At 45.3% G+C, this 140,780-nt stretch overlaps 8 protein-coding genes and 1 non-coding gene across 16 annotated transcripts; 5 read left to right on the top strand and 4 right to left on the bottom strand.

Moving 5' to 3' along the window:
- Positions 1–7,188: 7,188 nt before the first annotated feature.
- Positions 7,189–16,395, bottom strand: xpnpep1 (X-prolyl aminopeptidase (aminopeptidase P) 1, soluble). Its single transcript, XM_076167320.1, has 20 exons — positions 16,186–16,395; positions 14,377–14,501; positions 13,958–14,021; positions 13,334–13,438; positions 13,117–13,209; positions 12,807–12,950; positions 12,589–12,684; positions 11,649–11,730; positions 10,633–10,843; positions 10,274–10,363; positions 10,136–10,186; positions 9,781–9,839; positions 9,441–9,518; positions 9,234–9,305; positions 9,008–9,068; positions 8,800–8,869; positions 8,257–8,430; positions 8,014–8,090; positions 7,572–7,670; positions 7,189–7,444 (listed from the first exon to the last, which is right to left on the bottom strand). Exons 2-20 carry the CDS (start codon positions 14,491–14,493, stop codon positions 7,325–7,327), a joined length of 1,863 nt encoding a protein of 620 aa, XP_076023435.1. The 5' UTR covers positions 14,494–14,501; positions 16,186–16,395; the 3' UTR covers positions 7,189–7,324.
- A 598-nt stretch (positions 16,396–16,993) lies between these two features.
- cusr (Copper-only SOD repeat protein) lies at positions 16,994–27,816 on the bottom strand. 2 transcript variants are annotated; one of them, XM_076167307.1, is made up of 10 exons: positions 27,497–27,814; positions 24,293–26,366; positions 23,687–23,786; positions 22,302–22,382; positions 21,807–21,908; positions 21,509–21,641; positions 20,838–20,952; positions 20,280–20,401; positions 18,284–18,364; positions 16,994–17,471 (listed from the first exon to the last, which is right to left on the bottom strand). In XM_076167307.1, exons 1-10 carry the CDS (start codon positions 27,534–27,536, stop codon positions 17,380–17,382), a joined length of 2,940 nt encoding a protein of 979 aa, XP_076023422.1. In that variant the 5' UTR covers positions 27,537–27,814; the 3' UTR covers positions 16,994–17,379. The 2 variants fall into 2 exon arrangements, with proteins under 2 accessions (XP_076023422.1, XP_076023423.1); XM_076167308.1 differs by lacking the exon at positions 16,994–17,471 and adding an exon at positions 17,478–18,065 and having other exon boundaries at positions 27,497–27,816.
- A 4,452-nt stretch (positions 27,817–32,268) lies between these two features.
- Positions 32,269–36,561, top strand: LOC143013602 (uncharacterized). 2 transcript variants are annotated; one of them, XM_076167285.1, is made up of 3 exons: positions 32,269–32,541; positions 33,223–33,330; positions 33,733–36,561. In XM_076167285.1, the coding sequence occupies exons 2-3, from the start codon at positions 33,228–33,230 to the stop codon at positions 35,490–35,492; spliced, it is 1,863 nt and encodes a 620-aa protein (XP_076023400.1). In that variant the 5' UTR covers positions 32,269–32,541; positions 33,223–33,227; the 3' UTR covers positions 35,493–36,561. The 2 variants fall into 2 exon arrangements, with proteins under 2 accessions (XP_076023400.1, XP_076023399.1); XM_076167284.1 differs by having other exon boundaries at positions 33,211–33,330.
- An 833-nt stretch (positions 36,562–37,394) lies between these two features.
- Positions 37,395–41,090, top strand: LOC143013601 (uncharacterized). The gene is made up of 3 exons (XM_076167283.1): positions 37,395–37,586; positions 37,986–38,105; positions 38,853–41,090. The coding sequence occupies exons 2-3, from the start codon at positions 38,003–38,005 to the stop codon at positions 40,724–40,726; spliced, it is 1,977 nt and encodes a 658-aa protein (XP_076023398.1). The 5' UTR covers positions 37,395–37,586; positions 37,986–38,002; the 3' UTR covers positions 40,727–41,090.
- Positions 41,091–46,172: 5,082 nt separating this feature from the next.
- LOC143013585 (gamma-adducin-like) lies at positions 46,173–116,729 on the top strand. Of its 5 annotated transcripts, none has more exons than XM_076167258.1 (16): positions 46,173–46,233; positions 58,154–58,203; positions 94,423–94,667; positions 102,933–103,071; positions 103,728–103,879; positions 104,014–104,094; positions 108,283–108,432; positions 108,831–108,974; positions 109,210–109,308; positions 109,972–110,148; positions 110,868–111,125; positions 111,558–111,662; positions 111,885–111,971; positions 113,045–113,168; positions 114,291–114,383; positions 114,616–116,729. In XM_076167258.1, the coding sequence occupies exons 3-16, from the start codon at positions 94,473–94,475 to the stop codon at positions 114,867–114,869; spliced, it is 2,058 nt and encodes a 685-aa protein (XP_076023373.1). In that variant the 5' UTR covers positions 46,173–46,233; positions 58,154–58,203; positions 94,423–94,472; the 3' UTR covers positions 114,870–116,729. The 5 variants fall into 5 exon arrangements, with proteins under 5 accessions (XP_076023373.1, XP_076023374.1, XP_076023372.1 ...); XM_076167259.1 differs by lacking the exon at positions 46,173–46,233 and adding an exon at positions 52,257–52,311; XM_076167257.1 differs by lacking the exons at positions 46,173–46,233; positions 58,154–58,203 and adding an exon at positions 68,785–69,059.
- Positions 50,955–51,027, top strand: trnat-ugu (transfer RNA threonine (anticodon UGU)). Its single transcript has one exon. It is a non-coding gene; the product is annotated as a tRNA-Thr (tRNA).
- Positions 116,730–118,017: 1,288 nt separating the features above from the next.
- Positions 118,018–124,928, bottom strand: LOC143013587 (von Willebrand factor A domain-containing protein 7-like). Its single transcript, XM_076167262.1, has 18 exons — positions 124,756–124,928; positions 123,942–124,364; positions 123,276–123,483; positions 123,022–123,107; positions 122,782–122,875; positions 122,122–122,250; positions 121,842–122,028; positions 121,496–121,665; positions 121,164–121,276; positions 120,909–121,025; positions 120,608–120,805; positions 120,375–120,510; positions 120,122–120,274; positions 119,940–120,032; positions 119,732–119,841; positions 119,401–119,568; positions 118,920–119,243; positions 118,018–118,804 (listed from the first exon to the last, which is right to left on the bottom strand). Exons 2-18 carry the CDS (start codon positions 124,140–124,142, stop codon positions 118,367–118,369), a joined length of 2,925 nt encoding a protein of 974 aa, XP_076023377.1. The 5' UTR covers positions 124,143–124,364; positions 124,756–124,928; the 3' UTR covers positions 118,018–118,366.
- Positions 124,929–127,269: 2,341 nt separating this feature from the next.
- LOC143013632 (ecto-ADP-ribosyltransferase 5-like) lies at positions 127,270–128,933 on the bottom strand. 2 transcript variants are annotated; one of them, XM_076167326.1, is made up of 4 exons: positions 128,768–128,933; positions 128,568–128,632; positions 128,312–128,438; positions 127,270–128,181 (listed from the first exon to the last, which is right to left on the bottom strand). In XM_076167326.1, exons 3-4 carry the CDS (start codon positions 128,429–128,431, stop codon positions 127,342–127,344), a joined length of 960 nt encoding a protein of 319 aa, XP_076023441.1. In that variant the 5' UTR covers positions 128,432–128,438; positions 128,568–128,632; positions 128,768–128,933; the 3' UTR covers positions 127,270–127,341. The 2 variants fall into 2 exon arrangements, with proteins under 2 accessions (XP_076023441.1, XP_076023440.1); XM_076167325.1 differs by lacking the exon at positions 128,568–128,632 and having other exon boundaries at positions 128,768–128,932.
- A 2,947-nt stretch (positions 128,934–131,880) lies between these two features.
- Positions 131,881–139,359, top strand: LOC143013631 (TRPM8 channel-associated factor homolog). The gene is made up of 12 exons (XM_076167324.1): positions 131,881–131,963; positions 132,580–133,283; positions 134,003–134,219; positions 134,367–134,664; positions 135,089–135,390; positions 135,627–135,801; positions 135,978–136,072; positions 136,148–136,358; positions 136,448–136,684; positions 137,214–137,437; positions 137,529–137,642; positions 137,879–139,359. Exons 2-12 carry the CDS (start codon positions 132,637–132,639, stop codon positions 138,119–138,121), a joined length of 2,763 nt encoding a protein of 920 aa, XP_076023439.1. The 5' UTR covers positions 131,881–131,963; positions 132,580–132,636; the 3' UTR covers positions 138,122–139,359.
- Positions 139,360–140,780: the final 1,421 nt, after the last annotated feature.

The following is a 140,780-nucleotide window of genomic DNA, read 5'->3' as shown; positions in this document are numbered from 1 at the left end:
ACATAAAACAGCTCTCAGACAGACAGGAAAGGAGCAGGAAGCGTGTTTCCAGGTCAGAGCTCTTCCTCGGCCAGCTTCCTGCGCTGCCTGTTTGACTGTTTCGTCCCACATATTGACCTCATCTCTGTGGACCAACAAGGGCTCACATGTTTACGTGGATTTAATTTACTTTCCTTTATTCTTACTTTGTGGTTGGTCCTTTGCTTTCATACATGTTGAGCATCTTTAGGGAGTTCTTCCTGGTCTTCTCAGAGACCTTTGGGTCAGGACCCTGGTGTAGCTGTGTGGGCCTGTAAAGCCCTTTGAGACATATGTGTGGGATATTGGGCTTTCATGACTTGTACAGTACCGACACTGATTTTAAAACGATACCAGAATCAATTTTCCACAGTATCAATGTGGCTACATCTGGGAAACGACAGCGGCAGCAGTGAAAGGAAATGAAGGAAATGAGAATCTGTAGAATTGAATTCAGGCATTGATTTGTCTTGATTAGTCTTGATTAGTCTTGATCTGTCTCGTGTCCTGGCACCTCTCATGAGCTCCAGGCCCAGTGATCGTAGTCAAACCGGGGGAGCATCAGTCTCTCAGTCCCACTCTGAGGTTTGATGGTCCATATCAGACGAGGATCAAAATCAGCGTCGGGCAAAGAAAGCAGCAGCCTTAATGTATTAGGAGTCGCCACGAGAATTCAAACTGACAAGTGTAATAAATCACAGCGGGACCTTCCCGCTGATCCACGGCCGACTAAATGGATCATTCCCCCACCAGCCTCTGTATAAACAGGGGGGGGGGGGGGGGGGGGGGACCGAAGGGCGGGGAGGGTCGATGAGGGATGGTCAGGAATGCAACGGGCAGTCCGGGAGAGGAGGGGGGGATTTGAGGGAAGATTACAGGCGAGTTGATGGATGGACTTTACTGTGTTTTTATGAGTTAAAGAAAAGCAATATATGAAATAAAGGATTGTATTCAAAGAGCACTCGGGGGGGGGGGGGGGGGGGGGGGGGGGCAACGTGACACAGGAGAGGGGAACTGGTTTGTGTGTGTGTGTGTGTGTAGGGGGAGGGGGGGGGTGTTTTGTTTTCCCCTCATTTCTCCCAGAGCGCCGCTGATTAAAAGACGAGAGGAAAACGGTACAACGCTCTCTCAGAGTTTGTCTTAAGTTTCTCCTCTCGGACCTAGCCGGAAGTGAGAAAGAGGAAACACCTTCCTCACCATGCCTGGACATCAGTGGGACGGTCGCATGACTGTGTCCCTCCCACATGTCAGAGATTTCCTTTGAATGTTTATCGTTGAGAATTCCAGGGGGTTCATGGTCACGTGGCACCAGAAGGTCATTTGTCTTATTTTCTTCTCTTTTGTACCAATATGTCAGTGTTCAGGCTTCTTACCTTCACTCCAAACTCTGACCACACTGAAAATGTTTCAAATCTAAATCTGTGAGGTGTAGGTTTGTTTCTTTGAGTGTTGGTAGGTTTGTTTCTTTGAGTGTTGGTAGGTTTGTTTCTTTGAGTGTTGGTAGGTTTGTTTCTTTGAGTGTTGGTAGGTTTGTTTCTTTGAGTGTTGGTAGGTTTGTTTCTTTGAGTGTTGGTAGGTTTGTTTCTTTGAGTGTTGGTAGGTTTGTTTCTTTGAGTGTTGGTAGGTTTGTTTCTTTGAGTGTTGGTAGGTTTGTTTCTTTGAGTGTTGGTAGGTTTGTTTCTTTGAGTGTTGCTAGGTTTGTTTCTTTGAGTGTTGCTAGGTTTGTTTCTTTGAGTGTTGGTAGGTTTGTTTCTTTGAGTGTTGGTAGGTTTGTTTCTTTGAGTGTTGTCAGGTTTTTTTCTTTGAGTGTTGCTAGGTTTGTTTCTTTGAGTGTTGGTAGGTTTGTTTCTTTGAGTGTTCTGGGTGCCTGCCTCTGGAGCGCCTGCCTTGTTGTTGGAACCAGTGTGGGAAACAATAACACTCAGTGTTTATACACAGAGCGTATCATCCACATCTTCCCAGCATGCACGGCTCCATATTCGCCTCCTCGTTTTCACTTTCTTGTGGCCATATTCTGTCAGTATGGCAGCGAGCAGAAGCACTCACTCTTCTCTGTGATGGACGCCATGTTTTTATAACTTTATTGGAATTTGTCAGGAGTGAGAACTGGAGCAGCGTTGGCACAGCGATGGATCAGTCAGCTGGTGCAGTGTGACCATGTTAATTGGGGATTTTTGCTGTGAAAGTTCAACGTAAACGTCTGAGGCAGGTGTCTCGTGTCAAAGCGCTCACTTCCACTCTGCGTGAAGTCTCTGGTTTCTCTCTCCCCACGCACCGAAACGTTTAAGATTCATGAACTGGAAAACTCTGAATTGCTCCTCTGTATGAAGTGTGTGTGTGTGTGTGTGTGTGTGTGTGTGTGTGTGTGTGTGTGTGTGTGTGTGTGTGTGTGTGTGTGTGTGTGTGTGCGCGCGTGAGGCAGGATGTACACTGCGCCCACTTTAATGTCAGATATGAGCGAACGGAGACTCCAGTGGTCCAGCAGCTCCATCATCTCTGACCTCTGCATCATGTCGGCCGGGGAAGGATGAAGGCGTTAACCTCCTCATCCTCTAGACCGCAAACACCCGAGAATCATTGTTAAAACGTGTCTGTAACTCACAAATGGTTTCTGCTTCCTCATGGAGTTTCTGATGTGACTAGGGGAGAGTTAAAGTTATGGCGCCGCATATTAAAAGTGTGTTATGTTGATAAGTGAGGTGGCTGCTGGTGGATAAGCTGTGAGAGTTAGAGAGAGAGAGAGAGAGAGAGAGAGAGAGAGAGAGAGAGAAAGAGAAAGAGAATGAGAAAGAGAAAGAGAAAGAGAAAGAGAAAGAGAAAGAAAGAGAGAGACGGAGAGACAGAGAGAGTGAGTGAGAATGAGACGTTCTAGATCTTATCCATCGCTCATTTGATTTAAAATCCGTCACGCTCTCAGATATTTAACCCGCTGGCATCAACAAGGGAAAAGGTTTCTATAAACAATTAGCACGGATACTTTCTCTCCTCGTTAGTTTCACTCCTGCCAGGCGGTGAGAGTCGCCACCTGCAGCTGTGTAGGAATGAACTAACAGGAGGGGGCGTGTGTGTGTGTGTGTGTGTGTGTGTGTGTGTGTGTGTGTGTGTGACGTGATGCCAGCTGAGCTCTGTCCCATTCAGTCGCACTTCTGTCATTGTAAGTCGGCAGCAGTTCCAGAGTCCTGATGTAAAAATGGAGCATATTGTTGAATTTGATCTTTTCCATGTGTTTCTGAAAGGACGAGAGACCAAAAGTTCAAACTGAAGTATTTTAATTAGAAATCCGGTAAAAGGCACAAAGCAAAACCAGGGGAATTTTCTGTTTTTCTGCTGTTTCGATCCCAAAAAGCCTTCAAGTCTCATAAACAAAATGTTCTGTTTTCACTCAGTGAGCAGTGAGAAGAAGTGAATCAATGTGCTACTGTTTGTCATAATTGTAAACATTTCAGAGTTGAGCCTATTTGAAAATAAGACAATGTCAATCTGTGTGATATGTGGAATGGAATGTGTGGAAATGATGACGTCGCTTTAAAGAACAATCCACCTTTGATACGTGTGAAAATGAAGGATTGTAATCTTAAAGAGATGTTGATCTGTTTGAAACATAAATGGATTTGTTCAGTGTTCCAGCTGGGGGTTGAAGTTGGAATGGTTCTGTTCTGTTCCCACGTCAGCCACAGACAGAGTTGGTTTATAACCTGGGCCACTTAAATAAACCCTACCAGCCTAATGCCACACACACACACACACCCCTGAACCCAAGCAGCTCAGCTCTGCACAGGACCAGGAGGGATGTGAAATCAAACAGGCTTCAAAGACATGACGGAGGCTAATAAACAGATATTTCAGCCTCTGGGTCACGACTTATTTCCTAATCAGTCAATCCCTTCTCCGTCTTTGTTTGTCTTTGCGGTAGGCGAGGGCCTCTGCTGTCACTCAACCTCCGACTGCCGCACAGGAGAGCTCTGACACCTAGTGGAGGATCAGTGGAGGTCCTGTGACGTCCTACACTGGATTCCTCCCCAAAATCACATCAGATCCTATCCAGTAAGACTAGTCTGTAGTCATGGAAACAAAAGCAGCGGCCTGTTGCAGCAGGCTTTGGCTGGTGGATCTGTGTTTGAGTTTGAGATCCTGATGTTTCCTGCCACTGCTGAGCCTGGAGGAGTTTTTAACCCATTCATGACTCAGTTTAGGAACGACGTCATCGTCTTCTGCTCCTCTTTTTTTTGCCCGGTGTTCCTAGTGACAAATAATAAATAAATAAACAGAACAGAGTCACAGAGCGATGGTTATGTATATCTCAGATTATCTCAATTAAGTATTGTTCATGTAATTACATTCAAACTTCTGATGGATCTGATGTTTGTTTGGCACTGACTCACTGCAGAGTCCGATCACCAGACTGTGAGTCGTAAAACAAACATGAGTCATTAAACACCACAGCTGCCCAAACAAAGACAAACAAAACAAATATGTGTGTTAAATGTAAATTGTAAATCAGAAAAAGACTGAAATAGTTTTCTTTGTGTACTTAAAGATGTTTGTACTGTTACAGTGTGTGTCAACATCCTGCAGCACTCACAGTATCAAGTAAACTCCATCTATCAGATAAAAAAAACCAATGAAATGCTGGCTCAACTCCATCCTCTCTCCCCTGGTGCTCTTAAGTGGAATGAAGCCCATAGAGAGAGGAGAATGTGGCCTTTGTTGCTGTGTTGCTTTGGCTCCTGCAGCCCAGCAGAGGGCCTGTGGGTGCTGGAGGAATGTGCTCCTGCTGCCCCCATGGCTGTGACTCCTCTGTGGTCTTGTTGTGAAGATGTGGCAAGATGAGACTTTGTGGCTCTTAAGTTTAGTGGTGAAATCAAAGTTTATATGATAAAGAATGTGTCTGATCTATGTTTCTGATTTGCCAATGGTAAAAGGGAAAGGAATGTAGAACGCAGCGGTGCTAAGCTTCTCTTCTTACAAACAAACACTACAACGGAGTACAGGCATCCAGGTGGACTCAACTAACACGATAGGCTCAGTTCGCAGAGTCACTCAGATGTCATCCACAGATTCTAAACTGTATGCAGAGGTTGGTTGTGTCTGTCCAGAATTTAGTTTGTAAAGTTGTTCCGTTTCTATGAACACAGAGGCCCATCCTGTGTTGGCACTAAGGCACCACTAGATGACAGCAGAGAAAAAGATTTCAAAGCACAATCCTGTATCGTCTCATGACTCAAACTGACTCTGAATGTTGAGCCTTGAGAACTAAAACTATCCAGTCCACCTGGTATGGAGGAAAGAGTCCAGAATGGCAGATAGTTTCATGTTCTCTTGTCTCTCTAGAGCACTGAAGAGCGATTTTTTTGTTTTTCCTGTTGCTCTTACAAACACAAAACTCAGCGTTTCATTTGGATGAAGTTTGTCAGGTCTGGTCTTTGCTTTTGGGTCAGAGCTGATTATTAACACCAGAATAAAGCCCCCCCCCCCTCCTTCAAAAGCTGCACAGAATAATGAGCAGTAAACACGGGGAGGGGTGGTGGGGGGGTAAGGGGGTTGCAGGGTCCAACTTGAACTGAGGGGTGACAAAAGAAGGGGGTGTCTCCACAGCGACAGAGTGGAGCCGCCAGCATCACGTGGCCTGGGTTTCTATTGAGAGAGGCTCCGAGCTTTGAGTTCATGTTTGTGGAAGCCAATGGCAGCAACATGAGTGGAGCCCTACAGGACGTAGCTCCGGCAGCAAACAGCCACCAGAACCAGAACCAGAACCAGGACCAGGACCTGGACACAGCAGCTCAGTTTGGTTCGTTTGGCTCCATTACGTCTCTTTGCTTACTTTAGATCAGATGCTGTGTTGTGTCTTGTTGTGTTGTTATGAATCGCACTGACTCACTGTAGATCATGTGTTTGTTTTTTTTACCCAGAGTTCAAAGTGTTTAACATGGTCCTCATCGCTCTGGCCTTGTGTATCCTCATGTTCACGGCGCTGTACTGCATCATCCTCTGCTACAACCGCACCAGGTGAACCTCTGTGCACTTACACTGTATGACGTGCTCCACCTTTAAAGTCTCACTAAGGAAGCTTCCTGTGTACGGTGCAACATGTGGGACAGTTACGGGCCAAGTGCAGGCCCGCTGACTGACCAGTAGGAGTCACTGATGTTCCCTGTTTGCAGTCACAGGGTTCAGAGTTCATTGTTGCGTTGCAGTACCATCCAAACCCATTTTTCCATTTCTTGCGTTCCACATTTGTTGAGTGTTGTGGAGCATCCAGGTGGTCTTCTGCACAGAGCCACGGCTTGTTCCACAGTTTCCAGTGTGTTACCACTGTCGACATTCCACAGAGCTCATTAGAGTAATGAATTTATTTTCCTCAGGCAGTCAAAGAGAGCCCATGTGTATGAGAGCGCGGTGACCCGAGAGGAGCCGGCGGACCCCGTGGCCGTCAGATCGGTCAGGCGATCCACCAGCTTCATCAACCCTCTGGCACTCTTCAGGAAAGCAGAGGCAGCACAGGACAACTCCAAGATCTATTACATCTACAGTAACCCTCTGCCCATCGGACTGGAGGACGAGGAAGAGGAGGAGGAGGAGGAGAAGAAGGCCAAGAAAGTGCAAACCACGTCTGTGCCTCTGTCGTTTGAGGATTACGCCAAGGATCCAAACAGCGGCGTCATCCTGGACCCTCCCATTTTCTACATGCAGATTTAAAGGAGGGTGCAGGGTTCAGCTCCAGCGATGTGAGGCTGAGGGGGTGGGCGCCCAGCGACTCCTCCACACCATTAGAACCATTGTCACACACATGTGGAAGTGTGTGTAGAGGCCAGTTTCTTTACAAGTTGTAAGACTCAAAGTAGATGTTTGGCGATCACTCACCCGGTCCTATTAGGGTCCATCAGGGTCCACAAGGGTCCATGAGGCCGCCGGACCTGGTAAGTGAGCGTCATACAGCTCCAGATATCGTCATGGTGATCGGTCATTTATAATGTTTCTATTGACTTTGATGTTTGTTTTGTTTGCCACCTTTAAGTTTATCCTGGATGAGTTTGGACTCCACCGTCTCTCTGTGGACCAAACCCTCTAAATAAGAACGGTTTGGTTCAGGATTTGAAGGATTACATGTGGATGTGAGTGAGGTGATGAAGCCCCATCAGATATTCAGACATTCTGGAGACACAGAGCAGCAACGATGACGTCATTTTAATGGTTTTTCATAAAACTGTTGACAAATTTATAAAACAAGCAGAGACGGAGTGAGATGAGAGGAACAGGCCGATCGCTGCAGACCAGCCTTCCAGCGGGGGAGGAGCCACAGCACGGATCAGGCCATGGGCTGCGTCTCTCTGATGAGCCAGGCCAGCGCCTCCTTACGGCCCTGCCGCTCCAGCTCGCCGCCCACCACCTCCCTGCACGTCCTGTGGTACTCGTCCACCCAATCGCGCTGTGGGGGAGAGGAAAGGAGAGATCAGGAGGCAGAATGGATGAATGCATCTCAAAATTAGCAGATAATGTTGTTGGCCGCAAAGGGGCGTGGCCTGTGTGGGACCGGTGGCTGATGAAGTCCTCACCTCTGCCTGAGTGAGCAGCTCTGTGTCCATCATCTTCACCTGGATGGGGACCAGAGTGAGCGGCTCGAACGTCAGGCTGCCTCGGTTCCTGTAGTTGTACTGGACACGCAGACAAAGTGGCAAAAATGTAAAAGCGGATTTCTCAAAACAACAACAACAACACAGACCTTTCCTTTCCCAGGAGACTCGTCTGTCACATTATATGACACATGACTGAATACGGCTGTGTGTAAACAATGCTTACTAATGCATTTCTATTGTGAATAAATAATCCACTCTGTGAGATACGATGTTGCTTCTATGTTGTTGATACGATGAAGTCCCAGTCCTGGTTTACAGAGGCTTAGCAGAGAGGAAATGTAAAGCCGCTGTCAAAAAGTTCCATACATGTTAGGAAGTGACACCAGCACACAAGGGGTTAATGTGGAAGCTCAGGACTCACTTTGGGCTTAGCTGGAACAACAAGGACCACGTTTTCGATCCGAACACCGAACGATCCGTCCTCATAGTATCCAGGCTCTAGAGGAAAGGAGCAAAGTGAAATGCAGATAAGTAGCAGACACACACCCACCCACCCACACACACACACACACCCACACACACACACACACACACACACACACACACACACACACACACACACACACACACACACACACACACACACACACACACACGCGCGTACCATCGCTAATGATCATGCCAGCCTCCAGAGGCTCGTCGGCAAAGGTCTTGTAGCTGATGCCGCACGGCCCCTCGTGGACGTTTAGGAAGCAGCCCACGCCGTGGCCCGTGCCATGCAGGTAGTCCAGGCCCGTCTGCCACAGCGCCGAGCGGGCAAACGAGTCCAACAGGTGTCCTGAGGAGAGGAGGGAGGAGGGAGGAGGGAGGAGGGAGGGAGGGAGGAGAGCGGGAGCGGGAGCAGAGGTCATACTTTGTATCTTAACGCCTTAGGATCCAACTGCAAAACAACGCTATTCAAAGGTGAAGTCAAGGGTCGAGTCAAGAAATGTTGCTGTGCTTGAATTTCGTCCTCCTTCATCTCGACCACAGAGATCTGATGAAGCAGATTTAGTTCCTCGTCCTTCTGTAACTCTTCTTTGTGTAAGGTGAGATGTACAGATGCTCCTGATACTCCATGGGTTAAATGCAGAGTACGTCAAGTGTTTGTGACTCTTATCATAGAGCATTTTAAATGTCTCCTATACTGTATATGATGTAACTGCACCTTTAGTTCCGTTGGGGAACACAGCAGCACTGACAGCGATGTGTCCCTTCAGCACGTAGGTAAAGCATTCCTACACGGGGAGAAGAGGAGAAGAGGGGAACAGTGCTGGGATCAGCTCAACAAATATCCATACGGCCTCCATTCTCAGTGTTTTGGAAACGTTTACAGGACTGGTCAGACTCAGATATTGACAGTCAAAGCGTTTCACCTTCTCATAAGCAGAGGGCGTCCCAAAGTGCACAGTGCGGGTGACGTCTGTGGTCCCATCACTGCCAAACACACAAACAGACCGTCACCACTGTGTATCAAGCACTAACGGTCACATTACTGGTGATTATAATGAGTACAGGTGCTGGATGAAGAGCAGCATGTCCCTCCAGCACTGTAGCCTGCTTGGTGTCATTGTTGTGTGTGAAGAAAGCTGCTGAGCTCACATGTACTGAGCTCCAGAGTCGATCAGGTAAACTTCAGTCAAGGAGAGAGTTCTGTTGGTTTCAGGCAGCGGTCTGCAGAAGAAGAGGCGGAGGAGGAGGAGGAGGAGGAGGAGAAAAAAAGACGTGAAGTATTTACAGCCACAGGACGGACACACACACACACACACACACACACACACACACACACACTGTTTGTCTGTTTCTCACCTGTAATGGATGATGGCTCCGTTGGGCCCGACGCTGGAGATGGTGGGGAAGCTGAGACCCACAAATTCTTTCTGCTGACTGGAGAAGACAAACAAGAGGTAGAAGAAGAAGCTCGCTAAAAGAGAATAAGCTGAATGTTTCCAACGCTACTGGGAATAACGTCAAATGAAGAATCGTCTATAGTTCTTCCTTTCCAGCAGGCAGCAGACACACAGTGAGTGATCCCTTCCATGGCCAGCAGGGGGAGACGTGGGTCAAGAATACACACAAACTAAAACAGCATTGGACATCAGAGCACGATTATCACCTTCATCGTTGGATAAACAAGGAAGAGACGCACCTGCGGAACTCCTCGGCTTTATCGGCGGCAGAGATCTCAGTCACGTTGCCTTTCGGAATCTAAAACACGACAACAGCAGCACTCAGCAGAAATGTAAACACAGCCTGCAGCTCGGGCGTAACGAGAGCTGTGGGAATGAAGCTACAGACGCCAGACCTCAGTTCAATCTTAAGCAAAACCATGACTTTTATCTGTGTAGATGTCTATCAGAGTGAATGTCAAAGGATGTTGGATGCAGAAGAAGTAGATCATGAAGTAGAAGAAGACGACGCTCTCAGAAACTCTAAAATCAAACTCATCAACCTAACAATCTAAACCGACTGGAGGTCTTTTCTTATCAAAAAGGTGAACATACCTCCTTCTCCAACCAAGCAAAGAGTTCACAAAGAGCAACTGCATCCTTGATCTGTTGGTGGGAGAAACGGGCGGTGGGTTAAAGAGTGTGAAGGTGTCAGAAGGTCATTAGGATCGTGAGCTGTAGTGAAGTTCTTACGTGGGCCATTTTCATGCCCTGGATCTCTGTGGCGTTCTTGACAGCCTTGGCCAGGCAAAGTGGAGTGTAGGGAATCGGAGAGCTGTGAGCCTGGAAGAAATCAGGGTCATGTAAGGTGGAGTGTGTCGCGTGTTTGTTCCACCTCTGTGGCAACAATGCAACTGATGTTTCACTCAACAGTGACACTGGGGAAACGCTGGGACATGAGAAAGTAACGTGAACTTAAGGAAATGATATAACAATGCTGCTACGGGGCAAGATGATACGGGTGTTGCCATCATTCCAACTTGAGGGAAACACAGAGGGAGAAGTGTAAGTTCGTAAGGAGGTCAGGAGTCAGACAGAGGGCAGCTCCTCACCTTGGGGATGACCTGAGTGAGGGCACAGCTGGCCTTGTCACAGATCCAGACTTTGTCCTTGGGGCCGAGCGCGGCGCAGACGGCCTGGAGCTCGGTGTAGACCGACTCGTAGGGGAACGTCTGGATGCTGAACTCGGGCTTGCTGGGAGCGTCCAGCTGCAGGTGCTCCCTCACTGCGGCGTCCGAGAATCGCTTCAGGTCCAAGAACAGCCTGCAGGGGGAGAAGGACACTTCAGAGTGTGTATTCACTCCACATGTGAGCTTAAGAGATGAGCATCAAGCATTAAAGCTGCATTACAATGTTTTTAAGAACTGTTCTGATCCTTTTCTTCTCTTCCTTCATTCAATTGATCGGATTTTTAGTGTACTTGTACGTTGACAATGCACCTTAATCCACATTTCTGTAAATTTAACAGCAGTATTAGTTTGATCCACTGTTGTGTGTTACAGTACTGGACTGTGTGTGCTGCAGTGTGTCTGTGTGTGTGTGTGTGTGTGTGTGTGTGTGTGTGTGTGTGTGTGTGTGTGTATGTCCTGTGTGTATGTCCTGTGTGTATGGGCTGTGTGTGTATGTCCTGTGTGTATGTCCTGTGTGTATTGGCTGTGTGTGTATGGGCTGGGTGTGTATGTCCTGTGTGTATGGGCTGTGTGTATGGGCTGTGTGTATGGGCTGTGTGTGTATGTCCTATGTGTATGTCCTGTGTGTATGTCCTGTGTGTATGTCCTGTGTGTATGGGCTGTGTGTGTATTTCCTGTGTGTATGGGCTGTGTGTATGGGCTGTGTGTATGGGCTGTGTGTGTATGTCCTATGTGTATGTCCTGTGTGTATGTCCTGTGTGTATGTCCTGTGTGTATGGGCTGTGTGTGTATGTCCTGTGTGTGTATGTCCTGTGTGTATGGCCTGTGTGTGTATGTCCTGTGTGTGTATGTCCTGTGTGTATGGCCTGTGTGTGTATGCCCTGTGTGTGTATGTCCTGTGTGTATGTCCTGTGTGTATGGCCTGTGCTGGCCTTTACCTGATGGAGTTCATCCCCACTATGGCGTAAGCAAAGAACACAGGGTTATACTCGATGTCTGCGCCGCGAAGGTTGAAGATCCCTGCAGAGAGGAAACAGTGAGGTCGGAACATGAGATCAGATCTGGAAGTGAACCTCCTCATCTGGGCAACCTTATATTGATTTGTTATTAAAAACTAACAAGTGGGAAAAGAGGAAAAGTTGAGCAGCCAAGATGGGAATTTCCCCCAAACGGTAAACAGAATGGAAAAGAAATGATACATAAAACCCAAATGAGTTTGTATGAAGTATCAATGTTATGAACAGACTCTCCGCCCTCCTTTATGGGCGACTCCCCTTCAGCTTAATGCCCATTCAACTCCTCTCGTCCAAATGTGACCCGATGGCAATCAAAATCATCCAAATCATTGTTGCTCTAATTAACACGGAACTCTCAGACTGAACAATCAGCGGCAAGAGCTCATTAGGGCCGGTTAACAAGGTGCTCCAACAGGCATCTAGAGGGACACCCTGGGGTCCTTGGATCGTGATCGTGAATCCAGATGGACTTACGCAACGGCTCTGACGCCAGCAGGATGCTTAACATGTCGGGGTTAATAAAGAAATAAAGACAAAACTGGTAATATACTTTAAAAAATGAATGATAGAATTTGTATAGAAGTGAAGCACTGAATTGTGGGAAAAATGGGTGGGAAAATCTTTTTTCCAACGTTCTTTTGTATTTGCTGCTTCTGGATTTCCATGAAATCCTAATCAGCCGCTCCTTCCTCCACCAAACCTCATGAGACTCCTGTGGACACGTTTCATCCATGCTCCGTCCCTGCTGCCAGTCCAGCAGACGCACCAATAAACACGTGTGATTGCCCCCTTGGCTGAGGTAATTACACTCATCTGTACTGCTAACAAAAAAAAGGGAAAAAAGCAAAGAAATCACCCGTACATGCAATCTCGTCCAGCGCCGTGGCAACGAACCATGTGACTTTCCTCTCTGTCATCTTGGCTCGCAGCACTGTGATCTTATCGTGCCAGGACAAACCTGCAGGAAGACAGGGACCATCAAAACCTGAACATAACCCAGCTCTAAAATAACCCGAAATATGGTAACATGGTAACATGGTAACATGGTAGCATGGTAGCATGGTAGCATGGCGCACTGACCCGTGTACTGCAGCCCCAGAGTGCGGAGCTGTGTGCTGGGCCTTTCGGGGCGGTCGGTCCAAACCACATCGATCAGGTTTTCCTGCACGGCCACGAGAGAGTGGCCTGCGCTTTTCAGGGCCTTGGACATGGTCTTCCACTGGTCTGATGCACAATTAAATGGAACGTTTTCATTGACGATTGACAAAGATATTACGGGGGAAAGTGTATAAATCTATTTTAACAAGACAGATTTAGGACAGTTTTAAGGTCACACATGTGTGTGTGGTGTAGTGCTGCTCCACAGGACGATAACAGGATCATAACTCACCAGCTGCTATGATCCAAGGATCCACTCCCACCTTGGAGTTCTCTGGCAGGACGCTGATCAGCCAGTCCTCCTGAGAGGGCGTCTCCTTCAGCCCTGCAGCACACAAGGTGGTCAGACATTCATCCGTGACACGCTTTTGATCAAATGTGCTTTAAAGACGATCGACTGTAAATGCTTATGTCTTTAAGCACAACGGAGGCAACAAGTGGGCCGTTACCCATCTTCATCACGGTCCAGTTGTTGTCCATCTGCTGGCTGGCCTGCAGGAAGTACCTCCCGTCAGTCCACATGGCAGCATGTTGCTCTGTGACGATAGCCGTTCCTGCACACACACACACACACACACACACACACACACACACACATATATTATCATTATTATTTCATTATTATGTGTGGGTGCTGTGATTGCAGCATGTGATTAAGGCAGAAATGTGATTAGGCGTAGTTGTCGGTCTGAGGCCAGTCATGCATGCTTGCTTACTCTGGCTAAAACATTTCCATGCCTGAATTGATTTACGATCCCATAATCTAGCCGTTGCTCAGTGAAAGCTTTCTTTGATCTGTGCCAGGTTCATACACATTTCAGTCTCCATTGTTGTTTGATTGCTGCAGAACTACCAACATGGCCGTGCTCGTGTAATAACCTGGTTAATCATTTCCTGGATATTACAGCACTGAAAACTAACAGTGTGAGAGTGTGTTTCAGCTAACAGAGCAGTGGGAAAGAGGCTTTTGTTCTGTACAGGTGAAAGGGACACATTCCCACAACAGACACACACGTGGAAGAAGCTTTACACACATATCCTTCCACAGTCAGGCTCGAAGAACACAAGCGTACCTGCGGAGCCGTTGAACCCGCAGACGAACTCTCGCCTGCAGTCGCACGGCGCGATGTATTCGCTCTGAAACAAAGGGAGAGCGTGAGAGGGGCGATGACGTACGGAGAGATCAGCTTCATTAACAATCAGCGCAGAGTGGCCATCCAGCGGCTCAGGCCACCTTCAGCGCTCTTCTCACGTCTGACTCTCACTTGGAGGGGGGGGGGGAGGAAGAGCAGGCAGAGGGGCAACAATTACAGTGAAGGTCACACAAACACATTAGTGAGCAAAACACACAAGCAGTCGCACCAATTACAACTTCAGGGACCCGACTGGGAGCACTGTTCAGAATTTCAGGTTCAGGCTCTTAGATGCAGGTGTCCATGCACTTCTGGCCATGGGGGTGTATCTGTGTGTGTGCGTGTGTGTGTCCACTTACCTGGTGTGCGTCTCCAGAGGGGACGATGTAGGCCTGTACGGGCTGAGAGAAATATTTACAGTTCCTCATAGCGTGGCGAAGCTGCCTGAGCAGCTCTCCTGTGATCTTTGGAGACATGGCCGTGTCTGAGGAGACAGGAAACAAATAGGTCACACATAAAATTAGAGGTAGGTAGATGATGTGTGTCTAAAACTGAAACTTTTCCAAATCAGGCTGAACAAGTTTGACCACCAGACCGAGACAATAGCAATGTAAAAGAAATCTACTAAATCACTAAAAACATCACTTTAGATCCCTTAGAGCGTGTCGTCTCCTCATTGTTATTTTAAAAGCCGCAGTAATCCTCTTTAGATTACCTGAGTCTAGGGAGCCCATGCTGCCTTCAGGTGACGGGGCTGTAGCCTACCTGTCTGCTAACGTGGAGCTCAAAGTCACAAGTTAAAGCTGGATCTTTAACCTGCTATAACCTGCTGATGACGCAGCTGAGCCTCGATTCAGGTTAAACATTAAGAGAGGAGTCTAATTGCCTGCAGTGAGCAACAGGTTGACCCAGCAGGGAAGTTCAGAGGCCACAAGGTGCTTGGGTTCGTCCACTCATGTCTCCTACGTCTATAATTTGCTAATGCCATTAAAAATTAAAACTGCACATTCTTTGAAAATTGGCAATTGGAGGCAGCTGCATGAATGGTGCTCCTTGTATTGACACACATACATGTACACACACACACATAGATACACACATGTGACAGCTGTAAACAAGAAATAAGAGTAGTGAGATAAAATAAAACAAGCTAAGATTATAATTAGAATAAAATGAAGATTCACCTTGGTTATATCTTTGAAATCTTTGTATAAAAACAACAAAACTGAACCAACGAACCAACATTTATAGATATGGCTTAGAGGTTTGATGTTAAAATGCACAATTAAAGCTTATATTTTATATTGTTTTATAAATTATATTATATATAAGTATATCATACTTTTACTTTACATACACTATTATCAGAACCACATTTTAAAACATATACACACACTTTAGGTCTATCTAGATCTGTAACGTCCACAGATTGCGCAATAAATGCTTCGTTACAACACTACGAAAAGGTTAACGTGTTTTTGAATTTTTTATTATTATTATTTCATTAATCAATTATCAAGTATGAAGTATCTCGAATAAAAACGTTTGTTTGATGTGTCTTTGTATAAAATAAATCCAGTATCGCATCTCTTGCCACCTCAGTGATTCGCTGCTATATAATCCATCCAATGACGTCGCTGGCTTCTTCATCGCTGAGCTCCGACTGCCGCAAATCAACCAATCGGGTCGCGGCATTCCACATCGGCTTGCTCGCGCATTCGCTGACGCTCTGCATACGACTGATGTTTACAAGTTGGCCGCAGCTGAGTCAGTCATATTGAATATGTTACATATATATATATATATATTCATATTGTGAATGTTAGAAAGAATGCTATGATGATGTTTTGTGAGAAATCGCAAAACTACACAGATTTAGTTTCATGGCGGACATTTTACAGAGTAAACGTGGTTGTTTTCTTCCGCGCAGAGCACAATAACAATAACACAGCCGTGATGGATTCACGGTCTCGCAGCTGGTGTGTGTGGTGGGTGTGGTAGCACCCAGATAGGAGGCCTACTAAGTTTGCAAACATATTGTTTATTAATATAACATTTATTACGCGCTTTAAGCTCGTGTTTCATTTGACGGAGCGAACATTGAAGCCATCACTTTCTCTGACTGAGACTCCGTCCCATCCGGTTCGCGGTCCCATCTGTTTACTCACCAGGGCGCCTTTAGCTCGCTGAGAAGTTCGCCCACACGCCGCGGAGGAGAGGCTGCACACACACGAGGGGATTCGTCCGTGGAAACGCGACGCTTGCGTTAAAAACGAGGCTTTGTTTTTGTTTTTTTGTAGCCTGGAAACGTGTGTTAATTTATACAACCGGAGGCTGCCATTGCTGTGTTGACGTTTCTCGTCACGTGACTGTAGTTTCCTCCAGTAGACGCAGAGGAAACCGGACGCGCCTCTCTGCTGTTTAATATTCGGACAAACCGTCACAGAACAAGTGCGTCTCACAAGTCTGAGGTAGAATTATAGAATAACAGTCAATCATTATGATGCAGATAAAATGGATTCCTATATCTGTATTGATTTATTAATATGTACTTATACCGTAGTTAATGAGATCAGCGACAGTTTGTGTTACTTGTTTATTAACAGGTTTAAAGAGCTCAAAGGATCATGGCTGGTTGATGGTAAACTTGGCAATGGTTTGAAAACGAGATGGAAACAATAATTTTATACTTTTTCATTCATTTGTTTGTTTTTTTTACTAATCTTTTCAGGGTTACACACACACACACAGACACACACAGGAAGATACCAGTACAACCATTCTTAGATATTCTTTAGCTTTTAACCCCTCAGTCACCTCTGCCCATATTTGTCCAGTATCTCTTCTGTTACACTACAGTATTCCTGTGCTGTTACAGTATTCTACACACTGTACAGACGTCTATAAGCTGAGCTGAGGTGGTCACAGGTGTAAAGCCGGATGAAGTGAGGTTTTGTCATTGATTATCACCACGAGTCATACAAATATTATTGTGTTTTATTCACAGGATTCTCCAGATATTTACAGTACACAAAAGTTGACATGGAAACATGGAGTTATGCAAATACATCATCAAACAAACTCTCTGGATAGCAAATCTGTACAGCCGTGTAATATGTATGTAACCTCTGTTGTGGAGTAATGAAGAAGCTTATATGAAGAATACAATGAACATTGAATCAACAAATCAACAGATGTTAAACTGACAGGATTTGTAATGATTGACAGATGTCGTACCGGGAATGGCAGTAATCTCAATCCTCACTTTGGTGGGAAACATTTCATAAAGACTGTACAATCGGATGATCCATGTTTTCCCACTGGTGATGCTGGGTCTGTATGTGTGTGGTGTGGTGTGTGAGTCAGAGGTGTGACGTAGACGTCAGCAGACAGGCTGCAGCACACATCAGGCCGATAAGGAACCTTGCTGCCACCAGAGGAGGACCTGCGCTCGCTGAGGACACCAACACAAAATGTTTTACACAGGTTATGATGGCAAAAAGGGAAAAAAAATGCTCATCAATTATTTAGATTGAAGCAATAACGTGATCAGAAAGCAATCGGTAACCATGGAATCAATGGTTTGTTAGACTAATATACATCTTGAAATGAGGACTGCTGTGAACGCGGTGTCTCCTCCTCTGATTGGTTGTGCTGTGTGATTAAAAAGCTCCAGCGACGGTCCGGGTGTTCACTTTGCATGCAGAGAGTCCAGCTTATCTCACCCTGCCGTGTTTCCTGGCCGACGCAGGTCAGAGAAAGCTCGGACTTGGAATGTCGGAATCGTTGACGGGGAAATTATGACTTACAGCTTGGAAAATGGGGTCCAGAGTTAGAAGCCTTTGGTCCCAGAGCTCATGAAAAACTAATATGGTGGATTGGCCAGCAGTGTCATTGACCTGGACTCTTCTTCAGGCCTGTTTAAACGGGCGGCATGGCTCGGTTGGTGGTAGAGCGGTCTTCTAGGGGTGGGAAGGTTCCGGGCTCCTCTTAGAGAGCCTGCCGACGTGTTGTGGAGCGAGACACTGAACCCTTGCATGGTTTGTTCCTGCCATCAGTGTATGAATGGGTGAACGTGAGGTCATTGTAAAGCGCTTTGAAAGTGTTGTACAATCCATTTATGAATGATGATTTTATCATATCTAGAGGTTGATGAAGGAGAATCAATCCACCGTAGACATCTTGTTTTCCATACCCCCCCACACACAAACGCCTCTTTTTCATCCTGTCTTTTCCAGTTACACTTACAGCACAGTTTGTACTTACTTGTGCATGTTGCAGACTCTTGAAACGGTCCCATCATCTTACTGGTTTTGACTGACTGCAGGAGTTCCTTGCTGACGTCCCCTTTAAGACACAACACATAATGAGAGAACTCAGTTTTGGGAGCAGGGGCCGAGGGCTCCATCATACTGCTGATCAGCCATCCAGCCAAAACCCTGTTCAACCTTCCCTCCTCCTCCTCCTCCTCCTCCTCCTCCTCCCCCTGACCCTTTGCTCAAACTCCATCACACATCTCCCCACATACTCTGTATCCACCTCGTCGCAGCATCCTCTCATCCATTCATTTTGCTCCCTCATGCCGGGAGTCTCCATCATTCCCAAGCACTTGTACTTCCCAGACCGCCTCCGTGTTTGTATATCCGGCCACTTTGCAACTTTCCTGTCATTGAAAATGTGCCAACCAGCTGCTGTGGCTCGTTCTCGAACTTCATTCATCCTGTTGACTGAGAAACCCTGAGCTGAACCTGAGACGCTGCTTCTTTGCACTTTCTTTAACATTCCATCAAATGTTTGTTTGGGTTTCAGCTGGATGCTCGAACGGGTTTGATTGTACGATACGTGCTTTTGTCTGAGCCAAACAAACGTAATAACAGTTCTCACAAAGGAGGCTTGACATTCCCAGGGGTGACATATCCCGGTGTGCTTTCTACCAGCTGTGTGTTTATTGCCACACCCATAATCATAATAAAGATGGCTGTCTGGGGTATTACAACTCTCCACATAAATGCCTGTCCTATGCCATACTGTGTGAACGCTCTGTGCAGACGCTCTTCTGTTCCCTTCTGGGACTGAAAATGAGACAAACGGACACTTCAACTGGAGCTTCGGGTTACTCAGCAATTATTCCGGTTCTCTGAAGATTCTCAATGGCTGTGTGTCCAGATAACACAGCCTGGTCACAGCCAGGAAGAAGATGACCAGGCTGGAAAAGAACTAACATAGAAGGCAGTCAATTCCCTGAGTCAGATGTATATGTGTGTATGAAGTGAAGAAAGTGAAGAATCCAGGCTTGACACACAACACGGAACAGTTTCTTTGTCAAATCTACTCTTTGGCTTCTTCAATCTTTCTTTTCCATATGAAAACATGATCACAGCCATCACACAACACCACACAAACATCACACAAATTCAATTCAATCCCTCCACTTTTGTGAAGCTTTACAATGATAAACTTTGGTTGACACTACCAAACCTTATTTTGACCTGAGCATGATTGATTCAGCTTCCATGTTGGACAGATCAGATACGAGATGTGAGGATGTCAACATTCACAAAAGAGGAAACAAACTCACATGCAATTGTGGGCATAAATCTGTTGTAATCTAATCTATATCTAATCTATTCCTTTGCCAAGCAGGTGTTATCTGAACACAGACTGGAGTTTGATTGACATTTAGAGTCATAAAACATTACACTGCTTGTCTTTGTCTTCATACTGTACGAACAACATAACTGATGTGTTGTTCTCTGCCGATGACTCAATACATCCTGATGAAGAGACTGCTCTTGTAGGCCGTGAAGCTCTATTTCTGGGTAGAGACATCAACTATGCCCCTAATTATACATGACTAAATCCAGCAGATAATGACCCAGATCTGATCTAAAGTATACACTGGGCTCACATGTATCGCTGTGCATGAATGATTCTGTGGAACAAAATTGGTTTTGACGAAATTCCAGATATGGAAATCAATCCAGAAGAAGTTACGGTTAGGAATTATAATGGGAGAAGTCAATGTGAAATCAGAGTTCTGCCTTGGTGGAGGTATGCTCTCTTCATTGACCTCTAGTTTACTTTCATTCACCGGCTCAGTTTGTCGCCTGGAGCTTCTGCCTGCTTCTGACTCTAATATGAATGAATCTCCCCTTGTTGTCTGGCTTCATTCATCCCGCTCGGATCATAACTCAGCCTTTCGTCTCAAACTGTACCCATCTATAATGAAAGTGTTTCATTCATAATGAAGCAGCAAACATACCAGAGATCACAAACTGGACCCGCTGGCACTTGCTGGCTGCTGGGAGGGAAGACTCGGACAGGATGGTCACTCTGGACATGGACATCTGTAGGACATTAGAGACCCTCCTACGGAAGTCGTAGCTGCCGGGAGAAATGTAAATGTTTAAAACAAATTGTAGAATTTTCTTTCTCTGTATTTGTGCTGTTTTTAATTTTAATCTTATGCTCTTAAAAGGATATAAACAGTGTATTAAAATGATTGAACCAATTAAATTTAATGATGCTGATCAATGACTAATAAGGATTGGGATTTTATTTAATACAAAGAAACAAACACATTCACTTTTAGCGTTTTAACGAAACATTTGACCTTTGTCACTACATCAAAAGACTTTATTACAATTCAAGGTTTGTTTCTGTTAAGACGGACTGTCTTATACTATAAAACATTTAGAAACTACTTCAGTTATGTTGAGGAGTTTAAGTAATTGTTTTAGCACAACACAACAAGCTATTACGCAGACAACAATGGAAGAGATTGAATCAAATGAAAGTGTAAACAGTGTTAAAGGGTCACCGGCTGAAGGAAGGCACCCTGGGAAAGGTCTGCTCTGCTGAGGGCGACACCGGGGCGATGTCGGCACACTCCACATCACTCGATCCGTTCTTCAGCAGCAAAGATCTGAGGATCGCTGAAACCACAGAGACACACAAACACACATTTAAGCCACATCAGTCTTTAATTTTCAATGTTTAAATAACTAAATTACTTGTTAAATGTCAACTTTCTCTGATAATATTTACAACATTTTCCACAAATGTGACTTTTCCTGACACAAATATTAAAAAAATTGTTCAGATTGTTCAGACAAATAGCAGATTAAGTCACATTTTAATTTAGAAATAAAGCTCTTAAATACTTTGCACATTTATAAGGCATTTTAAAATGTGTGAAAGTTGAAAGATGAATTTATTAGAAGTCATTTTTGTTTCGGTCATGTTTGGTTTTGTCAGATCTTTAGCTTCATCACTGGAGTTGTGTACCAAACGTTGTTGTACGATGAAGAAAGTTGTGTTTGGTTCTGTTCTGTGTTTGTTTCTTCAGTGGCTGTGTGTTTGTTAAGTGACGCAAAAAGAACCAACCTCCACAAATGAGTGAAACATTGAGGTCAGATTGATCTTAAATGTGGGTTTTTGTCATTTTGTTCTTTCCCCCTTGAAGATGAAGAGAGCTGGTGTGTGTTGTACCTGTGTTGTCCCCTGCCAGCTGGATGATGCAGTCTGTGAGCACATGTCTGTTGCTCTGGCTCACCATGCCGAGCCGGGCGCTTATTTCCCCGACCACACAGCTCAGCTGGTTGTCACGAGAGCAGCTGCTGCTCTGAAAGGAGAATAGAAATAATGAAGTGATTCTAGCTGTGTGATTTAAGTATTTTGAGGCTTGTGATGATTTAAAAGAGTCCCTGGCAATTTGACGGCTTGAGCACTAGATCGTGGTCCTCGGGCCTCAGCCAAAGCCAAGAGACCGGGGGCGCTGCAGTCTCACCATAGATGTCATGTTGAAGGGATTGTAAGTGGCTCCCAGACCGGTACACTGGCTGCTGTTTGCTGAACTGCCGCTCATGATGAACAAGGACAGGTTATCAATCTGCAGGGAGGAAGAGAACACAATCTCGAGTTCCCATTTTGAGTGTGGGGGTGGGAGTGAGGTGGGGATGCTCAGATTTGTCAGCCTGTCAATCAGTGCAGCCTGCTGGATGCACGCTGACAGACGAGCAGGACAGCCGACAAGCTGCTCCTGTCTGAGTTTAACAGCGTGGTCATGGGGGTTCACATGCTGTGTTTATCTTTTTCATCCGTCAGGTTTCCTCATAACTTTGCACGTTCCACTTCACCTAAGAGTTCAAATTCCCCTCATTTCTCTTCATTGTGTCATTGTGTGTTTAAATAGGTAATGCATACATGAAAACAAACAGCAGGTAAATGCTATAAAGGAACTAGTTTGATGAGGTGTGTGTGTATGAGCGCTGTTCATATTTACAAGTCTTGATGAAATTGATGCAGTTAAGTCCACATCCAGTGTGACGTCACTGCTGCTCCCATCAGGAAACACCTGCTGACGCTGAGGAGAGACACACACACACATTCTGTCAGGTAAACACATTCACATGCTCTAGTTCTACTTCTACTTGGACACATGCTCTCATTAGTTATGCAAAAAATAAAACATTAGTCACTATGACAACAGCAATTTCATTTGTTCAATAACTTTGGGAGCAGTTGTTGGTTTGTCAGTGGGGCATCATGATCTTGTCAGTAACCTGTTGTCATTGAGGAAGTCGTTATTAGAGGGCTGTTCAGCCTTGGTGGAGGTATGAGCTCCCTGGGTTTGGATTGTAGTTGTCTTCCTGAGAGGTCAGAGCTACAAGCAGTCTGTTCAGTCGACCTCAGCAGAGTTAGCAGAGGAGAGAAGACTGTCTCTCCCTCCATGATAACACGGCGCCTGGGCAGATATGCGGCGCTCTTCTGCATGGAGGAGGTGCAGAGCTCAGTATGGGGCGTCTGCAGTGCGGCTGACACACACAGCTGTTCCCTTGGCCAGCTTCATAGTTTACCGGGGCCTGTAGGTTCCACTAGCCAGCACGCGGACGCTAAGCTAAGCTACTGGTGACGGCCCAGCTTCCCCTCGCTCCCTGCTCCGCCCGTCACAGGCGTAATGAATTCACGCTCTGCCCCACACAGCATCAAGGCTCCGTCATGTTTTTGTGGCAGCTTGGCTCCCAGTTAGAAAGAGAAAAATCCTCATTTGTGTTTCGTGGCTGTTTTCGAGAGAGAAGGGAGTTCTGCAACCTCTCAGGCTTTAAGCTCAGGAGACGATTCAGGATGTAGAGATTAACGGGTCAACATGCTGAAGACAAAGATTATTAATGTTTAATCTTGGAGATTATTCTCTGCGGACCACAAGTCCTCTGTGCTGCTGAACAGGCTACACACTGCATCACACTTTGGCTCATAACGTGTTGGCTGCTTGGCCAAATATGTTTTGACATTGACCTGATTTGGCAACTTCAACTTGTGCAATAAAAAGTGTTGAGATTAGAGTAATTGCTGATGTGAGCAAAGTAACGGCCTAAACTCAAGCTGAACCTTTCTCAACCTGTCAGGTCAGGGGACAGGAAGCACCACAGAGTTACATCAAGGCACTGAAGTCAAACTCAAGCTTGATGGAATCCACACAGTGCTCAGTTCAGAGTGATAGATATAAGAATAATAATCATAATAATGTCATATAACTCATGTACACACTGGCCCAGCGTGGATTACCCGACAGACGACCACAACCAGCCGGAATCCTATTCAGTGTTTATAAACTACATACATTTTAAAACAACTCTGACAAATACTGAGAGGCTGTCAGCTTCTTACCAGTGTGATCGTCCCAAACACCGCGTTCCTGTAATCAGCCCTGGCTACAATCCAATGTCCATCTGTATTTGTGTCAGCTGAGATGGTGGCACACTGCATTCTGTAGTGAACACAGATTACACACACACACACACACACACACACACACACACACGAGAGATGAGCCGAAGCAATGATAAACAATCCCTCTGAAGGATCCTCCAGGATTTCTAAAGATTTTGCTGACTCATTTTGCAAGAAAGAAGATACTATTACTATTACTATTATTATTATTATGATAAGAAACCTCAAGAGCAGACAGAGAAGAATTAGTCACCATGTCTCACAACTAAACATGTTACATGCTGTACAAAGTTTCTGTGAGGAATGAGTGAACGGCCTCAGCGTGTCACGTGTACTTAAACGTGATGAAGCTGTGATGAAGCTAATCTCAGCAGAAAGATGGAGAGAACACGTCGGATCGTTAAGGAGAGAAAACGTTTGATGTTGCCGCGTCAGAGACTTGTTATTCTCTAATAGAAGCAGTAATTAACTAAACCAAACAATTGAGTCACACACACCCACCCACACCCACACCCACACCCACACACACACACACGTCCTGACCTTGATCCGTTTTTGTAGTGAAGCACCACCGACCTCCCCTCTATGCTGGACGACCCTCTGAGTGGCATCTGTGGGTCCATGAGCACCGCCTCATATTGGTTCAGACCATTCAGCATCCCAAACTTCCCGCTGATGTCTCCGATCTCATACTGGTCCACGGTGCCGGTTCCAGGAGCAGGGGAGAGAGACGTGTTCCATGCCAAGGGGTTGAAGTGGCCCAAGATGTTTGCGTTGGAACACGGCAGAGGGACGCCGGCTTTGACTGGTAGTATGTGAACATGGTAACCCCCAGCCAAGGAGTCCAAGTTCATCAGGGACACGTTTATAACTGTGGGGCCCAGTGGGACAGACTGGGAGAACCGCACCTGACCCGTGGATGTGCCTTGGCCGAACCAGCGCCCCAAACTTGCCTTAGGAACTCGGACAAGGGTAATATTGGCACAAGCGATCCTTGACATACCTCGATCCGCTTTATGGATGACGACAGAACGCCCGATCATGCCTGACCCCGGCAACCAAGACGTGATATCGGTGAAGAAGTTCTTTGCTTCCACCGTGCCCACTCTGGGGCTGAGGTTGATGGTGCCGCATTTGCTGGAGAGGTCGCCAACTTCACAGGCCAATGGCAGGGCTGGGTCACAGGAGAGGGCATAGCTGTCTCCTGTGCTGACATTATAGGGGTTCCAGTGACCCCCTGTTGAGCTGCAGCGCTTTGCATCATTGTCACTCTCTGAGCTGATGGGGTAAGTGTGAACGTGCCAGTTGTGGTTTGTGGTTGCGGCCGCTGTGGGATTCCCGTATGCCAAATTCACGAAGATAGAGACATCAGACAGAGGGTGGTCCTTCAGCTGGGTAAACCAGATCTCGCCCACAACGTGCCTCCGAAACTTGGCCTGGGCCACTATCACCTCCCCGGGGTAACCGATGCTGGAGCACACAAACCTGCTACCGTCTAACAGGTGGATCACAACAGATCGACCTACGATGCTGTTTGATCCAAACAGAGGGAGGTTGAAGTCTGTGAAGACCGCGTCCGTCTGGTTTTGACCTTGGAGGGACATGTGCTTGGTGCTGAGGTCGCCAATCTCATACATGTCATGTGTGGACCCGGGCACTTTAGGATAGGTTGGATCGCTCACTTTGAGTCCAAACGGATTCCAGTGACCGCCAACGTTATTGTTTGAACACATGCTTGTAAAGTGAAGTGATGGCACAGGGAAGTGGTGAACGTGGAACGGACCCACTCTGCTCTGTAAGTTACTCAGGTTTACCCTCAGCTCTGTCACATCAAATGGGGAAGCCTGTCGGAAGCGGAAGAATCCTTTGATTCCTCTCATGTCAACAACGGCGCTCACCTGCTTCTCCGGCACAGCGTACACCTGAGCGCATTTGTAATCTGAGCCAGCGCGGTAGAGGAGAAAGAAGATGTTGCCATTGATGCTGTTTGGGTCCAGACGGGACTTCACAGGTTGTGGAGGCGTCCCGACCGTTACGACACCCAGATGGATCAAAGACGAGGGATCTAAGCTTCCCAGGAAAACAGCACAGCTTGCGGCCGTGCTCACAGAGGCGCTGAGAGTGATGTTAGTCTGTGAGGCGTTGATCTGACCGATAGTGACCAAGTCTGTGAGAAGCCTGGGCGTGGTTGCGTTGCTGTCAAGCCGGATATAAACATTTCCTGCAACCCGCCCGGTGAATCTAGCCTGATATGTCATGGATGTTTGACCTCGACTGACAGCTGTACACACTTTTGTGCCATTACAAGCTTCTAGGGTCAGAGAGAAGTCGTCGAGGTTCGGCCTTTGCTGAAACAGGCTCGACACGTTAATGGCCGATTTCGAGGCGGGGTCGGCCGCAAAGCTGAACACGCTTGAGCCCACGTTTGCCTCGGAGCAGGGCTGAGCAAAATGGCCGTACATGACAGGGAACTGGCTGAGGGACAATTTGACTGACGGGCAGTCTCCGGCACCGGACACGTTGAGCGTAGCTGTCTGGACGCTGCTGTCAAACGTCACCGTCCCCGTGACTCCACCCATGTTCAGATGTGCCAGAAATTGAACGCAGGAAAAGGAATCTATAAAGGAAGGCGATGAGGAGGCGGAGATTAAAACACACACACATACAGGGGCATAAAGTTTATGCGTGAAGCCCAGTATCACACACATTGTCACATTGTTGTGTGTCACACAACAATGTGACAATGTGACAATGTGACAATGTGACACACACAAGCCGGTAATGAGTAATTTTTTTTTTTTTTTTTTTTTTTTTTTTTTTCTTCACAGGCAACGGGCAACACGGCTCCTGATCCAACCCAAAGCCCAGGATGATATTAATAATGCTCTAAAAAATGGGGGAAACCATGGAAGCAGCAAATCAAAGGAATGAAATGAGTACGAGAGGAATAAGGTCAATTACAAAGAGAGACGACATCGTGTAACATAAGAGGAAGATACGCAATACAACAGCTGAGACAAGGCCCGGCACGACATCACGACATCAGATATGAACTTTGTGATCACAGTTTGTCTTTGAAATATTTTTCCTGTTATACCTTTGTGTGTAAACCTCATGCTTCATCTGAGTCATGCTCTGATTGAAGATGGAATCAGTAACAAACATCCAAACATACAATACCAGGCAAGTATTCATAGTGCATTTGCATTGAACTGCTGGATTACTGTCAGATGCTTAAATGATTTTAGATCAGTACACACTTGGCAGGATAACAGACATAACAGAGTCTGCCAACTTATCTGTTTACCTGAGTAATTTAACACGAATGCCAAAAAGGATACAGGCATGAGGGACTGACATATGCAGATACACAGACTGTATTTTCCTGTTTTTCCCGTGTGCATGTTTAGAATCAAATTGCAGCATCATCCTCACATCGACGAGCAGATTTCTATTTCTTTATGATTAAAAGTCTCCGGCGTGAACAGGAAACAAAGACAAAAGGTTTGAGCCAAACCTGGTGAACTTTACCCTGAGGGTCTGCGACTAAATACAACATCAGCTGATCTCTCTAATGAGCACTTTAACCTTAAAGGAGAACTAATCAAGTCATCTGACGGCTGCAGTCTGTCAGCTCCTCTAAGGCCTGTGTGTATTTGCACATCATGCATGAGACGACCGAGGCATAATACAGGATAACAGTCCAATCAATCCAATACTAGAATAGAAAAATCAGATAATACTCACCAAGCAATGAAAACAGCAGGGCGACTGTAAGGAGGCACATGTTGGCAGATAAACGTGTATTTAGAGAAAGAAGGAGAACTGTTCTGAAACATGCAAATGGTAACTGAAGGAGATTTAACTTAAAAGCCTGAAAACAGTTCAGCTTTAGATGAATTCTCAAGAGAGTAAAATGACACGGGCTGTGTGTGTGTTGTGTGTGTGTGTGTGTCTATGTGTCTATGTCCTATGTTTAAGTGTGTGTTCAGTGAAGTGTGCAGACTCCCTTGTGCTCCTCTCCCTCAGCCACAGACTGGCTCGACTGTCTGTGTGAGCCTGTGATTGGTCGACGGGACAACAGTGTCTTGTGGGTGCAGGTAGGGGAGGGAGGAGGATGAGGATCTGAGCCCAGCGGAGGTGGAGGTGGAGGTGGACCGCCCCCACTGTGTTTGGACCAAGCAAAAAAATAAGGTTGCAAGTCATTGTGTTCACTATTACTAAATCTAAGAAGTGAGTAAGGTTGTAGTCGTAGTCGTCGTGAGTAATAACAAAGATTCTCCATGAATGCAGCGAGATGATCACAGAATCAATCAGTCCACTCCCAGATAGGAGGGTCAAATTAAAGCACATAAATCAAGATGACTTGTAATAGAAACAGGTTGTGTCTCATGCCTCTTCCAAGACTGAACAAGTCAAATATTTGTCTTGCTCTAATAAGGAAAAATGTTGATCTTCACACAGTGAGGATGAGGAGACATGGGACCCAAACAAAGAGGAAAGGGACGGAGAGGAAACAGCTGTACCAATAAATATGCTGGTTTGTGTTTCACTCTTTTTGTAATCCATAAAAACACTGCCTGATCTCACAAATGTATTTAATATCTAAAAGAGTTCCATCATGTTGCTTCCTGGAGGCTGAGTGATCCTGCACAGTGTGAGGGTGTGTGAGGGTGTGCACAGGTGCGGTCACTCATCGACACTCATCTATATCTCTGCAGCACACAGACACGTGCAGAGAGAAAGAATTCAAAGCTAAACAAGTCTCCCGTGCCTTCAACCCAACTTGTGTGTGTGTGTGTGTGTGTGGGTGTGTGTTTGTGTCTATTTTCATTCTTCTTTGCCAGCATCAAGCTTACAGAGAAACCACACAGTTTCATTATTAATTTAAACCAGTTTGTTCATTTTGTATTTATAACATGAGTTTCCTTTTCCCCTTTTCTGCAGCTTCCTGTTCTGTCTGCTAGAATGTGTTGCTGTGCCTCAGCTGTCCTTGTAACAGGCTTGAGGTACAAAGATGTGGAGTGAATAGTAACTGGTGCTAAGAATAGCAGCTCCTGTTTGGGGAAGGCCACGGAGCTATTTACACATTTTGGAGAGCCGGTGAAGAGGCACAGGCCCTTCACTTGGATTGTCTATAGCGCTGATTGCGGCAGGAGGTAGAAATTGTCATGTGACTGTGTTTGTGTCCCTGCTGCTGCATATGCATTTGCCAAATGTGCCTGCATACACACGTGTGCACATATGCAGGTGGAGTCTGTATGAAGTGATCCCCTTCACAGCATTATGCAGGATGAACCAAGGAGAGCGTCTGTGTTTGGCTGCTGTGTGCCTAAATATAACACAGAGTACCAACCTCACTTTGATACATAATCCAAAGAGAATTTCAGTGTAAAACCTTCATGATACATTTAGAACTCAGCAGGATTATGTTTTGTGAAGAACAGGATTGATGTGAAACTATCCAAATATAAACCTCATCACTACTGAAACACAATTTTAAGATATTTAAAGCTGCAATGTTGCATATTTTGCTCAAATGGAGAAAGATTGATCCTGATGAGCCCACACAGCAGCATCCCTTTCAATTTCCTCTTCTTAAATTGTCAGGGGTCCAAGCATATATACTAAGAGTATATCAGGCCTGTGTTACAGCTTCTTTTGGAGTTCTTCTGCCACTTTGCCACCAGCCAACAATTAATAAAACCAGTTTCACAACATGAGGCTCTATTTTTTTCCAAAACCTGCACAGTTCCCATAGCTCAGTGTGCAGTGCCGTGTGCGGAGGGTGCGGCTGCATGTTATTTTTGATTGACTCATGTGTCAAGAAATGGGCGATGTTTATGGCATCGTTTCATCATTCCCATTTGCCAAACCTGGTTGATAAGCTGTTGATTGATGAGGACATGCTTGATTGACAGAATAAATTAATTAAAAAATCACAGAGGTAAAAACAATACAGCTACATTTTAACTTTTAATTTAATCTATAACCTGGAGAGATTCTTCATTTAGAATACATAATAAAAGAGGTCATTTCATTTTGCAAGTTTGACTCTGTACTCCCAGTAACCGCAAGCAAACTGATGTTGGGGGTAAATAAAAAAGAAATCTAACTACACCAAAACACACACACACATAAGAGAAGGTGTGATTGATGCAGCCTGGAGTGCAAAACAAATATAAGATACATTTTCATAAATATCTGTTTTTGCTAATGGACCCGTATTACAACACGTAATACAGAATTGTGTTGAAACGAAACAATGTAAATTGAAAGGCCAGGTTCTCCTGAAGGGATGAGACTGTCAACCTTTTCAGACATACACTAAGTGATATCGGGTTATAGAAATAGAGGGGACTTCACTTAACATGAGACAGTATGTTGTGTTTGATGCTGAGTGACACAGAGGCCAGTTTGTGTGATTTCATGAGAATTACATCTCAAACTATTTGGCATTGTAGCTCCTCCAGGTCGAACAGGTACGTGATGTTTTCCAAACATGAGGAAGTGTAATGTTCTGTCAGGCGCCCGGATGAGAAGAATGCTGTACCATGTCATACTGACCTTTCATTAGCAAGGTTCTATCAAAGGATGCATTATATCATCACGGAAAGATCACAGAAACATTCCAAGCATCAGGAAACACGAATGCCAAACTGATTACAACAAAACTAATGAACTGAATGACATTTAGGTTGTGTTTCTGTTTTCATGTGGTGTACCAGAGGTGCAGTTCAGTGTGTTGGAGTGCTTCTCAGAGGCAACAACCAAAACACAGAGAGCTCCTACAACAAGATCCTACAAGAACCTACAACTACTTAACTAAGTCTTTATGCAGAAATACTTAGATTTGTTTCTGCCGTTGTCTGTTCTGAGAGAACAAGGAACGGAGGAGGTTTCTGTTTACGACTTGTAAATGTGTCTTTGCGGGTCGTTTACAGTTTGCAAAGTTGTAAATGCGGTATTTACCAATTTCCCACATCACCTGAACACAGCATCAGACCTTCAGTTTGCTCTGGTCTGAATTTGCACCATTCACAGCATGCTGCTCCTCCAGCCTCACACCAATGAGAAGATCAATCTATTGTTCTCTTTGATGTGGATATTTCTCATAAACCCTGTGCTCCTGCTCAGTCGGTACACTTACAGAAATCTGCAGGGAAACTTCTTCTCAAATTATTCATTGCTGTGCCTTTGATCTTTTGCTGTCTATCACCAAAGCGAGAGTGTGTGGTTTTTTGCTTTGAGAGTAAATCAGTTGCTACATCTCATATTGCCCCTTGAAGTAGCTTCAGTGTAGCTAGTTTCTTCTTCTAAGATTGTGTAGTGTTGATAACCTCTTTAATAAATCTGGCAGGAGGGTTATGTTCTGGTTTCTCAAGAAGTTGTTGACAGATTTCCATTGAAACTTGAAGGAAGTGAAGATCAAATGGTGATGTAGTATTTACAAATACACTTTGATTAGGCCGAAACACACCTATTTGTTGAAGGACAGGTGGGGTTGGATGTTTCTAACAACAGCATTCTTTCCTTTGCTCAATAGGCAGACCCAAACCTGTCGGTGAATCAAAGCACCAGCAAAGCACTCCTCATTACGTGATTATTAGTGACCGAAATGTGTTGTTAGCATGACTTGTGACTGCACACTGACAGTCGTCGCTGAAGATCACAATGTTGAACATGAAACTCGTGTCTTGAGTTTAGTTTAATCCACAGTGAGTTCTACAAATAGGATGAAGTGACTTGAAAACCTGAACGAAGCACATTTCAAAAGAACACAACAAGGGGAAGAGGGGTGGACAGCGACTCAAAGAGTCAATCACTCATACCGCTTGGTAATTTACTTCATCATTGACTACAGGTGCTCAGGTGTGACGGACAGTTCAGGTTTTATCTCTATGACTCTATCATGACCACCAGAGGGAGGTAGTGCAGTATTGTGTTTTCTAGTTATGTCGACCTCACAGAGTTGTAAAAAGAAGCAGCTTTGGACACATTTCTTTGGACTCTCTTTTGGAAAATATGAAAGAACAGAATGAGAGGAACCCTCGTACCCTCTGTGGTTCCCTCCAGCTCAGCAGTAACTTGAATTACCGTCTCAATCTATCACACAGCTCAGTAGCCTCATCTTGTGGACAAAGGCAAAACTGTAAAGATAAATCGTAGAGAATTTTGGAGACGTCCAGGTTAATGATTGTAGCTTAATATGAAATACATTTAGAAAAATAGAGAATGCCCATGCTTCTAATAACAAATGACCACACGTCAAAGGTAAAAAACAACAAAAAAACAACAACAATTAAATAAGAAAAGTCCAGGTCAACAAACCTCCACACAAATTCATTTAAATTATGTCTTAAGGTGTTAATCTACGTTTCGATGTGCTCTGGTTTCATTGCTTAATGTGGTTATTCATCAATCAATTACATAGAGAAGTGTGGACGCGGACGCTTTCCAAATCAGGTTTCCGGTTACAGATCGGGTAGCGACAGGGACACGTGATGTTTACGAAAAAATGCTTCGCAACTTCGGAAGAGTGGGGTTCTTTTTCCTGTCAAATACTGAGCCTTCGTTTCCACTGAGCCCGTATTACCGCGATGGAGCTCCGCGGCCCGATGAGAGCTAATTAAACCTTAATTATCATATTATTATAATCTTAGTGCTTCAGTGTCGTTGAGAGAACTGAATCACGTCCTGCGTGAATTCAAACTCTTGAAAAGCTCCGTGGACTCGTGGTGTTTGTGTTCCTCCGACTCCTCTCTGAGCCAAACTCATCCTCATATCAGCAGGTATCTGAAAGCTTTTACTTACATGAACATGTCTGTGAAGAGTGAAGACAATGAAGTGAAAGTTCAGTCCTCACAGCTTCATCCAGTGTTTCAGTGAAGAAATTCCGCTTTAAACATTCTCCACCTACTCGCCGCCACACTGTTCAGATGTGATGTATTATATTGTCACTATTACAGATATTTCCTCTCGACAGTTCATCCTATTCCGTCCAGCTACCAATGCGAGCGGAGCTACTAGAGATACAAACTAAAAGCATGTGCAGGAATATAGAAACAAAATGCGAAACAAGTCACGCTATCAACTATGAGCACTAAATTAAACCCTCTAATTTACTTATTATTATTTTAGATAATTTAGATATTATTTCAGCTTTACTGATTACTTTTTGTGTTGTCAAATGTACGTTTTCTTTGAACCTTTCGGCGAGCGACTCGGAAAGGCTTTGCGAGCGACTGGTTGCTCCGAGCGACGTGTTGGCGACCCCTGAACTAGAGACTGCACAGAATGTCACTTTAAAAACTTTCTTTAAACATTAGAAACTTTAGAGGCACAGGCTCTTAGATTGCCGATTTCCATCTCTCTATCTCCCTCTCCCTCCCTCCCTCTTTTTCTCTCTCTCTCTCTCTTTCTCCCATTTTTTGCCATTAATCTTGTTGATTATGTTTCAGGGCTCCTACTAGAAGAGATGGAAGCTTTCGAAGAAGAATTGTCCCAGATGCAGCAGGACACCAGACTACAAAAACGATTGTTCAACACTCTCAACCCGGAAGTTCGGTTACACAGAATAGGTTTGTTTATTTTTTCTGATTTTTCTGATTCCTGCTGGATGATGGTGGGAACGCCAGACCTAGGACCGCAGCCTCTTCACTATGCTGCTTTTCTTGCAAACTGATATCAGACAAGTAAAAGAACGGCCTCAAAGTGAATTTGATAACACAAAATAGTGCAAATTTATTCTTATCTTCAAAAGGGGGGGCAGTGCAGAAAAGGTGTAATACTAAACTACAGTATATACACTAAGTATCAGTGTTGTAGTAAACAGTTTGGTGTTGTGAGAACCCAAGCATACACGTTATCAAACTGAAACCATGACCCTGTAACCTTGACCCCATACTGAATCATGACCTCTTTCAACTATTGTACCTCTACAAGCTTGGGCCCATTTAACCTCATGTATTTGTCTGTTTCAGTATTGCCTCCAGAACTCCAGCAACACTTTGTGCAGCAAATATGGGCCCCCAGTCTGGACCAGGAGGGTCCAGAGCACCCACATGTTAAAGAGGAACAGGAGGCACTGTGGATCAGTCAGGAGGTAGACCAGCGTCATGGTCTGAACATGTTTGTGAAGAGTGAAGATGATGAAGAGAAAGTTCAGTCCTCACAGCTTCATCAAAGTCAAGGGGATAAGGACACAGAGACTGAGCCTCCATCTAGCATCCCAGAGCAGCCACATATTAAAGAGGAACAAGAGGAACTGTGGATCGGTCAGGAGGTTGAGCAGCTTCATGGTCTGAAAGAGTCTGTGAAGAGTGAAGATGATGAGGCCAAAGTTCAGTCCCCACAGCTTCATCAAAGTCAAGATGATGAGAACACAGACACTGAGCATCCACATATTAAAGAAGAACAGGAGACACTAGGGATCAGTCAGGAGGTAGACCAGCTCCATGATCGCAAACAGTCTGAGAAGAGAGAAAATGAAGCCAACCTTCAGTCCTCACAGCTTAATGATGGTAACCAATTAGTCAAAATGATGAAGCCAATTAAATGCTCAATTTGTGGTAAAAATTTCAGACAAAATGGACGCCTGAAGAGACACATGAGAAACCACACAGGAGTGAAGCTATTAAGTTGCTCAGTTTGTTGTAAAACATTCACTGATAATAACACTCTGAAACATCACACGAGGATCCATACAGGAGAGAAGCCATTAAGTTGCTCAGTTTGTGGCATGAATTTCTCTCAAAATGGAGCCCTGAAGGTCCACATGAGAATCCACACGGGAGAGAAGCCATATAGTTGCTCAGTTTGTGGTAGAAACTTCACTCGAAATGGAAACTTGAAGGGACACATGAGAATCCACACAGGAGAGAAGCCATTTAGTTGCTCAGTTTGTGGTTCAAACTTCACTGATAATGGAACCCTGAAGAAGCACATGAGAATCCACACGGGAGAGAAGCCATTTAGTTGCTCAGTTTGTGGTAAAATCTTCACTCAAAATGGAGCCCTGAAGGTCCACATGAGAAACCACACAGGTGAAAAGCCATTTAGTTGCTCAGTTTGTGGTAAAAGCTTCACTCAAAATGGAACCCTGAAGGACCACATGACAAACCACACAGGAGTGAAGCCATTTAGTTGCTCAGTTTGTTCTAAAACTTTCACTGATACTAAAACTCTGAAACATCACATGAGGATCCATACAGGAGACAAGCCATTTAGTTGCTCAGTTTGTGGCAAGAATTTCTCTCAAAATGGAAACCTGAAGGCCCATATGAGAATCCACACAGGAGAGAAGCCATTTAATTGCTCAGTTTGTTGTAAAACATTCGCTGATTATACATATCTGAAACATCACATGAGGATCCATACAGGAGAGAAGCCATTTAGTTGCTCAGGTTGTTGTAAAACGTTCGCTAATAATAAAACTCTGAAACATCACATGAGGATCCATACAGGAGAGAAGCCATTTAGTTGCTCAGTTTGTTGTAAGAATTTCTCTCGAAATGGAACCCTGAAGGTCCACATGAGAATCCACACAGGAGAGAAGCCATTTAGTTGCTCAGTTTGTTGTAAAACATTCACTGATTATGCAAATCTGAAGAAGCACATGAGAATCCACACAGGAGAGAAGCCATTTAGTTGCTCAGTTTGTGGTACACACTTCACTCAAAATGGAACCCTGAAGGCCCACATGAGAATCCACACAGGAGTGAAGTTTACAGCAAAATGCTGATGACCATTTTATTCATGACTAACAATAATTTTACTTGTACAATCATAATTTTGCACATTGTGTTCACTTATGTTAGAGTTTGTACTGATTTTTATAATCACGTTTGCCCATTAATCATCACAGTCAGTCTGACAGATGTTAAATCCACATTTGTTTTAACTTTGCAATAAGCTTGTGTAAACACTGTAAGACATATGTAACCAAATGTGTATCAACTGAATGTGTAGAAACAGAAGGAAACAAGCAGATATCAGATAGAAAGTGTAAATATGTGATGGAACACGACTGTGAGTACATGAGTTGGATGAGACTGAAGGACAGCATGAGCACAGAAGATAATGGATGATTATTCTGGAACCTTCACTCAAAATGAAGAATTGAAGCTCCACATGAGAATCCACACAGGAGAGAAGCCTCATAGTTGTGACCCAGTGACAAATAAGTGTTTAAGTATATTACTTTATCAAACCAAGTGAAAGTATTTGCCTTTGCAGTAAGATAATTAAACTTCTCAAAATAACAACAAGGATCAAAAGTTTTACTTAAGCATTGCAACATAAATAATCCTTGGAGTAATAATGGCTATAACGCAGTTATGTGGTATTGTTTCATTATCCACTGTGTTGAACATTGAAAAAGATTCCCTGACATGTAGTTACAAGAACAAAATAAAGTAATGCAGTTCCTCTGAACACTGGTAACATGTTTGCAAAGCTAATTCATTCATCATTAACATTGAAAACTACTGAAGCCCACTGCAAAGGGACACTTGTGGTACAAGAGATTCTCCATTCTCTAATACAGAGACAAGTCTCCCCTGCACCCTCATAAGCTCAATGTTACCCAAAGTACCCAGGCACAGAAACTCTTTTTAAACAACAGCCTGCTATCCTTGAACAGCACTACTTATCAATCAGAATCAGAATAGCTTTTATTGCCAATTAAGTTTACACTGAAAAGGAATTTTCTTCTGGTTATTGGTGTGATCAACATATAAAGCATATAAAACAACAACTGTGCAAAGAAATTAAATTAAATTAAAAACACACAACATTAAATAAATTAATAAAATAAAATCATCAATAAAATCATAATCAATCATATCTGTCCTGCCATGGCTCTTTTCAAGGAAGCATCTCCCTCATGGATGGCGTCCTGTTATGGTTCTGTATAAACAACAGAGAGGAGGGTTGCCACACACCTTGGATATGTAGATGCAGGGTGTAGTAGTAAGCCAGCAGGTAAAGCAGACCCCTCACTGAGGTCTTCATTGGCAAATGTGGTGATCGGAGTGTTTCCAGACAGCAGGATTCATTAAAGAGCAACACAGGGCAACTGACCTGCTGCTCCAGGGAAGAGACTCACTCATCGGACTGCAGTGCACCCTGCTTAAATCATTCTCTCTCTCCCCCTCTCTGTCTTTTTCTCCCCCTGTCTCTCTCCCTCTTGCATGTTCTTTCCTAATGCAGGACTGTTTGTGTTTACTGCCTTGCATGCCTTTTCTGTACCTTAGTATAATCACTCAGCCATTGGTGGAGAGGGGATCTCCCTTGGGAATGCCTCTCCTGAGGTTTCTTCCTTTGTCCCTTATACATTGAGTTTTTCCTCATTTTCTTAGAGAGCTCTGGTTAATTTCTCAGGAAATATTCATGTAAAAGATGAAAGAGGGCAAATTACATATTTGTTAGACAACAGTTGAACAAGTGAAAGTTGTGTCGTAATTTTTTTTTAGTGTAACAGAAAAATGGAGACCGGACGCGTTCCTAAATGCGAAGTGCATGCGCGGTTCGGATCAGGTTTCCGGTTCCAAATCGGGTAGCAATAGTGACGTGAACTTTACGAGAAAAAGACTGGCGAGTTCGGATGAGTGGGGTTCTTCTTCCTGCCAAATACTGAGCCTTCGTTCTCATGGAGCACGTATCGCAGCGATGGCGCTCCGCGTCCCGATGAGAGCGGATTGAACCCATTTTACTGCTTCAGTGTTGTTGAGAGTCACATCGTGCGTGAATTCAAACTCATGAAAAGCTCCGTCGACTCGTGGTGTTTGTGATCCTCCGCCTCCCCTCTGAGCCAGACTCGTCCCCTCATCAGCAGGTATCTGAAAGCTTTTACTTACCACTCTTATTTACCACTAAACAACACTCACTGCAGCGTGCGTGGGCGTGTGTTGTGGCTTGTAATGCTTCATTGAACCTCCAGTGTTTCAGTGAAGATATTCCGCTTTAAACATTCTCTCGCTTTCTCTCTCTCCCTCCCCCCCCCAAATCAGCGTCGCTGTGAAGACTCCATGTGCCATTTGTTTTTGTTGTGAGATGTCCTCACCCCCACGGGACTTTAATCCAATCAGAAATGACTCCTGATGAAACACTCCTGTTTTAGCTCTCTCTCTCTCTCTCTCTCTCTCTCTCTCTCTCTCTCTCTCTCTCTCTCTCTCTCTCTCTCTCTCTCTCTTTCTGTCTCCCATATATTGCCATACATTTGATTATGTTTCAGGGCACCTACTAGAAGAGATGGAAGCTATAGAAGAAGAATTGTCCCAGATGCAGCAGGACACCAAACTACGAAAACAACTGTTCCACGCTCTCAACCCGGAAGTTCGGTTACACAGAATAGGTTTGTCCTTTTTTCCTATTCATTACTGAGAAATAAATACAGCTGACACACACACTCAAACACACACACACACACACACACACACACACACACACACACACACACACACACACACACAAGAGAGAGAAAAATGTGCTGGATGATCCAACAGCAGACAAGCAAAGGGAAGGCCTGAAAGTGAATTTGATAGCATTATGTTTAACTGAATGATTGAGTTGTAGTGTTGCTTGGTCAGAGGGTAGATTTATGTACAATAGATAAAACAGTTAAAAAATGAATAAAACCGTAAATATTTCCATTCTTACAAGAAGTATCACCCATTAGATAATTTAAATAGTTCTGGTTCGCTTGCCTATTTAATTAATTTTATAGTGTATGTCTCTAAAGCTTGTGTGGGCAATATATTTTGGGAAATGTTAATGAACGTGTTTGCTTATCATTGTTCTATATTACATAACTTTAAAAGAAATGATCTAATCTGTAAGAGGCTACCTTTATTTTCAGGCAATAAACTTTAACGCTAAATGGTTGTTAACGTCTAGTGACTTGTTAGATGTCATATTTTTAAATGGTACCATATCAATACTGAATCACATTACTATACTTGGTATCAGTCAATGGTATGAAGCATACACCTTATCAAACTGACACCATGACCCTATAACCTTGGTCCAATACTGAATCATGACTTCTCTCAACTATTGTACCTCTACAAGCCATATAACCTCATGTATTTGTCTGTTTCAGTATTGCCTCCAGAAGTCCAGCAACTGTTTGTGCAGCAAAAGTGGGCCCCCAGTCTGGACCAGGAGGGTCCAGAGCACCCACATATTAAAGAGGAACAGGAGGCACAATGGATCAGTCAGGAGGTAGACCAGCTTGATGGGCTGAACATGTCTGTGAAGAATGAAGACAATGAAGAAAAAGTTCAGTACTCACAGCTTCATCAAAGTCAAGGGGATGAGAACACAGACACTGAGCCTCCATCCAGCAACCCAGAGCACCCACATATTAAAGAGGAACAGGAAGCACAATGGATCAGTCAGGAGGTAGACCAGCTTGGTGGTCTGAACATGCTTGTGAAGACTGAAAATGATGAAGAAAAAGCTCAGCCCTCACTGCTTAATCAAAGTCAAGGTGATGAGAACACAGCCCATTGTGCTCAAGGTGATGAAAACACACAGACTGAGCCTCCATCCAGCATCCCAACTCAGAATGGAGACATGAGACACCGCACAAGAGAAAAGTCATTCTGTTGCTCAATTTGTGGTAAAGACTTCACACAGAATAGAGCCCTGAAGGTCCACAAGAAAAGCCACACAGGAGAAAAGTCACATAGTTGCACAGTTTGTCGTAAAAACTTCACTGAAGCTGGAAACCTAAAGGTCCACATGAGAATCCACACAGGGGAAAAGCCATACAGTTGCTCACTTTGTGGTAAAAGCTTCACTCAACATGGAGTCCTGAAGGGCCACATGAGAAGCCACACAGGAGAGAAGTCAATTAGTTGCTCTGTCTGTGGTAAAGGCTTCATTCAACATGGATACCTGAAGTTACATATGAGAATACACACAGGAGAAAAACCTTTTTTTTGTTCCGTTTGTGGTAAAAACTTCACTCAAAATGGAGCCCTGAAGGCCCACATGAGAATCCACACAGGAGAGAAGCCATTTAGTTGCTCAGTTTGTGGTATCAATTTCTCTCGAAATGGAGCCCTGAAGGTCCACATAAGAACCCACACAGGAGAGCAGTCATTTATTTGCTCAGTTTGTGGTAAAAACTTCACTCGCAATAGTGCAATGAAGGTCCATATGAGAACCCACACAGGAGAGAAGCCATTTAGTTGCTCAGTTTGTGATAAAAACTTCACTCGAAGTGGAGACCTGAAGGTCCACATGCGGAGTCACACAGGTGAGAAGCCATTTAGTTGCTCAATTTGTGGTACAAACTTCATTCGAAATGGAGACCTGATTGTCCATTTGAGAGCCCACAAAGGAGAGAAGCCTTTTAGTTGCTCAGTTTGTGGCACAAACTTCACTCGAAATGTAGCCTTGAAGGACCACATGAGAATCCACACAGGCGTGAAGCCATTTAGTTGCTCAGTCTGTGGCAAAAACTTCACTCAAAAGGGAAACATGAAGGCCCACATGAGAATCCACACAGGTGAGAAGCCATTTAGTTGCTCAGTTTGTGGCAAAGACTTCACTCAAAATGGAGGCCTGAACGACCACATGAGAACCCACACAGGAGTGAAGTTGTTTACTTGCGCAGTTTGTGATGCAAACTTCACCCAAAATGGAGACCTGAAGGTCCACATGAGAACTCACACAGGAATAACACCGTTTTGTTGCTCAGTTTGTGGTACCAACTTCACTCGAAATAGAACTTTGAAGGACCACATGAGAATCCACACAGGTGAAAAGCCATTTAGTTGCTCAGTTTGTGGTAAGAATTTCTCTCAAAATGGAGACTTGAAGGTCCACATGAGAATCCACACTGGAGAGAAGCCCTTTAGGTGCTCAGTTTGTGGTAAAAACTTCACTCAAAAGGGAACCCTGAAGGCTCACATGAGAACCCACACCAGACAGATGGAAAATGTTGATGAGCAATTTCATTCATGATTATTTATAAAACTCATTCGTTTTAACCTTGTTAACACTATAAAACATACACAACAAAATGTATGTGAATTAAATGTGTAGGAATAGAAGGATGTGGCAGCAAATATAAGTTAGAAAGCTCAAGTACTCCAGAGTTATTTTTTGTGTCATGTCATCATAACTGGCTAGGCTTTCCCACTGTTTTCCTTTTTCACTTGTGTATCACATATCCTTGTTCCATTTAATTGAAATGGTAAATATGGTGTCTGGATCCTTCCAGGCACACGTGTGTTTTATCTCCATCTCAACAGTAACTTGAATTACTACTCAATCTGAGTCTCAATCTATCACACACACCCCAGTAGTTCCATTTTGCGGACAAAGGCAGAACTGTAATAATAAATCAATGAGATTTTTGAAGACTTCCGGGTCGATCATTTTAATTTATAAAGGTATAGCAGTAGTAGATTCTCTCACACAGACATTTATACATACACACACAGTTTCTTCCTGGTGTTGAGCCGCCATAAAGAATAAACAGATACAGCGTACGTCACGTGGGCACACTCAGCGAGGGATTTGCTGAGCCCATCTCAGTGCATCAGTGTCGTTGAGAGAACTGAATCACGTCGTGCGTGAATTCAGAAACTTTAAAAGGACTCGTGGTGTTTGTGTTCCTCCGACTCCTCTCTGAGCCAGACTCGTCCTCTCATCAGCAGGTATCTGAAAGCTTTTACTTACACACTTATTCTCTAAACAACACTCTCTGCAGCGTGTGTGTGTGTGTGTGTGTGTGTGTGTGTGTTGTATGCTTCATTGTATTTCCACGCTATGCTGCTTTAAACATTCTCAACCTACTCGCCGCCACACTGTTCAAATGTGATCTACTATATTGTAACTATTACAGATATTTCCTCTCGACAGTTCATTATATTGTGTCCAGCTACCAATGAGAGCGGAGCTGCTAGAGATACAAACTAAAAACGTGCAGGAATATTGGAACAAAATGCGAAACAAGTCACGCTATCAACTATGAGCACTAAATTATTATAATAATAATAATAATTATATCTAGCTTAGCTGTATTTATGACTTTTTATCCAACTTTATATATCTTCATTAACTATAAAAATCGGTGTTTTAATAATAATAATAGATTCTAGATAAAAGGATATGGCATGATTTTGTGTTTGAAAACGTTCATATAAACGTAAGAAGTACCAATAGTTTTTAAATGTCGAGATAATTAAAAAACGTTTTTCCAGCAATTTGTTGTTCCCCAATGTCAGAGAGACACAACTCTAATCATGGGACTTTTATTATGAAGTGGAGAAGAAATAACAGTAAACAGGATATTGCATCATCTAGAGGTTTTGGTATGTGGAGATTCTCAAATATTGACAATAATGGCTTCTTTCAAGTCATAGGTGCATATTGTGCACTTTTCTTTCCTTATCATGTTGTACAATGTCATACTAGAGACCGCACAGAATGTCGTGTAATGTAATTTGCTGTGATCCAGCATCTCAATAAGAACGTATATTCATTCTACTATGGAAGGCCTTACATCTGACAACGGATAAATGAAAAGTGGACCTCAAGCCAGTCTAAACCGGACAAGTAATTACATTACATTACATTACGATCATTTGGCAGACGCTTTTATCCAAAGCGACTTACATTACATTACCACCCTTCGCAGAGGGGGGAGCAATTGAGGGTCCGGTGCCTTGCTCAGGGGCACCTCGGCAGGGGCCCGAACTGGCGACCCTCCGGTTTCCAAGCAGAAGCACTACCCACTGAGCCACTGCCTCCCAGGAATGTAAATAGCCCAGAAAGTGTTGGTCAACGGTTTAAGCCTTGGGCTTAAACCGCACACATACAGTTAACAGTCTCAAGGTATATGTTCATGTTAAGGGTAAGGTAAAGTTTACATACGAAATAAAGGCCACTAGGAATAAACTGTTACTCCCTCAGGATGACCACGTAGTGTTAACAGTGGTCTCAGGTGTTTGTCAATATCCACCGAACAGGTCTTTTCTTCAGTGAGAACATACATACATACATAACGATCATTTGGCAGACGCTTTTATCCAAAGCGACTTACATTACATTATATTACCACCCTTCGCAGAGGGGGGAGCAATTGAGGGTTCGGTGCCTTGCTCAGGGGCACCTCGACAGGGACTCGAACCGGCAACCCTCCGGTTCTACCCACTCGACTACTGCCTCCCACAGAAGCAACTGTATAAATACGTCAGAAAGTCAGAGTTCGGGAGAGACTCATCCCAGCTGCAGAGTCTCTCACAAGCGTTCCATGGTGCTTGTCTTGATGCTGAACTTCGTGTAATAAACCTTATTATACAAGCAAAGACAGTGTCAGCGGAGATCCTCCCTTCATCTTCACATCATCGCAACGCAAGATTCCACTAGAGTCCCTTTATGACAAAAGTGTTCTTTAAACAGAGGCACAGGCTCTTTGATTGTTGATTTCTCTCTCTCTCTCTCTCTCTCTCTCTCTCTCTCTCTCTCTCTCTCATATTGCCATTAATCATGTTGATTATGTTTCAGGGCTCCTACTAGAAGCGATGGAAGCTTTAGAAGAAGAATTGTCCCAGATGCAGCAGGACACCAGACTACGAATACGATTGTTCCAAGCTCTCAATCCGGAAGTTCGGTTTCACGTGATAGGTTTGTCCTATACTGAACCTTGACCTCTCTCAACTATTGTACCTCTACAAGCTTGGGCCCATTTAACCTCATGTATTTGTTTGTTTCAGTATTGCCTCCAGAAGTCCAGCTACTGTTTGTGCAGCAAACATGGGCCCCCAGTCTGGACCAGGAGGGTCCAGAGCACCCACATATTAAAGAGGAACAGGAGGCACAATGGATCAGTCAGGAGGTAGACCAGCATCATGGTCTGAACATGTCTGTGAAGAGTGAAGTCGATGAAGAGAAAGTTCAGTCCTCACAGCTTCATCAAAGTCAAGGTGATGAGAACAAAGAGACTGAGCCTCCATCCAGCATCGCAGAGCAGCCACATATTAAAGAGGAACAGGAGGAACTGTGGATCGGTCAGGAGGTTGAGCAGCTTCATGGTCTGAAAGAGTCTGTGAAGAGTGAAGATGATGAGGCCAAAGTTCAGTCCCCACAGCTTCATCAAAGTCAAGATGATGAGAACACAGACACTGAGCCTCCATCAAGCATCCCAGAGCATCCACATATTAAAGAAGAACAGGAGACACTAGGGATCAGTCAGGAGGTAGACCAGCTCCATGATCCGGAACAGTCTGAGAAGAGAGAAAATGAAGCCAACCTTCAGTCCTCACAGCTTAATGATGGTAACCAATTAGTCAAAATGATGAAGCCAATTAAATGCTCAATTTGTGGTTGTAATTTCACAAAAAATGGACGCCTGAAGAGACACATGAGAATCCACACTGGAGAGAAGCCATTTAGTTGCTCCGTTTGTGGTAAAAATTTCGCAAAAAATAGACACCTGACGAGTCACATGAGAATCCATACAGGAGAGAGGCTATTTAGTTGCTCAGTTTGTGGTAAAACCTTCACTAATGTTTCAAATATGCATCGCCACATAAAAATCCACACAGGAGAGAAGCCATTTAGTTGCTCAGTTTGTTGTACAAACTTCACTCATTATACAGGCCTGAAGGCCCACATGAGAATCCACACAGGAGAAAGGCTATTTAGTTGCTCAGTTTGTGGTAAAACCTTCACTAATGTTTCAAATATGCATCGCCACAAAAAAATCCACACAGGAGAGAAGCCATTTAGTTACTCAGTTTGTGGTAAGAATTTCAAACAAAATGGAGAGCTGAAGGTCCACATGAGAATCCACACCAGACAGATGGAAAATGTTGCTGAGCCATTTCATTCATGATTATTTATAAGAATCTTTTGTTTTAATTGTTAATTGTTTTAATTGTTATTTGTAGGAATAGAAGGATATGGCAACAAATATAAGATAGAAAGCTCAAATACTCCAGAGTTATTTTTGTGTCATGTCATCACAACTGGCTGGGCTTTCTCACTGTTTTCCTTTTTCACTTGTGAATCACATATCCTTGTTCCATTTAATTCAAAAATATGGTGTCTGGATCCTATGGAGGACTAAAAGTGCAAAAATTAAATAAATAAATACGCCATTAAATAATTAATTAAAAGTGTCATTAATTAATTAAATGTGTCAATAATTAATTAAATGTGTCATTACATGTGAAATAATTGATTAAATAAAACAAGTCATAAAATTAAAAAAAAAAAACATTTAATTATTTCAGTGCACATTTAATTATTTCATAGTTCGGCGTTACAGCGAACAATGAATTAATTTTATCCGTCAACCTCGCCCATCAAAGTCGGTGGGCGGGGCTAACGCGAATCTAGTCTAATCCACTGCTTTGGTCTGCCTTGAAACAGAAAGTAGAAGAAGTTTTTCTAAACATGGCGGCTGTGTTGATGGAGGATCTCCGTGAACTCTCTAGAGAGTTGGTGAGAGATATTTTAGACCTTGCACAGTATGTGGAAGCAGGACCTGCTGACCCCGAGCATGTAAAGCATTTATTAAAGCTTTGCATCAATCTATTATCTGGAATCGATTTGCCTTGACTTGATGTGCAGGGTAACCAATCAGGTGTAAGAACCCGCCCTCTAACTTTGACGGGTAAATTTGACAGATAAAATTAATTCATGGTTCGCTGTAACACCGAACTATGAAATAATCAATGTGCACTGAAATAATTAAATATTTTTTTTAAATTGTATGACTTGTTTTATTTAATCAATTATTTCACATTTAATGACACATTTAATTAATTAATGACACATTTAATGACACATTTAATTAATTAATGACACATTTAATTAATTATTTAATGGCGTATTTATTTATTTAATTTTGGCACTTTTAGTCCTCCATAGGATCCTTCCTGGCACAGATGTGTTTTATCTCCATCTCAAGAGTAACTTGAATTACTCAATCTCGGTCTCACTCTATCACACACCCCAGTAGTCCCATTTTGTGGACAAAGGCAGAACTGTAATAATAAATCAATGAGATTTTTGCAGACTTCCGGGTCGATCATTTTAATTTATTATTATAGTATAGTAGTCGTAGATTCTCTCATACAGACATGTACACACGCACACAGTTCGCGTTTTTTCTTCCTGGTGTTGAGCCGCCATAAAGTATAAACATGGACAGCGTACGTCACGTGGGCACACTCAGCGAGGGATTTGCTAAAAAAATGCCTCGTGGTGTCGGGAGAATGGGGTTACTCTTCCTGCCAAATACTGAGCCTGCGTTCCCAGCGAGCAGATCTTCAAACCACAGCGATGGAGCTCCGACGCGCGATGAGAGCTGATTAAGCCCATCTCAGTGCTTCAGTGTCGTTGAGAGAACTAAATGACGTCGTGCGTGAATTCAAACTATTGAAAAGCTCCGTGGACTCGTGGTGTTTGTGTTCCTCCGCCTCCTCTCTGAGACGGACTCATCCTTTCATTAGCAGGTATCTGAGAGCTTTTACTTACACATTTATCCTCTAAACAACACTCACTGCAGCGTGCGTGTGTTGTGGATTCTATGCTTCATCGTATCTCCACGATATTCTACTTTAAACATTCTCGACCTACTCGCCGCCACACTGTTCAAATGTGATCTACTATATTGTAACTATTACAGATATTTCATCTCGACAGTTCATTACATTCGGCTACTAATGCGAGATACTCGTCACGCTATCCAACAATTATGAGCATTAAATTAAACATTCTTATACTTATTTATGTCTAGTTTTATTTTTTTTTTTGTTTTACGTAAACATAGTGAATTTTCGATTCTTACTATTAACTTGCTGTTGTCACATTAATAGTACACCTTGTTACTATCTGTAAAATATTCTGTCTCCGTACGCTTCTATAACCAAATCGGAGGAATCCCCTGGAAAATAAGTTGTTTTGCTATATTTGGCAGTATAAACTGGTAATAAGTGCGCCTGGAAACGTAGTGGCTGTAATTCCAGGTGGATTTTTGAAGCCTCAGTGATTTAACCTAACCTTGAGAATCAGCTGACTCACCCTGTCACCTGCAGTCTACATATATAACTTCTAATACTAAATTTCTGTTGATACTAACCTGGGAAACATTGGTTGAGAAGGCAGTTTATAAGTATCTTACACTTGATGACATATGTAAGTTAATTTGTGTACAATAAATAGTTGTGTGTCCTCTCTGCATGTAAACTCTGTATTTCCTGCCTTTACTCCATAGATTGTGTGTTTTTCCCTTCCTGCTTGCTGTATTTGTGCCCTCAGGTTCTGCAGATCTAAAGTCTGGTGGAACCCTCCCCTTTACCCTCTGCTTTCCTTTCACCTTCACTTCACATTTTACCTACGAGGACCTCCTCAGCACCCCTGGCACTTGGACACTTCTCAGCCTGTAATGACTCCCTAAGGATATCCATTTCCACACCAAAGCCTGGCTCTCTGAACTTAAAAGGGCCCAGACAAATATGATAATTGTCTCCAAACAGCCTGAACACCGAGCTGCTTGATTATTCTCTTTCATTTTTCGGTTTCTGCTTTATGTTGCTCCACATTGCTGAAACTGTGGGAATTTTCCCCATATGGACCTGAAATCTAAAACTGGCATCCCCCTCTTTCTCCGATTTAGTCAGATGGAGGTGTCCCTAATTCTTTGGAGACATTCTGTACGGAAGACATTTAACCGCAAAGCCAATGACAGAATAGGTAAAAAATGCAAACATAGTGCCATATTTAGTTTCCCTCTATTTCCACACATGCTCTTTGATGTAAACTTTCCTTCCTGTTTAATTCCAAGCATTTCACAAGGTGCTGGTGAATGTGTCAGTTATCCAGGGAGGTGAGCGAGCCACACCTGCACCTGTGATTGTCGCTTAGAGTTAAAGTAAAGAGGGTTGTGTCACACTGGAGAATGTAATGGACGCTGTCGGACCAAGGCACCACCTGTATAAAACACAGTTACTGTCTTAACTTAAAGAGAGTTTAGTGGTAAATTTTGGATATTTATAAATCTATGTTGAAGCTTTCAATCCTACATCAGAGCTGTGTGGTAGTGGGAAAATAACACAAACTCTTCTGCCCAATCAGAATTGGATACCGGCCTTGGCTGATTCACATTAGGCCTATAGTGTTTGACCTTTACACAATAATATTGAGGCAGCGCAGCAGGGAGTGTTTTGTCTCAACACATCTGCAGCAGCCTCTCTCTCTCTCTCTCTCTATGAGCCGCTCTGTTTATTTTCTCTTTTCTAATGAATGGCTTTATAATCACCCGAGGCGCTGTTGAGCTGGGCTAATGGATGACAAGGCGCAGGAAGTACAGTGTCTACCACGGTTCATTTTACTTAGGGAATGTAGAGGATTGGACCGGCAGCCTCTTTGGTGACTGTCGTAATTACAGCGGAGTGGCAGTGAGTAGGTGACCGGGTCCAGACTGTTAATGAGGGGTGACCACAGGAAGGCTTGTTAGCTTAATAAGAATGAACCAGACAAACCAGAGCTGAAAAACAAGGACGGATCTGTCACAGTGGGCCTGATGATTACATTATTCTCACCTGGAAAATTATGAAAGGCACGACTACAAATGTTCCTGAATACATCGCCAATAGTAGGACACAACATGGAAGATTTCCCAAAATGCTTTGTGTGTGTTGTATGGTGTAATTTACAATAGTATCACAACTGAAATTATGAGTGTTACAGACAGAAGTTTAGAAGAAGACGAGGCCTTATGTGCTGCGTTTCCTTCACAGTCCGGTCTGTACAGCATTCATTCTTTACTTCAAGTGTGTGTGTGTGTGTGTGTGTGTGTGTGTGTGTGTGTGTGTGTGTGTGTGTGTGTGTGTGTGTGTGTGTGTGTGTGTGTGTGTGTGTGTGTGTGTGTGTGTGTGTGTGTGTGTGTGTGTGTGTGTGTGTGTGTGTGTGTGTGTGTGTGTGTGTGTGTGTGTGTGTGTGTGTGTGTGTGTGATACATTCCTGTTAATTTGAACCTGTCCAGAGGAGGGAATGACATCATCATTATTTCAGCCTGCTCTGCTAAAGGACTTATCAAAAACATGTGGCTCCACTCTCCCTACACACTGCAAATTGATGGAGTCCTGGACTGATTTTCCTTTGTGTGTGTGTGTGTGTGTGTGTGTGTGTGCGTGTGCTTGTGCTTCATTTTATTATCTTGGTTTTCCTGTCTCTCTCTCTGGGTTTTGACTTCATCTGTCATGTATTTGGCTTGTTTCTGCCTGTAACTCTGGGTTTGGTCAGCGCTGTTTTATACACCAAACATGCGTGTTCTTACTTTGTGTCTGCTGTCACAAATGAAAGCAGATGAAAAACATTACAGGATATGTTTTTATTTACCGTATTATTACAGGACTGTACTATAAATGGTTTTAGATTAAGCCGGGATTACAAGGTTTAAAGGCTTTTTGCATGACATTCAGAGGTTTCAACTCAATCATTTAGTTCTAAGTGGATCATTCTGTTGCAGTCAGTTCAAAGTAGTTTTTCGTGTAATGAAACTGAAGGTCAGACAGTAAATAAAGTATAGGACCTGGAAAAGCAATGTCTTATGCTTATTTTATCTAGATATTGAACCAGACAGGGTTGGGCATGTGTTTTTTTGAAAGTCTGGTAAACATGACTTCCTACTATTTTGTTGAAAGGGTTGATCTCATAAATTAACCACAGAAACTATGAAAACACTAAGCATTTTTCCACATCTTTATGGTTTGATTCAGTTTGTCCAGACTCTGATGCAGACCCAAACATCACCAAAGCCCTTTTCAGCACAAATCACAACTGGCCTCATTTCTTTGTGATCAGAACCAATCTAGATCCAGAACCACGCGGTTTAATATAACAAAACAACAACTCTAACCTTGAACTTGACATTCCCCAACACTGAGTTATGTAGATCATCATTTTTGAACTCTTGATAGGTTGATGACCAGGAAGGTTGGTAAGCTTGAAGGCAAACTGAACAAACCCATTCATTGGTCAGAGATCAAACCATGTCCTGTATGTGTGCATGGTTGCTATTTATCTGTATCATGCTTGCTTGGTTAGAGTGTTTGGTTAGATACCGATCCAGTGTAAGAAAAGTTTTGCAGTCATAGATTGTTTTTCATTTTTATGCAGTGATTGAAGGAGTCCGGTGAAGCAAGACAACCTCCTACTGCGCACTATTGTTCATCCACAGTCAGGGCACTGTTTGATGTGAGACGTGTGTGGGCTGAGTGTTAGTCCAGGGTTGTTTGGTTGCCAGAGCCAGACGTCCCAGTGGGGGGGGGGTTAGAATAACCTTATTATACACTTGTGGGCAGGGGAATTGCTGAAAAGCATCGGGCTGGCATGGAGTACAGCTGTCATCTGTCCAGCCCTGGGAAGTGTGTACATACATATGAGTATCCATGTGATGTCACTTTGGTCGTGCATCATTAACACGTTTGCTTGTGCGTTGTGTGTTGGTCTATATATAGATTCTGTCTCTGTACGTTAGGGGGCAGTGTTTGGCAGAGTGTCAGCTTCAACAAGCAGTGGGCTTTCCATGTCATGAAAAGGGTTTTGGATATTTGAACGTTACGAGGGAGATAACCATGGAAACGGGGTCAACCACCGTCCAAGAGAGAGTTAGGTGCCAAGTTTTGGCCCAAATGAGTTTTTGAAGCAGACAGTGGCTCTTTTGATCTGCACACCAGTCAGCTTATTAACGTGTCTCTCACAGAGTCAAACTGTAGAGATCGTGGCGGTCGTCCATTAAAGTACGCAGCAGACATGGGAATGTCGACTCTGCTAGGTGATCACATGGTTAATCATCTGGTGTGTTCATTTCACATGATGAGATAAAATATTGTTTTATCTTATCTGACATTACTGTTTAATTATCCAGTTAAATCACCTTTAGTTGTCCGGACATGCAGTTTATTGATTCGTCAGAGTGAAGGCTGGAAAGCATTCCATGAGGAATTATGATGAGGAAGTACTCAATATCAGACAGACAGACCTGAATGAGAGCCTGCTTGATGCTGTGTTGTCGAGACCAACAACAATATATCTGTGGATATTTGTTTTTACATAAATACATCAACAGAACCTTTGTTTCCCACCTATTGAACACCATCTTTAGTTACTACACGTATACAGGTACAGATGTCAGTGTGGGGCTTGTATGCTGGTCAGTGTAGGGTGTGCAGGGCTCCATAGCTCAGGGGTTAGAGCACTGGTCTTGTAAACCAGGGGTCGCGAGTTCAAATCTCGCTGGGGCCTGGTACATGTTTTGCAATATATCTGACAACAACAATACGAGCCGATACCAACCAGTAATACAGCCTTAGGTAAACTCTTAGTCCTACTTCACTCTTTACATTAACATAGATATTGCATGATACATTTTCCAGCCACATGATTTAGGCTGATAAACAACTGAACTTTTGTTGTTTTGTTGTGTATCCATCAGCCACGTTCCCACTGTCTGTGTAAAGCCATGTTGATGTGTGCTTGGCCACGTGAGTCCCTTGTATGGATTCCTTCATTACCGGTGTTGATCCTTTTGCTGTTTGGGGATCTGGGAAGGACTCTCCGTCACTATTTCAGGGCCTGCATGTAATACAAAACCCTCTCTCTTTGCCGATTGAAGCCACATAACTCCAAATGTCTAAACACACACATTCACGCAGACAAAATGGAGAACTGAAGCATGCATAGATTTCACCATTATCTACACATACACATCACCCTCCAACTGACCTGATACGTTGACCATTCTGTTTTGCTATTATTAGATGTATTCAGGGAATCTTTGTAGTTGTGCTGTTGTTCCTTATCACCAGATGTTAGTATAATGAGGTGTGTGTGTGTGTGTGTGTGTGTGTGTGTGTGTGTGTGTGTGTGTGTGTGTGTGTGTGTGTGTGTGTGTGTGTGTGTGTGTTCTGGAGTATACAGAGGGAGTACAGGCTGTAAGCTAAGCTAAAAGGAATGCATGCTACTTTTTTTAATTTATTTATAGTTTCCCATTTGGACATGAAGCCTGTGGCTAACAATTGGTTTGCTTTCAGTGTTAATGGTGGCTGTTTTGGCTCAATATCGGTCCCTTTCTTCCTCTCAGAGTCTGTCTCTGTACGCCGTGTGAACATGATTTTGTGTCTTTTTAATTTTGGAATTATAAATTACAAAATGTTCGGTTTTATCCATCACATTGGAATGCGGATGCCTTTATTGGTTGCTGTGTTTTGTGTTTGAGTGTGTGTGTGAGAGAGATTCAGGCTCAACTGAAAAAGCTGAACAGCCAAAAAAACACAACATCCAACCTCTAATGCATTGGAAAACCTTCTGTGAACTCTCTCCGCCCTCACACATGCAGGAAACACGCATTATTGCCTCATTTACCAAACATCTACTTTCATCACATCATCTGCCACAGTTTTCAGTGTACACACCCATGCCTTAGTTCCTGTTTGTGGGACACACAGTGCAGAACGGTCTCATCACACACTCAATGACAAATTTGTATTGGCAGCACTGGCAGGCTGCTGACTCCTGACGTTGCTGTGGGTATGTACTGCACTGTCCTCATCTGTTGTCTCTCTGTGGGTCAGCTCGTCTGCTAAACAATGTTCTTATCCACGCTGACAGCCGAAGCAAAACGCTGTGTCAGTGTCAGTTTCCCTTTATTGCTGTGTGCTTTGTAGGGGTTATTTATTGTCCTTTGTCATGCGTTTAATTGCTGTAACATCCTTTGGATTGCTCGACAAGATGAGACACGAAGCCTAATGTCATCTCACAATGCAGCGCTGACATTTAAAATGGCAGAAGATTAGAGCTGCTGTCTTGTGACCAGTGGTCAGCTTTGTACTGCTCTGCTGTGCTGTTGCACTCAAAGTTCAACCAATTCAACTTTGACCTGCTTGCAGATGACCTTCCAAACCAGCAACAAATGAAGAACTAGTTGTTTGTTATCTAGCCAAAACTCAGAAACAGCCACAAAATGCTTTTGTATTCTTGGAAGTATGCTTGCTCTGAGTAACACACCTACATTACGTGATTATGGATCGATTTGTTCAGGCATGTAACCATCATTTTTGTCTTTAATCACAGTATGGACAATTCAATATGCTGCCGAGTCCCTGCATCCTGTCCATATTTGTGTCTCTGAGTTTGAGTCTTTAGAAATGAACAAGCAGATAGTTAGACAACAGAATGCACACAGACACACCCAATGTTCTGTTTCTATACTCAGTTACTCAAGAAGGGATGTTGCTTTACATCCTAGGTACCCAGCCCTTTCCTTTAGAGGAATGATTTGACTAAAAAAATTTGCCCTGATGTTCACTTCTGCATTTCTTGGGTAATTCTCTGTGCGATGGTTTTTTTTTTGTGTGTTTTGGACGAGCGCTCTTAAAGTTTAGGCAACATGGCACGCTGTCTTTCCTCTGTTCTGTTGTTCAGTATAGCCTCATATTGATTCTAGTTCTATACAAAACGACAAAGCAAGAGACAAAGGAGAGGCAACATACTGACTCGTCCGTCATCCATTTATTGTGCAAGTTTAAGGTGAATTTCCAAAAGTCAGCAAAATCAAATCTGAGTCATTGTGCATTTCCATCAGCTGGCGGTTTGACAATAAGAGTCATATTCCATCATTAAAAAGTCATCTGTCCTGGTATCTTTTTATTGATGCTTCGCAACTAAGATGTCATTTATCTCAGGGGAGTGGATACGTCTCCTCCCTCCAAACAAAGCATCCTCCAAAACGGTTTAAAATGAGATTGTGAGGTTTCATCCTGACGTGAGACCGTGAGCTTCTCCTGGATGTTTCTGATGAAGGCTGTTGTGATGCCTTTGTGTTTTGAAAGAAGCAGAGGAACGTACAGTAAAACAGCTACCTTTATTCCATTCATCTCTCCTGATACACTATCTAATCAGGCCAAGCCTAAACTAAAGCTAATTGATTCCAAGAGCACAGAAAGCACAACAGTCTGTTTTAGTCTCAGTGTTCTAGATTAATTCTTCCTTTAAGCACTCATAAGTACATCTCTCTGTTTCCTTCTGCTAATGGATGAACAAGTATATGCGCACACACACACACACACACACACACACACACACACACACACACAGAGTTTCCAGTGAGGATGTATCTGGATGGAGCAGGACAGATACCCTGTCAGATGTGTGTGTCCTGTCACATGTCTCGGACTCGGTCTTTGTCACACTGTGGGAAATCTGTGTTTCCTTTCCCTCAGCAAAGGAAACCACTTGATAGGATTCATCTTTTGTTCACTCCTTCCAGGAAAGTCGCTGATATGCTTGTAAGCTAGATAAACACCAGGCAACGTGATCTGCGTTTCTGTGTCCCTTATGGGCTGGTGACGTGTTCTAGTGTTTCAAGAGCAATTGTTGTGATTTGTTTGGTGATGTCATCTGTCTTGTGGCCGGAGGAAGTGTGGCCGTGCGTCCTGGTGGTGATGTCATAGGTTTTGGCCTCTGTGTGAAGCCGTTTTGTCCCTGGAAAAATTTGCTCAATGGCCTCCGGGACGCGACAATAGGGGGAAAAGATGACAGACAGACTTGTGGTGTGTGTGTGAATGAGTGTGCACGCTTCAGGTTTGGAAAAAAAAAAAACGTTGAAGAAGGAAAGAAAATAAAGGCTATTTATTAGGATGACATTTCAGGGTTTATAAAGTACAGTATATAGAATCATCATTAAGTCTGTTCCCTGATTTTCAACACAACTGTTTCTATATTTAACACACACACACACACACACACACACACTTCTGTCATGCCCAGTCTGAGTATTTATTACAGGTTCTTCAATTTGTGGGGGAAAAACAGCATAATCACAAAGAAAGTCCAGGCTAGTCCAGACTAATGACATGGATAAATGTGGGGATTGAAGGATTTCACAAGCAGCTTCAATGGAGAATTGTGTGTGTGTGTGTGTGTGTGTGTGTGTGTGTATATTCAGGTCTCAGCAGCAGTGTTTGTCATCCTTTATCACATTTCACTTGTCTACCGAGTTGATAGTTTACGTTAATATATCAAATACAATGAAATCAGCAGAAATGGATGTTTGTATTCAGTGTAACAGACGTGTTGTGTTCATATCATGCCATTAGAAATGGACTGGAGGCTGCTGCTTTCATGCTTTCTAAACTTGGCTGACAAAATCAGACTAACGAGATGTCAGAGTTGTTGTGCGACTGCAGCAAAGGCTAACAAGAGGGTGAGCAAACCTGACCATCCATCTAGTCCCTGGGCGAGGTGGACACACACCCTGAGCTAAAAGCAAAAGGCCCGGAGCTGCTTCTCGTCCAGCAGTAGTGCTTCGATTGGTTTAAATTAGTCTGGATTTGGTCTGTGTGTGTGTGTGTGTGTGTGTGTGTGTGTGTGTGTGTGTGTGTGTGTGTGTGTGTGTGTGTGTGTGTGTGTGTGTGTGTGTGTGTGTGTGTGTGTGTGTGTGTGTGTGTGTGTGTGTGTGTGTGTGTGTGTGTGTGTGTGTGTGTGTGTGTGTGTGTGTGTGTGTGTGTGTGGCCTTCACAGTGGTCAGCATAAAACCCGGTTATGTAAGTGTGCTGGTTTTCCCCGTCACCCCACATATCGTCCTGTAATGTCTAGTGCGGCGGCCAGCTTCAGTGTTATTGTTCCCATTTGCTGTGGTTTGATTAATGATTGCTTGTGACAGTGTGGCCTGAGCCCAGCACTAATGAGACTAATGTGCAGGTAAATGTTTTATGACACTGTTTCCCAACCAGTGGTACTCGTACGACTTTACTTCCTTTACTTTGTTTTTACTTTTGTTGCTTACAGGCGAGTACAGCAGAAAGCTGGAGGCTTCATATAAGTGACAGGTGTGTCAAAGCACATAGTTAGCTGTGTCACCGCTGGAGGTTATGTCAACAAAGCCACATTCTCCCTCCAGGATAGGTTTTGGCTAATGCTGACAAGAAAGCGGCCAGTGCAGTCGAAACAGTTCTATCATGGAATTACTCAGTCTTCCATTGGGTCAACATGTCGGCTTTACACTGCGAGCAGGTCGGCTCACTTTGAAGTCAGAAGAAACCGCTGATGCGAGTGGGGAGGTCCAGCTCCTGGCCTTATATTTAGGTGGCCTCCATTAAGGACTGCACGTTCACGCCGGTCTCTCTTTGTGCAAGCGATGAGTTACCAGGCTGTAGTGAGAGCAGTTCTGTATGCTTTCTTATTCATATGAAAATGTGTGTGCTAGCTATGACAGTGACTAAAAGGATCATAAACCCAAAGCAAGCGTCCCCCAGCAGGCTACTGAGCTCATCATGCCAACACGCCAAGCACCTGAGTGATATTCAGGCTGCTTCAGGATCTTTACAGTATGTGGGTTGAGCTTTCTATCACATCCTCATGGTTCCCACACTTCCCATTGTGACTCTACACCTGAAAACTCTTTTGTTTGCTGGAAAGAGAAACTCATTTTCCCTCCTCTGTCTTGACCTTCCTTTAACAAGTTAAACAGCCGCTCCAGATTGAGCGAGTGGTTTCAATTCCCACTCATTGAGCCAAGGCTGGACTGGGGTTTGTATGTGTAAGTGCAGTGCCATCTGGGGATTTTCAGATTTCAGGTGTTCTATGATTTCTCACACAACTCCCAAATGCCACAGACACACCCAGCCTTTCTTGGCTGTTAGGTATTTTTTACTGCACAAACGCATGCGTGACCCAGCTGTCAGATACACATTACACCAATGTGAGCCCCGAGGGTTCAGACATTCGGATGGATCTCAGCACATTGTTACATACGTACATTTATAACGCAGATTTGATTTTGAGGTGTTGTTTGAGGTAATCCTGAAACTCTCAGTAGCTAACGATCATTACAGGGGAATGTAGGCACAGCACCCTCAGCAATAACACTTCTCACATGCTATCAGTAACCCTCCTATGGCGAGCGGGGCTCCCTGATGTTGACACAGTTGGTGTTTGTGCAGATGACAGCGATGCTATCAAGGGCAGGTCGAGTCCCTCTGGCTGCCTGCTGCTCAGTGTACAGTACACAGGCACAGCCCGCTATACACGGTGGAAACTGCTGACGGCTGTGATGAAGAATGCACACGCTGTGGCCTATAAATGCACGTGAGGAACCCCGAATATTAACACACGTACACATGCACATGCTAACTTTGGCTCCTAAGTGAGCCACACCCACAGATGACCGAGGTTACAGTGTTGTTGACACCGCAGAGCTAATACTGAGGAGGACTAGAAGGCTGAACTAGCTTAATGTGCCTAGAGAAAGAAATGGTGAGAAACAATTGTTTTGGATCTATCTTGGTATTAAAGACGGATTGTTTAGTCAAAAATAGTTTCTACTGAGTCACGCATCAAGCTTCATTCATTCATATTCTTCTGGCTCCATCCACCAGCCAAGATGAAACTCTCTGGCTTACGTCACTGTGTCATACGTGTATGGAGTCTGACATGTTAATGGTCCCAGTTTTGTTGTCCATGCAGCTCACGTCCAAAGATGTGTTAGCGTAGCGTTAGTGATTGCTGCATGTCTGTAATCTTATTAAGTACAGTTGAGCAGTTCCATGAATGTTCCCCCTGTACGAGCACATGCTTGTAAGCCTAGATTCAGATCCGCACAATGGGTTAACGGGTTCTTCCCTGGGCCTTACTCAGCGTATCGGCTTTCATCAAAATAGTTTCTGAACATTTTGAATAATCTTTTTAACAGTCAAACCAAGAGACGCTTGTGAACATAAAACCTCTTTTATGGAGGTTGTTGGTTCTTACTGCTTGACCCACAGCATTGCATACGTCCCATCTGCTGCCTTCCAGCTCTCAAGTGGCCGAACACACCTGATGAAGCCAATCAAAGGTATCATAATCATCTGATGACTTTAATCAGGTGTGGGCAGAAGAAGGATCAGTGGCGTGGAACTGCAGGAGTGAGATTACGACCCACTGCATCAAACTATTGAAAAATGCTTCGTCATTCGATGAAGTCAAATGTTTCACTACCTTCTGTTGGTATAAAGTGAGCAGGAGCTCTCAGCTTTGTCAATGTTAAGGAGAGTCTTTTTGGAAAACTGAATTTGCTCAAATAAATCCTGATTAAGGGATTTGAGTGGTATTAAAAGAATTCCATGAAAGATGTCAAGGATATGTTAACGTTTTACATCTTCGTTTGGAATTACGGAGCACTTTTCCTGCATAATGAGATGGTTTCTGGTTCCTCCATTATTTACAAAGTAAATAATGCTGATCATGAACGAGTTTGTCTGCTTCTGTCAACGATTTTCTGCACCTCAGGTTCAGAACGTAGGATTCAGTTTTACTAGTTTACTCAAATCGCTCTTAGAAGAACTTGGACGCAGGAAGTAATGACGTGCTTGTGTCTGTTTTTTTGTCCTAGGTGACGAGACTGTGTTAACGGTTCCTCCCAAGCGGGCAATCCCCTGAGAGGTAAGAAATTCGACATCGAGTGCTATTTCAGCTCCTGCTCAATCTTTAAAGCACCTGTGGTTTTCGTCAAAATCACTCTGCTGTTTGAATTATTTTACCCCATAATGCTCAAGCTGGATGGGAAATACAATGGAAACTAAAGAGAAAAGCGTAGACCTAAGTGTTGACTGAAGTGGAAAGTTTGAGTCTGTGGTCCAAAGCCTGGTTTGGTCTGGTCTGGGACGCAGAGACCAGATGGAGAGGAAAAGCAGGGTTTCTACAGACACATTTCGATTTCTTACTGCTGTGCGATTGATCTTGTCAAAGTTTGAAGTCACATGCTGGATGTGTTCAGTCATTGTTACAATTCTAAGTATGGTTTTAATTATGTCTGGTAATCTGCCGAAAAACAGAAAGTATGACTTGGGTGTGTTTGATTCCACAAGTTGAAGTCCACACAGTTATATTTTCTAAGTCTATTACTGTGAGTAAGTTTGTTGATGTTTGTGTCTCTGTCCCTCTCTCTTCTTATGGCACAGTTGCATCTGTGGCCATGAATGCGACTTGGTTGAGTATTGACACATTCCACATCTCTTTGGTGGTCTTCAAGTTCACTTCACCACCACTTTTGGAACCTGAAGTACTCTTAAAGTGCCAGTTTTAAACTCCACGTTTAGCTGCACGTTGCTCCTCTCATGTCTTCGTCCCAGCAACCGTCTCAAGTCTTTGCACCCCACCCTAGTCTATTCAGAGCACCTGTTTACTTCACTGTCAGGCCTGGTGTCCTCCCGTCCTTTTACATCTTCACTAGAAGCTCATACAGTCGCTGTCTTGATGGTAATAACATTTACTGAAATGATCTCGTTAGTCACAGCTGGACCTGTGTGTCTTACTCACAGGGACATCGCAGGCATCTTTATGTCTCTCTGTAAAATGTAAACAAACTTTTAAATGATCAAGCAGATTGGCTGAGTTTCTCCCAGAGGCTGCAGATATCTTTGATGTGATGCTGCTGAGTCTATATATATGACAGCATACAGTACAGGACCTGACACAACTAGATCTCTGGAATGAACACACGATCCTTCAATCTCCCTGGCTCGTTACTACTGCACTTCTACATGCTGTATCTCTTTCTCTCTGAAGATAGCTTTGGCCACTTTCCCAGGTTCAGGTCCTGCTAGGTCAGGGGGAAAAAAACAATACAGCCGTGCCTGCTGACGTGTCCCATAATGTGTCAGATACCTCGCTGAGGGGCGGAGCAGGCTGAGCTAGACAGCAGGTGTTTCTCTCATATCTGTACACTGTAACCCTGCAGGGGACACCGAACCCTCACCAAGGTTAGCAGCTGAGAGTGTGAGGTCGTTTCAAGACTCTGAGAGGGCTGGAGGTCAGACTGATGTTTTATTTTTAGAGCGGAATGTTGCATGGCGATAGTAACACATTCTAACTGGGAATCGGCTGTTTGCGTAACCGTCAGAGACAGGAAGAAGAATGAGCGCATTACAACAGGACACAGATGTAGTTAGCAGTGTTTAGCCAGTCGAGATCTTGGACGTGTCTACTCCACATCCATGAAGTCACTCGATTCAGTTAATCAGGTGTGAGTAGAGCAGGAGCAGTGCCTTCCGCCAACACAGTCCTGGGTTTCGTGTGTTCTCTCCGTTGCCTAAATTGCCTGTTGATGTGAATTTGCACCTTGCACCGGTTTTGTTGTGTACACTTCCAACACTTCCTATTCTGCACCTGGAGCATCAGACAAATGGATCACCTATCACCGACTAAAGGCCGCCGAATTCTTTATGACGTCACCTCTCGGACTGTGCCAGAAAGGAACCGTGTTTAATGAAGTCTATACAGGAATAACAACATGCACTTTAAACTGGTAAATTAGCAAAGTAACAGTACTTCAGTCGGTACTATACTACAGGCTCTTCATCACGAGGCGTTTACGATCCGGTCCTTATATTTCTACCCTGGTGTTGTCAGTTTTGGAACAGTTTGCACCTTTAATGACCCTGTTAACTCTCAAATGGTTGCTGTGTCACTAACGACTCACGCCTGACTTCAACTTTGACCCCAGGAATCACATGACCCAAAGTGTGAACAGCTTTCAGAAGTTAAATCCCAAGTTTGAGGGCCACCGCTAGAGTGGCCTCCACACCTGGGGTCCACAGTTGACCTTGACCTTTTGTTATGCCGAATCTTTTTCATTCAGTTTGGTCGGGAGCTCAAACTACACAGTGTCTCTCCTCACAGTAGATTCCCTGTGGTGTTGACAGCTTTGTGATTTGGACGTGTTTGCAATTTAGTGCAAATTGCAGCTCAGCCATCTGGCTAAGCTCCTAAAACTCCATTTGTAAATGACACCAAAATACAAAGTAGATTAACAAATATTGCTGTAATCTCCTAATGAGTTCTGCAGTACTTTGTCTGATTGAGTTTATCCTTTGCTGATAACAAGAATTAGGAATTAGTTGACTTGGCCTTGTGACCTGTTGACATCCTGTCAACTTTTCCTCTTTTATTGTTCTCTTTTGCTTTTACTTTCTTCTCTCCCTTTTCTTTTTCAGGGAGCTAATTGATTCCATGCGCTCTGCTGAGACTAACATCTATGAATGAGAGAGAAAGCGAAAGAGAGAAACCGTGCAGCCTTTCACAGAATAGCAAAGGTGTCCGTGAAACGTGGTAGACTGGTCCTGACGGGAAAACAGCCGCAGGATGAGAAGAGCAGGGAGGGAGGGAGTAAGGAGGGGGCGGGGAGAGAAAGGGAGAGAGAGAGAGAGAGAGAGATATTGACACAGTGAGCGCATGAAGATGCAATTAAAGTCAAAACCAAAAAGGAAGAGAATACAGAGCTAAAACCTCATGGCTGTTAAAGCTCTTAGTGGAGGTTCTGAACATTCAGCAGCTGAGCCGGGTCAGAACTCTCCACTCGTTATTTGGCTTCTCATCATGGAGGTTCCTCTTTCACTGCCATTTTCTCTGTCTCTTACTGTTTCTTTCCTCAGCTCTCTAGCTGACCTGCATCACATCTATTCCCATTTTCTCTCTCTCTCTCTCTCTCTCTCTCTCTCTCTCTCTCTCTCTCTCTCTCTCTCTCTCTCTCTACCTCTCTCTCTACCTCCCTTTCTCTTTACAGTCTCATTGAAAGTCCCCTCGTCTCCGTCCCCAGATGACTCAGCGTGCAGTCTGGTCCTGGCTGGCTCGATCTGATGATGTCACACTTGGTTATGGTCTCATTTATATTGAGCCGTTAAATTCACTCTCTCGCAGAAGCCTTGAGTTTTTAGAAGATTGTGTGATATTTTGGAGGAAGGAAATTCCTGGATCCCTTAGTATGGATGTGTTCACACTCTGTGTTGTCTACAGCACAAGTGAGTAAGGCCATGCACGCGCACACACACACACACGCACACACGCACACACGCACACACACACGCACGCACACACACACACACACACACACACACACACACACACACACACACACCAGCTTATTTATAGTACGGTGTGTGCTCTCATGTGCTATGTCAACACAAAACATTCCATGGTTAAAGACAAAATAAGCAATAGTTTAAAATTCGTACAAAAACTATAAATCAGCATCTGAGGCTCCAGTTTGTTGCTCAGCGTTCTGTGAATACGTAATGCTGTAGCTTTGTTGCTGACGTGTAATATGACATCATCTGTGGGTTTATGGTGGCTTTGGTGTGACTTTAGGACCGATATTTAACAAGATAATAACCCTTACTGTTGTATTTACAATCCAGCGTAAACCACACAGTTACAGAGCTCCGCCCCCCAAAACCGTTTCTGTGTGTCACTTTGCCACACAGACACAAGTCAGCACAGGTTCAAGTTCAGAGATAACTGGCAAATCTGCTGCCAAATCTGCTTTTGGTTTGTATAGAACAGTGCAGTGACGGAGAAGCACATGTGAGTGTAAATGGCCTGCAGTAGTTGGACTGCAAGTCTGGGATCTAACTCGTAAAGTGTCAGAAACATTTGACATGAAGGAAGCTGTGTTCATCCCTGCACTCCTGCGTGACCTGGGGTCACCTCTGTACTCGTATAGTCTTGGTAATCTGGTCCAATGTGTCGGTTTTCAGGTATCGAATATCACAAATGACAAGGTTGTGTGTTAGTTAGAGAAAAATGTGGAAAATGTCTGGTCTATTTATTACCTCAGTCATAGTATAATCAAAGTATAAATGTATGTAAACATATTGTCTGTCAGCTCAGACACACACACACACACACACACACACACACACACACACAGATTTGTACTGTTGTAATTGCAATAAGAATGGGTTTTTCCCAACATGAGTCATCAGACCTGAGAGCAGCCTGAAGAGGACTTGCCTGTGTGTGTGTGTGTGTGTGTGTGTGTGTGTGTGTGTGTGTGTGTGTGTGTGTGTGTGTGTGTGTGTGTGTGTGTGTGTGTGTGTGTTATGATGCCTGAATGAGGTTTGTGTTTAGCAGTTGTACTTGATATGATTTGTTGCTGTGTGTTTGTAGTTGTGTGGATAAGGAAGAAGGCGTTCTGGCTGGTTGATCTTCTTCTTTGTCTCTGTCTGTCTGTGTCACACTTTCGGTTTTGTGGTGCCGTTCCTGTCTGGCTCTGTCCTCCGCCTGTACCATAAAGTGTCCTGTAATCATTAGGCACATCCCAGTAAAAGGCTGATGTGTGTATGTGGCTCCCAGCTCCCCCTCCCCCCTACACAGAGAGGGAAAGACTACAGATAGATAGATATACACACACACACACACACACACACACACACACACACACACACACACACACACACACACACACACACACACACACACACACACACACACACACACACACACACACACACACACACACACACACACACAGGCATATGCACAGGACACTCACATCCAAACACACGTAGACACATGAACGGACACACACTTCCAGCACTGGTGGCCTGTAGGCCTTTTGTAGAGCAGAGAAGCCACAAACGACAGCTTTGTCTTCTGTGAGGCTGGGAAAGTTGGACTGCAACACACACACACACACACACACACACACACACACACACACACACTTTGGCAGTGTCAAATCAGTGCACAGCTCTGGCCGGCTCAATAGGCTGATTCATTAGTCTCCTCATGACACAAGAGGAGAAAATGGACTTGCAGTGGAGGGAGGGGAGGAGATTGGAGGTTGAGAGTGTTAAAGCTCAACATTTAGTGCCTGAAAACTGACACGGCGATCTGACAGGACCTGATGGGGTCAGGTCACCCTAAAACCCAAGCTTCTAGCTGGGGATTAGCCCTGCATTTCTATCTTCATCGTGTTGTATACAGTGTGTTCTTTCAATACGTTACAGGAGTACTAACACATGAGCTCAGAAAGATTTCTGTTATGTTTGTACTTCAGCGTGTGAGTTTGTTTGCGTGTGTGAACAGAGTGGCCCACACTAGCCCCACAGATTACCTAGAGGTATGTAGAAGTAATAAGCATTGTGTAACTTAGCCACAGTTAATGCACACGTTACTGTTACACCTTCCTGTTGTGTAGAGTCACGGCTCAGGGTGTGGTGGGTGGAACCAAAGGCAGAAAGAAGACCTGTCCAAGAGATCAGTGCAGCACTTGGAGAATGTGAAACACTGTGAGCTCAGGGCTCCATGCCAGCTTCAGTGTGTGTATGGTCCTAACTGCCATTGTTTTACAAAGTATAACTACCGGTACTAAGTGTTACTGATCATTGGTTAAAATGTTTGTTGTACACTTTGAACGCAGTCAATTTGCACTAAATCTGTGTGTGTGTGTGTGTGTGTGTGTGTGTGTGTGTCGGTGTGTGTGTGTGTGTGTGTGTGTGTGTGTGTGTGTGTGTGTGTGTGTGTGTGTTTATCTTTTCTTTGCATTATCACATTTCTAGTAGTATTATGATTGATGTCACTGTTGCCATGAACATTATCACCCTAGCAACTCCCCATCATGAATGACATAATTGCAAAATGTGCCTCTCCCACTCCAAAGCAAACTGGCCTTGGAGACATTAGTTTCGGGTTTCGGCCTTTGCATCGGGTACTTTTCATTCATTCATGACTTTTCTCTTCCTGTGATCGTCTGTCAAGTCTCTTTTACTTAATATCATCACTGAGAAACTGAGTAACAAAAACAATTCAGTACTTTTTGGCCCTGCTTTCATCCGAAACCTCATAATAGTGCACCGATCATTGTAGTTAATGGTGGTTGCTGGTTTATCCAGGGCAGCACTTACTGACACTTACCTTCACCTCATTATCTGCAACAAAGTATTCAAAAATATTTCTAGGTTTGCATTCATGTGTTCTGATAATGTCCAAACCCCGTCTTTCCAATAGTTCATCCCAAATTGTATTGGCTCTTCAGGAGGGGAGGAGGTCTTCTTGATCAGATACTGTGTCATCATTATTGAATCTGGCAGCCCGCAGTGGAAATGTGCTGTGCTGTGCTGTGGAATGGGTGTTGTAAGTAACGATGCTTGGCAGAGAGCCGTGTTTGTCTGGGTCCCTCGCTGTCTCCACTGGAGTCGGGCTGACTTCAACTCAGTCCACCCATCAATGTGGGGCTCTGACAGCAAAACGCCCCCTCAGCTGACTGCGAGATGTACTTTATGTCTTAACGGCTCCCTCTGGACCCCGGGAGACCAAGTTGAATTTTACTTTTTGCTCTGCTTTCACCAAACCTTGCAGAACTTCTCAGGTTTTCAGATGTGTTGTCTCGCAGAGCGCTCACACAATGTTTTGAAACGAGATGATGTGATTTCTGCATTTCAGTTATTCTAGCCGTCGTCTACCGGCTACCATGCTACTGAAGTTCTTGTCACAGTGTGTATCAGATCGTAATGAGCGCCTCCTGACCTTGGTCTCATTATCTGAAACACCAAGTTTACCTCTGTCACATGGTGTTATCGTCAACATTGGGAATTAAAGAGACCACCCCCCCCCCCCTCCCACCACCACTAAAGCAAACAGGCCAACAGTGCGTCTCTGCAGACCCAACATCTCATTACTGGGACCAGCAGCTGCCCCAGGATGTGATTCAACCTTATTCTCAGAACAAACAGGAAAATAAATCTGGATGATTGATGTAGCAGAGGGCCCGGGGCCATTTGTTCGATTCCTGTCAGGGTTACTTATTACAAAACCTGAGATGAAGTCATGAATTATTTATAAGCGTAAATGTCGCTTTTCCTCAATATCTCGGTCTATGAAATGAACCCTATAGAAGGCCTCAGAAATAATACATAGATGTTAGGAATGTCTGATTGTTCTGCCAAAGCAATAAGGCTTTGGGTTCTGAATCGGCTCTGTGCCTCGGTCCGTTAGGTTGCGTTGGAAGACTTTGGTATGAATTGCAACTGTTTGCGCATTCTGCAAGGACGTGATTACTCAGTCTGACACGTCCACAGTGTGCCCGGCTGAGCCTGGCACTAATGCTCTCTACATTATTTATACATTTTGACATCATGTGGTTAACGTTTCTCTTGAGCAAACACAGCAGCAAGTCGGTGAGATCCACGCCACCTTGCTTTCACCGTTGCTTCACTCCTCTTTCATACTTCACTCCCATTACTGGGCGGAGGGCAGCAGGACACTGTGGGCCGCTGCAGGTGAATCCTTGCTCTTCCTTTAGGGGTTTCAGGGGATGTGAACTCGTCTCAGTAGTTTATTAGCCGTGCTAGCTTTTTGCAGAATACTGTTGAATGTGTTTATTATCAGGATGAGATGTGAGACATCTTCTTTGGATTTGACCACACCCCATTACCCTGCACAGAACATAGGGGGGATTGGATGGATGGATGGATGGATGGATGTATGGATGTTAGTCTGCTGAACCATTTGCACCCTGGTACCTCTGCCTGTAAAGTATTTTGATAAGAACTGAGGTTGACATGCGTAACTGTTAGTTACTAGAACCGTTCCACCCCTTGTTGCTTTGATAGATTCCTCCTCCCTGCAGCTGTGCTTGACCGAGCTCCACGTCTCTGTGTAGTCCAGAAGAAAAAGAATGAAGAGTGTGAAAGTACACCTCTCCAGTCTCCAGTCCAGTTGTTGTTGTCTGTTGTGTTGAGATGAGCTTTATTCTGTCGACCGCTATTAATGGGGGACAGTTGAGCGTTTGATGAGTTATAATGTCTTGATGGTACACTTGAGTCGGTGCAGATACACATATATAATTACCAGCCAGTGTAGATTTACATGTTTACACTCCGTGCTCACCGTGCCCTGTAATTACCGTGGGTGCTTATTAACATACAGCATGCACGCACCAGCCGCCATTGGCAAAGTACAGCACGCCATCTCCCCACTTCCTCTCCCGAACAGAGACATTGCAAATAGTCATGGCGGATAATCCCACTCATAAATAATCCAGACATCCATCCCTTTTTAACGCAGGGAGACCGCCGGGCCCCTGCGCATTTACGCTCAAATATGTGCTAATGTTAGAGCAGGCATCCAGCTCCAGCTCTTTAGCGGGAGGCCAGAGTGCCAGGTTTATTCCGGGACAGGTATGTACATTTGGGCTGAGAGCCGCAGGGGCAACACGGGAGTGGAGGTTGTGCTGGTTCCCTGGAGCATTCTCTAGGATCCCCCCATGTTGTGGGACGTTAGCATCCACGTTGGATCAATTTGCCTTGATCATCACATTGGGCTGAGACCTTCAATAAGCTCTGCTCAAACATTTTTACTCTTACATAGCAAAGAAAACGTGAGCGCCAAGCCGGGAATCCCCGACCCCCAGAGTCAGACGTCTGTGTACAGCTTTATTGGACCCCCCAGATGCCCATTTCAATGCTGAATAATTGATGTGGAATTGATTTGGACTCCGCTGGCTCACTTGTTTTTTTGTCAGTCAGCTGCAGAGGAGGATGTGTTTTTGCTTCCTATAATTATTGTCTGCCTCCTTTCTGTCCTAGTCAGCAATAAAGTCAAGGTTTTACCCTGCAAATAGAAGCTTTTTAGTGGAAACGGTAATTAAAAATGCATCTGAGACCACAAACGGAAGAGGATGCCGTTTACTGCAGTGACTGTTTCTGTCTTCATACTCTTTGTTTTGCTCCGACACACCAGCAAGTAACATGTGGAGCACTTTGAACCTTAGAGGAGTGACATGTCAGTCTTTACTTTTTAATTCTTCCCAACATTCTGGATTTTCTGGCAGATCAACCAGCCAAGTTCTCTTCTTTGTTTTTGTTTTTGGAGGGGAGGAAACCAGCACACAATCAAAAGCCATGACTGTCAGAATGTAGGAAGGTGATGGAAGTCTGTTCAGGGGTGTGTGTGTGTGTGTGTGTGTGTGTGTGTGTGTGTGTGTGTGTGTGTGTGTGTGTCCATGGCACACTAGCTTGGTGCTGGGATTGACTGTGTGTGTGTTTGAGTGTGTGTGTGTGTGTCCATGGCACGCTGGCTTGGTGCTGGGATTGACTGTGTGAAACTGTAAGTGTGTGCTGTTATTCCCAACTGTATCCCCCTTTTGTAATGGTATAAAGATTGTAAAGCACTGAATTTGTGTTATTACCCATAACCCATCAGCACTTCTAAAGGGAAAGCCCTGTTTAATCACACACCACCCCCAGGCATCAGGAGAGACACAAGCAGACGGGCCGCATACTGTGGCCTTAAGTGAGGGAAGGAATGCAACAAGGCTGAACTTTGTGTCAGTGTGAAGTCAGTGAGCGAGTCTTTCACATGCTAATTTAATGTCATTACTGGGGTCTCTTTTTATATCCCCCCATTTAACAAATTGACCTAACCACTGTGACGTGACAGCACCTCAATCTGCTCAAAGATGTTTTTATTTGAGGTGCAGTCCCATGACTCCCTGCACCACTCAGTAACAAGAGTATCAACCAATATCTCTGCATTCTCTTTATGTTTTAACAACCTAAGATGGCCCCACACAAAGCATGCAGAAAGGGGGAATGGGAATGTATGCTTTCATTTGTTTTTGAGAGCTGTCGGGCCCTGGTTTTGGTCCTTCACACTCCTTTGTGTCGGGCAGATTCCTCTCATGAGGAGGTTGTTAAGCTGCTATCAGGGGAAAGTGCTGAATGTGTTGTGGGAAAGTAATTGGAGTTCCCGTTAAAAGCAAGGAGAAAACAGCTGTGAGAAATGAATATGCAAGGGAAGGAGGACGTCAGAGAAATATAGCAGGAAAGTGAGAGGGAGGAAGTTTCTTATAACTTATATTTCCTCTCAACACTGGGCCAATTAACAGAGAGTCAAAGGGAGAGATCATCAACTTAAATGGGCTTTTAACTGAGATCACTGAGCGCCCTGAGGGGAATACAGCCTGTCACCTCACTCCTGTGTGTGTGTGTGTGTGTGTTTGTGTGTGTGTGTGTGTGTGTGTGTGTGAGAGAGAGAATTTTAATCACGTTTGCCCCTCCCCCTAACCTTTTCAAACCCCCTCCCCAAACAGCTCCATCACCCACCAAATTCACCCCCCCTCTCTCTCTCTCCCCTCCCCTCTCTTCCCCCTCTCTCTCTCTTCGTGCCGGGCAGCCCCCTGCAGTAGATAAGTTGTGTTTTCTCTCAGGCAGAGCAGCAGATAAAGCAGAGCAGCTTCTGCTTCAGAGGAAGAGGGACATAAAAAGGGAGATAGGAGGAGCGTGAAGGAAAGAGGGCAGCCGGTGCAACAGTGTCACAACGCACTGTGTTCAACGACAATGAGAGAGGCGTGTTAAGCGACGAGAGAGAGAGAGCAAGAGAGAGAGAGAGAGAGAGGAAGAGAGAGAGGCGCTTCAGCCAGGGCTCACTGCACTGCAGGTGGATCTCAGCCCAAGAGGTTGGAAACAGCAGCAGCAGCAGCAGCAGAACTCCAAACTGCATCCTCGGGTTTCCATCAGGTTAGTCCTGCATTATTCCAGAAAGAGACAGACGGAGTGAGCCGGCTTGTGTGTGTGCGTGTGTGTGTTTGTGTATTCTGGTACAGATATAATGGACGCTGTGTTCTTCAATAACAGAGCTGCTATCTCCCAGCTGTATCTCCTTGCCTCTGTGGAGTTGTGTTTCATTCCCCTAGAAAGGAGACACAGTCATTGATCAGTGTTTTGTGTTTTGGGACGTTAATGTTGGTTTTCATTTTCCCCTAAGTGCACAAAAGTTCTCGCCACCTGGGAAACTTTTAAAATAATGTAAGTCTCTGTGCTGTGGTTACTTCAGAGGGCTTCTTGCTGCTAAATGAAAGAGCAGAGGCCCTTTTCCCTCCAGTTTGAGAGTTCTTTTACCACGGAGAAGAATAGAGCTGGGAGCTGTGAATGGACCCGCGATGGCTTTCTGTGTGCATAAGAGAAGGTGCCGCCCTCTCAAGTGTCAGTGTGTGTGTGTGTGTGGGGGGGGGGCTGATGCTCGTCGTTGTAGTTTGCGGAGGGGGCTGGGTTTTACACATCTGGGCCTCATTGATAAGATAGGAGAGATTACCTGTGTTCAGCCCCTCCCTCTGTACAGAATGGAGCATAATGTCCAATGCACTTCCTATCTTGTGACTGCCGTCGTCAGTCTTCACCCCCTGAGGAGGAGGAGGAGCGATACAGTCAAGTGGTTTCGTCCGTGTGTCTATTCAGAGGTGTCCATTTACTTTTGCTGGAGCAGTGATAAGGAGCTGATATGAGCCTCTAGGTTCTATTTCTGGGTGTTGTATTCTCTATGTTCCCATGCAGAGCCCCTTTCATGGTGATGTAACTGACAGACCGGCGGCCCCTTCCTCAAACATCATGTTGGTGTTTGTTTCTTTGGCTCTGCATTTTCAGCTTAGCCATGTTTCTGGATGTGGTTCCTTGTTGTATTGCTTCATTGCACCTTTGCATTCCAGGCAAACATGCTTATTGGACAGCTGGTGTTGGCTTTCTGAGTTTATTTATCTTCCTTTTTCTGCGGTGGGAACATGACATAAGAGCTTCCTGATCAATGGTGTCTGTGCCGCCCATGTGAGGGAGATTTTCAGCTCCATTTAATCTGGAGCTCCTCTCACACTGCAGGAAGTTATTCAGGGATTTTCCTTAGTTTCACACCAAGGAACAGGAATTTTAGTTCCTGAACTTTTGAAGTCTCCGCACTGAAAGGATGACGTCTGATCAGTTCACACACCTGCGGCTATTACCGTCACTCCAGAGGAGAGTGACCCCCTGCATACACTCCATACACTCACATGCACTTACACACTCAATACATCGCATTTGGCGTCTCAAGGTATTTTAAGAAGCCTAAGGTTGGCAGCTTTCACATTTTGTTCCACGATTGGACTGCACATTGCTTTTAAAGTGAAATGTAAGACATCACAAATCAAAACAAACCTTTGGGTTTTGTTTACTCCTGCTGAATGCAGGATATTTGATCCTTTTTTGGCAGAAGTAGGTTTCAATCACGTTTGGCTTAGACCCATAAGTAAACGTTATTAAGTGACACGACCACATTTGTGACATGTCTGTGACCACAAAACACAACGTAGCCTGAGCCTGGAACATTTGGATAACGGAGGCAGAGAGCCAGAAACACACAACACAACACAACACAAGACAGCACAAGACAGCACAGCAGCTCAGACGGCTCAAAACACGGCCATGAGTCAGTAGAATTGAAACCCTGATCAAAAGTGTGTTTTTCAGTCTAGAATGCTCTACTTGAACATCTGCTTTGTCTCTGGAGGCGATGCACAAACAGCCATACACATCCTGTTACCATGGCACTGGCTGCCACAGTGAGGGCCTCAGCGCTCTAATGAATCCTGAAATGTCTCGTCAAATATTTGCCCAGAGTTCTTTTTGTTAGAAGCAATAAAACAGGCCCTTGGTCTTCAGCAGGCTTTGTTTGGTCTTCATCTTTTTGTCATTCTCTGAGATTTCCTCATTGTTGGAGGAAAGACTTTGTGTGCTGGGCCCTCCAAGGGAACACTGACGCCTCAGGACCAATGATCTGCAGTCTTCTTGGCCCCGATTTCCCCTCCCTTAGGCATTTTGTGCATCCAACCGAGTACAAACCCACAAGTCTGCCCCGACGACAAAGTTATGAGATACATCTTCTTGGCAAATGAAGACTGTGGTTGCACATGTAGTTGGATAAGGTTTTAAATCAGACAGCAGCAGTTACCTTCCCCCCTCGCTGTGATCTGAGCGGGCCTCCATGTCGTCCCTGTGACTCAATCAACCTTAGTGACCCAAGCCCACTAGTTCCTGGCCTCATGTTTCCACTTTATGGACTAATCAAAAGCAGTGTGTGTGTGTCTGTATGCAAGCTTTTCTGTGTGTTTATATGTGCTTCAACTGATGAGTGTGTGTTTGTCAAAATAAAGTTAAGGGTCCATTACGGTGTTGTAGTTTGGGCTGTAAATCAGCAATGTAATGTGTGTACGTGTGGATGTGTGTGTGGATGTGTGTGTGTGTGTGTGTGTGTGCGAGTGAGCGAGCGCGTAAAATAGCTTGGCTAGCCCCTCTGTGATTATGTCATACAGCATGGTTTCCAGCTGTCCGAGTCAGCTGCACTTCATTTCGCCCCTCAAGTAAAAAGTCATCCCAAACCACTGTGTGTGTATGTGTGTATGTGTGTATGTGTGTGTGTGTGTGTGTGTGTGTGTGTGTGTGTGTGTGTGTGTTGTGTATGCCTGTGTGTAGAAGTGTATATATGTTTGCGCCGGGCAAATGTGATCTGCTGGATCCCTGTGAACCAAATGGTTGCTGTCAGTTTCCAGCAAAAGGAAAACCTTCAGACCTTTTGGGCTCTTTTTTTTTTTTTGGTAGATTGTAATTTGAGCATGATTGAACATTGTGGTCTGACTCTTAAGTTAAACCAAATGTATCTGGGTTGGGTCCCACAGAGGGGCTTAAATGTGAGCTTTGACAGAAGGACTGCGGACATCTCAACTGTAATGCAGGTGTGCTTTGCAAACTCACTGGGCTCAGGTTTCCACGCAGAAAACAAAGAAAGAACGACTCTTGAAATGGAAATGCTCAAACGGACCATTTCTGTATTCAGAACACATCAAGGTCCTCCAGAGTTTGATATTTCCACAGGTTGCAAACTTTAATCCTCAATTTCCTCCTGCCTTAGATTCAGATTGTGTCCTTTGTTGACATAGGTTGATTGACTCCCAGTTGTCCAACAGATGGTTCAGGATGTAGGTTGTTTAATGAGTATTTATCAGTTAGATGTTTCCAAGGTGGTAAAGTCTCTTGCTGCGTTGCTCAGCTCCTTGCAGTGATTGGACTCTTTCTAACCTTCGCTTCCCAGTCAACTTTGACCGCCTGTTGGCTGCACTGAGTTGAGCCTCGCAGGGTGACACCAATAAAGTTTTTAACTTTTCCAGACACTTTTTATAGATGGCCCTGGCTGGGTCAGGGGTCATGGGAAAACGTTCTTCACCAGGTTTCTGCATCTGTTGACATGTTTCTCTCAGGCCTTGTTACTAAATTTGGATCAGAAAGTAAAGTATTTATAGAAAACCAGAATCAGATGAACAGCATGTTAATGGAGTACTATTAGTGTTTAGTAGAGCACTGATATGGTTATCAAAGTGCTGTGTTGACTGAAAGTTTAGAGCCTGGCAGCTTTTTTTGAGATGTGATATAAAGTAAATCCTCAGATGTTCCATTCATTTTTTGGAGTAGTTAGATAAGAGCGAACTCTGCCACAGTGCAGTGATTCTGTACTCGCTCACCTGATTTGGCCTCTGCACGCTTTCATGAAAACTTTTATCTAAAGCCTGTTTTGCCTCCCCAGTTGGCAATGTCATATCTGCTGTGGAGGATGTTTGGACTGCCAGGAAAGAATAGAACAAAATGGCTACAAAAATATTTCCAGCATCGTAGCAAACCTTGTAGGGATCAAGGTATCAAGGCAAGATCAAGACTCAAAAGGTTAGGAGTCAAAGTTTTCCACTGAAACAATATCTAACGCAATGCAACATGCTTTGAAAATGTTAGGGGCAGATTTCCAAATGGTTTTGGCCACGTCTCCCATCATGCTTAAGTTCCTTATGCATTCAGCATCAATCACATTGTTTCAACCTGATTTGAAACGTTGACATTGAGCTGTATCACCCGTTTACTGTATGTGCTGTCATTGTCCAGAGATGTGGATCCACAGATGGAGTTTGTTTTCAGTATCAGAGTATTCTGTTTATCCAGGCTTTAGTGAAGGGCAGCGTCCCTCCCTGTCTTGGCTCTGTGGGGTGCTGAGTCACGGGGACTATCATGTGTCTGATATCAATTCATTCAGTTTTGGTCATGAAATGCAGCATCAACAACCTTATGAATGTTAGCTTGTGATGCGCTAATGCATGACAGTTGAATATGAAATGAATGCTTGAAACCGGTCACAAGCCTTTCCAAGCACTTTGGTAGCTGTGGTGAGAGAAAGAAATGCAACAAACATTACTAAAGGTCTTTTAGTAGGTTTCTGTGGTAATGTTACACACTCCATTGATTTTTAGTGTAATTGCTAACAAATCCCAACAAGACATCAGACAGTGACAATTCCTTACAAATATGTACTTGGTCTGGTAAAAAGAAATGTCTAACTCTGTAAATCCTATTTTGTAAAACATAAATTACAAAGTGAATGAGAAAGTTGTTGGTAGAAGCTCAGTTTGTTCCAGATGTGTGTGTGTAAGTGTGTGTGGAGTGATCTGCAGCTCAGTGTAATGGGTGTGTGTGAACGGTGAACGAAGCAAGCGGGATATTTTTTACTCTTCTTTGTCTACCTACAGTAACTATGGATACGAGTCATACCAACATACACATACTTTGCTTATATCTATGGGATTCACTGCAAAGACCCACAGAGCAGTTTTTTATACTGATGGTCGAGAGGTTCTGTCCTCCCCCTTTCCTTTCTCTCTCTCTCTCTCTCTCTCTCTTTTTCTCTCTCATTCTTTCTAACTAAAACCTGGAAGTCATTTATGAAGTCAAGATGGGGTTTCTCCCATCCAGAAGTGGATACGTGAGTTGGGCCCAGCGAGTAGGGACTTGAGTTTGATGTCCCACGCCTCCCATCAAGGGAATTACGTCAGAGCTGAGCTGAAGATCTCAGAGCTGGAACTGCTTATGATTTGGTACTAGGCTACAACCAAACATAGTTACAAAAGCTGTTAATGTTTACCTCAAATTATATTTGCTTAAAAATCCTTTTCACGCCATTCCATGTGTTGAATTAAGAAAGGACAAAGCATTTTTTAGTTCCTGCGATTTAGGCAACTGCAGACAAAGAATGCAAAGGGACAAACGGAGACAGAAGAGCTAACCAACAGAGAAACAAAATGTACAGGAGAAGAGAGAGAATTCCACTCCAAGTGGAACAGAAACAATAAATTGGTGTTATGAAAGTTGGTAATTGGTGATGATATCAACTGCTGATAGATGAAAGGTAGAAGAACTCATCCCAAAAGAAAATCAATCTTCATTCACAGTGTTGGATTAAGATTGTTGATGCAAACACACAAATCAATGACAAACAGACAAATTACAATCTCAGGGGTCCCAGTATTTGTTTAGACACATTCTTTCAGGGGAGTTTCGGGGAGTTGTGCAGCTCCACACCCAACAGCCTGCATCTCATGTCGGGCTAGGAGTCAGAAAAGAACCGCCTTGATTCCACGTGTATCAGACAGAACGCCAAGAGGCCAAGGAGGGGAGCGGCTAAATATACGAGGGGATGTGTGCGCTCCTCCATGTTTGCTCGAGACATATCAATTTCAAGGGTCAAGAATTGAAACCTTGCAGATAAAACTAGCAGAGGAATAGACTGAGGGGTCGCAGGTCAAACAAGCCACATCGACAGAAAAAGACCAGCTGGGAGAAATGTACGGAGAAATGAGTAAATCTGGGATGGAGGGTGGGTAGGTGGGAGGAGATGGTTTGTAATCTCTGTTGTTTTCCTCTTGTATTCTCCATTTCCTCTGCAGCTGGTCCCAAGTTTAGGGGGAAAGAACAGAGCAGAGGAGTTTAGAAATCTAAACACTTTTCCTGCCAGCGGACTGGGTGTTGCCAAGGCTGACATAATTGTATAAATCTCATTGTGCGATTTCGTAATGCTTGTAATGAAGGTAAAGAGGAGAGCAGACTGAGGAAAATTGCACAACTCCTTCTCTTCCCTCTGAGATCAGGATTCTGTTTGCTTGAGAGATCTGGTCCGAATAGAATCAAGACAATGATTCAGAAAGAAGGATTCCAAAAAGAAGACGGTAGAATTAGTAATGCCATGATGGAAAAAAACATCGGTACAAGCCCGCAAAATAGTACTAGCTTTAAAATGTACTCCCGTACTAAAGACAAGCAGCCTAGTTAAGCTGTTGGGTGAAATCCTCTCATGTTTGCATTAAGATCAGGAAGGAAATAAGGAAGGAAAGTATTAAGGATCAAAGGATTGGAGACAGAAAATAAAGAAGGAAAGACCTTTTGCTGAGTGTTTGCTTAAAACAATTTTGAACAAGGAAAAGCAGGGATTCTTCAAAAATTGCTACCAAGTAACATACGACTCCTGGAACTTTATATGTATGTGTTTTAATTACTTTTACGAAACGGCATTGTTTAGATTTGTTCACGTGTGTATTTTCATGCCTGAACAGGTCCTCCTCCTTCATTTCCAGCCTCATTAATGGCTCTCAGTGCTTAGCCTGACAAGAGTAATTCCTGAGATTTATTGGCCGCCTTGGCCCTTGACAGAGACCTCCATCAACCGCTCGTCTGCTCTCAGGTCAGGTCACTGGAGGTCAGTCTGACACACTGTGGTTAATGGATCCATTAAAATACACCACTATAATCTTTGGGGGGTCGTCCCACCACGTCCTCACCACCGTTTGAAGCTGCTCAGGATACGACTTGGCTGAGGCACACAGAACACATCGTCAGTGCCGCTGAAATAGCCCCGAGTCTGCTATCCCCTCACACTGCCCGTAGTTTGGCAGATAAAGAAGCCCGAGTTATGGAAGTCATTAAAATTCCTCTGGAACATGTGGACACTTGTTTATTTTTCCACCGAGACCAAAAGGATGGAGCTGCCAGGACGCTGTGCTGTCCTTCTCCCGGCAAGTAGGAGGGTGGGCAGAGTGCGAGAGAGGACGAAGGAGATGAAAGACAGATGAGGAGAGAGGAGGCATGAGCAAAAGAGAGGGGCTGAGGGACGGCGGAAGTGATGGGACAAGAGGAAAGGGAGGGAGGACGGGCGGGCGGGGTACGAATGGAGAGGGAGAAGCAGAAACCCACTCGTGGATGGCAAACAAAGAGTCAGACAAATGAACAGTGAGGTTTCAGTGAGGCGTACAGGAAGAGGATTAGAGACGGATGACTACACAAACAGGCCGGAGGCGAGAGAGGAACGGAGGGAGGAAGAGTGATATAAAAGCTTCATGTCCACTGAACTGTCGAGCGAGGTTTACACAAAGTTTTAGCAAGTGTAACAAGTATGGTTCTGCATAGAATCATGACTTTTCCTATGAGATCCAGCAATAAAATGGAAAGCATCATTCAGAAACTATGGTAAGGATCCAAACTCCCCATTCAGACCCTCTCTGATTTACCCACTGCACCCTCAGGTCCTTTCCTCCTCCTCCAGCTCCTGCAGTGGTCATTCCACACCAAGTTCCTCTGTTAAAGCCATAGAGCATTGTCTGCTGTTAATAAGAGACCTCAGATGGCGTCTCCTTTTCTGCACTGGGGTAGTTCTTCCACATGCTATACACGGTCACGGCTTTGCATCGCCCGCCGACGGGCCATAAATCGTCCTTGCCGTCATTTCAAATGTGGAAAGATCCCATTATGCTTGTCTTTAAATATCAGGCCTGCTGCGCTGGTGGGTGTTTTTCTGATTGGTTAAACAGACAGGAGGTCTGGTGGACAGTGTTACCCATGAGAGCTGATACAATACTACTCTGTGGGTGTGTATATGATGACACAGAGAGACAAAAACAGAGATGGCCTTTTCCCATTTCCATCGCTTCATCTTTGCCCCCCCTTTTTTTTTTATCCAATAACCGACTCTAATGGATGAGGAGATTCTACATGCACCATAGGGGGGAGGATTTGAGCGATGGTGAGGATGCTGTCAAGTCTGGGAGGATAAATGAGGAGAAAGATGGGAGTCGTGGGATTCCTTCATTGCAAAGCTGCGGTATCACCTCATGCAAGGCAATCTTTCTCACTGTTGATTCTCTCCTGATCATTGGCCAAGAGGCAGAGATTGCAGCAACGGGCCCTCAGTGAGGTCACTCTTTTCCTTTTATGTCTCTGTATTCCTGTGTTTTTTCATTGTAATTGGAGCTGACACTGCATCCGTACCCTGGGGGGCTCCTTTACCTGCAGCGCTAACAAATCGGTGGCTAATTGAGACAAAATGTGAGAAACTGCATTACCCCTTCTCCCTATACCTTCACTGCCAGAGGGCTGTGACCTTTGACATAGATCCAAGTATCGGATTACACGTCTCCAATGCCAATTTAGGCCATGAAATGGAATGTCTGCATAACCAACTTGACATTAGTACCCCGGGTCGGCTTCATTCCATTATGCACACTTGAAATAGATGAGCAAGACATGAGAGAAGGATATTACAAATTCATTGCTGGAGTTGGATTTATGACTTTGTTAAGATGGCCTCTGCATATGGGACTAATTTCAACCTTTAACAAATGTTGAATGGTTTTGGTGAGTTATGCTACGTCAAATGTAAAGTGGAAGTGTTTCCATTGATGCTCGGTCTCTAATGAATGTGTGTCTCTGAAATTATAACAAATTTATGCTGGTTTCTTGAACATAAAAGAAAATCCCAGACAAGTTAACTGGGGCAATTTTATTTGACGTTAATGTGCAGTGGCACACAAGTTCCTGCAGGAGTATTTCTTGATCCTTATCCCAGCAAGAGAACGATCAGACGTTTGAGCCTGAAGGTTGAAACGATAATACCTCGTGCGTTATGATCATATGTCAGTTGTGTAATCCTTCCCCTGCTTGCTTTGCTCTTGTTCTGCCTTTTTAAAGAAAACACCGTATTGAAGTGCTTTAAGAAGTCTGTCATCAGATTCTTTGGTATGCGGCCCTGCTCTCATATGCCGACAGTGACACGTGTGACGACGCCACAGTTGTACAAGTCAAGCATGGCAAATCTAAAGCCTTTGCAAACAAACAAGACATGTCATCAGGGCATGGCCGTCGACCGTTTAAATATGTCAGGCTGCATTCTTAATCTTTTGACAAATTGGTTGCTTTGAGATGAAGCCCTCAGTCTGTTTACCAAAGCTTTCTGTGGTGTCAATCATGTCTTGGAGAAGAGTTGGGTTCGGTTTGTAGTGTGATCGTGAGAAAAATAAGCCGATTCCTATTAAGGGAACTCCTAGGATTCTGTGGTTCCAGCCAAATCAGGCTTATTTGTATCTTAGCTCATTTACATTCCACAAGGTTTCTTACTCAGTACAACAACAATTATTCACGGGGATTTCTAGCGGTTTATGATGTCTACATGATGATTGCAAAAAAATAACTCATGACCTTAATACCTTAGACAGAATCTGAAGTTTGAACATGCATGTAAACATATCGTAGGACAATCACTAGAGTACTTGTGGGCAGTGATGTGTGAGCCTGGGTAGTTGGCCTGAGTGGGGTCAAACTGTAAACAATAGAGCTTGTATTGAGACATTTGTTTCAGCATTCAGTCATGTTGGTTCCTGCTTGGTTCATCTGTGCTGCAAAGCCTTCCTTCCTGATTGCATCACTAGGTCTTGGTCTCCGTGGTGACCATGAGTCATATAGGTTCCCAGGAACAATGAGTCGCCAGGACGATACGCTGCTGCCCTTATTATATCCCTAAAAGCTCTTCCTCATTGCAAAGGACTTCTATTTGTATGTGAAGTGCTGTGCTACACGAGCTTGGAGGGTTTGTGAGGAAACAACTGGATATACCGTGTGTATGTCACACACACACACACACACGCATACGTACCTATAGAGCAAACTCTGAGTGTCTCCCATGGAAGTAATTCTACTGCCGTTAACATTTCAGGTGAAACTGGACAGTTAAAGGCCAACTTATAATGGGCAATTGCAAAATCCTCAGTAAGGAGTGAGGGAGGAGAAGGCAGGAGGAAGAGGAGAAAGGCTGTCTGTGAGGCCTCAGCTCTGAATCTCCTGATCTCCTCCTTGGTGGTCTAATTATACAGGGTCCGTGTAGACCAGGGAGGCCTTCCACCATGATTACGCTGCGTAACAGACACTGATAATTGGCCATATTCAGGTTCACTCCTGCTCTGCTGTAAAAGAGTTCATCATCTGGGCTTTACAGTACAAGCACAGGTCGCTTTGATGTTGGGTGAGAATATCCTACATTCAGTGAAATGACTGAAGTATGCTCGTTCACTGGTCTAAAGCAATCAGGACACGGGCAATTGGACATGAATGCATAATACACACACGCGTGCGCGCACACACACACACACACACACACACACACACACACACACACTGTTCAGTTTTAGCAGAAGGAGTTGTGACTTCTGGCTATAGGCCACTGTCCCTCTGCTGGACCCCACATCCTGACAGGAAGCATGTCCTTCCGTCACTTGTACACACACAAACAAGTGGACTGCCAGAGGACAAAGCAGATAAAATACTGCAGGCCTAATTTAGAGAACAAGAGAATAACAGTGATGGCTCAAGAGAGATGAAAATCCATGAAAGGAAGTAATTACACAAACCACAAATGATTCCTAAACTACACCAGGACCTCACAATAGTGACCTTTGACCCTATGTGAGGGGCCTAGCATCCCAAGCATCCCATCACTGTACAATAGTTTTTGTTGTACTTTGACTTCAAGCACAACCATGATTCTGTTTTGCCAAGAGGAGTGAGATGACTTTGGGATGCAGATCAACCAAACATCCATTGAATGTTTACAAAGCCCTTCAATTCAACCTGAATGATGTCAGAGGGCTGCAGAAGTGAAATATTCCTCCAGATGCGTATTTAAACGGACACTTTTGCCTTCACAGCAGGTTGTTGTGCAAAGCTGAAGGCCAAATGTAGAGAAACTGGTGAAAGAGAGGATGTGTGTGTGAGAGCCACATAAATGGACTTCTTCTTTCTCAGAGCTGAGATTCTTTCGCTGTCCTCCATGATCGTTGGGCTCTCCATGACAGCGATAGCGAGCCAGTGAAATGTTGCCAGGGTGAGGAAGGACCCCAGGGTGCCGTCCCGCAAGTCGCCTGACCTTCTGCATGTCACCAGCACCACTTTCTGCCACTTTCCCTTCCGTGATGGATATTTTGTATGGATTTGCGTTATGACCCCTACGGCTCCAGGCTGACAGGCCCGGAAACTCACAGGGACTCACAGACATGGACACACACACACACACAGACAGTCACACAAACACACAACTCCAGAGGCCCCGTCGTCCCAGTGTCCTGACAGCATGTCAATGAGCAGTGGACTGTGATAGAAGAGGTCAAAGCACAGAGCAGTGACAGTGACTCAGTGAGAAGAACTCTGCTTGTTTTTCTTTTCCTTCCTGTTGTGGTGGAGTCATGCTGTGATCCCATTAAGTATGAAAAAGTAGTTCAAGCCCTCTGGTCAAATTCCAAACTGTCTGGACCACCCTTTGGATCTGCACCCACATGACCACACCACATTGTTTTTGTGGAGGTCTGCGCCTGTAGAGAAGCTCTTGGCCCTTGAACAAAAATGCCATTTATCTAAATGTTGCAGAGTCTACAGCGGCCCTATTTTATACGGTGAAATGTTTGGGGTTTTGAGCTTTTCTGTGTGACATTGTGGGTCAAGTTATATCTTAATCTGGTAGAGTAGTGCCAGCTGATTTCCTGCTGCATCATGCTGGGTGAAGCTGTCCTGTATCTCTGAACTAAATCATGTCTGAGGAAAAACCGAATCAAAATAACGCTAATAAGCCTCGTTGTTGTGACACAGTTGAGTTAATTGATGGAATGAAACTGAACACATTCCCTCAGAAGGCACAAAACAGGAAATCAGTAATGTGACCTGCCACACCCTTCTTTCCCAGTTTGACATCCAACAGTAACACTAGTAGCCTGATTGTGTATGGCAACTGTAGACTAGGCACAAGTGACCTGCACACCATCGTAGCTGTGTCACATGATATTGTGACACAGCTAAGAATTGGGGGCAAAGAGATTTTGACCCCATTCAGTCAGTATTACAGTTTACATGGACATTACATTCTGTTTCTCATTATCTGAGCTGTGAGGAAGATTAAAATGGAGAGAGAGTTGTGTACATCAATGGGCTTAATAGCGTTGTTTCGGTTGCTGAGTTTTCGAGTGGTTGCTTAGTTGATTCAGCAACCACTAATCGATGGAGAGGAGGTACACCATTGCCATGTGTTTGTGTAAAATTAAATGTTATACTTTAATCAGATTAATCAGAAGAATCAAAGTTTAGCCTGTAGAAGTATCCATTCTAGAGAGTACACTTTTGTACTACTACTAATATAAGATCAAACCTTCAATGTATTGCACAAGCTTATTGCAGCTTACAGGATCAGATGTATCCCCTTTCCTGCACTGTGACCTTCCCAATCCCCACCAACCGAGTGTTTTCTAACCCCTAACCCTTCACCAGTGACAGCGGAGTCGCGTGTTTCCATCCCGGGCAGGGCGGTCTTTGCAAAACACAGAGTGGAAAATGCCAAATAGCCAAAACAGTCAGGCGTGTCCTCCGATGATAAACGGCTAAATGCCAAAGTCCTTTCATTCTGCGGCTGTGGGAGTCTTCAACCTTGATCTGCTCTGGACGCTGCTCAAAGCCTCAGTAACCGACCTTCGCTTTGATTTGTCCGGCTTTATAGAGGTATTGTTCATTGGTTCCCCTTTCTGTCCCTGCAGCTTTGAATTGAATGGTGGGTGTGAATAGGCCCCTTTTTTCAGGGGGTCTGTGTGTAGCTTGTGTTCGTCCTGAGACCTGTGTGGCGCTCTTGGGATGAGGTCCTTTCACAGATCCCTGGCCTTCTTTGGAATCATTTCTTTTCATGTGGCAGAACAAACGGCATCCTCAGACTCTGTGCACTTTCATCCTTGATGGGTTCTCTTAAAGTACAGTACTCAGGTTTTGGGAGTATGAGTCCAGGGTTCAGATCAGCTCAAAGTTAATTGCAGTTGAAGTGGAGCAGCTTTAGGTCCTTCATGGCTTCAGTAGATGCTTATGTTAAATGCTCTCTGTGACGCCTGTTATCTTTATGAATGTCTCCACGATGATTGAACTCTGGAACATACGTAAAAGGAAGCATATGCTGCGGAGAACAGCGTGTCATCTGTTTCTCTGCTCCTGCTCTGACTTTCATGTGTGTTTTTGCCTCTCTCTCTGGGTTTTTGCACTTCCTGGGGTGGGGTCACCACATGCACTGGACTGTTTGTTTGGAGTTGCCGTGGAAACCGGTATGAGCGTGAGGGGGATGCGTGTGTTGCGTGTGCGCTCTGGTGCGATGGGGCTGCATGCATGTGACAGGCAGTTCTGTTCCATGCGAAATGACCTCATCCAGGCCCAGACCTCCACATATCAAATCCTTCTGCTTCCTTGGATTGTGTAATGGATCGGCCCTTGACACCACCAGTGTTGTGCCTCAGTGCTCGATCGCATACCAGCCGTGAGGCCAATCGGCAGTAGTTCACTTCCGCAACAGGAACAATGCATGATTGCTTGATAATTTGATTCCATGTACTGCCCATTAGCATGAAATCTGCTTTATTTGAACGGAATGTTGATGTGAAGAAGTCTCCTCAGAAAAGGGGAACGAGGGTTCGTGAACTGACCATGAACTCACCGAGCTGCTCTTCGTCAGGTGTGTGTACTGTAGTTTAGTGTTTCAAGCTGTTGCAGAACCGCTGCCTCTCCCACTTAATCACTCCAAGTCCAGCGCTCAACATTCATCAGCTGATAAAGGAGGATAGAGTTACAATGTGGAACACCGCCCAAATGTGAGTGCTAAACATTTTTAATATGAATACACCAAGCCTGCCCTGCGGCTAAGGACGTCCTTCACTGTAATGCGTCACTTCTAGAGGATTTGTGGTTGTTTTGCCTCAAACTGCAAATCTCACATTTGTTACAGGCCCATTTATTGATTTGCCATGTGATTGAGGTCTTCTGTGAACAGCAGCATCTTGTTCATGAAAGAGACACATTCACGCTTTAAAACTAGTGGATTATTGCCACTTCATTGGGTCACATTCACTTGTCTGTTTGGTCCTTTTACTCACAGTACTACTGGGTTTCTTACCTATATTATATTTCTGTCAACAGTGTTAGTTCAACACAGTAGGAAATGCAAAGCTTGTTCATTGCTGCACAGATACTTTGCCTATCTGTTCCTATCTGTGACCACAGTGCTGGATGGAGCAGAACAGGGCTGAGATTGGCACGGAGACAGAATTTGCCTGGGAAATTTCTGGCTAATATTACTCATGTTGAGACGTTTCAGCCCTGATGAGACCTTTGTGTGTTTGGGTTTCATGGTCTATAACCTGCTTATGTTTAACCCCAAACTATCCACATCAAATAAAGCCTTGCATTCAAACATATCAACATTTGAAAGTATTTGTTGGTCCTGCTCACAGTGTCACTCTGCACCTGTAGCACAGCTTCATAGTTGGATTGTTATTTGAGCAAATATTGATCTGTTGGAAGTCCAGGACAACATTATATTCCTGCCCTGCACTGCAGTGATTCTGTGTTTGAGCACAAACACCTCCTGGGATCTTATTTACAGACGGCTCTCTGCACAACCTGCAGTATCTGCCCACTGCAAACTTCAAACTGCAGTGTAAAAGTTTAAAAACTAGGGGAAGTTTGCTCTGTAATGTGTTTGTTTATAGATGGATAGGTAAATACGCAGGTAACCATGGGAATCTGTGCTTGTGTCTGAGCATTTCTGAATGAGAGAAGCCCCAGATTGCTTCTTCTGCAGTGGGTATCAGGATTCAGGGCTCAGGTTTCAGCTGTGGACCTTCATATGTTACTGGTATGTGCGAGTAATCTCGTCACGCAAGCAATTCAGACAGCTAGAAGGCTCACATCTCTAACAAGAGGTACGGCTCATCCACCGACAAGCATGGAGAAGCTTTATTCAGGGACACTGTTTTACGAGGAGAAGAACAACACCATGGCAGAATGAAACCAGAGTTCCCTTTAAAGAAGCCATCTTGTCTCTCCAGTCTCTCTCAATCAGGCATTGATGTCAAGTTCAACAAGAGCTTTGAGGAAAATGTCAAGTAATTCACACCAAGTCTGATGTAACTCTACGGTTTAAGTGTGTTGTGTTGCGTAGCCATGGTGCAGTTGGGACCGCTCTGGTGTTCAGACCCCGACTCCGACTGTGAAGCCAGTGTCTGGTGGTGAGGACATACGGTAGCAGTTAGCAGAAGCAACACCGAGACATGGAGGGAAAGCAACAGGGGTTTGTTAAACTTTGTGTGCATGGCTCTGTCATTACCAGCTATAATTACAGGGTGATTAGTGTGTGTGTATGTGTATGTGTGTGTGTGTGAGTGTCACAATGTATTCCTTTCTACATTCATCCTTGGTTTATTTTACATTTCCTTCTTTAATCGTCCTTAATTGCTCTAAAACATCGATGTTTGTCTCACTTCATTGAACATCCAAATGCTCCTAAATGTGTCATCATCAGTGCTGCTGGGTTAAAACCAGTTTTCATCCTGGTTTTATTTTCCAACACTTTCTAGTCCTTGGGGTTCATGTTTGTGAGCTCACAGTTAACCCTTTATGAGCCATAAACATGCTCATCTCCTGGACCTGTAGTGAAAAAACAAGAGAGAAAAGTTGTGTCGGAGTTGCTAGATATGCAGTGGCAACAAAGTGTGTATGCGGGGTCAGAGAGCCTGTAAACACACAGCATGAGTGGCAGGTCAGCGTGGAGGCCAGAGGAGTGGTGCAGTGCTCGGGGTGGTGCAACTCCCTCAAACCCCCTCTGACACAAGTTATAATTTGGACAATAATAGAGGAAGTTGTGGTGGCAAAATGTTTGACCGGCTTTTGTATTGACCAAAGGTGCGTTTGGCATCTTGTTGACGCCTGGGAGGGGAAAAGGTGTGTGTGTGTGTGTGTGTGTGTGTGTGTGTGTTATCTGATGCAAGGCATGCAGGATGAATGCTCGGATTGCCATCGTAGAGACGACAGTGTGCAGGCAGTGCACATGACACACCACAGAAGTAAATGTTTTTTTGCTGATCAGTGGCAGAAGAGGGGGAAAATATTGATCAATGAGTCATATTCCTGTTCCATCAAGGCCTGACAATGGTTGAGGAACTGAATTTCTCCCTTCACTGCTTCCCCACCGACCAAACCCTCCCTGAGTGTTCTCCAGCTGACCTACAACCTGACCTGGAGCACCACAGTTTGACTACAGTGATATGTGGGCAGTGACTTTCTATTGTTGATTCCAGGCCTCATTTCAGCTCCGTTGCCAAACTCACACTCACACGCACACACACACACACACACACACACACACACACACACACACTGTTACCTCTCTATATAGGAACCTTAAGGCTCAGGCAGACGGCGTTTGGCCAAGCCTGAGTGTATCCCTGTCTTTCGATGTGTGTGCGTGTGTGTTTGTTCCCCTTGCTAAGTCACACAGCTGCTCAGACAGTGACAGCATTGTTCCCATTGAGCGCTCCGGGAAGTGAATCCCCACGCGTCCCAGTGCGTTAAACATTAGCTCTGTCCTGAGCGACCGGCGACCCCTCAGACATGGATTAGCAGCTACTCAGGATCGCGCCCATACAAGCGAAAAACTAGACGAGCTGTTAAGAGGCGGATAAACAGCGGAGTGACATGTTTACAGGTTTTTTGTGTGTGTGTGTGTGTGTGTGTGTGTGTGTGTGTTGGTGCGTCTACTGTAGATGACATGATAGCTTTGCTTTTTACACCCTGGGGAAGGAAACGCTCATCAGGTCCACCCACTACCACGACAATCATACAACATACAAGGAAGGAATCTTTGCACTTGCGTTCAGCACATATTTCAGAGTTATGCAAGTCACACCAGATAAGAACCTTCTCTTCCATGCTTCCACCCACATATCACTCATTCTTTAGCTTCAACTCACATTAACAGGGTTTCTAACACATGAACATACCTGTTAAAGCCATGCAGCAGTGCTCTCCAGGCCTGCAAGAACCGGGAAGATGTTTTGACAAACTGCAGGTGTGCATCTGTGTTTTGGAGCAAACATCTGCATTGGGCTTAAAAGATTCACCATGGAATGAAAAGATTGCTGGAGGGAGGAGAGGCAGGAGATTTCTCAAGAGTGGATTGACTTTATAAGATGGAGCAAAGTGTGTTGATCAGCTTGTTTTAAAAAATTCCCATAGTCAGCAAAAATCTATGAGTGTGGCTTTAATATTTGATAATCCAACTTCTTGACAACCAACCCTACAGATGTGAAGGTAAAAAAATAACTCCCTGCAGGCGTAAAATATACTTTGAAGCTTTGTTTGCTTGCCTTAAATCTTAAGAATTGACTCGTGATGCAAAGCCAATGTTGTTCATGAACCTGACAAGCTGTTGCTCAGAGTTCCTTCGGAGGCTCTGGTGTGCCTCGGTGCTGTTCTCTGGGGATCCACTTGACCTCTCCCGTCTGAGCGCATGGGTGTTTGAAGTAAAAGTTGTCAAAACAAGCTTAGTGAAAAAATGAGGTCTCTTATTTCAGCGGGGTCGCCTCTCGACCATCAACCGAGGCAGTTTTATTTTCTTAAGCATTACCACATCGGATGATTTCCCACACCAGGTGGCCTTCTTTTTTTTGGGGGGGGGGGGGGGCACCCTGGAAAAGGCTCAACAATGACTTCAAGTGTTTGTGCATTCCTGAAAGCTTAGCGTCGGTGAACGTGCAGCGCCTCTCTGTTCTCCTGTAGTGTTTGGCGTTTGGTGGGAAACGCTGACAGAACGCTGATATGGGGGGGGGGGGTGATAATAGGCGCATCAAACCGCCTGGTATCAGTCTGACCTTGTCTTTAATGTGTCACAGGAGTTGACCTGAAGTAAGAATAACAGTAATTAGGGTTGAAGAAGGCCCCTGATGAGACACGGTTACGTTGTCGCCCAGCTCCATGTGGCTGCTCGGACACCTTCTGTCAGGGCGCATTCCAATTCTGCTGGAGTTTCTATACTTTAAGCCTCCCTGGACATGTTACAGGTAAAATGAAACAGAGGTTGAGCCTCTCAGGTTAAAGGTCGAGCTGAGGCTTGAGATAAGCGATGTTCCCAGACGTCTTCATCCACTTTAATGGCTGTAGACTTGGACAATCTGTATTTAAGCACAGATAGTTGCTCCGTTCTGCAGGTCTCTGTGTTGTACTGTAAATGTAGACTTTGACAGTGCTGGACTCGACCCTTACCTCATAAAGTTAGAGGGACTTTCCATCGTTTCAACCAGAACATGGAGCAAGTGCCGACTATACGACTATACAAACTGCTTTGGACTTCCATTAGCTGGTGAGCGCTGGCTCCAGGTCTTAGGTGTGTGTGTCGCTCTTGTCACCTCTTTTGGGCGTGTCAAAGTCAAAGAAGAACACGCAATGCTCAATACCTGCATTCCTCTATGTGTTGTTGATTTAAGGGAGGAGTGACAGCAGAGCAACTGGCAACCTGAGCCAGTTAATGATTACTATAGTCGTACTTTCCAACGTTACCCCTTCATTACTGTACAGCAGCAGCAGCTCTGCCATTACAATAAGTGTTACACATGTCGCCGGCTCTTCGTTCCACACTCTGTGTATACGGAGCGTTCAGAACTGTGCAGGAGATATGCGGGAAACTTGAGGGTAAAGCCTGCGTGTGTGTGTGTAGGAGTGTGTGGGTAGAGGGACCGAAGTGCTGAGTGATGCGCCACACTCAGGGAGAGGAGGGGGGTGGAGGGTGAGACCAGGCCCTTTTTATGCCAGTCTAGACTTGGCATAGTCACTGCACTGCGGAAGAGAAGACTGCATCTACACACACACACACACACACACACACACACACACACACACACACAGGTGGTTTAGGGAACAATGTGAAATATTTTGGCAGTTTCAACTATAAACACATTTAGCTTAGTATCTGTAAGAATGGATGCATGTGTTGGGTGATGTAACACACCGACATGTGGAGTCTGCAGGTTTGAATTCCAATCAATCATTGATGTGTGAGTCCTACTTTCTGCAAGGGGATGTTTTACAGAAGTTAACACACACTCACACATTTTTTAAATATATTTTTTTGCTGAAGAAAGCATTTGACGTGACGATGCACAGTTAGGAGACATTTGTGAGACCACCTGATCCCACTGCTGCTAGATTGGTGTGTGTGTATGGCTGTATGATGTCATCCTGTAAAGACTGTACCTATGAGATCATCAAACTAACAACACTGATGTCGTCCAGAGCTCCAGAAGAGTTCTGTGGCTTTCTGCTGTCGCCCTGTTTGTCACCCGACTGTCTGAATTTGCTTGAACATTACATGAACTGGTTCTCTCTGGATTTCAGTTCTCCCCTCTGTCTGTCTGTCTGTCTCTCTCTCTCTCTCTCTCTCTCTCGCTCTTTTAGTCATTGTGACTCTGGCCTGTTCTCAGTGTTGTGTAGGGTCTGATGCTGCAGTCTAAACACCGGGCTCTTATCATAGATCATCTTTAAGCTCTCAGCTCAAACCCTTTGGCACTGAGACCTGCAGCTCTTTATTTAAACGAAGGAAGTGTCAGGCCTCCTCTTGACGCTGTTCTGCAACTTTTCCTAACTTCCAGAGGTTTTCTTAAAGGGGGGGGGGCAATGCTTTAATGCTGGAAAACACAGATTGATCCATCTTCAACTACTCTTTCACTGCAGTGCACACTGAGTGAAACCAGGACAGTTTGGGTACTGTCTCTTTAAGACCCTCTGTTCTGATTGGAAACCTGAACGGGTCCTGGGCTGGGTTCTGGGATCAGGAGAGATGTTCACACTTGTTTGGGCTTCAGAGCTGAATGTGAACGTGAGAGGCTGAGAGGGAAGAAGAGAAGGACGGAGCTGCAGCAGGTTGTTACTGTGGCTGATGCTGCCAGGGCACTCAGAAACATGTGGCCTTTAGTACTGAAGCCCTGGGGGGTGAGGAGAGAGAGGGGGGGCGGGGTTAGAGAGAGAGAGGGGGGGGGGGGGGGGGGGGGGTTAGAGAGGGAGAGAGAGTGGGGGCGGGGTTAGAGAGAGGTAGAGAAAGAGAAAGACATAGAGAGAGCGAAAGAGGTGAGGGGGGGGGGGGAGTGGTTAGTGTGTGAACCTGAGCCCTGATTGGTCCAGCCTGTGTGTGTGCGTGTGTTGGCATTAATTCGTGTGTGCACCCAGTGGGCGGGGGGATTAAGCCTACGTCACGTGGTCTCTTTAGCTTCTTTTCCACACAAACACACACCCTCACTTGCCAGGGATATACGTACACACACACACACACACACACACACACATACATTCACAGCTGTTGGAGCGCGAAGGGATCCGAACTGTGCGTGAGGACAAGCGGACCGACTGGTTTACCGATCGACTCCTCTCACTTTCTGTCTGTCTGTCACACCCGGCACCGACAGAGACAGAGACAGAGACAGACATGTGTCCCGTCTGTCCCGCTCACTGACCGGAGAGGAAAGGCAAGGTCTGTAGGCGCTCCGCTGCTTTGTTGACATGCTGGCTTGTTGTGTGATTACAGCTGGATGAGTGTGTGTGTGTGTGTTTGTACGTGTGCGTGTGTACGTGTGTGTCCCGTTTGACTGTCGGGTTCGGATCCATGCTGGTTTGTCAGTTTAGGGGAATTCCGAGCAAGTTTAGCCGCTCTGACACACTCACACGTCACACACACACACACACACTCGAAGACACCGATTCCTTGTAATTGCTTTGCTACGATGAACACACTTGGCAGTAAGAGTGCAGAGTGTGTGAGCTGCAGAGGAGATTAGCCCCGGTTCTTATCTCTGATGTGGCCGACAGGAGAGGCGGCTCAGTGCGCGGCTCATCCACCGGGAGACACGGGAGCGATGACGCAAGCACCCGGAAGAGGAGCGAGCCGGTGTGCGGCGCTCCTGGGTCTCAGTGCGGAGCTCCGGGCTCTGCGCGTCCCCGTCCTCCCCCCGGAGAACCAGGGTCACAGTACGCACGTGTTTACAGTGTGTGTGTGTGTGTGTGTGTGTGTGTGTGTGTGTGTGTGTGTGTGTGTGTGTGGATATAATTAGCAAACGTGCAGATTCTTTCCTGGTATTGTTGCTGCTTGAAACACAACCCGAAGAGCGCCCGGGTCTATTTTTAAGGGTGGCAGCTCCCGTACACACTGATAGGTGTGTGTGTGTGTGTGTGTGTGTGTGTGTGTGTGTGTGTGTGTCATATATAGAAGTGTGCAAGTTCTGGATTTCTGTTGTTGTGCTGCTTCTATCCCTGTCTCCAACTTTGAGTATGTCTGACATCTTAAAGAGAGAGACTGTGTGTGTGTGTGTGTGTGTGTGTGTGTGTGTGTGTTTGTGTCATGGACAGACAGACACAGAGAGGTAGATGAAGGCTCCAGAATAGCTGGCTGTCATCAGATAAAGAGGGAGAGTTGTGTGTGTGTTGTCTGAAGTGCTGGCTCAGTTCCAGCTCTAAATGTCCACAGGGCACTGATGCATTATGGGTGAGCGCCCAAGTCTCACCGCTCCTAGAGAAGAGTTCTCTCACCTTTCCAGCTCAAAATCCTGGGCGAATCTTCCTCGTGTCAGTCCTGTCCCACGCTGACACAGGCACATGCAGAATACTGTATGTGGATCTGTAGGTCACGTTTACATACGTGTGTGTGTGTGTGTGTGTGTCTCTGTGTGTCTGCTGCGGGCGAACAGATAAAGAGAGCGGGAAGAGGAGGGGCGGTGGGTAGCTAAAGGTCACGGGGGTGAGAGGTCGCTGTCACCTTGCCCCTGGCTGGGGTCGCTGTCTCACACCCTTCAGCAAACACAGCCGGCCCTGTCTGGCTGCCACAAGTTAATGGAGCTCGATGCAATTGCAATACAGCGCTGACCTCTGACCTGCTGACCTTCTCAAAGGCCAAATGTCTCCTGTACTTACAGTCCGACTGTAAATTCAGTCTGAGGGCATCCAGTCGCCCCGCCTCAGTGGGTTTGTGTTGTTGTTTCTTTATGAGCACCAAAAGAGTGTGTGTGTGTGTGTGTGTGTGTGTGTGTGTGTGTGTGTGTGTGTTCAGGGCTCGTCGTACCCAAAGTTTATGAAGCAGCAGCAGTGCTTCCCTGGTTTGCGGTAAACACATTGGATGCAGGGTGGGTGTGTGCGTTTGTGTGTATGTGTGTCTTAAGGGCAGGGTGGGCATGTGGGGCTTGCTGGGGGTGTGTGTAACTTTATTTTGAAAGCCTGCAGCTGTTGCATGTGGCTATGCAGCATTCCAGCCATTCAGCTCTCACGTTGTCCATCTCCAACACTCACATCCATTCTTTGTGTATTTTGATTGGATTCTCTTATCTGGGTTTTACATTTTGCAGTATTTGTCGTTTTCTGTGTTTGGCAGATTGTGAATGAAATGTGTGTTCACATGCTCAACGCCTGAAAAGACTCCAACCTAGCGTCAAGCAGATTTTAGATTGGAGAGCGATGCAGTGAGATACAAACACATCAGGGAAAGCGTTTCCTTTTAGTTTCCTGGTCTTTGGGTTCTTACTGTACGTGTCACTGTCTGCACTGCTTTGCTGTCCCGTGCGTCTCCAGAAATATAGATTTGGTTTTATCCTTTAGCCTGCAGGCGTTCGCTCGGCATTCACGGATGAATTCAACATCAGGTTATGTAACGCAGCGCTGCCCAGCTGCCTTCAGTTAAAGGAGATGTTTCTGCTGGCTTTTGTTTGTCTCCATGTAAATCGCAGCTTTACCCGGAGGATCAGGTTCAGACGAGAGAGAGAGAGAGAGAGAGAGAGGCGGTCATCCCAGTGATTCACAGGCTTATAGCACCATATAGGAACCACCTTGTCTGGATATGCAACAGCATCACAGTGGAGATGCACAGCTTTATCTCAGTCCTACTGCCTACCTACCTGCTTAAGTACATTAGTCTATATGTTCTCTCCCAGGGTGGGTGGAGCTCGGGAAACTTGACGGACGCAGAGGCTGAGAAGTTTCCCTCAGATCCCAAACTGGCTGACCACCACCAAAACAACACACATCAGCAGCAAAGGATTCAAAACCTCAGGAGAAAGATGGAACACTTAATGATAACTAAGGCACGGAGGAAAAGCCTCTGTCTATTTATAACAACGAGCAGATCCACATTCATCCGCTCAAAATGAAAACCCATGATGTTCACGTCCTAAATAAGCAAATCAAACACCTCGATTCAGCCAACGTGGAGTGTGATGGGAACGCTGTGGTGGATTCCTCCAGCGTGTTGTTGTGAGAGCAGATGTGTGTTTATGTGAAGGTTTAGCAGCTCTTCTGACAACATCACCAGCTGAGAGGCCAGTGGTGTTTCCCCTGTGAGGAATGTGAAAGATAATACACTCCACTTGTTAAGATAAACCATCGGGAGGTCTCCATTTCATGACTTCAGCGAGGAAGTGCTGAATGTTTCTACAGTTTTTGTTTCTTTAGCTTATGAAATCTCTATATTGGGGCTCTGGGAGGAAATGAACGGTTGTGAGCGTTTGGTTTTACCTTCCTTCCTTCTACCGGACCACAAGGGGCTGCTTGTGGTCCGGTGACCAGCAGGGGGCCCCGGCCCAGGCGTCTGTTTGGTGAATAAACAGATTTTGGTGGTGTTAGAAATAGAATCCTTCTCCTCAGTTTGCTGCACGTTTGGAAAGATTCTTTCCCTCACTGTATGACAAACCGCTATGTAGGGTGGCCCGGGAGGATTTGATGGTTTTTCCAAATGAGTATTCAAATATTCATCTGCCCAAACTCTTAGATCTGGAGACTTTACGAGGCTCTTCCAACCCAGAGGTCAGGAGACGCTTTACTTGATTCTGAATGTCACATTTAGACTCAAGTACCAATGGAATCAAGTTTTCCAGTGCTTGACCTCTTGTGGTCCAGCCATGCGAGCCTGTCATAGCTTTGTATTAGCTGCATTTGGGAAGAGGGCCTGTATTTGAAATTCTGCCCTGCATTCTGCTCTACACAACCCTGAATCTGAACCGTCAGGTTGCAGTTGAGCTGAATGATTAGTTTGTCAAAGCTTCAACTGCACTTTTCCCACCCCTCAGCACTCTGATGAGAGAGGGAGGGAGAGAGAGAAGGAGAGAGAGAGAGAGGGAGAGAGAGGGAGCCCCTGCTGGTGGGGTTTCTTCTTTACGCTGCCAAATGATCAGTGGGCCGTTGAGGACTGACAGCAGAGAGATCCCAGTCTTACTCTCTCTCTTGAGTCCCTTCTTCTCTCTCTGAGCCAAAACACCATCTGCTAGAGCTTCCACAAGCCCCGCCCCTCTGTAATACACCAGCTTATCCTCCCAATGCTACGGTGCAGCAGTCATTCTGCTCTTTCATGCCTCTCACTTCTCTGCTCGCTGTGCATTCATGAACCGGCACGTTTTTTCACTTCCTCATCCTTTATGGCTCCGTCTCTTGGCACGACCACACGGAGTTGAGAAGGGCGGTCATGCTGGCTGATTTTACTCCACACTGTAATCATTCCTGTATCCTGAAAAGGGTTTGTTGTCATGCCAGCTGACCTGAGGATGGCTTCACCAACTCAGACCCATTCAGTCAAGACCGGCCGTTCAAACAGAACTCCCGCCTCGCTCTTATGTTTTGTGTTGTGGTGCCTCCTGTGTGTTCTGCCAGCATGTCCGTGTGTGGATGAGGGTATGGAACAAAACTGCTGTCTGGCCAGTGTGGGCGTCTTGTTACTGCGCCTCTGTTAGATCCACTGATGGCCCACACTCACTTTCTCCATTCATGGCAGTTCATCTCCTCCATGATGTTATTTGTCAATACGTTTCCCTTAAATCTGGTCAATGAAAGTCATTGTATGAAACTACTCAGGTGGAGTTAAGTGAAGACTTTCTGTCTTTGTCATCCTGATGAGTCTAATTCTAATGCAAAAGGCGAATGCTTTGTCATCGGTGCTTTGTGGTGAATTCTGAATCCACACAAATGTCTGAATTTATACATTTTAAATGACACATATTCACCTTTTCTGCTAACCTTTCAAAAGACACAATATTCCATCTAACCGGTCCTTTCTCTGGTTCCTCCTTTTTGTCAGGTGGGAGTCACAGATCAGCAGCCATAGCAAGAGAGTGAGCTGAAGCAGGCATGAGTACGGACGGCCATCAGGGGGTGGTGACCACCCCTCCCCCACCCGGCGGAGGAACCAAGGAACGCTACTTCGACCGAGTCGACGTCAACGACCCAGAGTACATCCGGGCCAGAAACATGTCGCCTGACCTCAGGCAGGACTTCAACGTCCTGGAGCAGAAGAAACGAGTCACGCAGATCCTGCAGAGCCCCGTAAGTCAGAACAGCAGAATCCTGTCTAGAAGGTTTTCATTTGTACACATATGCAGTCTTGAGTAAAATGCTTTTTGATTGTCACCAGAGAGAGAAGCCAGTTGTGTTAATCATCCTGTCCTCACCAGTTGTGGTGTCGTAAATGAGTTATACACAATCACGCCAACTGCTTTTGTTGTGGTGTGATGCCATTAAAAAGGAGGTCAGGTCCTACTAGCATCCTCGAGTGTGTACCAGTGCCGTCCTGCTCCCCAGGGGAATGAGCTCCGGTCTACTCCAACCAATGATGTCGTCACAGTAACAAACATTGTCCAATAGTTGAAGAAAGTGACAACATTTTAGTATTGTCTCATATTTTCCTTCCTCCTCAGACATTTTAGAGCCTTGATGCTGAACCCTGAGCATAATTTAGACCGTTACAACAGCAGGACTGCCAAAGTGGTGCTGGATCAAACTTTCCCATTAGAAAGTTCTATACATGCATGAGATTCAATCTGCTGACACAGTTTAGGTTGGGGGTGATGTTTTATTTGTTAGCTTTCAGATTCTCTCCTGGCTCTGATTTATTATTGATGAACCCTGGAGGAGTGATGCAACATGACCCACAAATGATAGGTGGTTGTCTACCAAAGTGGCTGTTGGAGATGGCAGAGGAATACTGTCAGCCCGCCCGTCAGCATTTACTCGAATTGGACCGTAGATGTTACACAGACCACACAGGATGACAAGAACGGGAATGGGTTTGCTGTGGTTTGCTACCGAATAAAAATGAATATAAACCTTTGATTGTCCTGAAAGTCTGATGGGACCAATCAGGACCAGGATGTGCAGAATGTATTGATCACAAGATTCTACAACACATTCTAAGATGTCTCAAGTTCAGGCAGGAGAGAAAATGACCTCATCAAAGGCGTTCTGCTCACTCCCTGTGTGTTGTCAAGGAATACGGAAGTAATTCTTGAGATCACAAAGGACTTGACAAAGGTTTTGAAGCGAGCAGAGAACTCTCCACCTCATGACTCATAGTTTGTATAGTCTGCTGTGATTTTCTCTCACTGTCAGTGGCCATTACTCAACAACAGTGTGTGAGGGTGTGTGTTTGTGACACTACCCGCAGAATCACAGCAGTCCACAGCTTGCTAAAACCCTAACATAAGCAGCAGTCACCACACCCTCGCCCAGGCTTACCGCTCCAGCTCTCAGAGTGCCCTCCAGGCCTTTGCCTCTCATGCTGGGTCAAGTTCTGCTGAGGTAAACAACCCAGGTCCATGCCCTCCAACCAAACTACAGTGCTGGATGTACTGTTTGAGGTCGGAGCCTCACTGGGACCACACAGACTAAACACACTGGCAAGCTTTGCTGCAGAAGGTGCTGGCTTCAGCAACACAGTGCTAAGACACCTACCAGACTCCAGATGAAGATGTGTAGTAATGCAGCTTTCTTAGACTGTGGTATTGATAGGTAATACATCCACGATTGATGAGTTTAGCCGATCACAATGCTGCCATTCTGGTGCAGTGCAGCAAGGACAACAATACAGATGAAGCTTTACTCAAACCTCAAGTTGTTTTAGCTCAATGTTGGGCAAGTCTGGCTTGGCTGTAACTGTCCAAACATCAAAACAACATTAAGGGAAATGAAACATGGCAGATTCACTTCCATTGTACAAGAGGCAAGAACTCGACCACATTATCAACTAGCACACAAGAACTGCGTAGATGCTGTTCTAGTTTGTGTTTCAACTTCGTGTGTGTGTGTGTGTGTGTGTGTGTGTCTTTATGGTTGGTTAAAGTTCAGATAAAGTTAGACGTTGCTGAGGGCATCAAATGAATGTCATGAATGAATTTTGCTCTCATGCAGAGTAATACAAACCTGGACGTGTGTGTATGATTGATATTGGGTTGCGGCTGCAGCGGTTTGTCTCGTTCTTTTTTAAGCCTTAAATGTGATCCACATTCTGCACATGCCCAGTGTGGTTGTGTTGGCATTTGGTTCCGTTATGCCAGATGTCCTGAAGAGCTGCATTGGTGCTGCAGGGGAAGGTTTCCACTCTAATCTTGTGTGTGTGTGTGTGTGTGTGTGTGTGTGTGTGTGTGTGTGTACAAAAAGCACAATAAAAGGGGGAGTGAGGTGACCTTTTTGAGTTATTTGTTGTATAATTTCAGTTTTTCTTAGGTAAAAGTCTGAAACTTGCTGGCTCAAAGTGTGGAGTTGCTCCTATTTCCTCCTCCTTGCACTGAGCTGGTTGTTATTGCCGCTGCTAGCTGTTATTCCACAGCGTTATTGATGTTCCCCATCTGGAAGTGGTAGTGTCCCCTCCGCCTGTATTTACCACTACGTCACTGTGGGGGGGTGTGTGTCTGTGTTGTGCTCTTGTGGTCATGCCGTTATGTATGCTATCCCCCCTTGATGTGGTTGTGAAGGAGGTCCAGCCTGCTCTCAGTCAGCAGGAACAGGTGGCTCCCTGTGGGCCTCAGACGCTTCCAGCGCTTACATCAGGACGCTCGGCCTCTCGGCTCTGGTTTACGCTGTCATGCTCGGGCTACGGCAACGACAACAACAACAACAACAGCGAGTGTGTGTCCCCAGCTGGACGTGCACGTGCTCTCACACTGCCCCGCCGTCTCACTCTCTGTCCCTCCCTCCCTCCCTCCCTCCTTGGTTTGTTTGGTTTCCAGTGTAATGGGGCTAGCAGCAGCTCTAGATTACATGTTTGGAGCGCTCAGATGCAGGGCTGTATTTAACGGGGGGGACGCATATAGACGAGGCCAGACTGAATCAACTCATTTCACGCTCTGCGGCTCATTCACGCGGCCGTGTTTACCTTCACCTCACGCTACACTTTGGTCCTTCCTGGTTTGCTCAGAATCCGAAATTGGCCTGGAAACGAAGCAAAGCCAACAGTTTGCAAACTATGCACACATGTCCGTACACAAACGCAGCCTGGGGTGACCCGGGACATGATGCAAGACCTGATGGCGAGATCCAGAGCTTCGGGAGCACAGGTTGGGCCCCTGTCCCCGTCATGCAGTTTCAGCAACGGACAGACATGGGTGATGATTAATGATTGCAAGAGTTTCTGCTTGTTGGCGCCACGGCTGATGAAGAACTAGAGAGGTTTCAGGCATGCAGGTGTAGATTTGGCTGTTGGGTGATATTAGTGCCAGCTTAAAGCAGCACAAGAGTTTGAGTTACACCGGAAGGAACGTGTTTTGCATGACACTTGGACTTGAATTTGCGTTGAGGTGGTTAATGAGGAACACCGTGGTGCTTTGGTTCGTTCCTAGGAAGTCAAGTCAGTCTGGATTCTGACTGCAAACCCAGACGTCGTGACATCATGCACGACAAATCAAGTCATTCATTCATTAGTGTTGATATCTGTGACAGAAGCCCTCAGAGGCATCGGATTAGATCGAGTTTGAGTTAAACTTCAACATGCTGCCTCTATTTCTGCCTCAGCAATCATCTTGGCCTCCTCTCCTCTCCTCTCCTCTCTTCCTTTCCCCTCCATTGAAATGATGTAGTGATGCCAAGCGGTTCATTTACCCAGGCTCATTTACACCGGCGGTTTTCAGAGGAAGCACACATTTTCTTCTCTTCCCATCCGGCTGCCAGGAAACACAAATGGATAATTGATGGTGCTTTGGCGATTTTCTGTGGAGAACACCCTCACCCCCCACCCTTCATGTAAGGCACATGTCACGGCTGCCCTGGATTATGTTTTTCTTTTGAAGGTCCTGAAGGTCTCATCTGACAGAACGTTAGAGGCTGATCTCACTCCGGAGAGTCTTTAAAAACCACCATCACTCCTCTCGCGTGTCCCAAGCAACCGGGCTACACGTCGCCTTTTTATGATTTCTTACAGGTGTTGAGCTCTGCGTGGCCTCCCAGGATGGAGGTCTGACTGTTGGGAGAAGACAAAAGAAAGGCCAAGGTTTCTAAGGTCACGGGAATTCTGGAGAAGTCATGGAATTTGAAGATGTGAATTCCAGGCCTGGAAATGTCCTGGAAGATGATGGGATTTGCCAAAAGTCCTCGCACTGTTAGGTTAGGAGACCAGCCAGTGATGCCATGAGTCGTCCACATGCATCTCCTCACCTTCCCTACCTTTGAACTTTATAATGTTGGCATCTTACAACAGTTAAACTGAAAATAAGCGGCCATGGACGCCCCAAACGTCTCTGTCCTCCAGCTGAACTGTGAGGCAGCAGAGGGAGGAGAGAGAATGTAATCCTAACTAAGTGCAGGAAGTGACCCCCAAAACTCACACAGAGTCAATCAGCACCTGATATCCAGAACCTGAGGACAGAACAAGCTGAACCCAGCAACCAAGCGCCTGTGAGCACGTGGGACTGTGTTTACTGGAGAGAAATCACAGTGTAGCTTTAATCATACAGGTCGAGTTTCAGTCTGTGTGTGTGTGTGTGAGGTAATACTGAAACCACCAGGGATGACACACACCTCTTTGATGGGGGCACAGGCAGAGACCTGCAGGATGGGCCTCGTTCCAACCCAGTCATAAAAAACCCTGTTATCCTTTCCCACACTTTATATCACAAAGGCTGCAGCAGCATCACCTGTCTGCGCCGACAACTGAGGCACAACCAGGGAGTCCAGACAAACACAAGGCGGAAGACTGACGACACGCCGGTTGAAGACGATTGACTTCCCGAATGAGTAATATGAAGGCTCGGAAGGAAATGTAAAAGCTTGTTTTCCCTGAAGGGTTGTACACGGGATCCATCATGCACCACGGCAACAAGCAAGGTGTTCATTATCAACCTATGCCTTCATCACGCGTGTGCTCTCCTGAGGCAACGCTCCTGCTATTCTCTTGAACAGCGTTTTGAGCGGAATGTAATAACAGAGACGCCCTTCCTCCTCAGACCCCAGGAACATTCCCAGATTTGTCCCGTGACCATGGCGGCTAGAGATCGGGGAGCGGTTAGTGATTCAGTCGCTATCGTTACCGAATGACAGCCCAGCTAACCAGCGTAGGACACGTACTACCTTCCTTCTTCTTTCATTCTTGACATTTTGGCAACATGCTCCTTGCTGCCACCTGCTGTGAAAGGGGCAGGCAGGCAGGCAGGCAGGCAGGCAGGCAGGCAGGCAGGCAGGCAGGCAGGCAGGCAACAATCCAGGTACATGTGGAAGTCCTGATCTTTATCCAGGGAACGCCAGGAGCCTTTCTTCCTCTCCTCTCCTGTTCTGCTGCTTGCTTCTTTTATAGTCCTGTTCAGTATTTATTAGTTAGGCTCTGGTTTGAAGGTTTCTCCTTCCAGCGCCTGCACGTCGCCAACCGTCCAGATTCCATGGTAACACCTGTAGTGTCCTTGAGCGAGGCCTTAATCCTAACAAGGGGACCTCATCTTGACCCTTCTGTGGAACCAGATCCCACAATGCTCCACATCAGAACCATGAACACTTAAAGCACTTGGTTTGTCATGTTGCATAAATCATAAGTCACCTCTTTGTAATATTCATGTCTCTAGTCTCTAGTCTCTCTCTCTCTCTCTCTCTCTCTCTTTCTCTCTCTTTCTCTTTCTCTTTCTCTCTCTGTATCTGTCTCCCTCACGTTCTCTCTACCCCCTTTCTCCCTTTCTCTCTTTCTCTCTCTCTCTCTCTCTCTCTCTCTCTCTCTCTCTCTCTCCACTATTTACAGACCTGTTTAAAGTGTGTGTGGTTTGTCGGGGAGACGTGTTTTGGTGGGATGGCGGTTGTCAGTCTTTACTCATCGCACTGAACTGGACCTGTTACATGATGTCATTTTTGTGTCTGCATGTTAGGGCTTGTTGCTGAAACATGAATAATACCATCCACTTTAGGACACAGGATTATTCTGTTTAGATGATGGGACTCAAATCCCTGCTGTCATAATCTTCTCAGAGATGTATAACACACACACACACACACACACACTCTGGAGCAGATGCCTTCCTGTGGGTGTGTGTGTTTCTGCATGCGTGTGTTTCATTAAAGGTTTTGTTTGCGGACTCTGCCAGCCTTTTGTTGAAAGAGTTTCCTTTCTGAAGCGCAGGAGATTTTATTCATTCATTTAATAACTGCTGATTGGATTCGCTTTCATGCCCGTCGTCATGTTGCGAGAGACGCCATGAGCGCTGAGTGAAAACAAAGCGGGCCAGCACCAGTCTGGACCCAGGGAGCGCTGCCTTTGGTGCCGTGGCTCCGGTGTCGCCGTGACAGCCTGTGAAGCAGAAGAAGAACAACACAAACAACAACCGAAAAGGAAAACCTCGACCCACTACTGTCAGACATCCGCGGCGGGCCGGTTACCATGCCGACCTCGCCACAAGACACACAGGAATGTCTGGCCGAGCTTCAGGACCGGCGGTGCTCTGCGAACTGTATGTGATCTGAGGGAGGGGGGGTCGCAGCGCTTTGAACAAAACAACCCCACGAGATCCTACAACCACCCGGCCCCTCCTACCGGGCCGAGGGGGCAGAGGGGAAGTGAAGTGTCGCAGAGGTTTTTTGTGGACACTGACGACTCTATTGGGAGCAGGAGATGGAATAAAGGCAGGAACACTGGATGTGGCACCATTAAACTCTGGTTATACTCCAGTGGGACTGAAATGAAAGTCTGCTCACTCAGTACCAGGAGGAGATAATGTGATGACGCCTAAAGGATGCATACACTTGCTCACCAGGCAGAATCTCCTCATGCTGTTCTCAACTAGGGGAGTGTGAGAATGAGCTCAAACACAGCACAGCAGAAAGGTGCAGGAAAACAACAGCAGGTGATAAAAGCACTTCAGTTCATTCATTCCTCAATTTGTAAATTCTGTTTTAGGTGCGGGCGGAGCGTGAAAGAGTGAAAGCCAGGTGGAGAGGAAGGAGCTTTTACATGTTATGAGACAAATGGAGCACGACAAAGAGGCGTCTGAGTCAAACTGAGCACAGCCGACGAGGACAAAGTAGAACACAAGGCTGCACTACAGCATAAACTCTGTAAATCATTGATGTCATGCAGCACAGCGAGCCAGACAGAAATGTTGGATCAGGACAGATCTGATGTCTTCTTTTTTGTCGTTCTTGCAGAGCTTGGGTTTACTAGATTCCTCTGTAGTATGGCACCTGAGTGTGTGCAGACAGTATATCTGTACACGTGTGCACGGCCCACAGCATTTGACGCCTTTTGTGTGGCAGGCGAGCGTGAGCGTGAGCGTCGCCAGGTTAACGGCTTCATCAAGACAGAACATGACCTCCTTCTTCCATATCAGAGACATTTCATCCACAGCAGGGACGGTTGTTTTTGCAGAAAAGTGACACGCAGGATGGAAACATACTGTACAGCCGCTGGTGTGTGTGTGTGTGTGTATGCATGCGTGTATGATTTGTGCGTCCCCGGGGTCTTGTATAAGAGCACAAATGACCGCGTTAGTCTGTATTGTGTGCGTACATCCGCCAGATAACTCTAGTCTGGACGTGAGGATTAATACACACACACACACACACACACACACACACACACACACACACACACACACACACACACACACACACACACACACACACACACACAATCGTAACACAGGCTGTCAGCCAGTCAAATCCCAGCCCAGTTAGTCGGGCGGGGAGGCGTCCCGACCTCTGATGAGAACTCACAACTCCACTCAGTTTGACAACCAAGAGGGGGCGTGTCTAATCTCTGACTCTCTCTACCCGTCTTCATTCGCGCTCTGACCGTCTCTATCTGTTCCACCTGTGTTTCACTCTTTCATCTGTCACCACTAATAACAGCTGCCGCTTCGCTCCACACTATCCCCTCTCTCTCTCTCTCTCTCTCTCTCTCTCTCTCTCTCTCTCTCTCTCTCTCTCTCTCTCTCTCTCTCTCTCTCTCTCTCTCTCTCTCTCTCTCTCTCTCTCTCTCTCTCTCTCTCTCTCTCTCTCTCTCTCTCTCTCTCTCTCTCTCTCTCTCTCTCTCTCTCTCTCTCTCTCCCCCTCCCTCCCTCTGTCTTTTTCTCTCTTTGTCCCTCTCTCTCTCTCGCTCTCTGTTTTTCATTTTTGGTGACGTTAAAGAACGCATTTGGACAATATGTAATCAATCTAAACCCTCAGCTGTAATAATCAGAGGCGCAGCACTGTTCATGCATTTCAGAACTGGGTAGACTCCATACAGCGTCAGTGATGACTGACTGATAAAGGGATGTTTAAATGTCTGAATTATTCCTCATCTCTCTCTCTCTCTCTCTCTCTCTCTCTTTCTCTCTTTCTCTCTCCCTCCCTCTCTGTCCTCTTCAGGCCTTTAAGGAGGAGTTGGAGGGCCTGATCCAGGAGCAGATGAAGAAGGGGAACAACCCCTCAGGCCTGCTGGCTCTCAGACAAATCGCCGACTTCTTCATGGCCAGCTCAGTGGCCGGCACCAACACCTCCCCCCCCAGTGAGTATTCAGAACGCCACAGCCTGTGAGGCAACCAGACGCTAACCTTTAGTTGGCACATCCTGCCCTAACTCCGGGTCTAGCTGCTTTGATCCGCACTCCAAAGCAAAGCGCTGCGCCGGTACCAAAGAGACGAGCTGCGAACACGAGCTGTGTGCACTTAAGGGCCAAGACGACCCAGCCGCAGACTCCGGAAGATCCCAGCATTTTTCTCTGTTTTTCTCATCCCGCCTTCCTGTCCAGGAGTCCATATGTGACGTCTGCTTCCAATCACGGCTTTGGAATGTGAAACTAATGCTGAATTACACGTAAAGGGCGGCACGGCAGCTCAGCCCAGCTCCTCTGCTGTGCTCCCATAATGAGTAGGTCCGAGGAGGCTACGAGAGTAAACAAAGTGTTTAAGGGTGAGGCGTCGCTTATGTCACCTCTGTGGGTAAATGAACACCTGTAACTCTGTTTGATGTGGAGCCAAACAGCATCATCACGTGTTGGCAGGCGGCGGTGTCTAGCCGTCACCGTGGCCATTAGGGGTTAACGGGTAGAGATTATCTTCAACATTGGTCGGGCTGGAGGTGAGAGAGAGAGACGGCGTGAGAGCGTGTAAGACGGCTTCTTCCTCGATCTCATCTACGTTCTTCTGCTCTTGTGTTTCCCAGGTTTGGGGATGGTCACGCCCATCAACGATCTCTACAACGCTGAGACCACCAACATGGTGAAGGGGGAGAGGCAGACACGCTGCAAGCTGGCCAGCGTCTACAGGCTGGCCGATCTGTACGGCTGGGCCCATATTGGCAGCTCCTACTGCACCGTAAGACGCTACAGAGGCCACAGAGTTTACATTGTTCTGAGGATTGTTGTGTTATTTAAAATAAAAAGGGAAAAGTAAGGAAATGAAAACCTGCTCCTGTTCAACCAAAGATTGATGACTTTTCTCTCTTTTAGGCTCGAGTCAGCAAAGAGCAGGACCACGTCCTCATCCTCCCCCGAGGCCTGTCATTCGCTGAGGCGTCCGCATCAAACCTGGTAAGAACCAATCAGCATGAGCGGCTGTTGTCCCGTCCCAGGTGTTATTAAAGGCAACCTTAAAACACTTAAGGGGGTCTTTCGTACGTAAACCCAGGATAGATGGTGTTGGTAAGGACAAGCCTGTTGCCTCATTCACACACGCCTGTTACCGGGCAGTTTAGGGGTTGTTGAGTCAAAGTATTTCTTCATGTGCATGTGAGTGAAGCTCCTCATGAAACATTCCACCTGTTCCAGTCTGACAGAAGGAAAGGTGGATCATATTCTGTGTTGCGTTTGGCTCGTAGGAATAATCAGTTGATGAGTCTGTTTATTTAAATGGAGGCGCAGTCTGTGGTTTCACCTGGAACACACCTGCACCTCATCAGCCTAAAGGGGCTCAAAGCTTGATGGAGGAGCCTTCATCACTGCCGGGCTTGTTTGGCGTTACGCTGCGTTTTTATTAAGTTAGTTAACCAACTTAAGGTTCTTCCAGAGGTTAAGAACATCTGCACAGCCGGTGAGGTCAACGGAGTAACATCGTTGAATTTAAGTTGTAAACAAATGAAAGAGGCATTCTGTTGTGATTGATTAGATTTTTAAGGAAAGAAAGACCGAAAGAAATGAGACGCATGCAGCCAGCAGAGCCATAAATGATTGACCCTGTGTGTGTGTGTGTGTGTGTGTGTGTGTGTGTGTGTGTGTGTGTGTGTACAACTAAGGGAGGTTTTGGCCGTCCTTCACTGCAGAGGGCTAAAGTTTGTTCACTCTGCTTAATCAACCATTGACTTCCTTCAATCTACTTCCTTCGATTGTACTTTGGGGAAAAGGGATGACGGATGAATCTTATGGCCGTGTTTTGGGGTCATATCATCATGTTACGTGTGTGTGGGTGCGGCTGTGTGTGTGTGTGTGTGTGTGTAAACATGTGTTCACTCACTGTTAGCAAATATTGTGGTAGAAGTTATTTGTCTTTGTCTTGTTTGGGTGTAAAGATGGTTGCCTGTGTGAATCAGGAGCAGATGTCCCAGAATGTGCAGTGACCCACTTTCCTTACATCTGAACTCCCTCTGGTTCAGATTCTACTCCTGTTTCTGTTACTCTTCCTATTCTCTTCCTTCCATTTTCCTCCTTTCAGTGTTTTGTGCTTATTTCTTTGTACGGTTCAGTGTTATGAACAAAGGCTCTTACTCTGACCTGTAAACTAGTAGTTCATAGTGCAAACATCAGAATCATATCTAGCTTTGTTGAGCCTCCCTCTTACTTTATTTGAAACACCTGTGTAAACACACACACACACACACACACACCTGTGTAATGCAGCTACAGGTGAGGACTTGTTGACAGCTGATTATGGGCGCCTCTCTGCCGACGGACACATTTCACCGTCGGGGCTCAGTGGGCACAGATATAGAAAGAAACTGGGCTGGAGTTCAGTCCCAGCTCGCTCTCGCGTGTGTGTGTGTGTGTGTGTGTAAGTGTGTTTGTTTGGGCCTTAAGAGGTTTCTGTGCGTGACTCCTGATTGGTTTCCCATCTGTAGAACTCAACACTCTTCGTTTCTCATCATGAGTTGGCAGAGTTGCATGTAAAACCTTTTTATAGACCAACTTCAGAAAGTATGAACTCAAACATTCACCCTGCTGGAAAATGCATTTAAAACATCATGAATCATTAATGTGTAATAAAGTTGCTGTACTGTCTCATAATGAAGGCCGCACATAAGTGCTGAAACCGTACGCACGCCACAACGCACGCCAGCTCTCCCGTAAACACATTTGTTTACCAAACATCTGCCTTTTCCCCCTGCAGTAAGTCGGTCTGCAGCTCAGTTATGCAGCCGAGCCTCTTTGCAGCTTCCCGTCTGTGTTCCAGCCTGTTTGTGTCCCGATGCCAGCCGGTGCCTCCTCTCTAATCTCCTCTTCTCCTTCATCCACTCCTCTCTGTAGCGGCACGTCTCGGTCCACAGGCGCTTTGGTAAAGAGGAAGTCCTCCAGAGTCACAAGTATGAGAGGTCACGTCGGGGTCACGGGATAACGTCGTGTTCGTTCTTATTCTGATGAAGAAAAGCATTCATAGGAACTGAATGATTTATAATTCCATAGGATGTGACTGGATGAGAGTCAAGATAAAGGGCCTAAGCATATGATGTGTCACCATAGTAACACAGTCTGGGGTCGTCTGTCCACCACGTGTTGGAGAAGGTCCCACAGTCACAGATGTGACTGCAAGCATCCGACTCTTACAAATCAAACTGTGAGGTGTGTGTGAGGTTTATGTTCCGTCGTTCAAACACGGTCGCAGTGCCGTTGCAGTTTATCAACGGGTAAAATGCCACAATGGAGGTTTAGGTTGAGGATGAGTTCGCTGTCAGAGGGCTTCAACGCCGCTGAGCTACAAGGCAGATCCATTCCACGCCGTTCAAGTTTCAGCCCCGGCGCGCTGCAGTGCTGCGGCCTCCCAGCTGCGTGGTTATTTGATTGACAGGTGGGTGTTTTGAGCTGTTGCTATACTCGACATGCGATGTAAACCAATCGACGTTCGATCGTCTGGGAGTTGGCGATGCCCATGTATGGAGGTCAGTCAGCACGGTTCACTTGTCTGAGCTCAATAGATCATCGCCCGTCCTTCTCTGACTCACGTGATGTCTGTAGTCGACCCATAGTCTGTCCAACAGAACCGCATGGATCCTCAGAACACAAGTCAGTGCTTCATCAACAACAAAAGAGCAAACATGCAGCAGAAGTGAAGCACATAAATAAAACAAGATGAAGCTCCGTCAGGCTGGTGGCTAAACTGGATTTCATTAGGCCGCGACCGAAAGATGGATGCCTCCTCCTGTTGTGATAACACACAGGAGAACTTTGTGATTGTGAAGAGAAACATGAGCCTGGTGCTTCTGGTTTGCATCACAAGAGAAGATGTGGTTAGGCTGAGGCAATTTGTGACGCATCTCTTTCTCTCTCTCTCTCTCTCTCACTCTTGCTCTCTCTCTCTCTCGCTCTCTCTCTCTTGCTCTCTCTCTCTCTCTCACCCTTTCTCTCACTCTCTCTCTCCCTCTCTCACTCTTGCTCTCTCTCTCACTCTTGCTCTCTCACTCTCTCTCTCCCGCTCTCTCAGTCTTGCTCTCTCTCTCTCTCCCTCTCACTCTCTCTCCGTAACTCTCCCTCTCTCTCCCCCCCTCTCTCTCTCTGTCTATGTCTCTCTCTCTCCCTCTCTCTCTCTCTCTTTCTCTCTCTGTGTCTTTCTCTCTCTCTCTCTCTTTCTGTCTCACGCTCCCTCTCTTTGTGTCTCTCTCTCATGCTCTCTCTCTCTTTCTCTCTCTGTGTCTCTCTCTCTCTCTCCCCCCCTCTCTCTCTTTCTCTGTGTGTCTCTCTCTCTGTCTCTCTCTCTCTCTTTCTCTTTCTCTGTATCTGTCTCCCTCACGTTCTCTCTACCCCCTCTCTCTCTCTCTCTCTCTCTCTCTCTCTTTCTCTCTCTCTCTGACCCTGTTGCCCTCCAGTTCTCTCCCTTGTATCCTCACCTCTTTCCCTTCCATCTTCACCTCCTTGTCTAATAATGTAATAACTCCTAACCGTCTGCTAATGGAGCTGTGACAGTGTGCAGCTCATGTCCACTCTGTTATGTTTCCTGCTAATTCATTTCCTGAAGTGGAGCAGAAGGGGAGGGGCGTGGCTGATAATGGCATTTCCAGCGTCAGATACGTTGATGTTGGAGGAGCGTCTGGAAAGTCTCAATATCTGGAGCTGAATGTGTGTCTGAGTAAATGTGATTGCTTACCAAGCTTGTTGATCTTCTTCAACCAAATGTCCCTTATCAATGTGTGTGTGTGTGTGTGTGTGGGGTTAGAGGCTAATCCACCAATCATCATGGTTACATTACATTACTGTCATGTTAGTGTTGCTTTACATCCTACTCTCATTCTGTCTGTACTGCAGTTTCTCTGTGCAATACCCCCTCCACACACACACACACACATACACACACACACACACACACCCTCCAGTTCTGTATATTGTATTGAGTATGTGTGTATACTGTGTAGTGTGTAATGTAACTTGTATATTATTATAACTATGAAGATACAAACAGGTACTTCATGTATATATTATGTATTTTGTGTTCCTTTATGTTATATGTGGTCTGTTAAAGCTTTCATCCTTGTCTTGATGATTACCCACTGACTCCAGCTCCTCTCCTCGCTCTTCCAGGTGAAAATCAACATCATCGGCGACGTGATGGAGCAGGGATCAACCAACCTGAGGGTGGAGCCTGCAGGCTTCAGCCCCCACGCCGCCATCTACTCCATGCGTCCAGACATCCGCTGTGCCATCCACACACACACTCCTGCCACAGCAGCTGTAAGTCCATGCAGTGTTCTCACAGGAGATCCTCTGCCTCCTGAACACCTGAAGCTGATTTTGGGGCAGAATGTGATTATCAGGCTTCACAGATGAGCTGTTTGCTTAGACATGTGAGTGGTGTGATTATGTTAGTGAGCTCCTGTCTGTCTGTCTGTCTGTCTCCTGGAGAGGATGAGGAAAGATTTAGATGGGAGACACAGAGAGAGGGAATGATTATCTTTAGATAGACTCTGGCATTCTCAACACTTCTGCTTCAGACCAGAACAGAGAGACATCACTGCAGCTTCATTTAGAGAGTTGGCTTCACTCAGAAACATCTAAGTGTCAGCTGCATGCTCAGGGCGGTGAGACACCTTTAACATACCTGTCTAACCCCCCCCTCCCTGCCGTTACAGGTGTCGTCTATGAAATGTGGCATTCTGCCCATTTCCCAGGAGTCCCTGATTCTGGGCGATGTCGCCTACTTCAACTACCAGGGAAGCCTGGATGGCAAGGAGGAGCGTCGTGAGCTGCAGAAGGCTCTGGGCCCCACGGCCAAGGTAAGGAGAGCCAGACCGGAGGCGGTATGAGTGGACTCTTTACTCTTCGTCGTTCTGGGCGAGGCATTGAAACTCTCCCATCAAACATGCAATCGTTTTTCTTATTGAGATCAAATCAAATGAGCCGGGGACAAACCCACACTCACACACATCTGCAGCTCTATTTCCTGTACAGTCGCCTCTCAACCGAGTGTGTGTGTGTGTGTGTGTGTGTGTGTGTGTGTGTGTGTTATAGGTGCTGGTGCTGAGGAATCACGGTGTGGTGGCACTGGGGGAGACAATCGAAGAGGCTCTGGCTTACTTCTTCAATATTCAGTACGCTTGTGAAACCCAGGTAAACAAACTTGAGCTTCAGCGAGTCCAAACAAAATGGAGGCTCCATGTTCTCTCTCTGTCTGTCTCTCTCTCTCTGTCTTTCTCTCCTCTCTCTCTCTCTCTGTCTCTCACTCCCCCCTCTCTTTCTGTCTCCCTCTCTCTCTCTCTCTCTCCCTCTCTCTCTCTGTCTCTATGTCTCTCTCTCCCTCTGTCTCTCTCTCCCTCTCTTTTTTTTCTCTCTCTCTCTGTCTCTGTCTTTGTCTCTCTCTCTCTGTCTTTCTCTCCTCTCTCTCTCTCTGTCTCTCACTCCCCCCTCTCTTTCTGTCTCCCTCTCTCTCTCTGTCTCTCACTCCCCCCTCTCTTTCGGTCTCCCTCTCTCTCTCTGTCTCTCTCTCTCTGTCTCTCTCCCTCTCTCTCTGTCTCTCTGTCTCTCTGTCTCTCTCTCTCTGTCTCCCTCTGTCTCTCTCTCCCTCTGTCTCTGTCTTTGGTGTTTGGTTTGGCTTCTCCAGCTTCCTCCACCTTGTCTTCAGCCCGGTGCCTTGTTGTGGAGTCTTAGTCGGTGGTAAAAACACAAACTAGGCGAGGCGTTCAGGTGCATGCGAGCGCCGCCGAACACAACGTGTAGAATCAAGTCAGTGGCAGAAATGCAGTTTAGTTCCTCTTTGTGTGTCTGCGGTCGTAGGTGAACGCCATTTCGTGTGCCGGCGGCGTGGACAACCTGATAGTGCTGGACCGGGACAAGTTCAAGGCCCGAGTGACAGATGTGTCCACCGCAGAAGACATCAACATGGGCGGCATGCACAAGTGGAGGGTCGGTGAGCTGGAGTTTGAGGCCCTGATGAGGATGCTGGATAACATGGTGAGTCCTCACACGGAGAGGAACACACGCCTAAACCTCGCCTCTGCTTCTCTCTGTCACTGCGTCTCCATTACTTACAAAGTTCAACCTCAAAATGGCAGCGTTACACTTCTCTCATTCCACAATATTAAACACAAAGAGAGCTTTCCATGATGTCGTGGCTCAGTGGGAGTTAATAATCACGACTAGAAGACAGTCAGAGCTCAGACACCAGACTGAAGAGAGGCTGAGAGTGTGAAGCTGAACGGTTAGAGACAGCTTGTCTGCGGCGAGAGAGTGAGGCCATACGAGAGGGCATGGAGAGAGAGAGGGGAGAGAGAGTGGGGCAGGAAATGACTGGCTGACCGTGTCCTGAGATCAGCTAGGAAGCCCTGCAGCCCTAGCACAGAGGAGAGAGGAAAGGAGAGAAGGGGCCAAGAGGGAGAACAGAAGAGAGGGAGAGGGGAGGAAGAGAGAGAAAGAGAGAATTTAGATTTCTGAATCAGCTTCAGCATCGATCATTCTTAAAATCAGAGACACTGGGACATAAAGGAGTTGTGGCGCCATCATCTGGTGAAAGTGCAAAGTGCAGGGGCAGCTCAAGTTTGAATGAAGTAGATTCTGTTACCATGGCGAAAGGGGGGATCAAAGGGTGAGAGAGTGGAGGAGGGAGAGAGAAGAGAGAGAGAGAGAGATGTGATGGCGTCTCTTTACGTCTAACCGTCTCCTTCCCGCCTCAGGGCTACAGGACGGGCTACACCTACCGCCATCCCATCGTGCGGGAGAAGCCGCGGCACAAGAGCGACGTGGAGATCCCCGCCACCGTCACCGCCTTCACGCTGGACGACGACGACTGCAGCAGCGCCACCCGGCTGCCCTACAAGTTCCTGCAGCAGCGGCAGCAGAGGGAGAAGACGCGCTGGCTGACCTCCCCCAACAGCTACACCAAGGTCAACCGGGAGGCCGGGGAGGAGCGCTACAACGTCCGGACCACCACGGTGAGGAAGAGGAAGAGGAGGAGGTGGGGGGGTGGGACAGTGAGAGTTTGGATCATTGTGTTTAAACATCATCACAAAACTTTTTCCAACCTGAGCCCTGATGAGCTTTAAGTTTCATTCTTTTACATTTCTGCCCTAAATAAGTAAGTATTAGTGATTAGAGCTTTTCTGATTGAGGCCCTTGGTTCCTTCTTCCATCACAGTGCGTCTCTACAGCCTCACTGGGACGTCACGCTGCAGCGTGACAGCAAAAAGCCTCTTAAGTTTGTTAAAACATAATATTCTGCAGACACAAACAGCTCTGTGGGAGAGAGCGACCTCTAGTGGGCAGCACTCAGCAGGACACGGACAACCGTCGCAGAACAGGTGTCATTCAGCCAGCAGACAGATTTGATTGATCTCTTCCGTTGCTCTTCTGTCCCGTGTTTGCAGTGGATGAAGGCGGTGGAGACGGGAACTCCGATCCGGATCGAAGACCCAAACCAGTTTGTCCCTCTGAACACGAACCCCAGTGAGGTTCTGGCGAAGAGGAACAAAGTGAGTCGAGCTTCTTCCTCCCGGTCGAGCCGGCGTTACGCAATCTTTTATTCTTTGATGTGTTTTCTTTGGGTCTTATTTTGGGGTACATTTCTCTTAATGTGACTTTATTTTTCTGCTTTCTAAGCCTTGTGTGTGTTACTGTTTTATTACGTAAGACTGATGTAAACTCACTCTGCTTCCTGATGGCGGCGCCGCGTGTTTCTCCCCCCCCCCTCACAGATCAGAGAGCAGAACCGCTTTGATGTGATGTCATCCGGGCCGCGATCCCAGCACCTGGCAGGCATCCCAGTGGATCAGCCCAGACAGGTGAGAGGACACAGCACACACACATCTTATCCAACAGCACTTCAGCAGGTAGACGTCAGATTGAGCTTTGTGGCTTCAATCCGTCTGCTCCACTTGTTTCCCTGCAATCCCAGAATTCCCATTAATGTTTCATTCCAAAGGAGAGAACTATTCTAATCCTACACTTAACAGCTTCCGGCTGCGTGTGAATCTGTTCTGGAGTGCTGGGGAAGAGAACAAGGAAGCAAGAAATGAAGAAGGGAAGACGAGAAAGATGGAAATGAAGAATCTTAGAAGGATGAAAGAGGAGAAAACAATGAAAACAAGAAAATGGAGCTGAAAGTGGAAATGATCAGAATGATTGATGAGTGTATGTTGGGTCAGACACTCAGAGGTACATGTGTGTTTACCTACATGACAGAACATTTCTTCATACAACATGGCAGCTGTAATGACGACGCACAGCCACCAGGGGGAGGCAGGCGAGCAGCAAACAGACATAAAAAGAGGAAAGGAGATAAAAAAGTGGATATTTAGATATTTTACTCATTATATTTCTATTTTATTTTGAAGGATCCTGTGCTGATAAACATTGTGGTAAATATAAACGTGTGTGTGTGTGTGTGTGTTTCCATGCACGCTGCATGTGTTGACGTCACGTTCACCTTCGCCCCTGCTGTCCCTGCACACACACACACACACACACACACCCCCCATTACAGCTGTGTGTGTGTGATCGTGTCAGAGCAGGAGGGGCGACCAGGATATACACACACTCACACACGCACACATGCACAGCAGACGTGTTAGTGAAGTGAGTTTGTACGAGCATGTGTGTGAGTCTGGTTCACTGCAGTGAGTCGCTCAATAAGATCATAGGAGTTGTGTTGACAATGTCCGTGTGTGTGTGTGTGTGTGTGTGTGCGCACATGTATTCACCCTGTAGTGTGTGTGTGTTTGTGACGGTGTAATTTTCATTTCTCTATACATACGCCTGCATTCAAGTGTGTTTGTGTGTCATCAACCAATACTTGGTTGTGTGGTTGTGTGTGTGTGTGTGTGTACTAACCCGTCTCCTGCCTCCTCCTCCTCAGCCATACGTGCCCACAGTGGAGGAGCAGATGGCCCCGCTGCCTCCCAACCCCTTCAGCGAGCTGCTAGAGAAAGACCTGGACCAGTACCGCAAGAACATGGATAGGAGGCAACTGGGTCTCAGCGGTACGATACACACACACACACACACACACACACACACACACACACACACACAGGGTCCTGGGTCCTGCCATTCTGTGGAAGTTTATTAACAGGGAGATGATTGTGTTGATCGTTGCTCCTTCACTTTAAATGAATCTAAGAATCCTGTGAGCGCCCCCTCCTGGCCAAACAAAGCAATCACTCACAAGTCAGAGAGACGAGCGACTGCAGACTTTCTGAACCAAATCAGTGTGTGTCCTCGTGATCTCAGGTTAAAGAGCGTCGGTACGTCTGCTGCAATAGTGTGTGTGTGTGTGTGTGTGTGTGTGTGACTATGATGGCCACATGAGCCGAGCTGGTTGCTATGACACTGTTGCCCCCTCAACCCCACGTCTCCCGGTGGCCAATCTGGATGCAAGCTGGGGACCGTCTGGATCGGGCCTCTCACACGCACACTCGCACACACGCACACACACACTGATCTGTGTCACCGATGTATATAAATGATGTAAAGTGTAAACGACTCACAGATCTGATCCCAGCTCACTTCACCTAAACGCTGAGCGCACAGGAAGCTGCTGTGTGAACGCCAAACTGGCTTCAGCAGGAGGTTCAGAGGTCACGCTGTGTGTTTACGTGTAAGCATGTTTATCTGCACGCAGGTCACGCATGATGTATGTCGAGTCTCACATGTATGTATCAGTACTCATCAGCATCTGTGTTAACTACTTGCATCTTAATCCTCCAGGATTTGCAAAATGAATAAACATAAACATCTGTGAGGACGTCTCAGTGTCTCAGTGCTGCATTCAGGGAGCGCAGGAAAGAAATGTCAAGTTAACAAAAAATCATCATTCAGCATCAGTTTGTCTCCACAGAAGCAGAGGTGGGCGGGTCTAGAGGTCAGAGGTCAAGGGTGTAGAGTCTAATCACTCCACAGGTTCAAGGATGCTGCTAAAGCGGCTGTGCATGGCCTGATGCTAACGTGTGTGTGCTAACACTGATCTTTCATCCCCCTCACCCTCCTCCTCCTCCTCCTCCTCTCACACTGTCGTCCCACTCACCCCTGATGTCGTCCCACTACCTCTTTGCCCCCCCTCACACCCCCATGCTGCATCTACTCACCCCCCCCCCCCCCTGCAGATGGCGAGCACGACCTAACCTCTGACGACGGCTCCACTCTCTCTCAGTCTCTGTCTCTCACCCAGTCCCTGCAAAGCACTCCAGCTAAAGAAGGTATGAGAGAGACACAGAGAGTGTGTGTGTGTGTGTGTGTGTGTGTGTGGGTGGGTGGGTGGGTGGGTGGATGGGTGTGTGAGAGAGAGAGATCTGGAGGTTTCTGTCAGGAAACTGCTGTGGATTCTTCAGAAGGAACCAAGTCCAGTCTGTAAATGTGTGGACAGCAAAGTGTCTCTGCGTCTCTTCATCCCCCTTCTCCTAACTCTCCGTGTCTCTGTCCTCCCCCCAGGGAACCACACGGGCCTGATGAACGGGAAGAACAACCACAGCGGCGACGCGGACGACGAGCTGTCCAAGCGCGTCAGCCAGCTGACCACCAGCATGGAGAGCGTGGAGATCACAGTGAGCCCCGGAGAGAAGATCGAGGAGGTGCTGTCCCCCGAGAGCTCGCCCTCCAAGTCGCCCAACACCAAGAAGAAGAAGAAGTTCCGCACCCCGTCCTTCCTGAAGAAGAACAAAAAGAAAGAGAAGGCGGAGGCTTGAGAGGAGAGGAAGAGAGAGAGAGAGAGCGAGCGGCGGCGGCCACATTTACAGTTTAACGTCTGTGTTTTTATTTCATCTCAAATGTCCTTCAGTGTCTTTTGTTTTTAATTTGATTTGATTTGTTTCTAACAGATGGTTTTATGTGCAAAAGACAAAAGAAAGGATTGAAGAAAAGCAAAGAATTAGTTGTGTAGCAGAAGTGTGGCGGGGGAAAGTCGGGGCGGTAGGAATGTGGAAAGATGCAGCGAACGCCGGGCGAGTCGGGCGTTCGGCACCTCGACGCCTATCGGGGCCGAAGCCACGAGGCGTCGCCTGAAGCGGGGAGGGGCTCGGAGCGACGGCCTCAAACCTTCCCGCGCCTCGTCTGTCTTTAGGAATCTTTATCCCGGGTGTCTCTTAACGCAAAACGTCTCGTCGTCTGGCCGCAGTCGAGACGGGAAGCAGACTGGACCAGAACAACGGAGGAGGAGGAGTGTGCGGCTGTGCGTTCACGTCCTCTTCACCTTCATCTCAGTGTTTTTTCCTTTGCCAAACTAATTCAGCAAAATCAACAATCTCCTTCTCGGCGTTGCGTCGTCTGGTAAACACAGTTTGGGTCTTAGTCGACACTTTTCTACTCGTTTCTAAGCATGGTTTCTCTTTTTGCAAGAAGTGACTTTATATCCGGCTGACTGTCCTGTAGTGATGCCTGACTGCTCAGATTATATTCTAGAAATTTACTCTATAACACAAATATAGGAGAACTGGATGTGTTGGCTATAGATTTATAAATATATATTTTTTATTTGATCGTGCTGCACTTTTCTTGTGGTATGTGTTTGAGTGGCAGGAGGTCTGGGAAGGAGAAAAGGTGGGAGCAGGAAAGTTTAGGGAGGGAGAAAGGGAATGAAGGGAGGAGTCATGGGAGGAAGCGTCGCAGCGGGCGTGACTCGGCGGCAGAAACGAGTCGGGCGTTCGTCTTTGTGCGGTCTGTTGGTTTTAAAGCCGTATTGTAAATGTAGGTCTTCATCATCTTCATCACTGAGCTCCCAGTTTAGGAACCAAACAGAACTCACGGCCCAGAGTTCCAATGGTGAAGAACGTCTGGGGTAAAAGGAGATACATTTTCCGAATTCCCTCTCCCGTCTGGAAGGAAAGGTTTCGTAGCCACGGAACTTTTCCCCATTTTCACGCAATCACTGATTCTGCGAACGTTTGCGTGACTCGAGCTCGCTGTCAAGTCGCGGTCACAGTGCCACGCAAATGTTGTCTGTAGCTATGGCTGAAAATCGATGAAGAGTAGAGACGCGCTGGGGGTTTGCGATTCTTCATGAAAATATTTACATAGCAAAAAAGTTTCGGATTTAATTTCCTGGGGTTTTACTGTCAACCAGTCGAGCCGAAGCGTCTGATTGGTTGGCTGACATTGCCTGAATTGGACTGACTTGGAATCTGGTTTGAACTGGAAAAGGAGCAGAGGTCAACACGTTCATCTTCGTCACTTTGATTGTTTTCTGTATTGTTTCTCTCTCAATCTTTGTTAACATCAGATCAGATTGATTTACGTTGTGTTTAAGTAAATGCGACGTGTAAATGTCTGCAGTGGCAGTAAAGCTGTGGAGCGCTATGTGAAAGTGTGTGTGTGTGTGTGTGTGTGCAGGTCCCCGTCTCCACCTGCCCGTTCTCCATCTTGACGTATTCTCTTACGACAAAGGTTCGCCAATTTCCCGCCTGCCTGCTCGAGGACTTTTAGGAACTCAAAAATCCCCCCGGTGACTGCATTCAGCGCCCCTCAGGCTCAACATGTATTATTCTGAAAGTTGCTACGGTAACTGTAGCCACGCCTCCTTGCTTTTTTTGCGATTTGTTTCCTTGTCAAACTGGAAAAGAAAATGAGAGTGAGGACTCGCAGACGCCATAGTCAGATTGGATTTAATCGTAGCTCCGCCCCCCTCGTGTCGTCTCACAACTGTCACATGACCCGCGGCTGAACTCTCGTGATGGAGGGTCGCCGCACATCCTCCCCCCCGCAACCCCTCGCCGTTCTTTCCACATGTGCCAATATCCCAGCGAGCAATGTGAAGTATTGGATTTGGAGGGCGGGGGCCTGTGTGTGTGTGTGTGTGTGTGTGTGTGTGTGTGTGGCGAAGAGCGTTGGAGAAGGGAGGTGTGTGTGTGTGTGTGTGTGTGTGGAACAGGAAGTGCATATATGGGCGAGGGTCTTACTCTTAACACGTTCAATTGCTTTCATTTAATTTCTCCTCCTTTCTCTTGTTTCCAGACATTTCTATCCCTGCCACACGTTTCCTTCCTTCGATCTGTTTTGGTTTCTAAACGTTTTGCGAGCACAAATTACCCCGACGGCGCCACTCGTCCTTTATTTTCAGTTTCTTCCATTTGCACCTGGTTTGACTAACGCCTCCTCTGTCCGCCATCGTTTCCTGTTCCTAAGAGAATGAAACAAAGCTGCGTCCGGGCTGTGTGGAGTCGGGACGAGCCGAGCCACTTTGTGACCTGTGAAGATCCTCTATCAATGGTTATCTAATGGAGTTGCTTTTAGATGTATTGCTAATCAGTGTAAATGCACAAATAAAACTGTATTTTAAGAAACGGGAGCTCTTTTTTTTTTTCATGGAAAAAAGTCAGTGGAATTTTTTGTGGAAATTTTTGATTTTTGCAGAGGATTCAGTGGCAGCTTTGTGCTGATTGGGTTTTGACGTTTTTAGCATTACAGTAACCTTTATGCCATAGGTGGGTGTGTGTGTGGGGGGGGGGGGGGACTTGCAATTGGACTTTGATACCACACTTCAGATTTCACTTGGGATTGAGCTCATTAACTCAGAAGGACTTTAATCTTTCCTCAGATCACAGATGAAACATTAAACAGTTATAATGATACAAATATCAACTTTTTATAGACATATCTGTACATTTGAATCCAATTAAAGTATATCTGCATATTTATATGTACAAATAAAACCATCCCCAATTTGCTTAAATCAACTATACAAATGATCTTGGCATGAAAACTAATTTTCAGATCTTAAAATCAGCAATGTAGAGCAGTTTGACAGTCACACACATGGAACAGGCCACAAATGTCTGAAACACTCCTGCAACAAAACTCAGAAAGCAGCAGAAAAACTATAAACAGCTCAAGCCGCCTGACAAAGCTGACGTTAGAGCGCTTACCTTACCTCAGTGAAACACAAATCCATCCTAATGTGGTCAAGAGTTGATTCATACCAGGTAGAATTCAAATCACATTTATCCGGTCGATTAATTTCCATCACTAGTTCCTCCACCAAATTTGACACAAAAATTTTTTTTGAAATAACCTGAATGGAAAGGGTTAAATTTACTTAGTTCCAATACTCAAAGCAGCACGAAACTTCATTTTTGTAAATCTAGTTGACAATGTGTTCTTTAAGGTGTCCATGACGACAATTTCATTTATATAAGAGGACAAAGGCAAACTCCATTTTCACATTTTAGATTGTAATCTCTTTTTATCTCATTCACTTCCACAAAAGACAAACTACAACGCTGATCCAGCAAGTGTGTGACAGAGCCAAAGTGCGCCCTCCACTGGCTGTTGTATTAACTGCAGTGGTGGTAATGGGGGCAGCGGTGGTAGACTCTGTGACTTTAGCCTGTCCCACACATGTCCCCACGTTTCCTACCCCATCCACAGCTGTCAGCTCTACATTCTGTGAACAGCAGGAGGCGCTGTAGCTAATGACCGTGATGTTTTCACCCCCTGCTCCGATCACTGTGCTGGTATTGAGGGTGCCGTTTCCTTGGCGGATGCTGACCCTCTCGATCCCGGTCCCATTGACGCCATCGGTGAGATTAGCCAAGAATTCCCACTGAGTGGAAGCACACAGTGATGAAGAGGAGGGACAGGTACCTGATGTGCTCTTGACTTCACACACTGGGCGAGTGACATCTGTCACCTGGAGAGAGAGAGAGGGGGGAAACAAAGTGAAGTAAACCCTGATTTATTCCTTTAGCCTCATGACAGCAGGTTGTCTGACTCCTCCCCTCCTCTCCTGACATTGTGGCTCTTACCTTGGTAGCCAAAGAGAATCTGAGGACCGCATAGTTGATGTCACTGGCAGCTGCATTTTCCGCCTCGATGGTAAGCGTCACATCCGTTCCTGACGCGGCGCTGCTCGGTACCGTTAAGGTCACGGTGCCATTGGCTTGGCCTCCACTTCCTGCTGTTATGGAGACGCTGCTGGGTGATGTGGAATCATAGCTACGGTCATTGTTGGCCCGAACTGTGAAAGTCCCTGTGCCGGTGCTGTTAGCAACTCCATTGGTAGTTGTGACGACCGTGAACGGGATGGAGATGGAGGATCCTGGTTCTATGCTGGAACGGTTGGCTTGGGCCTGGAAACGGTGAAGGAAGGGAGACAGATTAAACTTGTTATCCCTGTTAAGAGTATAACAACATTGTGATCTTGGTCAGAACCAATCAAAATCTTTTACACTCTGAATGTTGGAGCAAAGAGCTGATTGGCTGAAAACTGATGGTGAAAGTTCTCACAGTGACAGATATGCTGGAGGTCCTGATCTGTGTGGAGGCCTGTCTCTGGAAGCTGCCCGATGTCGCTGTTGACCTGGTGGTGGTGCCTTCCTCTGCTCTGAGACGCACCACATAGTTTCCGGCCGGGATATTGAGGAAGGTGACCAGGAAGTTTCCACCGCCGAACGACTGCAGAACACAGAGGGGGTTGAGTAGCATGAACAGTTTCCTACTAAACATTCGGTATGTTAGGTTTCAACATTCAGGTATGATCACTGAAGTATCCTCTATTGTCAGGGGGCTAAGTGTTGTGTTTTGATTGTATGGGGACACATAACACAACATAACATGCCTTCAGAGAGCCGTTGACTACAGTTGGCCCTGAGCTGTCGACCAGAGTGACCTCTGTGACCTTTACTGTATCACTTCCTGTCACAGTGACCAAGAGGCTCGCATTACCACCTGAAACACAGAGATGATGGTGAAGAGCAGCTTTGGTACGCTAATGTCTCACAGGAGAATCGCACAAATGTGTTGGAGGTGAGGGTAATCATGCCAACCTGAGAGAGGACGTCCCTCCTTCAGACCAAAGTCCCCATGGGCTCCCTCGTGTGCTTCCACCAGGTTATAGATGAAATTCACCGAACTTTGACCTGGTACACACACACACATACACAAAGTGGATCAGCACAGCTAACATTTATACCCCTCACTTACTTCCTTCCACCTTCGTCCGACTGACCTGTGACCTTAACAGAGTAGGGGTCATTAGAGTTGACGCTGATCTCCCATTGTCCCGTTTGATTGTCGGTGCTGAGACTCAAACGTCGCAGGTTTCCCGCTGTGGTGAAGGAGGCCAGAGGACCAGTGGACTGACTGGAATCCTGAGACACTCCTGGTGGAGAAGAAAATAATATACTATAATATTTCCTTTGAAACAAATAGTACTATACTAGGTCATGTTATCATCACCAGTAAATGTCTCTTGTCTCTACCTGTGGAGCGGCTGAGATTGAAGGTGAGGGATGAGCGTCCTGTAATGTAGACAGTCATGTTCCTCAGTGATTCGTCAACGGTGAAAGTGAAATTGTCAGGTCTTCCAGGATTCTTGGCTATCTGAAACACAGTGACCTGCAGGAGGGAGCAGCAGAGATGTTAGCATATGTAACTGTGTTGTATCACTCACAGTTAGTGAAGGCCTGTGCTCCCTGATTTGTTGATGTCTTACCACGGCACTCGCTGAAGCGTCCTCTATAACGCTTGTGGCCAGAGTGAGACCTGCCTTGGTGACCTCGATGGCCTGACCTCCGGAAGCCTCTGCTAAGTCGCGGTACAGCTGTGCTGCCAATTGGCTCATGCTGCGAGAGGTTGGAACCCCTCTGCGACGCCGTCGACTGGCCAACACGTCTGTCAACATGAATGTAACCTAAAAGTATGAGGACAGGTCAGGTCAGATGTAGAGGTCAGAGGTCATTCAAGGAGAGGATACATGTAACGACTCTATGGTCACACAAAGACCATGTCCTCACCACAGACTTGGTGCTTTCTATGAGAGCGGTGATGGTGCTTTTCAGATAAGCGTCTTTTGCCGGAGCGTCGGTGAAGACAAAGATCTCAGAGGAGGGCGGAGCCGCTGTCAGGGCAAGCTGTCAATCATACAGTACATGAGACAGGAAGAAGTGTTGTCATTCAAATCAATCAGTCAATCAATGCAATGAATGCATGTGAACACGAGTACCGCTAAAAGAAACACACTCTTCATACACACACACACACACACACACCTGCAGCCCAGACAGGCACAGCTCTGGGATGTCTCCTCCTCCGCTGGCAGAGAGCTTGTTGATGCTCTCTTTGAACACGTCTGCGTTGGTGGTCATCAACAGAGGTCCAAATCCTGGATTCACAACGGAAACATGTGTCCCACATTCATTCAGCTAAACAATGAAGTGTGGCCACTGCACTCTGACCTTTACACCTATAATGTTGGATCTCAAATGGACTCTGAGGAAGAAGAGGTTGCACTGTTCTATGTGTGTGTAATGACTCACACACACACACACACACACACACACACACACACACGCACACACACACACAATGCTGGGTGACATACCCGGGTCATTGAAAGGAACCAGTATGTAGGCAGAGGGTTCCTGCTGGGTTCCCCTCTTACTGTCAATGATAGAGAAGGAAACTCTCTTTGCCTCTGCTATGTCGTCACTCATGCTGCCTGTGGTGTCGATGACAAAACACAGCACGGAGGACTGGGAGAGGCCCATCAACCTGAAGGAACGAGGGGAGACAAAATGTAGTCACTCAGGCTCAGGCTGCTGTAGGACATCTCTTATATCATAATCATCCTGTGAGGAGACATTGACTCATCCATTATTCATGTATTCAATGTGTTGTCTCTGGCTCCTAATATGCCTGATGTGTGAGCGCAGGATGAACAAACTTACAGCAGGAAGTTCTTGTCTCCGATGGCTAATCTGATGTCCTCCAGCAGCTCTATAGTGGCGTTCACAGCCAAGTCAGCCGCTTGAGGATGAAGCCAACCGTGACTGGATCCAAGGTCATCCTTACTGATGCCCCCCACTGGGTCCCGTCGGCTCGTCTGGTCAAAGAAACCACCATGGCTGCATTTACCTGGAAGAAAGATAAAGACAAGCTCACACAGGGAACCTGTTCTCTAACAGACCCCGTTTCTACCTCAATGGCACCCAGATCTCTAACACTTACCTGGAGGCTTTTCTGAAGAGAAGATGTTGAAGTAGCCTGAGGTCAGAAGTCCCTGCTGCAGCAAGTCAGGCAGAAGGTTGTTGGTGCAATCTCCTCCTGAACAGTTTCTACAGGTTGGAGTCGTCAGGCCTGGAGCAAAGTTACGCAATAACTGATTTAATGTACAGACTATAAAGAAGCCAAATGTTATTGTGATTCATTCATAGAGTGAAAGTCAACACGTTTATAATGCGACTCCATCTTCTATAAATACCACATTAGCTTCATCCATTGGTTTCTACTTCTGAACTGAACTCCTGATGATGAACTGAGGAATGTTTGGTTAGGGTGAAGATGGATTGTGCTGCATTGTTTGAGTTCAGTGAAACAAAACAAATATGTGGGTGTGTATGGCAGAAAGACCTAATTCATGTTGAGAAAAGATGAGTGTGTGTGTGTGTGCTTTGTGAGCGACGGCAGGGTGAGTCTGTGTGTTTGTTAACTGACAGGTGTGTTTGGTTGACAATGTGCCCAGTGTGGCGCCTCACGCAGCAGCTTTTTGACAAATAGTGGACAACAGTAGCTGTCACACACACACACACACACACACACACACACACACACACACACACACACACACACACACACACACACACACACACAAACAGCAAGGATTTGTACCTGCAAGGTTCTCCAGCTGTTGGTCCGGTATGATCAGAGCACTGTAGGGGGCGCTGTTCCCCAACTCCACCCAGTTACTGTGGCTGTAGAAGTCCTGAATATAGAGAAACACAACAATGATGTCCTCCCTCCGCAACATCTTCAATAACATGTCTCCCAATGTTATTACATAGTTCATAATTTGGGATTAAAAAATTGACTGTTGTGTCCAAAAACCTCAACCCTCTACACGTTCCTCACCTGCAGGGTGTGACAGATCTGTCCCAGGGTCCATCTCCCTGCCACAAAGTTCTCCTGCTTCACACTGGCCTTCACCGCAGCCACGCCTCAAGAGAACAGAGGAGAAAAAAATCTATAGTTTAATGACCCTCCACTCTAAATGCTGCCTGTTCTTTTACAGAAGACTTTACAAGGAGAGAAATCAAATGTGATCCATTCAAAATGCGTCCAGCCTTTAATTTGTTTTCTATCTGACTGCAGCTTGTGATGTGTACCTGTGGTGATGACGTCTCTTCCTCCCGGGATGGTTTCGTCATCAAAGTGATGCTCCTCGCTCAGAGCTAAAATCACGTCCACGATGGCGTTGCCGAAGTACATTTTGGCGATGGAGTTTTGGAACATGACGGTGGAGAGGAGCGTGCTGGAGGTCCCTGTGGAGGAGCAGGCACTCTGGACCTGTCCCACTGAGAGGCTGTCATCAATCTGGGGACAAAGACACAGGGAATGACTGCAGGAAACCAGAGACGCTCCTGATCCTGATCCTGATCCACACTGTTTAACCCGACCTGGCCATTATATACTATGTTTTTGGACAATTAAAACATTTTACTGGCAAATTAGTTAATCGCGCCTCAAAATCACGCATTTCCATCGCTCCCTGCTTTACCCACACCCAGAATAATTAATTAAAGAAGGTGTGTTGAGATCTGGGAGGCACCAATTCTTGATCAGGAGAACACAGAGCAGGAAGAGATGGAAATTGAATTGAAAATTATCTTAAATCCAGTGCCTGGAGCCCCCAGTCCTCCAGGTTTTCTGTCCTACCATGTAACTGATTGCTTCCCCTGGTCTTCCAAGCTGTTTTCAGGAATTCCAGGTGAAAGCAATGAACTTACATGACCCGAGACTCACTGAGGCTGCGGCGAGGCCTCCACACTCACCGTCAGGCTGAAGTCTCGGCCTTCTGCGGCAGCGATGTCCCTGCACACCTCGGCCGTCTTCCTGAGCACCGCCCTCTGTGTGATGTCACGGTGAGTGGAGGAATTCCCGCTGAATGAGAAAAGTGGCTGAAAGCTGTGAGTGCGGCCTGACAGGGTGAGGATCACCGCCACCGTGAGCAGGGCCGACCGTCTGGAGGCCATGGCGGAGGATCTGCTGCTTTAAAAACTTTTTATCTTTATTCTATATTCTATCTATCTTCTGTCTTTATTCCTCCTTTTTTGGGGTTTATTTCCTGCAATGCGTATCAAAATCCCCAATTTGTGCAGTAAATACACAATGGGTGCCGACACAAAGCAGTGCGGAGGAGCACCGGGCGGATTCTGGCAGTGAACCAGGTGTAACAAGGCAACAAGCAACCACACCTGAGGAAGAGAGAGGGGGAGAAATGTAACCATTACCTTCTAAAACTCTTAACTTTACACATAAATTGTTCGCATGAGTGGTGTGATACATATTAAACTGAGCAGGAAATGAAGAAGAAAGCAGCTTGTCTCTTTTAATGTTGTAGTCTGAGTGTTGGTAACGCTCACTGTGAAAATCCCCTTCAGAAGAGACCAGAAGCTTCCACATATACAATATAAAGATCATATTCATCAGGCCTCATCCTCAGGGTTTTGCTTAGTATTTAAAAACAAATTTAAAATGAAAAGGTATACAATTGACAATATTAATACCAATTAAACCTTTTAAAGAACTTTAATAGTTCGAAAATATACCGTCACTCAAAATATGAAAAATCATTTGAACTCTTACCTTCGGTTCTTCAGCTGTAAGTTTGTTTCTATGTCGACATTCAGTGATTTGTGCGTCTACAATCAGTCCAATGTGTTTGCTGTTATCTGAAACCAGCGTCTGAGAGAGAGCGAGAGAGAGAGAGAGGGAGAGAGAGAGGGAGAGAGTGAATAAGTGTGTGTCTTCTTATATCCCCTTACAGGTTTGAGTGATGCACGGACGACACGTTTCACCACATCGGCTTCATGAATATGATTCCACAGAACAACACCCGTGTGTGTGTGTGTGTGTGTGTGTGTGTGTGTGTGTGTGTGTGTGTGCGTGTGTGTGTGTGTGTGCATGCGTGTGCGTGTGTGTGTGTGCGTGTGTGTGTCTGTGTGCGTGTGTGTGTGTGTGTGAGAGAGTGTGTGTGTGTGTGTGTGTGTGTGTGTTTCTGTATGGGAATGTGTGTGGAAGAGACCATGGGTGTGAAGGAGCGTTGTGTGTGTGTGTGTGTGAGTGTGTGTGTATCTAATGTATACATGTGCTTACATTTTTGCCATTTTTAGTTTGTTGAGCAATCCCACAACCATCAGACACATGACTTACTTTTATATTTGTAATCATGTTGTGTTTGGATTAAAATAATACAAATCTGAAACTTCCCTAACTGCAAAGCCTCTTAGTGAGTGTAGGTTTGTGGCGTCACTCCGTCCAGTCTATGAGGGGAAGTATTGCTGTGTGCATGGTTGCCATGGTGAATAGTACGTAAACAACAAATGCCACACGCAATGTATGGCCAACAAATTTGTTCCATTACAATAAAACGCAACCAAACCAGTTTCGCTGATGATTCCATTCTATTCTATATGTGATCTGAGTCGTTCTCTCTTATCTTTGATCTGAAGAGATGAGTCATAGAACATTTCACTCTAATCAAAGCTGTATCAAAAATGCTCCTGTCTGTCACCTTGTTTCCCCCCAAATCTTTAGATTGTGTAAAAATTACTTACTGACTCATTTTAAATGGATATACATCTTTTCAAATGACTAACATGGCATGAAATTCAATGTGCTGTTTAAATCCATTCAGGTTTACTTGTAGAGCCTCATATCTCAAAGTATAAGTATATAAAGAAGTAAGTGAGTATTTATAAGTAAATAAATGGATTTATAATTGATTTAGTTTTTTCTTCAATAATGAAATGATGTCTTAGGTAAGTAGCTGTTTCTTAAGGCAGCATGTTGTGTGTGCTGACCTCCTCCGTCCTGCTCAGCTGCATACTTGTGTGTGTGTGTGTGTGTGTGTGTGTGTGAGTCAGAGCTTTGGCTTGGTCCGGTCGAGCTGCTGGAGTAGCATACTTTTCACCCTTCCAGCTCTCACTCTGTCAATGAGAACTTTTCAACCATGTCACACTTCTCCAACAAGTGATTGTGACATATTAGCAAAACAAAGGCCATTCCTTTATCTCCACTGCCATGGGTGTGTCTTTGTCCGTGTGTTTGCATACGTGTGTGTTTGTGACAAAGGCCAGCTGACAGTAACTCTCCTCAGCACTTTGGGACTGAGCACTGAACCGTGTGACTGTTTCTTCTGCTGTATTTGACATGTGTGCATGATGGCGGCCATGCATATCCTGCAGGACAATCACAGCCTAATGTGTCAATGATGTGTGATGTGCTCAGGTGGGAGGAGTTGAGGAGGCTGGACTGTGGTTCAATAGGTAGGGACAGGGGGAAGGGGGTTGATCTAATTTACTCCACAACATCTACAGAATTCATGGGGGCAATAATGTCAACGTTTGCAAAGTCAGAAGAAAAACCGTTGAACAATTCCAGGGGAAGCTGATTGATCATCAGGCTTCCATTGGTGGCCTTTCTACAGTGTTGACACTGTGTCTTCAATCTCCACCACATCAGCTAAAATGCTGTTGAGCAAAATGGGAAGCAGCTATTCAGCGTGTTCCATAGTGACCAGGGATGCCGTTTCCTCTCTCACAGTGTGATGATGGACATTTTCTCTAGACCAGGGGTGTCCAAACTAGGGCCCGCGGGCCAACTGCGGCCCGTGATCCATTTTTAATTGTCACGTAGCAAATTCTAGAAATATAATGAAATATGGCCCGCACATGAAACTTGCACTTGACTGTATTGTATTTCTTAGTTTTAGCACTAGATGAAGCTACTGACATAACCCTGTAATCCTGAGCGGTTACGTTTGTGACTTGTTGGGTGAAACTCCAGTTCATTGCCATGCTTTAACGTGCAAAAACACACTTAGCCACCTCTACTTTTCCTTACAGCAGCATGTGCACACTGAGTGAAAATAGTTCACTCTGAGTACTGTTTCTTAAAGCCCCACCCTCCCAAAAAGCTTGCTGGGTTCTGATTGATCAGGCATGACCTTGTTACTTCAAAGATGTGACATCATCGAGCTGTCAGATCCTTACTGAACGTAGTAGAAGAGTGTAGAATAATTGGAGCTACAATGAACTCATACAAGACTGCATCATATAGAAAGGTGTTTCATATATTTTGCCCAAACATATTGAGTGTTTTTAATGGATATTACATTAAATAAGGGAAATAACAACAAGCGTCAATAACAACAAGCGTCAATAACAACGTTTAAATCACCGCAGGACTGTAAACACTGTTAAGCATGACTGAAACCACGGCAACATCACTTTGCTTGCTGTCTTTCAGCGTCTTCACAATGACAAAAACAAGCAGTGGAAATACAAGGATCACACAACTGAGGATGAAAATAAGCCAGGACACATCTGCTGAGAATGCAGATATGGGATGCAGAGTGTTGCTCTCTCCATCATAGACACAGTTCAGGTTACTCTCCAGCCGGTAGACGACTCCACAGCTCTGTGTGTCTCTCTGAATGCCCGTCACTCTGAACACCTCATATGGAGGAATCAGCACCTGTCTGTTTTGTCTCAGAGCTGAGTAAAATGTTACATCAGCACCAAAACACGTGTGGATCTGAAAACACGAGGCGCTGTCGGAGACGTTCCACTGGGCAGAGCCTAATATGAAGGAGCTGAAGCGCAGCTGTCTGTTTGAGATCTTCTTTAAAATCATCTCAGCTCTGTAGTTTGTCCTCACACACGTCACCTGACTGTGCTTCAGAATCTGAAGGGCTTCACTCAGGGATGAGTAAAGCGAGCGGGGCTGAAGTCCTTGCTCTTCCTCTGTTCCTCCTCCTCCTCTTCGTGCTGTATTGTCTTCATTAACAGGTATCAGCTTGTCACGTGTGAAGGCGTAAATGGAAATGGAGTGGCGTTTCTCCATGTACTCGTGAGCCGGCTCCTTAGCTTTGTGCTCGGCACCAAACCAGGATCCACTGAAGTTTGTGCTGGAATTCTGCTTCAGTGGCACAGAAACAACTGAAGCTTTGGATCTGCAGTCATCGTACATGTTGGCACTGGGGTCATAGGTCATATCCTCTACAGAATTCTGAAACAAGGAACAGCTCGTTCAACACTTCATCCAGCAGATGGCGACATACTCTATATAAACAGATGAACGTTTATGAATGAAATTTGTTTACCCAGGCTAAGGTTTTCTTTTTTTCTTTCTAAATTACCTTTCCAAAAATACGATGCCAGCTCAATGCTACAAATACGACCCCGGCCATCAGCAAGCCCACCAGCAGGACAAGAGAAGTGAGGGCACAGGTGGACGGTTGTTTCTGACAGGAAGGCATCGTGCATCTGCAGGAGGAACTCAATCGGTTATACAGCGACTGTTAGGACTAAAACCCTCCAGGGCAGCAGCCATGACACACTAGAGTTAAACTCAGATATAAAGCACAACACCATCACACACTGTCATTAACTAACAGTGTTTAGAACAACGTCAAATTCTCCACAACACAGGGAAAGTTACTGCAAATCCTGAGGATAATCTGAATGCAGACAGAGGAGAGACACTGCAGGTTGCTGAGTCACTGAGTATCTGGTAGACTACATGAAGTATCCACATGCTGCGATACAATCACACATTACAGTTTAACCGTCGCACATATCGCTTCATCACTTACCACATAAACGGCCGACGCAACGGTGGTTTTATTCCATATAAGGAGTCAGAGGGTCAAGTGTTTAAATGTCCTGCTTTAACTGAGAACCACTTGCCATCACGCTCACAAGACGCTTCCTGCTGTAGATGTTGGTTTTTCTCTACAAGCTTCTCCACCAAACAGGATTTACTGGTGTTCCCACACGTGGAGCCTCGTTTGAATCTCAATGCACACAGTGAGGGGAGTGCACGATAGTCAGCATGAGAGCCCCCCCCCCACCCCCCAACCTCTTGGGGCCCCCTGGTAGTCACACGGCTCCATGATAACTGTCAAAAATACAAGAATTTCATGCATCGGCCTACAATGGGAAAATGGTTGAATTTTTTGGAAAACACTAAAAATGTCGATTATCACCACTTTTCTTCATAACGAAATGCTGACATTAGAGAATGCATGATTTTATAAAGGAATGGCAGAGAGATTAGAAATTGTGGTTTCAATGGAAGTCAATGGGGCCATTTCTTCCTCGAGGGTGTCCAGTGTTGATACTACATAAAGAATACTTATGTAATCAAATCAATTTTATTACTAATCTTTGACACATCCAAGACTCTAATCCCCACCAAAGTCCCATCCATTTACTATTTACTTTATGGAACATAATGACCTTTTTGTGTTTTTTTGTCATAAATTACGACATCCTTCAAGTAGTTAAACAGGCATTTAAAGGGTTAAAATCCTGAAAATGACTGAATGTTTGGTAGTTTTGATTAGCTAAGAAGTTGCTCAAGAGATTTATGAAAAAACAAGTAGAAAAAAATATTGACCTATGATGATTTTATAGCAGTTTTCATGTGCATGGCTTTTTTTGCCACGAGGGTGTCCAGTGTGACCAAAATGCGTAAAAAGAGTATAAAAGACAAAAAAGAAAAAATGACAATGGATTTCAAAAATATGACTAGATATAAGGCTTCTTGCAAAAATTCAAGCCAAAAGCTGTAACACAGCCTCAGTTATCCACAAATCAAAAAGCAAAAGAGGGCAAAAATGCCCGAGGGGGGCATGAGGGTTAAAGGATGTTTATCGCCAAAATAAAGAATGTTGACAGATTGGCGTTTCCTTGCAGGCAAAAGACTTGGAGCCTGTAGAGAACACAATGCTGCTGGTGAAGTCACGGGAACAGTAAGTCAAATCAGAAGTCATGTGTGATCAGTCCACAGTGAAAACCATGTGGGAGCTGTATACCTCAGATAATGATTTTATTTGGCCTCTAAAGTTCAGCAAACAGCTTGGCATTCTTCTTACCTGCAGATTAGAATACAACAGAATCAGTGTGCCTGTAAACAACAGACAGGTTTGTCGTGATACTTGAGTCATTTATTTCTCTGTATGTTCATATATGAAGTTTGGAAAAAGAGCAGCGTGTTGTTGTTGCTCTTCCTCTGCTTGTCACACACACACGCACACGCACACACACACTTTGCATTATCATCTCATATCTGCTGCTTGATTCATTCAACCTCACATAAGATGCATGTATTGTGATGAATAAATCAAGCGAGTGCATTGTTTATTATAAATATGATTCTTGGCCTTTAGTAACCTGATTCCCTGCGGCAACATGGCACCTTCCAGCTCCGAGTCCGAACAAACTGCTTATTTATATTTATATTTCTTGTCTTCTAGCCAACGCTCATTGACGCCAACCTCCTGCCATGTTTCCCCACTCACTGTTTGATCAGATGGCTCACATCGGACACACAAACCCTCAGTGTACACACCTGGCATGAGCTCAGTGTGGGCTGAAAGTGTCCATGGGCAGGTGAATGAAAGTCTTCTGCGCCTCTCCTGGACACTTTCCCTCTTCTCTCAAAGTGGTCACCATGCCATGTATGCTGTTACATAATACCAATGGCTGAGGGGAAGTGAATGAGGGAAGTGGAACTACTCATTAAACCTAGTCACTGAACTATTTACCAACCGTGGTGAGTGGTGACTCTTTACTTCTTGGCTAAAATTCCAAACACATTCAGTCTGGGTGTTCCTGGTCTTCAGTTGTGCATGCAAGTGATTCAATGTATTCAAAGGAGGGGATGAAAATATTAGCAAGCCTTTAGCATTTGGACCCATTTCTCAGATGATCTTACCTCTGCCACTAAATTCATCTTGGTCAGAAGATGCTTGTCTGAGATCAATGTAACTCACTTCAATCTATCCAAACAGGTTTTCCTGTCATCATTTTTGCGTGTATGAGAAATGATTTACCATAACTAAACATTGATTAAGAAAAACAAAACAACCCTGTTTTCTGAAGAAGATACTGTGTGTGTGTGTGTGTGTGTGTGTGTGTGTGTGTGTGTGTGTGTGTGTGCAGGTATCTGTTATGGTTGAAAATGATGACAATCTGGGCAGGAGTGCTGATCATGTATGGAGTCTGTCTGGGAACTGCAAAGGTAAAGAGACAGCTAAATGTGCCTGTTTGTGTATTGAGTTGTAAGGTAAAGCTCTGTCCCAAATGGTGGACGTGTCGTCTTCATATGTGTAGAATCCATTACAGAGTGTGTATAGTTACTAATATTAACCAAACATTCGCTAGTTAGCCACAAAATCAAAAACAACAACAGCTTGATTTATCTACGATAAACATCCTTCAAGTAGTTAAACAGGCATTTAAAGGGTTAAAATCCTGAAAATTATTGAATGTTTGGTAGTTTTGATTAGCTAAGAAGTTGCTCAAGAGATTTATGAAAAAGAAAAGGAGAAAAAAATATTGACGTATGATGATTTTATAGCAGTTTTCATGTGCATGGCTTTTTTTGCCACAAGGGTGTCCAGTGTGACCAAAATGCGTAAAAAGAGTATAAAAGACGTGAAAGAAAAAATGACAATGGATTTCAAAAATATGGCTAGATATAAGGCTTCTTGCAAAAATTCAAGCCAAAAGCTGTAACACAGCCTCAGTTATCCACAAATCAAAAAGCAAAAGAGGGCAAAAATGCCCGAGGGGGGCATAAGGAAAAGGATGTTTATCTGCCAAAATAAAGAATGTTAACAGATTGGCGCCACTGTGCTCACGCCTCCCCTTTATCTGTTCTTTCCCCAGATATAGGTGTTCCTGTACTTGCCTTTCCTTCCTCTTTTCAGACTGACATCCTGCACTGAGTTCAAACTGGTAAGGCAAGTGAGGACACAAAGAAAGGATCAACTCTAATTTGAGGTAACTTTGTGGATTTATGTAGAGACAGGCTGGGATGAAAACCTGTAGACTCTTGGACCTTGATGGTATCTTAAACATACATTTGTTTACTATCTCATCACTTCTTTATTGTTATGCTGTTATATGCACGTAGCTTTAGGTATGTAATGTCTATTGTCTTTCATCATTTTGGGATTTCATTTTAATTTTGAGCTCTGGCAACTCTATTATACTGCTATGTGACAGTGGGGTGGTTTTGGAATGTGTTTACAGATAAACAATATGGCAGATTGTGCTGATTCCCAGTTGGCATTTTCGTGTACCTCTGTCCAATTGCCAAAGTCGCTGCTGATTTACAAGACAGTGATCTATTTATTCTCCTTTCAGGCTGTCGGCTGGATGCTCCCAGACCGATAGACTAGAAAGCTTTGATTGTTTAGTTGTTTAGTTTAGTTGGGAGGGCTGAGAAGCTGCTCCTTTATTTTAGTAGGAGAAAGCTGGATAGTCGTATCTATGTGGCATGATTATAAATGAATAAAATTGTGATATGTATCCTTGTCCTGCAGATTTGCGTGCTTGTGTCTCTGTGGCGTCAGTGACTTCAAACCTGTTACATACTATACTACTCTTCCCACAGGACAGCTTCTTGTGTCATTCTTCTGCAATCATCTCAATACAATCAGTCTCTCTCACCATGTCTACCAACTCAAACCTATCCCACCTTGGTGACGCCTACAACTCCCTGATGAGAGGCTTAAGAGAGTTGGACCTTCGGGGTCCCTGTGTTCCCAGCAGCCTGATGCTGATTGGAGATGAATCCTTTCCTCTAGCAACCAACAGCCAAGGCCAGGTTGTGATGGCTGCCTCCCTGTATGGCAGTGGAAGGATTGTGGTCCTGGGCCATGAAGGCTACCTGACCTCCTTTCCTGCTCTGGTGGAGAATGCCCTGACCTGGTTGAGAGGTGTTGGATCTGACAACCTGTCTGTAGGGGTCCATAAGAGTGCAAAGGCAGTGGCTGATAATCTCAGTGCATCCAGTTTCCAGACCCAAGTGGTGGGGGCTTTTAGTGCCAATCTCAATGCTGGGGTGTATGTGACAAATGCCTACAGTGTGGGTGCAAACACAAAGGAGATTGTGGCATTTGTGAAAGCTGGTGGAGGAGTTCTGATTGGAGGGCAGGCGTGGCATTGGGCTTTAGTTAACCCTAAGGAGAACGCATTGCTTTGCTTTCCTGGAAATAAGGTTTCAGGTGTGACAGGAATCTATTTCTCCAAGGATACAGCTTTGGCAGAGTGCCTGCCCGTCTATCCTGAGATCCCAACCTCATCGCTGGCTGTAGCGTAAGTGTCTTCTCCTCTTTCTATGCATACATAAAGATACTAATTCTCAAATTGACAGCTTTTTCATTATGACAACAATTTTTCCATCTTTGGTTGACGATGTGATTGTTAGTACATACACTTTGAATTCATTAAATTGTTCAATACCAATACCTTTTGGTGAATTATGTCCATGTGTCACGACATAAGCCCCCCTACAATTTACCCCGACTTGTAAGAAAGGCAACATGTTGGGGCTCTGATCACCCACGGATTACCAGCAAGGCTCTGTAGCACTGGAGCGGGGGCAGAGATCTCCGCCTGGGGAGCCCTGAGGTCCTTGCAACAGCATGGGGAATGGTATAGATCGAAGTGGGCTAACATCAACACATGCTCTGGCTTCCCACCAATTTCAACCACAAAAGTTTTGTCCTCGGTCCACCATGATGAGGATGTGTGTGAACAGCAGGCTGAGGTCCAAACAGGTCCACATTGACATGTTTGAAGCTCCTTTGCGGCACTGAGAACTGTTCCATGGGTGCTTTGGTGTGGCACCTTAGAGCGTTGACACACTACACAGGTCCCAGTCCACTTCTGCACATCTTTTTTTTTTAAACCATGCCACACTAACTTGGTTGCCACAAACCTCTAAGATAGCTTCTGGCCTGGATGCTACATTTTCCTGCTCTATCTGTCTTCCTCTTTGACTCTCTTTCTTCTGCCCCCTGCTTTCCATACAGAACCGGTAAGGACTTTGAAGCTGACTTGGAGTTCTTACTCCATGATGTTTCAGAGTTTGACCTCCAGGGCGAATGTTTGCCTTCTGAGGTTCTGGCCCATGGTCCACTAGCCTTCCCCATTGGTACCACACAGGATGCACAGGCCTTTCTGGCAGGATCCTACTATGGGCAGGGACGAGTGATTGCAGTAACACATGAAGAGTTTCTGGGACGGGAGGTGGAGTTCATTCAGATTATTAATATGATCACTAAGTATATCACATTGGTTTTATTTCATTTGTTAAATGCATGTTTTATTGGACAAATATTATCTTCAATAACTACTAAACTACTACTTCTCTTGGATAAACTGCTTTCATTACAGACATTGCATCATTTTTGGCATAATGCCATTCACTGGTTGGATGAGGGACGACAGGGCGTCATTGGTGTCTTGCCACAGCTCAATGATGCATTTAACATCCTGGGCAGATCTGGGTTAAACTGTCAGAAGACAAACTTCAGGAAAGACCTCAGCGTGTTTGTGTGTACAGCGTACAGCGATGCTCATGTAGAGGAAATCCAAAGCTTTGTAGCAGAAGGAGGAGGCCTGTTGATTGGTGGACATGCCTGGTACTGGGCACAGACACACCCTGGGGAGAACTCAATGACTGATTTCTCAGGTATGGTAATCACCATCATCAGTACAAAGACATCATAATCAAAATCTTGCAACCATGCTGAAAATACATATAACTACTATGGCGCATGGCTGTGACATAAATGGACCATTTGATAAAGCTTCAAGGATGTTCTTGTACGGAGAGATGTGATCACTGAAGAAGCATAGACCAGAGCTGAGAGAAAGAGATTTCTTACCGGGTCAAACTCAACCTAAGCAGCTAGCTAATAACTTCTTTGTTAGTATACCAGAGAACTGCAAGGGAGATCAGTATCTTGTTTCATATCAAGCTAGAAATCAGCAGTCAGAAGTAAATGATTTGGGCTGACTGGGGATTTGGTTCAAGTGATGGTGAAACCCAATAATATTAGACTCAACCATGCAACACCGCAGAGTAAATCATGTTGTTTCTCTCTGTGCTAAAGGGAACAAGATCCTGAACAAAATGGGCTTGAGTCTGCTGCAGGACACAATATCAGGAGTTGTGTACAAAGCTCCAGTGCCTAGCCAGGCTATCAAAGACAACTACCTCTTCCGTCACCTTCTAAGCCGCCTTGCTGATCATGTTACCACGGGAGACAACCTGACAGACCATGAGGAGGGGCGTCTAAAAAAGTTTGGCGAGGACTGTGCCAACTTCCTGCACATGAACGCTAATGGCAGTGCAACCTACACTCACGTGGTGTCCACCCTCACAGGCATCTTAAAGAAATCAGGGATGCCACAGGTGAGAAGTAAATGGCTGTGTAATCACTGTTTATGACTAGAATGTGTTTAAAGTGGGCACCCAGTATGTGTTATGTTGATCAGTCACCAGTAACGCCGTATTCAGTACCATTGTTTTATACAACGTATACAACTTTCATATTTCTTGTTCATCAGGCTTTGTAAGCCTTTACAAGGTTTAATTCCTAACTGTGTTTCATTATAAACCTGTATTCTAACCATTCATTTAATTTAAAGGTAGGTCACAGCTGCCCTGTGCGGACCCCAAAAGACCACCTACTCCTTAATGTGAGCACACAGTTATACAAGGTGTGTCCAGATCCTGATGCCCTCCTGCCCTACCTCATCAAGGACAACCCCATCCTGCCTGTTGTCAGAAACTACAACATCAAGATTAATGTTAACACAGCAGGTCAGACCTCGTTGCAGACAAATGTTTGGAATTTGCTAACAACTTACTACATGGTTTCACTTCATTTCTGTGCAGACTTTTGTGTTAAGCCTTTGGAAAACAAAATTGGTCCTAAGACTTAAGCTTGTCATGTTGCTAAGTTTGCGTGCATACTTGTGTGTGTTTGGGTGTGTCAGGAAGGGAGGAATGGATCAGTACTGGTATCTACCTCTCTCCTGGCATGAAGACCTATATTGCAATACCAGCACAGCTTGTCAACAATGGATGGAAGGTACAGTGGACACCATCTTTTCATCATTTCATACAGACATGCCGAGCAGTATTGGATATCCCATGTTTTCCTCAGGTCCAGATTGGCTGTCAAACTGATCACTTAAAAGCCAAGGAGTTGAAGAGGGCTCCACGTGTTCACGACAGATTCCCGATTACTGACGAGATGATGCAGGTGTGGAACCTGTGGGGGGGACTCCTCTACCTGGTGGCACCACCCAACACAAAGGTGGCAGGGGCAGAGGTCAAAGTGCAGATGGCTGTGACTGCACCATATTATAAGTCTGGTGAGTGGTGATAAGGTCTGATGTAGGGGGGATTAAAAAAAAATCAGAATTCAGTTTTGAATCCACCACAACCTGTCCGTTCGATCCAGGTGTGACAACTCCAGCTGAGTGGTCATTGTTGCGGACAGCTCCCTCACCCTGGGCTGAATTGGAGTTTGACAACATCATCCTTACTGTACCATCTGATGTTGTTCGAGAGTTGGAGGACCCTGATTTGCTGGCGGCACACTGGGACAAGATCATGAGAGGCATCGCTGACCTGGCTGTCATCCCACACAAATTTCCCCGCAAAGAAAGATTTGTAGTAGATGTGCAGATTTCCCACGGTAAGTGTGTTGTGGCTGAGTCATCACTGTTTGCTCATGTCATATTAGTTGTGTTACATGTTGCATTTACACATTTACATTTACTCATGTAACAGAGTTAGTGCCAAGAAGCTAGGTTCTAGTTGAACAACAAGATGTAGGTGGCAAGAGGTGGTTGAAGACCAGAGAAGTTACTGCATTCTGGATCATTTTTTAGCGGTTTGAATGCACATGCCGGTAGATCCCCCAGTAGGGCACAAGAGCCTGTACTAGGAGCTGTGTCGCACTCTCAGAGAGGTAGGGTCTGATTTTTCTGATTATGCACAGTCTGCATGACCAAGAGACTGGGGCAACATGTCCCTTGAAGTTGAGTTGGTTATCAATCCTGACACCCCACAGACTTTGTAGGTTGTAGGAAAGAATTGGCTGGGATTACAAGGTGACCGCTGTGCACAGTGAGTGGGGACAGTCTTAGGAGGAGTACCTATCTCTTACCACCTGTACCAACGATACAGTCCTGTAACAATGTATTGTCTCACTCACCATTCAGGTTGGATGCATGCAGGCTATCCTATCATGGTGCACTCGGCCTCAGCACGGGAACTGGTCATCACTGACCCTGCTACACCACAAGCCATTTGGGGCCCCATTCATGAACTGGGCCACAACCAACAGAGAGGCTGCTGGGAGTTCCCCCCAAATACCTCAGAGTGTACATGCAACTTGTGGTCAGTGTACGTGCATGAAGAGGTGTTGGGCATCAACAGGGAAGAGGTAGAGAAAATCAGATTTGCAGTCGACAATGTGATCATATTACGTTTAACTTCATGTCTAATGTTAATCATTGTGTTCATCCTTGTTTAAGGCACACCCCTCCATGGTGTTAGAAGAAAGGAAGAGTTGTGTGAAGGAGTACGTTCAGGGGGGCAGGAAGCTCACCAGCTGGGTTATATGGGTGGCCCTGGAGACGTACATGCAGGTCAGAGAGAATCACTCTATATTAGATTCTGTAGAGAAACAATGCTTATTTCACAATGGAGTCTGCATTTAAAGCTGAACTAACTGTCCCTACACCAACCAAATTAAGCAATGTGAATGGAATACACATGGCTAGAATAAAAAAAGTATATTAGGACTGTTTATTCCAATGTATTAACTAAACCTCACTTGTACTTGGGCATCTAACTGCCCTTTCCGTCTACTCCTTCAATGCAGCTCCAGGACGAGTTTGGCTGGGATGCCTTTAAGAAGGTGTTTGCTGCCTACCACAAGATGACCAACTTTCCTCAAGATAACAAAGGCAAGATGAACCTGTATGCTGAGACTTTCTCTAAGATTGTGGAGAAGAATCTAGCTGGATTCTTTAAGGCCTGGGGCTGGCCCATAGAAACAGCCACAGAGGACAAACTTTCCAACCTGGCTCCCTGGAGTGACCACCCCATGGTCCAGTATGACTGAACCACTGGTTGATTAATATGCACAAATAAATATCACCCAGTGCCAAATGATTCTCAGTGTATTGTAATGTAATGTCTATCGAATAGGCACATCAATCAAAATAGTACTAATGCATAGACTCACAAAAACACAGGATTGGACCAGGATTCATTATCACTTCCAAATTGATTATCATTTAACATAGGAATCATGACAAATTGAAAATATTATGCCAATCATTTTCAATTTTCATTTATACATTTATTTTTTTCTAGCTAGCATTTTTCATGCCACGTATGTTGTCATTTGCAATTGAAGAAAATCAATTGTAGCTTTTTCCTTCACCTCAAAAATTTGACAGAGAATGAAACAGCTGCTCACCTTCTTCCAGTATTGAAGGACGGTGATTATTTTAATTCGAGCAGGAATCTTTAAACAGGACCAGAATGAAACCTAGCGAGTCTGAGCAGCTGGCCAACCTGTCCAGTCTCAGCGTTCTTGAACTGACAGAGATTGTTGATCTTTAGGTATTAAGATGAAAGCACATCAACTAATACATCTGGAAAAGGCTAAGAAATCAATGTGAATCAGTATTCTCACTTAAAATTTTAGTAAGAAGAATGAAAAATGTGTGATGCTGAAACCACAACCCAGACATCTGTATGTTCCAGACTTGATTATTGTAATTTCCTTTGGTCTGGTCTTCCTAGGTTTTCTACTAGTAATTCTCCTCAGCTTGTTCAGAATGCTGCAGGTAGAGTCTTTGCCCTATTTGGCCTCTTCAGAAGTTACCAGTGCAAGCCAGAACTGATTTTAAGGTTTGTCTTTTAACTTATACAGCCTTGCATGGACTTGCACCACTTTAGATACCCAAGCTTACTACACCATATACACTGGCAAGCCCTCTTCGCTCTCTCTCCATGTTGGTCTCCTGGTCATTCCTTCAGTTGACAAAAACTCTCGACTTCAGAATATTTTCCTACCGTGTTACTTATCTATTAGGCACTTGCACTACCTGTCAAATAAGCACTTTCAGTTGAAAGTTTTAAATCAAGACTGAAAACCTACTTTTATTCACTCATTACAGCCTAATTGGATCATTCACCATTTAAACATCCCTTAAATGTTGGTGTTCTTGATGTGGCTGTTTTATTTGAATTGTTATTATTTTATTTGCTTGCTGCATATTCTGTCCTATGTATAGTTTTTAATTTTAAATTGTACTAGGACTATGTTGTTACTATTTTACTTTGAATAAAATGGATTGATAAGTTGATTGATTGATTTGCGCACACATGCACACACACAAGCATCTATTCAGTACATATTTTGCCTTTTTGAGCTGCTGTTCAGAGCAAACCAGGATTGTGCTTCTCACTAACACGAGTTCATCCAGACCCTGAAGTTTTGCCCCTGAATTTGATTCCTCAACATAAAGAGCAGATCTTAAATTCAGCAACACAGCTTATCTGCTCTTTAACTCCCACACACTGGCCAAACTACTCCTACCTATACTTGATTATGGCAACATTGTCTATCAGACCGCTCACAACACACATTTCTTACCTTGTTATGCTGTCTTCAATGGTATCTGCAGAACTCTCACATTTTTCTTTAGTTGTGTCTTTGTATGAAATGGAACTGAAGATGAAATTTAGATTGATTAGGCTGAGGCTAACTCTGGTGCAATGCATCAAATGGTACTATTTATTATTGCACATGGTCCCTTACAAAGAAAGTAAATAGAAACCTGCTGTCTTAACTGTCTGTATTCCATTATATGTTGCACATCTTGTTTGGTGTGTTTATGTCGATTGGCTGGGCAGGAAATGGAGACGGCTCCATGGTAGGTATTCTGTGTACTATTGTGTGTCTGTGCTGTATGTTACAGTATGTGTATATGTGTTTCAGATTGTTCAAGCTGAATTGAGTTCAGAGACTCGTTCCAGTAGAAGCCAGGTAGGACCCGGGTACTGTAGCATACGCACATTCATTTTCACCTCATCGACGCCATTCAAACTCTCAATGCTCGCAAAACCTCAGAGGAACAATGTCTGACCGTGTACCGTAGAGTCAACTGGTACTTCAGACGAGACGTTCTCAACAAGCAGATTCGCTTGGGCTGTTTCACCTCCACTTGAAAGGGTCAGTACCCCCGCGCTGAAAGATTTGGAGACAAGTCCTGCTTTGAAATTTCAACATGTTTGGGAGCAGATGTGTCCCTGTACTCCATGTTCGGGGAGGCAGAGAGAGAGATCGTGATTCCTCCGTATGAGGTCTTCAAAGTCATCAAAGTGGAGATGAGGTCTGAGGCATCCGATCTGCCGTGTGAAGTGGTTTACAACCTGAAGAGCACTGGCCAACCCCTCTCCAACCTCAACTGTGCTCTGTTCCGCTGAGAGCAGATTTAACAAAATCTCTAATGTTGACAATGAATGAATTTAATAAGAAATGTTAAATGTTTGGTATATGATCCACGTTATGGTTTTGTTGAATAAAAGTATGTCAACTTTCTGACTCTTCTCGTTCATTTTCTTCCCCTAATTTTTCTCTATTTCCTATTCTCTTGTTCTTTTTCTTCAACTCCTTTTTCTCGTTTTCCTATTCTCTCGTTCTTTTTCACCTCCTTTTTCTCTATTTCCTATTCTCTGGTTCTTTTTCTTCACCTCTCTTCTCTGGT

The sequence above is a fragment of the Genypterus blacodes genome, unplaced genomic scaffold, assembly GCF_046128005.1.
Source record: "Genypterus blacodes isolate CSIRO-AG114 ecotype Tasmania unplaced genomic scaffold, CSIRO-AGI_Gbla_v1 ptg000157l_1, whole genome shotgun sequence".
In the NCBI taxonomy this organism is placed as follows: Eukaryota; Metazoa; Chordata; class Actinopteri; order Ophidiiformes; family Ophidiidae; genus Genypterus; species Genypterus blacodes.
The sequence above is the reverse complement of the archived record's forward strand: the minus strand, read 5'-3'. Positions and strand labels throughout refer to the sequence as shown.

What these genes read in the sequence shown, in the direction of transcription:
- xpnpep1 (XM_076167320.1), bottom strand. Translation starts at nt 14,493, where the DNA reads ATGTCTCCAAAGATCACAGGAGAGCTGCTCAGGCAGCTTCGCCACGCT. An exon ending in GGCGCTGGACGAGATTGCAT is followed by an intron (nt 11,731 to 12,588) that starts GTACGGGTGATT and finishes TCCTCTCTGCAG; the next exon opens with GGATCTTCAACCTTCGCGGC. An exon ending in AAAGCCGAGGAGTTCCGCAG is followed by an intron (nt 9,519 to 9,780) that starts GTGCGTCTCTTC and finishes TGTCTTCTCCAG; the next exon opens with TCAGCAGAAAGAATTTGTGG.
- cusr (XM_076167307.1), bottom strand. Translation starts at nt 27,536, where the DNA reads ATGTGCCTCCTTACAGTCGCCCTGCTGTTTTCATTGCTTG. An exon ending in GCTGGCAGGGGACAACACAG is followed by an intron (nt 20,953 to 21,508) that starts GTACAACACACA and finishes CTGTGGTTTCAG; the next exon opens with CGATCCTCAGATCTTTGCTG. An exon ending in GGTCCAGTTTGTGATCTCTG is followed by an intron (nt 18,365 to 20,279) that starts GTATGTTTGCTG and finishes TGTGTCTTAAAG; the next exon opens with GGGACGTCAGCAAGGAACTC.
- LOC143013602 (XM_076167285.1), top strand. Translation starts at nt 33,228, where the DNA reads ATGGAAGCTTTCGAAGAAGAATTGTCCCAGATGCAGCAGGACACCAGA. An exon ending in AGTTCGGTTACACAGAATAG is followed by an intron (nt 33,331 to 33,732) that starts GTTTGTTTATTT and finishes TGTCTGTTTCAG; the next exon opens with TATTGCCTCCAGAACTCCAG.
- LOC143013601 (XM_076167283.1), top strand. Translation starts at nt 38,003, where the DNA reads ATGGAAGCTATAGAAGAAGAATTGTCCCAGATGCAGCAGGACACCAAA. An exon ending in AGTTCGGTTACACAGAATAG is followed by an intron (nt 38,106 to 38,852) that starts GTTTGTCCTTTT and finishes TGTCTGTTTCAG; the next exon opens with TATTGCCTCCAGAAGTCCAG.
- LOC143013585 (XM_076167258.1), top strand. Translation starts at nt 94,473, where the DNA reads ATGAGTACGGACGGCCATCAGGGGGTGGTGACCACCCCTCCCCCACCC. An exon ending in CACCAACACCTCCCCCCCCA is followed by an intron (nt 103,072 to 103,727) that starts GTGAGTATTCAG and finishes TGTGTTTCCCAG; the next exon opens with GTTTGGGGATGGTCACGCCC. An exon ending in CAGTGGATCAGCCCAGACAG is followed by an intron (nt 111,972 to 113,044) that starts GTGAGAGGACAC and finishes CCTCCTCCTCAG; the next exon opens with CCATACGTGCCCACAGTGGA.
- LOC143013587 (XM_076167262.1), bottom strand. Translation starts at nt 124,142, where the DNA reads ATGGCCTCCAGACGGTCGGCCCTGCTCACGGTGGCGGTGATCCTCACC. An exon ending in TAGAAAGCACCAAGTCTGTG is followed by an intron (nt 120,806 to 120,908) that starts GTGAGGACATGG and finishes TCATACTTTTAG; the next exon opens with GTTACATTCATGTTGACAGA. An exon ending in GGAGGGACGTCCTCTCTCAG is followed by an intron (nt 119,842 to 119,939) that starts GTTGGCATGATT and finishes TCTGTGTTTCAG; the next exon opens with GTGGTAATGCGAGCCTCTTG.
- LOC143013632 (XM_076167326.1), bottom strand. Translation starts at nt 128,431, where the DNA reads ATGCCTTCCTGTCAGAAACAACCGTCCACCTGTGCCCTCACTTCTCTT. An exon ending in GGCATCGTATTTTTGGAAAG is followed by an intron (nt 128,182 to 128,311) that starts GTAATTTAGAAA and finishes TCCTTGTTTCAG; the next exon opens with AATTCTGTAGAGGATATGAC.
- LOC143013631 (XM_076167324.1), top strand. Translation starts at nt 132,637, where the DNA reads ATGTCTACCAACTCAAACCTATCCCACCTTGGTGACGCCTACAACTCC. An exon ending in CTCAATGACTGATTTCTCAG is followed by an intron (nt 134,665 to 135,088) that starts GTATGGTAATCA and finishes TCTGTGCTAAAG; the next exon opens with GGAACAAGATCCTGAACAAA. An exon ending in AGATGTGCAGATTTCCCACG is followed by an intron (nt 136,685 to 137,213) that starts GTAAGTGTGTTG and finishes CTCACCATTCAG; the next exon opens with GTTGGATGCATGCAGGCTAT.